General features: G+C 45.8%; 5 protein-coding genes across 6 annotated transcripts; 2 read left to right on the top strand and 3 right to left on the bottom strand.

The window, feature by feature from the left end:
- Positions 1-10,627: 10,627 nt before the first annotated feature.
- On the bottom strand, positions 10,628-28,852 carry LOC146188686 (uncharacterized). The gene is made up of 4 exons (XM_084603890.1): positions 28,713-28,852; positions 25,800-25,880; positions 20,951-20,981; positions 10,628-15,622 (listed from the first exon to the last, which is right to left on the bottom strand). Exons 1-4 carry the CDS (start codon positions 28,730-28,732, stop codon positions 15,425-15,427), a joined length of 330 nt encoding a protein of 109 aa, XP_084460016.1. The 5' UTR covers positions 28,733-28,852; the 3' UTR covers positions 10,628-15,424.
- Positions 28,853-29,248: 396 nt separating this feature from the next.
- Adsl (adenylosuccinate lyase) lies at positions 29,249-47,397 on the top strand. The gene is made up of 10 exons (XM_084603889.1): positions 29,249-29,819; positions 34,671-34,874; positions 36,348-36,392; positions 37,564-37,643; positions 38,184-38,402; positions 40,421-40,511; positions 42,138-42,355; positions 44,207-44,387; positions 45,023-45,199; positions 47,191-47,397. The coding sequence occupies exons 1-10, from the start codon at positions 29,685-29,687 to the stop codon at positions 47,275-47,277; spliced, it is 1,437 nt and encodes a 478-aa protein (XP_084460015.1). The 5' UTR covers positions 29,249-29,684; the 3' UTR covers positions 47,278-47,397.
- Positions 47,398-49,751: 2,354 nt separating this feature from the next.
- LOC146188684 (WD repeat-containing protein 13-like) lies at positions 49,752-84,825 on the bottom strand. 2 transcript variants are annotated; one of them, XM_084603885.1, is made up of 14 exons: positions 84,617-84,825; positions 83,728-83,783; positions 83,384-83,466; positions 81,090-81,144; positions 77,103-77,227; positions 75,792-75,874; positions 72,132-72,266; positions 70,418-70,584; positions 68,078-68,137; positions 64,270-64,353; positions 63,389-63,447; positions 61,052-61,174; positions 57,995-58,116; positions 49,752-53,428 (listed from the first exon to the last, which is right to left on the bottom strand). In XM_084603885.1, the coding sequence occupies exons 1-14, from the start codon at positions 84,693-84,695 to the stop codon at positions 53,247-53,249; spliced, it is 1,413 nt and encodes a 470-aa protein (XP_084460011.1). In that variant the 5' UTR covers positions 84,696-84,825; the 3' UTR covers positions 49,752-53,246. The 2 variants fall into 2 exon arrangements, with proteins under 2 accessions (XP_084460011.1, XP_084460012.1); XM_084603886.1 differs by lacking the exons at positions 83,384-83,466; positions 83,728-83,783; positions 84,617-84,825 and adding an exon at positions 81,500-81,651.
- Positions 84,826-85,073: 248 nt separating this feature from the next.
- Rac1 (ras-related protein Rac1) lies at positions 85,074-107,943 on the top strand. Its single transcript, XM_084603887.1, has 5 exons — positions 85,074-85,397; positions 95,324-95,395; positions 96,864-96,981; positions 101,211-101,273; positions 104,972-107,943. Exons 1-5 carry the CDS (start codon positions 85,363-85,365, stop codon positions 105,260-105,262), a joined length of 579 nt encoding a protein of 192 aa, XP_084460013.1. The 5' UTR covers positions 85,074-85,362; the 3' UTR covers positions 105,263-107,943.
- A 2,060-nt stretch (positions 107,944-110,003) lies between these two features.
- Positions 110,004-135,527, bottom strand: LOC146188682 (uncharacterized). Its single transcript, XM_084603888.1, has 4 exons — positions 135,401-135,527; positions 132,014-132,175; positions 123,705-123,842; positions 110,004-110,378 (listed from the first exon to the last, which is right to left on the bottom strand). Exons 2-4 carry the CDS (start codon positions 132,107-132,109, stop codon positions 110,217-110,219), a joined length of 396 nt encoding a protein of 131 aa, XP_084460014.1. The 5' UTR covers positions 132,110-132,175; positions 135,401-135,527; the 3' UTR covers positions 110,004-110,216.
- Between the last annotated feature and the right edge of the window lie 8,177 nt (positions 135,528-143,704).

Raw genomic sequence — 143,704 nt, 5'->3', positions numbered from 1 at the left:
CATGCTACTTTTGTCCAGCATCATCACAGCGTAGGTATTTAGGAAATGTTACTAAAAAAAAAAAAAAAAAAGCAGATGAACCCCCGTTTCGCCCTTCAGTTGCACGTTTGTCCTCAACCCTCTAAAGACCAGAAAAGCGGGCTATAAAATAAAAACGCGCGGGCAAAAGGTTAAACAAAAAAGAGTTGAAAACAAGCAGGAAACTATATAAACACGTCAAGTGGAGGGGGCAAGAACGCTGACCCATGAGACATCTGTTACACTTCATACACAAAGAACTTCACTAAGCGAGGATGAGCAAGCAGCATCAAGGCAGCTGCTCCCGTCGTATGTATTTCTTTCGTCGCGTGCCCGTAGCAGGCTAGCGTTTAGAAAAACAAACTCCGACCTGGAGCGTCTGGTCGTTGCCCTCCGTCGCTAACCCTCGTTCACGCCCTCGTCTTAGTTGGACTCGAGCGGCGTTTTCCTTCATATACTGCCAACAGAAATCGCTTTGGAACGTTAAACCTTACAAATCAAACCAAATCGTAAATGGACTAGTTTCTTTTTCTCTTCCTTGTAAAAAACTGCGTCGATAATGCATTGTATTCCTGTTACAATTACGATTTTGCGATGGATACTGGTTTTTGTGTTCTCGCAAGGTCATTGTAAAATACGAAACGACGTGCCTTTTGTCTGGGTGGCTTTTGTATGGTATTTTTAACACCTTGAGACATTCCTCCGAAATCGTCTCTGCGTGGAGTTGTCATAAATAAATATAAAAGGTAGTACTGTCTCACTCAGCTCCGTACGTGAGTGCAAATTCTACTTAACTCAAAATACAATTAATCTGGGCCTGCTGTATTATAATGCATCGACCATTGAGAGCAGTGAAGAAAAAAGGTTGGAGATTCTTAAGGCTCTATTAAAATATTCTGCGATAGGACTCGCGTTTAAAACTCGCAAAAAGAAACGAATGAGCTATGTACAGGTTCTTGACACGATCAAAAACAAATGAGGGTAAAAATGATTTGGTTTGGTTTGTGGGGTTTAACGTCCCACAGCGACTCAGGCTATGAGAGACGTCTTAGTGGAGGACTCCGGAAGTTTCAACCACCTGGGGTTCGTTAACGTGCACTGACATCGCACACCACACGGGCGCCTGGCCTTTCGCCCCTACCTAAAAGCGGCCGCCAAGGCCCAGATCCGATTCCGCAACCTTGGGAACAGTAGTCGAGCGCCCTAACTACTGCGCCACCCCGGCGGGGTTGAGGGTAAAATATAAACTGGAATGCTGTTTTTTTTTCTTTTTCCGAAGCCCCGATTCGCACCATTTTTTACGCAAATTAATGGTCTGAAGTTTTTGGTCCATAACGTCATCCCTGTGCTAAGGAACACAATGGTAGCGATAGTAAATGTGGATCATATGTCCTGGCAAAGGTTTTTAACGAGGTACAAGATAAAAAGGTATGTTCGGGATAAAAAAGGATTAATATTAATAAAACCACATATAAGGTATTCATCTAAAAATTAAGAATTATGCACTGCGTTTAGCCCATGCACTTCAGGGCCAATGTCATTTTCTAGTGCTGTCTAGTTCACGGCACTTCAGAAGCTCGTGAAGCATTGAAGGAAAGCCTCACGGCGGGAACGCTGCAGCCCTTGCATGCATGCTTTGAATGAAGTGTATCTGATGTTCAGTTCATCCTGCCTGTTTGTGCCTGTACTTCTTTCAATATTTTGTGTTCCTATGAGTGTGTAACGGACTCCCACTCTTCTTGAAATCGTTTTCTTAACGTTTCTTTTCCGTGGCTTCAGATCCTGAGAATCAATATGTTCTACATTCATGACATCTGGAATGACAGCTAATATAACAATGCGGTCTGCTGTCTATCGTTGCCAAGTATATTGCGGTGACCACGAATTCATATCCAAGAATTCTTTCGTCGCGTGCATACGTTTCTCACTAATGCGTTCTAGACTTCTCGTGATTCACTCAGGTTATCAGATGCATAGTTGCTCCCTGCCATTACTTCAGAAAAGGAGGGGATAGAGATACGGCAGCACAGAAGTTTCTTCGTGGAACAGGAGAGAACGTAGGTGAGATAGCGGACAAGCCGATGGGGTTGTAAGTCAAGAAGGTGCTTGAACAAGTTGTTCAGCCAAGTGGCGGAAGTGAGCCGGATATACCTCCAGTAGGCCCATAATACTCTTCTCTGAAGTGTTCGTAACGCGTACCAGAGACACCGCTTCACGGCCTTTATAAGTGAGGCAGTCTGGATACTGACTTCCTAGGGCAAGCCGACAAGTTTGATAGCGGCCTGCCTTTGTCTCGTGGCCGCGTACACGAAGCAAATCTTAAGGGTGCTTCCGCATCCTGCTCCCCTCTAAGCAGCATTGAGATTGGAAAGCCGGAAGAGACAGGGGTTTTCTCTTGCAACATACACCGCTGATAGCAACACCGTTCAGCCGGGAGAAGCATCACGTGTAACCTTTGACGTATGTGTATAGCACCTAGGCAGTATCCGTCAAGTGAAAAATGTTTAAGACAGTTGTATCTACCCGGCACTCACATATGGGACAGGATAAACGTGGTGGCTAGCAGTAAGCTTTGAACCTAAATTGAGACAACACAGCAAACTATCGACACGAAAATGACAGTCTTATAGCGTTGATATTAGGCATGAGAGCAGACATGGGCCGCATAACAAGCACGATTTAATAATATTTTAGGCTAAGTCAAGAATAAATAGGCGCGTGGGATGGAATATAATGCGAAGGAAAGATAGGCGGTGATTGCATAGTGTAACATCGTCATTTTAGTGCGTAGCACTACAAGCCGCAATCACGGATTTCGCCGATGTCTGTCCGAAGCCGCTCACTCTTTCTCTCTCTTCGTGAACTTGAAGTGGAGAAAGAGAAGGTGGCGACACGCGCGGCTCAACATTGCGGTCGCATAGCTGCAGCAGAAGCCGCTCTCTCTCTCTCTCTCTCTCTCTCTCTGACAATCCGCCTCTCCATTGAGGAGGAAGGAAAAGTGGTGACGCCCGCATCCCGTGACTTAACACTGAGGGGGCGTAGCGGCCGCATAGATGCACCCAGTGAGAGAGTAAGACAGTGAGAGATAGGCGTGTCAGTTGCAGACGTGGCGGCCGTCACTTGGCAGTTACTCCGGAGTGAGCAGTCACGTGTCGCTCGCTCGTCCACAACTTCGGCGTCTCTTTCCTCGCATCAGTCACTCCTCAGCCTTCACGGACAGCAGCCGTGAACGCGCGGTGCTTCCTGGACCTCGGCTCCGAGCCGCTCGCCGCGTCGTGAAGCTGCTTGTGCTTACCCCCGCGCCTTAAGCCCATATAATACAGCCTCAGACTTAAGGTTTAAATCAATGGAGCTTTAGGGGAATTATTGATTTTTACAAGTGGTATAATTCAAATACGCAGTAAATGTGCACTTGGCAACAAATCTTCTAAGGTACCACACAATGAATGTGTTGCTATCGTATAGCAGAGAATCATTGAAATAGTGTGTATCCACGGTAGCTCCAGGTAAAAATCCTGCAAACTCTGAAAGTATTCTGTAAATATATAGTCTAGACATATCTGAGTAATTCTACATACAATTTTTTTTTCTATTCCTGTAACGTCCCGTGGATGTCACTGCTGTATGTAGACTTTTCGATCATGCTGGTCAATATAATGGATATTGGCTACAGGACGGTACCGCGCGTTGCTGACCCTTCTAAGCATAGCGGGCGCAGCCTCGCCGTGGCGTCGATTTCGTGAAAACTATCGGTAAACGCTTCCATGCCCGACAGAGTATAATCCGGTACGAACGAACGGTGCAAAATGGCGAACTAATGCAGAGTGGATATTCGGATTATAGTTGGTTCATAATAGCACAACCTACAATATATATCGGTCGCGCAAGCGGGGTGGTGCAGGAATGTGCGGCCCGCATCATTATCGATTGTGATGGGTTGCCGCCATGAAATCTAGAGAGCGCCAGTTTTAAGCTCTACCCCAAAGGGACCCCGAGAAGATATTTGAGGTCAAGTTATATTCTAGAATGATGAAACAAAAAATCTGCAGTGGTGACCTTTGTGAGCATTCGACCAACCGTATAAGTTGCAATAATTTTTAAAACTAGTTCCTCCAACCACTCGCAACCATTCAAGGGGGAGTTCTTCCATGTGTATGAGCCATTTTGGCTGATATAAAAACCTTCAACATGCCATACCAACAGATCCGGCATTCAGCTTTGCTTCATTACCCACGTGACGCGGGTAGGATAGGGCGTGGTGCCCCGTTGCTACTTGTTTTCTTTAAGGCAACAGCCTTACAGGCTCACTAGTGGTGTGGACAGGAAGTGGCGAAAATACACGTGGCCCCGTGACACCACCGACACGGTCACGATTGCAGTTTTCATAGCAACTGTGACGCCAGCCGTTGTGGAGCCACCGAAGAAGCGAGTGGTACGGCAGCATGCACAACTGATACACCTGTGACATCCCAGGCTCACCTCCCTCTCACTTCTTGCCCGCCATTTTCTCGTACAGCACCAGTAACGGACCTCCATTTCCTCCTTTCGAGTTAAAATTGTGACGCAACCGTCCATCGCAGCCATCGCCTTGACCACCTCGCTACATCATGCGACTTCGCGCAGCAGGCGTTCTGAGAGGAGAGTGGAAAATGCGCCATTAGAGGAGTGGAGAGGGCACCGCCAGAGAAGCAGACATAGTACAGAGGGAATCGCGTACAGGATCAGGGCCTGAGTTCGGGAGGCGCCGTGAGGTGTGACACCAGAGGACCCCAGCGTAGCTGGACTTGAGGAGGCTCCCTGTTGTCGCCCATTCAGGTGACAGGCCCTAAGCCCAGCCAAGACTCTCTAGAAGTATGCCGGACCCGCTGCCTGACGGAGAGCATATAACAAATATAAAATTCCAGACTCTCCTAGTGCTATCAAGAAACTTGCCAATTTGGTCCATAAACTTAACTTTTTTGAATTCAACAACTCCTATGATCTTCAAAGAAGTGGTTCAGCTGTGGGTGCACAAAAATGGCACCAAATTACACCAAAATTTTCATGAACAAAATTGAATCAGATGTCCACTCCTAATGTCCAACCAAACCAAATTTTAAAAACGCTTTTCAGATGACATATTCATAATTTGATGGACAGAAAGTAAGGACGAACTCACTCAGTTTATCATTTCATTTAACAACACACACCCAAATATTTCTTTCACGCACACTTACTCTACTAATGAAATGACTTTCTAGATGTTTTGGTTCGAGTTAAAGAAGATGCATTAATATCACTAGCGTTTATAAAAAAACAAAAGACGTAGACAACACTATTTTCATTTCAACGGTTGCCACCCACGACACTGCAACACATCAATCCCATACTCACAATCCATAAGAGTGAAACGAATTTGTTGCCGATCGGCCGATTTTCAAAAAAGTACAAATCGCGTGCGAGAAGTCCTATAAGAAACAACGTACGCTACCCGTTATCTATCATTAATAACGTCATTAATGGGCGAAAGTAACTAATCAGTATCCCGTCTCTGAGGATTCCCAGCCAAAGTCACATTGCTGTCACCTCATACTAACCGTCACAAACACTCTCCCTAATGTCAACAAAATCCTAAAATAAACACTTCAATATCATGGAGCAAAGTGAGCGTCTCTCCAAAATTTTCTCAGTCCCCCAGGTAACATACAGAATTCCAAAGATTTACAAAAACTCGTTGTCCACTCGACAGCCAATAAACCGAAGCATGTGGGTTGCACACCCCCATGCGGAAAAAAAAATAAAACCGATGTCATATTTGCAAGCACATGCAAACCACAACAGAGCACCCACTCAAATTTCAAACATCTTATCTAAGAAGACGTAAATTGTGATCTCAGCAACGTTGTTTACATACTCGAGTGGGGAAACTTGAATGAAATATATAGGCCAAATAGGCACCACTCACATGTTCAATCTCTCCCCAACCTCCCTCTTTCAAGACACCTGCGCGAGAAAGGCCATGTGTTCGATAACCTTTAAGTAACAATATTACCAAGTGGCTTCAAAACCACTCGTGAGCGCGAGCAACGAGAGTAATTTATTTTTAAATTTGACACTGTACGAAGAAGCCTAAACGAAAGCCATGGAACCCTGTCCTCTCTTCCGAGTTAAGATGCTTAAGAAAATTGAAACTGATACACAAAGCGCCACTCTTTGCGTCGTCTGGTGTCATACTATTTGAACCTCCTGGTCATACTCCTTTTGCATGAAGAGTTCGGGCAATTATCTCTACCTGCCGTTCAACTCACCTTCCCTTCTCGCGGGGAGTACACCTCTTCACTCTTTTTTTTTTTGAGCTGAAATCTTTCACACATAGCACTTCTTCATTCCTTCCTTCCTGCTTCCTTTATGGTTGGGTGAAGTTACTCTGGATATGCTGGAAAAAATCCACAGGGAACCTTTTTCTGACTATTAAGATAGTGGTTTATTCCTTGATAAAAAGGCTGGGTGCTTGAGGGCGAAATGCTAGAGGAAAAAAATTGACGGCACAGATGACATTTGCTGCTGTATGCAAAGTAGGGAAACGAGTGAACACGATTGCACTCCGAGGGCTATGCAGGGATTCGAGAAGCCCTGGGGTCTAGGGACACACATGGCATGCTAAATTATCACAGTAGAAATGAGTAAGAGACGACTTGGTGAGTAATGGAAAAGGTCAAAAGAATAAATTTGGACTGTGAAGAGGAAATCATCAGCTAATTTGAATATATTGAGCACTCTTACGCTAATTAAAAGCTAGGTGACACTTCTCACCAGCCCTTTAAAAAGGGGTGCTATCTATTTATCCATTCTCGTCTTGTCTGCAGAGAGTGTCGGAGAACCCTTGCCGCTCTTACGATTTTCGGCTCGTCTCACCTTACGGTCATGGTCGCCCCGCTACACGTGGTCTCTTGCGCTGTCTTAAATTGCGGTGATGCAGCGGATACCAGCGGTCATCCCAGCTGCCACTCGATTCCTCATTGCACGGTGGCTCCTGCACTGCTTGTCCGGCAGCCTTCGCTTCAGCCTGCCTTCCTGGTCGGTGACAGATTCATCCTGCCTTCCGTACGCTACCACCGGCGCTTCCTGTATCACACGGAGTTCCCGATTCTTGCATACTGTCCTGCCCGTGCGCTCATTGGTGCATGGACCTGCTACGGGCCTTCGAAAATGGCGGTACCCATATTAATTGAACACGTTAGTCGGGTGGGGAGATGGATGCGAGGAACCAGAAGGCTGGGCCAAAGACCCGACCGCGGGCGAACTTCCGGACGGCGGATCTTGAGTCGCTATAAAGATGGAGGTGGCACGCGTGTAGTGGATATGGTACAGGCAACCGCCGCCTCCAGGGAAGTGGAGGCAATAGCACCATCATTTGTACCACGATGACAAATAAGATGAGTCGAATTGAAAGTAGTACTGAGCGCTAATGCTGGGCGGAAGGAGTATGAAGCAGCGTCTAATTAGATGGCATCTGGCTGGAAGCCGTAGTGTTTGTGAAGAGTTTCCGTGCGTGCCTTGCGGCGAGCGATATGGTGCTCTCGGTGCATATTCTTAAGCAGGGTATATGCACCGTAAGGATCGACGCGGTGTATCGCAGGAAGAAGTGCATGTTGTGCAGAGCAGCGACCGCGGGAGGCAAGAGATGGATTCAAGCAAGCTTGTTACGGCCGATGAGGGTGGAGTTACAGTCGCTCCTACTGAGCTGAGCGGAGGTCTTCCGTGAGCTCCTCCAAGCAGTTGTGGATGCGCCCATGCATTTGAAGGCGTTCATTGCAGGTGTAACGGTGTAGAATATGAGGGCGGCCTTGTATGCCTGTCAGATGAGGGCACTGACCGTCTTCATCCGCCCGCGTGAGGAAGAGGTTAAGGATGGAGTATATACAACAGAGCTCAGGATTGTACTTATTACGCGCCTGATGTCCTGTTCGCGCATGCCACGATGGCGGCTGACTATGTGGCAGATTGTTTGATGAACCATATCACCGTCTTACTGGCGGTGATATAGTTCTTGCTGTTCTTTTGCATCAGGATAACGAAAATGCGGACCTTGTCCAGGTATTCATGCAGATGCCGTCAAGTGTCACGAAAAGGGGACAGCAGGGCCATTGTCTGTGCGACGTAATCCGGCGTATGAGAAGATCCGACTTGGTATCTCTGTCATTTGCGGCAAACGATACTACAATGTCTGCCTGCAATGTTCCATCTACGGCGCCAATGTTGACTGTGGTGGTGCACAGTATATCATTGGCGTGGGAGTGTGAAGCGCCGGAATTTTGTTCAGGGCGTGTGCCGTCAGGATAAGGGCGATATTAAAGAGCAGTGGAGAGAGGACAGAGCCCTTGAGGGGTCTTTTGCTACCGAGCTAGAAAGTGGGGGATGCGAGCGCGGCTATGAAATGCCTTTGCGAGGTCTAGGACAATAATTGTTCGGGTGAGCTTTGCGTGGTGTGGATGAAGGACATCTCCAGACAGCTGCAGCATAAAATCCTACCAGGTAGTAGCACCTAACATTAGAATGAAATAAAATTGAATTATCTAATTTGCCTAACGTTCCGTCACGTAAAAATATTAGTGTAGAACATTCAAAAGAAACATTACACTATGTTGACATTTTAATGTTTTTATAATGTTATGCAATGTTTTATGTGGCACTATCAACATTATTTTAATGTTCCAAACAAATGCTGTTTTAATATTCTAAACGTAAAAGCAATATTTGAATCTAAACTTTATTATAAAGCAACATAGCATACATATTTGAAACACTCAGTCCTGCACTTGTGCCCTTTTTCTTCCAGTAACCTAGTTTCTTCAATAACACTTCCCTGCAACTAAAGCACTGAGCTGGTGCCCGGCGTATAGAACTAATAGAACGCAAGCACAGCCCTAATATTTTGTTAGAAAGATTTGCTTATTATCCATTCGCCATTATCACTCATGGAACACCCGTCGGCGATGGATATAGACCAACACCGATCTGTGACGTAAGCACGATGCGGTGGCGCTTCTAACGCCAGCGTGGTCCGACTGGGGGTGAAAAATAGGCTTAGCGCCCATAAGAATACATGGAAGCGAAATATTCTAAAGCAGTTTTACAATTTCACGGGTCATCTGTGATGCCGTTATTCGGTACAGAGAAACCATGAACGCCCTGGAATAGATCGTGGAAGTGTGAAATCTCATTACCGAGGCGAAGTATTTTTAAAACATCGCGAAACGTATCGGGGTGCGAGTTGAGAGGGCGACCCATAGAAATACATGTAAACACAACTGACTGCAACATTTTGCTTGGTTCAGCAGCGTTGAACCCTTCTCATTTTTTGTTGAACGTCTTGTACGACGCCCCGACGTCATGTTGCATGACACGCTACATTCTCTTGCAAGTAATGCAAGTCTGACGACTTGCGGGACCGCTCACAGCACGATAAACTGACTGCGCACAGTTGCAGACGACCATGCACCACCCGCTGTCGCTAGCAGACGCTCCGGAGCTGGAGGCGGCCGCGGTGGGTATCGCCAGCTACGCTGTCGTCTGCTGCAACGCGCGAATCTCATTCGGTTCATATTGTCGTATGGTGTTTGACAACTGCTTTTTAAATGTAATATTGTCTAGGACGTATCACTGGAGCGACAGTATTATCAAGCTTATCTACCCTATGTGGCAGCATATCAGACTGTAAGCAAAACTGCGCGATTCGCTGCACCCAGCTTGCCATTTGGCAGTGTCTGGATTCATAACACAGGTTATTGGGGGATTTTAAAAGTAGACTGCCTCCGTAATGACGCACCATACTTTATAACACACTTCTTCAAAGTGCTGGTCAACGTTTAACGACCAGCCACCACTTCTGATGCTCTGTGAAATGAGAAAAATGTTCCGGTAAGTTGTGTTTACACGTATTTCTACGGGTCGCCCTCCCAACTCGCACCCCAACATATGTTTCGCTGTATTTTAAAAATACTTCGCCTCGGTAATGAGATTTCATATTTCGACGGTCTGTTCTAGGGTGTTCATAGTTGCGTTGTATTGAATAACGACATCACAGGTGCCCTGTGAAATGAGAAAACTGCTTTAGAATATTTAGATTCCATGTATTTCTATGGACGCTAACCCTATTTTGCACCCCAGTCGGCTGCGGCGCCGCGAGCGCCCCCTTTGTTTGTAAACACGTTGTTGGTCTATAAAAGCTAGACTTTGTTCAGAGGTGAGTGCAGGAGTTGTGCTGTATTATGGAGTTGCAAAGCGTGCATGATGTGTACCATTACGAACGATGAGCCAACATGCATTTTATGAATGTTCCATCCATGTTAGACTTATATTGTTGAAATGTTTACTGAACATTAAATCAAGTTCATATGTAACATTGCTGAAACATTAGAAAAAAGTATATTAACATCAAAATATTTGACTGAAACAGAGATGTAACACTGCTCTAATATCTGTGCTACCTGGGCTGTGCAGCGAGATATGGCCGGGCGCCGACCACTGTATCGGAGAAGGGGGGGGGGGGGGGAGGAAGTGAGAGATGACCGGAGGTTTTTATGTCACATGTATTTTTGAAAAAGCCAAACAATGCAGAAAATGTGGTTGGGCACACAAGCTCCCTTTATTTTACAATGACGGAAAAATGTTTGTACAATAGTTCATACAGGATGCACCATGTATTGCCTGTTTAAAAAAACTGGCACACAGTGCAAAAATCATACTCAACCATGATTACTAACAGTAACTGCTAGAGCTAAAGAAAGCCTCATTTCCTACTGTGACAAATTACGACTAGTGAACTCTCAGCTTGCTGCTAATGTGTAAAGAAAGAAAAGCTGGAATGGTACCATGCAGTGCCAAAATAAGCGATAAATAGAAGAAATTTTTATACTGTTTTTATCGTTAACATTCCTTGTATACCTTGCAGGTACCACACGAAGCACAGCGAATCATTTGCAGTCACTAGATACTTAAAAAGCACATTCTTTTCTGAATACTACTGATGCCACGGGGCATCTGAACACTGAAAAATGTTTCATAGTAGACGGCAAAAAAACAGTTATGCCATTCGTTTTGGGAGCTTTTGCATAATATTAATTTCTAAGAATTTGGTGTGGTGAAAAGTTTAAAAGCCATGCCATTTAATTATTATGAAGAGTATGTGAGCTTGCTTTAAAATGAACAAATACCTTTTTTTTTCATTCTTTTGGATCATGTTCCATAGGGCACTCTGATACAAGTAAAATATTACAAAACAATAAATATAGAAGTGTTCAAAGAAAAAAGCCTATAGTTCAGTGTGAACACTTTGTACAAATGCCTCCTCAAAGGTTACTTGAGGCATAAATTCGTAACTATGTACAGTTCCTAGAGTAAAAACAGTAAGTCCACAGTAGTACTCACCACACACATCGGAATGCGGCAAAGAAGGGCAACATATGGAAGATGTGGACACATATCTTGACAGGATGGAGCAGTGAGCATCCTTTCAGCAAAGGCCATCTTGCCAAAGGTGAACATGCATTCTTCTCCTTTGAGTGGTGGATGTGCAGACTATCACTGAAATAGTCTCTCACTGCTGACAGTACCGCTCATTTATACTGTTCACATTCCGAGCAGAAAATTGGCTGCAAAGGACCAGGCACTAGTCTATAAAAATGTAAGTGGTGCATAAACAAATCAGTGTGGGTAGAAATATGCATGCATGAAATATGATAAAACTAGGGCAACTCCTACCTATACATAGCTATTTATTTTGTAGTATGGCTGTACTTGATTCCATTGCTTGGATTTATGGTTAAACACATGCATTTCTTGTGCAATGTTCATGTTTTCACTGTCGTGCTTATGTTGCATTGCTTGGGCAAATTTTGATGGTGCCACATCTGCGAAAAGTACTTTGCGACGTCCGACAGTTAGGTGACTCTCTCCAATACTGGCTTGATGACCTACGATATGCTTGCCTATGCACGTAACAAACTGCTGATTTCTGATTCGCATAAAACACGGGCACAAAAAAAGAGTTCTTGGAGGACAGCATCGCTTGTGAGTCACCACAGGTATAACGTGCAGTGAAGCGAGCTTGACCAAAACAATGCCTCCCGTTGTATGATTTTCGAAAAGTTTGCTCATGAGAGGAGCAAGTTTAGACCACCTCACAGAACTGGACACCAAGGTGCTAGATGGATGCAGTTATACATAAACAGAACAAATACACAATAGAGTAGAACACAACCATAAGTTGACTGATGTGCAAGTTTTTTCTGTGAACAAAAAGAAAAAGAAACTGTCCGGCCTGAAGGCTTACGACAGCATGCTTTATGAAGGTGTTTGCAGGCCATAAAGTCGGGTGAAGTTTGAGCCAAAGTTACTGTACAGAGCCCCGCACTCATATACACAAGCATCATCCCATGCACTAAAAGCTGCATTTCAGCCGGTAGATACACTACGAGATGCTAAGAGACAAAGGAAGCATGCAAAGTTTGTTGCTGGGCGAGTTGGTTAATTTCAGAGAAAGAACGCTAGCAGACGACGGACGTGTGTGTGTCCTCCTCATCCTTGCCCGTCGTCTGCTAGCGTTCTTTCTCTGACAAAGCTTGCAAAGTGCCTAAAGTTGCATCTTCACAACTGTACACACACGCTGAGAAGCAGCGCTTCTGCAATGACACCTCAGAAGTCCGAGTTGCAACTCAGCAGTTAGCAGGTACACTAGACACACCTGGCTACGGTTGAGGAGTTAAGCTGCAGGTCTGCAGCGCCAGAAAAGAAAAAGCATGCCCAGATAACCCCTCAATGTGTGCAGTAGCTGACTGCTGCACCCAAAGCAAGGAATAGGCCTGAAACTCACGTGTTAGGCGAATTATGAGCAATGTCCACCTCAACTTGCAAACAAACCAACCTGGCACAATGTGCGGAGGGAAGCTTTAAAGATCCTAGGCAAAACTTCCTTCCAAAACAGTGTAGTGTGCTAGACAAGACAGTATCATACACAACAGCACTACTCGCCTTAGTAATTTGCAGAGCCTTAGCAAAGTGCTTTTCCTTCTGAAAACTGAACAGTCTAGTTCAGACACTCGGGGGATATAGAGCATGCAAATGGTTAGTCGCAAGTTTAGAAAATGGTGCTGGAAACAATGCTGTTACGATAATATGAATCCTGCCACATGTGGTCACATATGTGGAAGTGCTGGCTACAAAACCTATCACTTCCAAGAATCAGATTTCTATCCGATTCATGGCATTAGGAAGGAATCTGAAGAAAAGTAGTTTCAGGTAATTCACCGACAGAAATATTTACTCGCGGAACGTATGCAAGTATAGTTCAAGGAATAATTGCGATAATATGTATATGAATTGTGGAAGAGTAAGGAATGAAAGATCGACAACCACCTCTACCAGGGGAAATCAAATGAGGGTTGAGGGGCTGCCTCAGTCTGCAATCTAACGTTTCGACAAGGAGACGTCTTCGTCAGGGTAGCGTGCTAATCAATGGCAGGGTTTATAGATGCGTTTGCTTCTGAAGGACAAAAGGAGGAGAGGGAAGGTGCGTAGAGCAAGGAATGAGAATGTTTCCTTGGAAAGGGCTTTGTCTGACCCGAGAACCATTGGTTGCATGACCCGTGGTAAGAGTTCAGAGTGTGTCGTAATGCATTGTCAGGGTGTCTAGCAACCCACTATATTCAAAATCCCAGAATTTTCCAGGTTTTATCTGATTATTTCAGTTCAAATTCCCTGACGATGGAAGAGGCTCAAAAATGTAGCTGCTGATAATAATGAGCATAGACTAGTAATTCATATGAAAAAGCTATTTCTTAATCACATTCTGCAATTTACAATAGTGAAAAGGCTCTCATTAGTGTTAATTGCCATTAAGAGCGTCAAATGTTTATTGAAAATTAAAAGAGCGCTGATGCCAGCCTTAGAGCACACGAGCCACCCGCCCCGCAAGCAGCCAAGCCAATCCAATCACAGCCCGCCGATCGCTTTCGCGCTGGTCACTGCTGGTGCGGTTATTCCCGCCTTTTGTTACGTACTACTCTCACTCAGCGCTTTCATATATTTTATTGAGTACCCACCTCATGTGCGTATTGTTTATTGTGGCAGCTCAGCCATGCGCTGGTATCCTAGTAGTCGCGGCGAGACAGCACATACACACAAAAAAAAAATGAAGTGCATGATTAACATACTTGCTGTGTGCCAGCTTAAAATGAAAAAGCACTGCTGAATATATTTTTCTCTTTTCCCTGACTTGGAGAAGCCCCTGACAATTCCCGGTTGCTAGACACCCTGATTGTGACATCCGATGCAACTCTGCCACAACATCTTTCATCACAGCAAATAATCACTTCTTCACAGACTTCAAACATTGTTTGCTGACATTTCTGTGCACTGATACAAGAGGCATCACCCAATACTGACAGCCACGGTTATAGTACCTGTTGAAGTTCTTGTAGAGTTCTTGGACTGCCATAGCGTTGCAGTGTTCCATGGCACATAGATACGTAGCTTAGCGGCACTTCATCTTGCGCGAGGTCCACTTTGCGTATTCCACCACAGTCTTGCAGCACAACATTTGGTGAACATCGCGTGCATGACAACACATATCAGAAGACAAGGCAGCATTTCTGCACCGGCTTATCACTAGCTTATCACGATAACCACACATAATCTAGCGGAGCACTCCTGGCTGAAGAAGCCACGGCATATTACACACTATACTTGCAAATTACTGGCCGTAATCACAAAATGCCTTACGGCTCAACTGCACTAATGTAAAGTCGATACATCCACACTTGGCCCAAGCATGGTAGCTTCAGCACCAAAATTCCACCTTGTCCTTACAAGCAGCGCATAAAAGTAGATAAAGCGCGACACAACAGTGAGAATCTATCGCTACTACAGCGCAACATGAGCTATGGCGAGCCTTACAACCACTTTTGCTCCCGTAAGTAATATCACGTGGTAGACTAGTTGCAAAGTACAACCGTCTCGATGGCCGTGAGAAGAAAACACCTGAGAGTAGCGGGAGATTGATGGCAGACACAGAGTCCACTAGTGGCCGGCCTTCGAAACGTGGCAAGCGTCACGGCACTTGGAAGGTGTTGTGCCTAACATGCATATACAATTTGACTTCTTGGTCTAGAGCAACCTGTTTCTCTCGTCACAGCTATGATAAAGGCTCTTTTGACATTTGCCGCCGCTGTGACAAGAACGACAAAGATGCAACAAGGTAGCGACTTATACATGCAACCAGGTCTCTTCCATGTTGCAACACAGCTAATTTCTGCTTATGTCCTTCGGTCAAGCACAGTTTGTTTGCCACAACACAACGGCTGTCGTTTCAGCCGTGAGGAAAGAGGCTTACGTCGAGCATTACATGTCCAGGAAGCTATGGTCATTGTCACAGTTGGCTTGGTCCTGGACAGTGCTCCGATATGTGCCTAGAGGTGCTCAGCATCCGCTGCTGCCTCTGTAGATGTGCCTCGTACAGAAGCCGGTTGATGACACCGTAGTGTGAGTTTTCGATGCCGTTGGCGACTACCACGGGCCCTAGTGAAGGAGGAGCACGGTCAGGGCAGGACCCAGCTGACGAGCTTGTCTGTTCAGAAGTAACGAAGAGCAAAAGAGGGGGGGGGGGGGGGGGGGGAATCGGCAATTTACGAGGCCTACAAATATGTACTATCGGCGTAAAATGAAAAGCGAACAGCGGAGCGCTAATTGTGGACCCATTATGACTGTCATGACCTTGTAACAAATATTTATTATACCTGCTGTAATAGTGTCACAAATATTGGGAGCACTTCTCCAAGCTTTAAAATTTTCGACTACTGGTGCACAATGAAATGCAAATGGTTTAGTTTGGTTCACGGGGTTTAATGTCCCAAACCGACAAATAATGCTAGGAGCGATGCTGTAATGAAGAGGCCCAGTAATTTCGACCGCCTAAGGCTCTTAATGTGCCCCGATAGTGTGCAGTACTCGGATGTCTTGCATTTCATTTTCATTGAAATGAGTGCTCCCAACAGAAAGGCCTATGTTGTTTAATCAATTATTTTCGTCATTAATTTTACATTATGACAATTCTGGAGTGCAGCCGAAAAATGTGCAGCCCAGCCCATTTCCACAGATCACCCTTAGCATAACGACACAAACTTGGAATATGTACCTTGATGACATCTCATTGTTCTGCTGCTGTAGTCCCATACCCCTGTATACAAAAAGCTACTCACGGAAGGTAGGCTATCTTACGATTTGAACACTGCAAATGTAGTAACTATTCTTAAACATGAATCAATATTGAGAAAGTTTCAGAGTACAGGCCAATTTCGCTCACACCTGTTTGTTGTAAGATCTTTGAAAATACATTTTCTTTTTTTGCATTAATGAAACAAGTCACTTTATAGATTTCTCAAAAAAACCCCCAACATGAGTTTAAAAAGGGGTTCTTTCGTATAATGCAGCTGATTGAATTCTATCATGATATGAGCAACTTCTGAACTTGATTGAAACGGTCAAGTTGATTGCATTTCACTGGATTTCAGGAAAGTTTGTATGTTTAACGTCCCAAGGCAACTCTGGTTATAAATAATATAGATACTAAAGAGGTCAGATGGATTGAGGACTATTTGCAACCAGGAAACAAAAGGTAGTTATCAATGACATCATTCTGCTCTGGTGTCTGCTATGTCGGGAGTGTCTCAAGGTTTTGTCTTGGGGCAAACTTTTGTTATTAATCCATATTCGGCTGTTTTCTGACAATGCGCAGTGTAATCTAAAGTGTCTGGGGAAACAGATTACACAAAAGTTTGTTAATGATGGTGTTTGAACTATGATGCTCTGATAACTAGATGTCCTTGAAAGTGAATAAATAAAATGTGTATATGCACCCCTCTCACGGAACTAGCAAAAGCACAGAGGGTTCTGAAAAGAAAATGTACAGGTAAATATTTGGAATGGAAAGCTGGGCGAGTTGGTATACGTTCATTTTGGGTGAATAAACCGCGCGAAGGGACATAAGACAAGAAGAAGAAACAACACGGACGAGCGCTGACTCGCAACTATCTTTTATTCAGAAAAAAAAAAAAACAAAAAAAACACATTTATAGTTTAAAAAAGTCACGTGACCTGACGTCGCCCGCAAGCATGCCCTGAGTACAACAGTCTACAACATGTGTCAATAATAACATCGTCACAACTCGATTTCAGAGCATCGTGACCAACCAAAAAAACACCCGACAGGCCAAAACAAAAAACATAAGCACTAAATTACATCACGTGTTGTCAAGAAACAATATCTCTTTATTTACTAACAATAAGGAAGGCTGGCTGACACATTCACCCTGTCTTTTCCGAATACTCTGGGCATCCGCGCGGGCGACATCAGGTCACGTGACTTTTTAAAACTATAAATGTCTGCTTTTTCTGAATAAAAGATAGTTGCGAGTCAGCGCTCATCCGTGTGGCTTCTTTTTCTTGTTTTACATCCCTTCGTGCTGCTTATTCATTCAAAATAAATATTTGGGCATGCTTTCTTTGGATGATGGATCCTGGAGGAGCACAGGTTGAAAAAGACAGTCTACTGTCCCAGATGAGTATAAAAATTTTGGCAATTTATGGTCGATCTCTCCAATTGAAGGCAGCAAAAAGGTCAGAACTGCTGGTTTAAGCAGGAATTCGTATTTTAAATTGGTCTAGAAAGGATGACAGCATCATACTGTGCCCTCTTATGCTATCTAGTGCATGGTAACCCCTGAAGCATCCGGAGTGAATATATTAGGTTTTTTGATTAAGCAGCAGTGTCATCAGAGAGTTATTTTTGTTCACATGAACTTAAGGCAGTCCTCCTTTCAGCCTTCAATAAATTAGAGCCAAGAAGACTAAAAGCAGCTGCAGATGCGGGGCCGAGGGGAAGTAAACACAGGGCGATGTATGCAAATTGTACCACCTTGGCCTACACCTATAGCCTCCTAAATCAGAGACAGTTTGTAGGGCTCGTGGCGCGCCGCACATTCGAAGGCCGCGCCACTTCCCAATGCTCCCTGCGCGCTGCCCGTTTCCCTCTCCCCGCTCGTTCGGGAAAAACCGGTCCCGCACGAGGGGGCTATAAAAGAAGGCACGCGCCGCTGTCTCGCTCTCTTCGCTCCTGCTCTTCGTTCCTGCTTCGCTCCTGCTTCGCGCCTGGCGCTTCTCCACGGAAGATGACCCGCAGGCTGCAGCCCCCCGGACGACGACCTAGCACCGCCTTCGACGACCGCTGTGAGATTAAAGATGTTTGTTACACGGCCCGCTGTGTATTTGTCGTGCGCATCCCTCGGGTAGAGGAATTGCCCACAAGTTTTACAAGTGGTTAAGATTCCAGACTACTGCCGGGTTTGATTCCAATTTCTGGCGGCTGCGTTTTGATGGAGGCGGAATGGAGAGACGTCCGTGTGCGGTGTAATGTCAGCGCACATTAAAGATCCCCAGGTGGTCGAAATTACTCCGAAGCCTTTCACTATGGTTCCTCTTTCTCTCTTTCCACTTTTACTCCAACCTTTTTCCCTTAACGGCGTGGTTCAGGCGTCTACAGAAACAAGTGTGACAAATACTCTGCCTTTCCCTTCTTGTGAACAAGTTATTATCATCTTAAAATGCTTTCAAAAAAGATATTGCACAACTGAAGACACCGTCATAGTGTAGTAGCGCAAACAGTTGTTTGTAACCTGTGAAAGATGTCACTTTTATTTGGTTCATTGATTTGCTTCATGTTACTAAAAACGATACTTTGAGCAAAACCTGTGACTGCATGCCACTTTGATGGTGCTGGTGTCGTGGCAGTAGTCATGTTCATACTAATACTACATAATCATGTTCGCAACGTCAGGGCTTGCAGAACCACATACGATTGAGAAAGTCGGACTACCATATGAAAAAAATAAATCATATGAAAAATAAATAAAAATAAAAATAAAACAGCGCATTATTAATCCATTTGAAGACAAACTTTTTATGGACGCAAGAAAATAATTGCAGAAAAAAATCAATACGCTGTCCTTTCAATAGTATAATTAGAAGCCATGGCCAATGTTGTAGTTTTTTTTTACAAGGCAATCAAAGGAATGCTAGAAAGAAAGCCAGCCGATTGTCCCTATAATAGTACAATAGAAACCATGTCGTAGGTTTTTACAACGTAATCTGAAATATGCAAGCCCATTATAGAGGCCGTATATTTTGCTCACGTCAGGACAATCCTTGAGTATGTCTGCCCTGTGTGAATTTTGGTTCACCGTACTCACAGCGGTGCACTCGAGAGCTCCTCCGTGTTAAAGGAAGAACTTGGCTGGGTGCCGCTTTCTGAACATTACCAAAATATATACCGCTGAAAATTTTAAAATTCTACCATAATCAAATGGAAATCTCTGTGTCTTCGTATTTTCGCCCACCTCCTAACCTATCTTTCCGAAAAGACTACTGCTGCAGAAGTTTGATCTTACACCTATGGACTAATATCTTTAAAAAATTCTTCTCTTTTGTTCGGTCCATTGAAGACTGATGTGGTTTGCCTGCAGGTGTGGTGTGATGAAACTCTGTGAACGCATTTTACAAAGCTGTTCACCCCCTGCTATAAAAACGCCCAAGTGCTACAGGTTCATTCTGAATAAATAATGAATAAAGGATAAAATAGCACGTCATCACAGCCTAACACTGCCTAGTGATTGGGCTTTGCCCAATTAATAGAACTCAAAGTGGACAGTTTCTGATCAAGGTTGGTATCAAATTTTGCTTCTACGAGTGTTGAAAAGAAAAACACCTTTCTAGCTACAGGGTTTTCTAGTGTTTCGGGAGGCTAGAAAAGAGAACTGTAATTTCTCTTTTTAATGTGACATGGCTTGGTTTCAGTGGAGCTTTATATGTCAGGTGCTCGACTAGGTGATCGCGTAATACCCTTAAAGGCGAAGCTTAAGTGTTCCCCTTATTTATTTTTTTTTTGGTGTGTGTACGTTGTGTCTCCACTAAACACCAGAGAGACAGGGAAGTGTCTTCTGGGGCCGAATCCACGAAAGAGTTCGCTTTGGAACGCATTCGCTTTGCCATGACGTCAATTTGACGTAGGCATCGGGGGGAAGGGGGGGGGGGATGAACGCTGAAGGAAGTAAACAGCCAATCAGCTTTGCTGGGCGGTCCCATCTCTGTTGCTTTGCCTTGGTGCGGGCCTTCTCCTCAGGAGTCGAAGGCAACGACACCCTGTTTTTCTCCGTGCCAGCAAGCACGACTGCCTGAGCGACGGCCAAAATCGTCCGGCTCACCGACGACTGCGAAAGCCGTATAGTTGCCTCACTGCCGCCTGCCGCCTGGAAGCCTTCGGTAGCGAAGAACCGCAGTGCGCAGAGTACTTTCCGCTCTGTTGTGAGTGCGCCTTTCCTCGTTGAGCCAAGGTGGGGTTTTAGCTCCTTGCATAGCCGGCATACAAGCCCCTTCGACAGTCTGAAGTGCCTTCGGAAGGCATTGTCAGGCATGTCGAAAGGATCGTCATGTGTGCGCGACCGCCGAAGCTGCCGATCACATTCGCTGAGCACTGCGAACAACTGCGAGGCGACGGGGGGGGGGGGGGGGGCACGTACGGCATGATTCTCGCGCTGAAGCGAACGCCACTTACAGAGTCCACACACAGCGACCGAACACGTTCGCTTTCATTTGATTGACAAGTCTCGTGACGTCAACGAAGTTCGTGGTCCCGCCTTCGTGAAATGATGTCACCGTCAGCGGTGGCGACACGCGGCCAATGGAGCGAGGCGGCGAGAGAGAAAGCGAACACATTCCAAAGCGAACTCTTTCGTGGATTCGGCCCCTGCTTTCAGACCAATATGCTGCATATTCCCATTCATACGGAAACTCACGGTATCCACTGAAACACCAGCACTAGGAATGAAAACCACCAACAACTTACATCCTCGTCCACAGTGTCACTGGAGCTGGCTCTGTTTGGGAAGCAAATGAAAGAAAAAGGCAGCGTTAACACCACTCAATACACACTACTGAAAGATAAAAATGTAGAGCATGAAGGGATGCTACAACAAAGAGCCCATGGTCTGTGCCCCAGCCACATGCACCGTGTGCTCTGACCTGTGCATTCATGATCATCTCGATTCCATGAGGGATCAAGCTGCCCAAATATTTCAGATATTTAATTTCCTTGATTAGTTCACAGATTGTTTAGCAGGCCAGCAGTTAAATTAGCTTTGTGAGAATAATCATAGCATGGCTAAAAAAAAAAGAAATGAATGATGTCATGACAGAGACAACCTTTTCACTTACTGTGCTATCGTTTTTTATGCATTTTTGACCCACTAGTCGGGATATACAGGCAAAATATTTTGACTACTACAGTAAAGGTAATAAAGAATATGTCGGGCATATTTTAAAAGCTATGAGGAAGTCGCTGCTTCCTAGAAAAAAGTCTAAAAAATGCCACAAGTCTCAAAGGCTATTTTGAATAATATGTTTTGTAGCAAGAGCTACATTGGCCACAGTCTGGTTATTTTACCTTGCCTGTCTGAAGAATGAAGAAAGAAGAAGAAAAATAAAGTAAAAAGAAAGACGGCAGATAACTCGCTAGTTGGTAGAAGCGAACGAACACGAGTTGCTAGGACAGAAGGTTCGTTCGAACGCTGAGACGGCGGTGTGCCCCGGAGTTGACATAGAGATGATTTCATACCACTAGAACTCTTCTAAACTCGAATGAGAATGGTCAACGACAAGCGGCAAGGGGTGCTCATACATGAAGTGAGTCCCCTATGGCATAAATAAAGCTGAAACCATAGAGTAAACTATTACGTACAAAAGCCATGTCTTTACTTTCAAGCCGAACTTAAGCATAGCCATGCAAATAGCTCTCGCGTAACTCCAGGTTTAACCACACAACCTAAACCACAGCTAATTTTTTTTTCTCTGTGACTTTTAAATATATGTGCCCTGTGACAACAGGGCATATCTACTTCAAAATCACAGAAAAGGAAAGCAATCAGATGCTAAACAAGTTTACGACTATTTCTTGACAAATATAAAAGGGAAGCACTTGAAACACTGGCCCAAATATGGCACGTTTGAACGCAAAATTCTTTTTTCAAAAATCGAAGCAGAAAGGAAAACCATTCCTAATTTTTCCTAACATTTCAGAAACAAGTCTCTAGGAAGAGGTAAAAAATGAAGCTGAAAGGATCTCTTGCACTTATTGTTTCCGACAATGTTATGAACACTGAAACCTGTAAAGCTATCCTAATGTTTGTGCCCAGATGACTTCGTCAAGGCATTATCCTTGCCACTATCATGTGGCAAGACCTACATCGGCCAAACTGGCCAATCTATCAATAAAACACCAATGAAGCACTGCAATGATCTTCAAGGATCATAGTTCCGAAACCTGCCACTGCACTGTCACAAATGCGACAGCAATGGAAAATGTTCCCCTGTTTTTGAACAAACGACCATTCTGAAAAGATGCCACAGTAGGCTAGACACGCGAAATAGTGAAATCTGTAGCTTCTCAAGCATCTACAAGTGCCTGAATGAAGGCGCAAAAGCAGCAAACACACTATCCACTACTCAAGATGTTGCCCATATTCTAAGACTTAGCCCTTTACCACAAAGAGGTAGCATACCGTATACACGTGTGTAATGGCCGCACCCCAAACTTTAGGAAGAAAATTGGGAAAAAAAACTTTTAAAAAATTTCCAGAGTAAAAGCCGCACCATGAGTTTCAGGAAGTTGGGCAGTGCCGTCTACTGTGCGGTGCAAGAAATACGGAACGTTTTGTGGTTACTGCTGCCAGGTGGGGCCCAAAAATCAAGTGAAAGCCAAAATGAAGCATAAGGTTAGAAGTAGAATTGCCAATAAGAATTAAGAACAAAATATTTGAGGAAAAAAAAAGTCGAGCACGGGGGCAGCGGCCACCACCTCCGTTACAAAGGGTGAGACCAGCAAATCCAATCCAATCCAAGTCTGTTCGCTCCTCCGTTTTACAGCCATTTTCTCGATCGCCCGAAGCATATCACGTGCGATCTCTAAATTGGAATGCATTGCTGCCCTGATTTGTTCTGCGCTCGTGAGCTGAAGATTTTCTTTTTCCTTGATGGGAAAATGTTAGTTATATTGCTCACTTTAGGCTGAAAGTGATTCACTACGCGAAAGAAGATTTACTATGCGATGCCCAACTGAAACGGGCATCGCTTGTGGCCGTTTGCCACTGGATACTCGAAGCGCGGGCCACGGTTTCGTCCGAGACTGTGGAAACAAGGTGACAGGGATATCAAACAGGCTGGACGGTACGGAGGACGACCTCATCTAGGACAAGGACGAGCCTGAAGTCCCGATGAGTTTGGAGGAGGAGGAGGAGGAGGACAAGGAGTGATATTTTGGACACGGGACGAGCCTGAAATCCCGACGAGTTTAGCGGAGGAGGACGAGGAGTTTTTTGACAATAATAAAGGCAGGCACCACTGCAAATAATTTTTTTCGCTGTCTTTTTTCTCATGTAATCGCCGCACCCTCTGATTTTCACCCCAATCTCGGAAAAAAAAAGTGCAGCCATTACACGCGTGTATATGGTATTTGACTATACAGTAAACCCTCGTTAACTTGAAGTTGTAAAATCCGGGAAAAATTTTGAGATAAGCGGAGTTTCGAGTTACACGAAATGCCAAAAATTTCTAGCGACAATCCCAGGCGATGAGCCGCACAATGTCGCCGCCAATGCCTGTCGTTGTCGCTGGTGCACACCGCACAGAGTGATGGAACTCTGCGACAGAGGCACGTTTACAGCATTGCTTTGTTACCGCCGCCTCGTCGTTTGGTCAGGGGGAGTGCACTTACGCTATATCCCGTTTCTAACACTAAACAGCATGACACGGTAAAATAGTGAATTTTTTTTGTAACGCATTGCAGGTAAAAAAAAAATGTCACAGCTCAGCAGTGCGCTACTACACTGCGATGCAAGCAGCGACTTCCTCTAGCTCCTTTCGAAAATTAACAATATCTAGCCACACTAGCCTTTTTTTTATTTTCCTTTAGTACCCTACCAAGCTTTTACTGAATTGTCTCGATGCGCTCATATATGCATGGATTAGACGAAATGAGCGTCTGCAAGTTCTTCACTCAAATTGAACATGAAAAACCAACTTCGCTCGCGCAAAAATCAACAACAACAAAAGTATGGAAATTGAGTGGCTTCAAACCTTCTGCGATTGGCTGCCTAGCGAGCTGCTTCTGGGTGATACGCAGAATTTAGAACCTGAGCGTGACAGCGACGAGCAAAAATGCTTTGGCGGCCTTCGGCCCGTCACGTTCGTCGACACACTACTGCACAAAGGGAGCTTTTGTAATAAACGGAAAAGAATTCTCAGGAAAAATTTAACTTTAGAAGTTTTGAAGGAGGAACTTGGTAATGCTTGCCCGCTTCACATTGGCATTCGGCCCAACAAAAGCGTCCTCGAGCTGGTAAACGCGTCGCATAAGCCGTTGGTCGCCGCCGCTGCATTCAACTTTGTTGCGGACACCACATACACAACATAAATCAGTCAACGCTTCGTGCACATGGAGCGACGAAACAGAACCACACAATCACTAAATCGCTCTTGCCAGTATGCACGTGCGGAGGGCAGCTGGCCGAATCATGCCCAGTAATACTCATCAGACCCCGCGTGCGATCGGCGTTCACGTGACTGCTCCCAAGGTGAAAAACGGCTACGTCCGCGGGAATTTCGTATTCGCTCTTCGAACGTGACTGCGTTCGGCACTTAGTATAAGAACAAAGCGCTCGCTCGGAGCCCCTATCACCTTTCGGTAATGACCTTTGCCTTCGGTCTTTCCGGTCAAAATTTCGAAATATCCGCATTACGCCCAAAAGATGCTTCGAGATAAACGGGAGCTAATACATAGCACCTTTGGAAGGTGAAAGCGCGGCGTGGAAAATTTTCAACTTAACCGATTTTTCGAGATATGCAAGTTCGTGTTAATGAAGGTTTACTGTACTATTAAGAACCAATGGCAACTTGCAACGTAAGCAGGATGCGGCCGCACTGCCATTTGTTGGTGCGGATAACAACTTGAGGTGCCACCCTTATGGATGCATATAAATGACAGTTTTCAGTTTAATTTTCTGAAAGTACTGTGCATGAAAAAGCTGCCTCTGCTACAACACTGTTTATCATTTTTTTGTTAAACATTAGCTCTCCCACCAAACTAATTTTACTATTGGCCTAGAGAGTAATGTGTGCGCAATATATAAAAGAATCAGGAAAATTATGAATCTTAAATACTTAGGCGGTTTGGTATCTTGTGGAAACACCCCACTACCTTTAGTGCTATAAAGCTTCAGCATGACAGCTGCTAGTCACCCAACTATACGAGTGGTACTAGTTAGTAGTGGCATGCAGAATTCTAAAATCACACATGCGCCTTGATACACAGAAGCGGAATGCTTTTGACACCTAGGAGTCTCTAACATGTGCTTACTTCATGCTTTGCCCTTGATGGCTGTTTGGTTTACTTTAGCTTATGGGGTCCCAGAGAGACGCCATAGTGCAGGGCTCCGGAAATTTCAACCGCCTGGGGTTCTGTATTATGCACTGACATCGCACAGCACACAGGTGCCATGCTTTTCACCTCCATTGAAAAGCGGCCGCTGCGGCCAGGGTTCAATCTCGTATCCTTGGGCACAGTAGTCGAGTGCCCTAACCACTGCACCACTGCGGTGGGGACACTTGAGAATGTGAATGAGGGCGTGGTGAAAGATGCATACTGTATCCTGAGGTTGTTGATCTTCTTGGAGATCGGCATAAACTCGCAGCCCTCGTCATCGCAGGAGCGTTGACGCTTCCGACTGGAAGACAGGAAGTTACAAGAGGAAGGTCAGTGACTGAAGACTACACAAAACACTTCAAAGACATCGACACCATGCCTGCTCAGTAATCCTGCTCGCTTTGGAAGTGACACACCTCACATCAACCCACACTCTTTAGAATGAAAAAGGACAACCACTCTTAACTAATTAGCATTGAAAGTCGCATTGACCATCTACGTGCGTAGCCATGAAGAAGAGTCTATGGAACCGTGGTTCAAGGAAAATAAGGTTAGTTCTGTGGCACTGCACAAAACATGTTAATGAAAAGTAACGCATCACGAAGGGACATACAAGCTCCATCCACTCAAACAGGCCTTGCTGAATGAGAAGCAAGGTGATGCAGAAAGAAATTTTTCTGTTTTTACTAGAATCAGCATGTCGCAATCCTTTGTCCATTATTGTAGAATGAGCTTGACTAAAGGGAAGTAAGTGCTTGTCATGTTAAATTAGCTGCATTAAGGCAGGCAGTGAAGATGTGCAACCTTCCACTCATCACGCGCAGAGTTGTTTTGTCAAGCGAGCAAGAAAAGAAGCCAGCACAATATATTTCTGCAAATTGTAACACACGAGCACATGATGGTACTACAAGAGCACTGAAAATCCGCTATCACATCCTCTATGCTCTGTTCTCAAAGAGCTTGATTGGCAACTATCACTCGTCTCCAGAAGTGAAGCAGAGAAATCAGCATTTATTAACTTGTTGAACTAAATATTCACAAGTGCCGCAGGAATGATGACAACTTTCAAGGGCTAGTCGTCTTTTACCACTTTCATGTTACACACAGTGCAAAATGCTTTGCGAGCACTTTAAATCCTCAGTTGTGGTAAAATTCAGCCAAATGTTGGTTCCTTCTTTTTTGGTTCTTTTCAGAGTTAAGGAGACAATGATGTCTAAACAATGGCAGCTCCCCAACTCAAGTTTCTACAAGTACTATGCCTCAACATGTCAAGGCAAGATGTGTTGCAGAGCAAAACGTTTGCAAATGCAAAACATATTCTAGTTGGATATTATTTTTGTGTTGAAGGAAGAATACACAAAACTCTGAATGTATCATGTGAATCAGGCTAGCTGCACTGTCTACCCCATTGCTCTCTCACTTCAGCTCTGTGGGCTCTTTCTTGAATTACAGCTTGAAATATTCATAACTGGAGCAATAAATGAAGTACAGAAAGTCCCTTCCTTGCCTGTTTGTCAATGTGTTTTCTTACTCCATTAGCACAGCGGCAGGTCAATGCAACCTTTCTTGAATAAGTGACACAAAACACTAATGAAAGAAAGTTAAAAATTAAAATTAAATGAAGTTAGTTTAAGGTTAATTAACTAAAGAAAAATGGTTATTTGACAGTGAAACATTTAGTATAAGGATTCATCAAACTGAGTGTATTCCTCTTATGAAACTGCAACTAAGTCAACTAAGCTTACACTTTCGAAGGCTCTTTCATCAAATTAATTCATTAACCTATTGCTGAAAGGTGAATTCATTTCAAACCCAGCTTACTTATCAGGTTGCATCATCACACATAAAAGTTCATACCCCACTCTGACATACTAATCTTCAACTCTTTCTTGCCCAAAACACCATGGAACTACTTGTCCCCTTAAATAGCCTGCATAGAAGCTCCCATGAGATTCAAAGACACAATAAATAATTTCGTGTGTGCGTATCCCAACCACTTCCTTTTCTATGTGCCATACCTTGGACCACACTGCCATACTTGGACCACATTGGACTGTACTCCCACTGAATGTGTGTGCTCCTTCACTTCTCCTCCTTAATCCCCTTAACTTATTTTGCACCTTCAGAGTGTGTTTGCTTTCAACCCCTGTACCCACCCTTTCTGTAATGCCTCAATGCCCTGAAGGTGAATAAACTATAAATAAAATAGATTTACTCTAGAATGCACAGTTTAATTGCTTCCAGAAAATTGTGATGTCATAGAAAGAGGCCGGTAAAAGTGACGCGCAACTGTGAGCGCATAGCAACCGTAAGGTGAAAACGTATTTCACTTTTCACAGTGCTGTCTACGAATAGACGCGGCCAGTTCTCTTAATAACGTGTGCGAAAGCAGCGTCCGCGGTCTGGAAGTACTACATACACCCTATAAAGTGTTTCCCGACCGCCTGCGTAGCATGTTTTTCTAGTTTTCACGAATGCAGGCAGTCACTGCAAGGGATGCGTCACACAGGCATCTCTCGCCGATCTTTGCTCACGACACGCTGAAGCCCTCCAATACGTCCAAGTAAAGGAAACAATAAGAAGCAAATATGAACGCCGTGCTGCTCTCAAAGTTGTAGCCAGCGCAGAAACTAGGCTAGCCAAATCGGCCAAATTCCGATGTTCGGCGTTTGTTACGGGCCAGATATGTGGAAATATCGCGCCAGGACGAGGCGCCCGTTTTTAACGCGTGTCAGTTTACGCTACCGCCATCAGAGTCCTTTACCAGCTAGGGTCACGACATTGCCAGACAACTGTCAGCTGCTACGAACACCGCTCAGCGTTTTCGAAGCTCAGGTGATAGTTTTTTTTGTTTGTTTGTTACGTGGCGACGTAGTATATTTAGCAAGGGGGGAAAAATCATGAAAAACGAAGCGCCAGCTTCACAGGAGGACTTAATCGCTGACTGCTGTCTGTGTCGCCCCGACCGAGCGACATTTTCGATACAAGCGTCGTCGGAAAGACTGCACGCTGGCACAAGTTCTGCAGCGTGATGCACTACCGACAAATCTACGGGCATTCGCACACCAACTCCTGTACGGCGTTATTTGTACAGATACCGGCACGATTGCAGCGCAGTGCCTGAGTCACTTACGAGCCGTCCGTTAGCGTCATGTCGACCCGCGGTGCGACGGCGACTAGACGCCAAGACAAGGACGGCACGGTGGAATTTGATCGGCGAGGACAACTCCCACCACTTCGAAACTAATCGAGATCCGCCATATTGAAGTACGGGCGGGAACGCTCGCGAAGCCTGGCGGATTTTATCGCCGTCATAAAACCTCGTTAAATGTGAATTCGTTAAGAATATATTTCGGATACAAGATTTAATTCTATTTAAAATTACCTCTGCATACAATATTTTGGTTTTATGACTACAAAAAATTTTTGAGAAATTGATTAATTTGTAAACATTAAGTAAACAACCAGTGTAACGTTGCCAAGACCCTGTAAAAAAGAAATATGAGAGCTCGCATGGCTCGCAGCTCGCACTTGACTCTCAGTTCAGTCATAAGTCCATTGGTAAATTGCAGGCTGTAGGTAGGTTTCAAAGCTTCAGACAGGTTCAGATACGTCTAGCAGTTTTATCGTTTTGTTATTTTTTTTTTTTTTGTTTTTTTCAAGTTTCACGTGGATGGCAGCGGTTGTTCATTATTTTTGTCACACACGCATAGCTTTGGCTTGTAGCGCGTCACTTGCGTTCCCGGCTTGGGTAGTTGAATGGCATTGCAATTATTAACTACCTGTCGCCGCTGTCGCTATACAGGGAAAGCTGCCGGCGAACCGACGACGATTGCTGCACCGGCTGCACTCTCGTCTGACGCGTACACAGCCCGTCGGATGACTAGCGATGTCGCAGAGATAAGATACACACGCATTGATATACGCGTTACCCTGGTGTGGTGAGGAGGAAGACGAAGGCACGCCGTAACCTCGGAAGGTCATTTCGAGTAGCTGTAGGGAAGAAGCAGTCTCCTTTCGTCGCCCATCGCGCTTTCGTTTGAACCTCGGCGGGTCTGCTTGCTTTAGTTCATCATTCGCCGCCGTCTCTGTCGATCGTGCCATTATGAGCGTACACACGAAGTACCAAACTCCTCTGTCGTCGCGCTATGCGAGCCCGGAGATGTCATTCGTATGGAGCGACCAGAAGAAATTCTCCACCTGGAGGAAGCTGTGGATCTACCTGGCCACCGCCGAGAAGGTATATACCTCATATAGTTGCAGCCACCGCCGACAGCTTTAACGCGCGTGCACGTGCAGCGTAGTTGTCATGGTGTACGCGTTGCAGACGAAGCTTTTTACGAGCACACCGCCGTCTGCTGACTGTCCAGACTGGAAGATAAGAGCGTGCATCAGATGTATTACTCGGCATAATGGGGCTGTTGAGCTCTCCGGCGGGCACCACTTCGAGCGGCAAAATCCATATCAAGCGGCTTGAATTTCGACAAATAAACTTTTTTCGGCGGCATGATTGGTTTCGCCCGGTGCGCTGAACCTTAATTGCGACTGCATGACGAATCGGGAAGGTCGACAAGTGATGGGCATTTCGGTGGAAATGCTAAGTAGAGCACACTGTCGCTTTCTCTAGTTGAAGCCAGCAGGTTTCGAAGAAGTTTTATTTGCTGGCAATTGTGTCTTGCCTATGTTAACAGAGCCACGCTTGCAGCTTCATTTTGCTGTCTTTGGCTCCAAGAGCTGGAACGTTTCTTTGGATGAAAATATTCGCATGCCAAATTTGTACAGCATTTAGATGGAGGTACAATGCTATGTATTCAAGTGAAGTTTGATTGCTTCAACTGTGTCATCTGCTGGCATGTTTGTTTGAACGCCTGAGGTTGAAAATTCAGCATACAAAATGTAGGGGAAGGAGACTCATTGTGGTCCATACAGGGGTGGAAGTGCTGCTCCAATTGCTCCATTCTGCTCCAAACTGCTTTATCTGCTCCATCCTGCTTCAAAATGCAATATTTCTCCAAACGCTGCCTCGAGGTTTTGCCATAAAATTTAGAAGAAAACTGGAACACACAGCACTGTGGGCAAGGGTATAACGCATATTGCACTGGCTTAATACAAGTCAAATTTTTGTGAAGGAGGGAAACATGGAGCATAATAAATATTTGCTCGCAAACAAATTTAATATGAGCCACTGGCAATTGGAGGGAATTAATTGCGAAAAAAAAACGCACTGTGCATGTGACATAGCACCTCTACCCAGCCTTTTGAATTGCTGGTGGAGAGAGATGCGAGAGTTGCAAGCGAAGAGATAGCTCAAACTACTGTGAGCTGCTAGGAAAGTTGTACAACTGCAAAAACTGCATGAGTTTTTCTAATGGTTCTGCTGTAAAAAGACTTCACCATCGAGCCTCTTTGTCAATGACAAGCTTGTCAGGCTTACGGCAGATAAAGTCATACTGAAAGCATTATGCATTGGCATGCCAAAAGTGTGAATCATTAGGAAACTTCTCAAGAGTGTTGGAAAGCCATACAGGGCCTATGTCAAGGTGTTAAAAATGAGCCCCAGGTATGCTCAAGAAAAGAATGATGAAGTATTGGCAGAGGGCAGTGAAGTAAAAAAAGCTGAAGGATGAAAAGCTGCCCTTCAGTGCCATCTATCGATCCTGAAGGCACGGCACTACTGACAAGGGCTCAGGAAATTATCAGTACAGACATAAGATCGAAAAGGATATGCACAAGATAGAGAGCGCAAATGTTGTGCCCATTAATCTGAACTCATTAATGGCACTCCTTGAGCACATTTAAGTGGTAGACTCGACATTTCAAGTCAAAATAGGCAAACGCTTTAGGGTCAGAGTAAGTACTCAGTTATGAAGCGCGCCATCCGTTTGCTGCTAGTCTGTTCCAAGTTCTCGCTAAGGTCAGCCTGTGTTATATATCTTTACATGCTTTGGCTGTTTGTCTTGTCAGAGATGAATGCAAAGTTAGAAAGGCATTGAACTTGAATAAAAAGGAATCAGATAACAGATTTTGTATTTCAGGAAGAGAAAACTGCAATTATCAAAGGTGTTTGACCTTAGAAACTTGCCCCAAGTCATAACTCAAATGCTCCAAAACGCTCATTTTGCTGCTCTAAAAATGCTCCACAGCAGCTCCAAAATGGCTTTATTACTGCTCCCAAAGCTTCTCCAAAATGCTTGAGCCTGCTTCCACCCCTGTCCATACAAAGGGGATCCAACAGACACTGAAGCCAAGGAAAGCATGTAGTTTTTTTTGTGCCGGTCATCAATGCGAAGTTAATGTAATCATTTTATGCCTGAAAGATTACATAGTAGGAACCAAAAATTTTAGCAAATGAACAACTATATTCCAGTGGTGGCGTTTCAACACAGAGACTCCAAATAGTATTCAAAAGATGCAGCATCTCAAATGGGCTATGTGGTCTTATTTTGTATAGAAAATGCATGCTGATGCGAGTTATGTGAAATCACATCAATATATACTCTTAAAATAAACTTCGTTGGTTCCGTCAAGTCATGGGAATGCGTTAATAGCTATACTTAATGCACCTGTTAGATTTTTAAAAAGAGCAAACTCTGCTGACCTCATGCATACTGCCGTTTCATATGGTGTAATAGAAGAGACATCTGGGCTAGTTGGTATGGTGGCATGATGAATACATAGCGCTAAAGATGAGGACAAAGAGCAAGAAGCAAACAGGAGCTGTCCTGTTTGCTTCTTGCTCTTCGTTCTTGTCTTTAGTGCTATGTATTCACCACTTCATAAGTCGGACCGTGTTACGAACTACAGTGAGCGTATTGTGTCAGTTTTTTTTTTTTTTTTTTTTTTAGAACCTACATGAGATTTAAATCCCTTTAACTTTCAGGTTGACTAAGTCACCAGGCGGAATCTGTTAAAACCTGATATAATGAAATCAAGAATCTAAAAATTTATTTCGACACATGTGTTGCATAGTCACCTCATTTGCTTGAGCTACTCACATTTGTGACAGTAGACATTGGAAAAGGGTCTACAGCTCTTTTTCCAAGAATTTCACCCCAGAAGCACCAGTCTAGGGGAAGTCTTATACTCATTGGCAGCATTGGGGTAAAGTTCAGAAACCAAGTCACCTTTTGGCACAACCGTAAGAAATTCCATAGTCATGTAGTCACACATTTTGTCATTATTAACACTTAGTGCGTTCATATCTATATCTTCAACTTTTATTTTCCCCTTTTCATTGTTTGCGTGGTAGCCCGACTGTTTGCTTTTTCCAGTTCTTTACAGTCTTTGTCAAAAGTATATGACCCAAGAGGTTCGTTTTTAACCATTGTAACGCGACTGCTGGCAGCAGTACTAGAATATGAATGTAAAGTATGGGGGCGACATTTATCGTCTACGAGATTTCGAACGCTAGATTTGCTTTACGAGCCTCGTTGCTGGGCTTAGAACAAAAATTCTTGGGTTGTATACTTTTGACAATGACTGTACATATGCTTATGGTTGTATTTCATTGTTTTGTGTAATTTATCTATTTTATTTTAAATATGGTATTCCGTGACGCATTGTTCATTGTACATGGCTTTTGTTTTGGTCATGATAACTTTAATATTTTACTGAATAGGGTTTACACTCATGGATTTTGCTGTTATTTTCCTAGGCACTGATATATCTGTATTACAGCCCTTAGCACAATGACTAAACCTAAAGAACAGCACTAGGAACAAGACGAAAACATGAAACAAAGACAGACGCAGGCACTGACTAACAACACAAATTTTATTCTGAAGTGATAAACATATAAAACGGGGTGGAATCGAGGTGATTCTGTGCGATTACCGAACCACAGTATAGTTACGTCAAAAAAGCTGAAAATAAAAAAATGTTAAAAAAAATCTAAAAGCGGTGAAAGACCACAGTGCAAATAGCTGGCACAAAAGAGAAAACACCACTCATTTTTATCTCAATTTTAAGTTTCATTTTCTTTTCCCAAAACTAAAAGTGGTGAAATCCCACGGGGTAAATGTTTGGAAAAAAAAATATATATATAAAAATGACAAAAATGAATGACACTTTTTTTTTTTTGTCCCAGCCATTTATACTGTGGGCTTTTATTATTGCATGTAGTTCTTTTCTTGTTTATCATTTTCATCTTTTTTGATGTGACTACACTGTGTCTCAGAGACCGGATGGCATTGTGTCGGCTTCACACCATTTATGCTAATTTTACATGTCTTTAACTCCAAAATAAAATTTGAGTTGTTAGTTAGGGGCTGTATGCATGCTTCCTTTCATGTTTTCGTCTTTTGTTTTCTTTAGATATCTAGTATGAACTAGCTCGACACTTTGCTCGTTACACAATGCCTCACTAGAAGCTTGTGAGCTGTTGCAAACAAGTAAATAAATAAATAAAATAAAAACAAACTTTTCTAATGAATATGCTAGCCATCTTTCTTGGTTTGAAGTTTCCCTGGAACAGAACTGTGAATTTTTCTTCCGGTCAGCATGGCATTAATTTTTTGAAGATGCTTGTAGTGCCCATGATACCAGTATAAAATTGTGGTTGGGAATTGGACCGCCCCCTTATCGTGGTGGCTCAGTAGTTAATATACTTGCTTGTAGAGCCTACGATGCCTATATGAAATTGTGATTGGGGTATCGGACTGCCCTCTCGTAGTGGTGGCTCAGTAGTTAAGACATGTGGCTACTGAACTGAAGTTCCTGGGTTTTAACCCGAACGTGGTGGGCGCGTTTCGATAAATGCGTCCGCATACTATGCGATATTTGCGCATATTGAACATCCTCAGGTGGTTGAAATTATTCCCCCTTTTCTCTATTCTTTCACTGCCACCGTCATTCCTTCCGGTACTGTGCAGTTCAGGTGTCCACAGACAAATGTGACAAATACTGCACTTTCCTTTCTTATAAACCAATTTACAATTTATTTATTAATGTCAGTTGAATGCAGTATCATATTGGGTTTTCACCAGGGTGCTACTGTGCATCATAAGGAAAGGATATGAATAGGCTGGCTCCTTGAGTTGGTGCACGTATTCTTGAAACAGAGTGATTGAAGGAATGCCAATTGTGCATGCAGTCCTTAGGTCTTCCCATCACAGACGAGCAGATCAAGGAGATGGAGGAGCACGTGAATGACGTGGACTTCGCAGCGGCGGCTGAGGAGGAGCGTCTGACACGGCACGACGTGATGGCACATGTCCACGTCTTTGCCAAGCAGTGCCCTAAGGCAGCCCCCATCATCCACTTGGGCGCCACCTCCTGCTACGTGGGCGACAACACGGTGCGTCCCCCCCTGCATTCTCTCAGTAGTCGCATCTCGGTTGCTGACCTGTCTCTGCAGCCTTAAAGTGCGCAATGCCAAAGTGCAGCCCTGGACAAATCTTCCCTAGGACTTATCTAGGGTATATCTAGGACACCCTTTAGCACCCTAGAAAGATCCTGATTAGAGCTTGTTGAGAGTGCTGGATAAGCTCCATTATGCATATGGTGCTTATCTAGACATACGTAGGGTAGCATTTTGCTGAGGTGTGCCAATGATATGCAATGTGAACTATAAAAACTCTGTAATAATCCTTAAAATGAATAAATCGGGTGTGCCAGACAGCAAAGTGGAATAAAAAATAAAAAAAAAAGAATACATGTACATATGTGCAAGCATGTGCATGTAAGCCAGTAAGTGATTAGTGAAACCGATTTTGATCTGTTAATGACGTGAGGTTAGGCAGACTTGGTATGCAAAACTGGCCTCAAGTGGTCGCGAAGCACTCTATACAGGCCCTATACTCTGCTTGGCTTGGACAGACCTCGAGCAGCTCTCGACTTGCGCATTCTGCGTGGTTGTATTTGTGTGGCCAAGTTTTTAAAGAACAGGGGCTGAAGTATTATGGGTGTTTCCTCACATGTGTCCTACACTAGAGAGCTGTCAGTGTGTCCTCCACCCTCCGTGCCTGAAGCAGTTAGTTGTGGAAATGGAGTTGCAATTTGACCTTTTCCTATGCCATTAGGAATCAAGAGAACTTCAGACTTAATGTCTGATGTTAAGTGTCAGATGGAATGGTGAAGCTGGACGTAGTTCAGAACATTCCCCCCCCCCCCTGAAGCACGAAGCACGACAAAAAAGAAAGTCGCAGGGATTCTATTTTCATTTCCAGTGGATGTTTTATTCCAGAAATTTTTATAAGCCAGCACAGTGTGGCTTGTCAATGTTTGCAGTCTTTGTGCCATTCTGGTACAAGGCAAAATCCACACATAATGAAAAGTTACTTTGTTGTCATTTTTGACCCATTTAACTTATGTCCTTGCCTCTTGGCAGTCTGATAGCAGCTTAATGGGATGGCATCAAGAATTTGAATGGAGTGATAGAGGGAATAGAGCGGAGAAGATTTTTAGAGATAACATTCTCAGTGATGAGTGCGTCTTTGCTACTGGATGAACGTTACCTTAACCAGAAAAGGCCATAAAAGTGATTTCTTCCGATAATACTTGACACCTGGATGCCTCTTTAGAGGTTCTGAGTTTAGATTAAAATGCTAATCTGTAGAAACCAGGCAGTGGCATGGTTTGTGTCTGGCGATTTGCATCCATGTCCTCTAAGGTATTCTCTGCTTGAAACACTGCCAGTGTTTGGACAAACTTTTTGTTTGTGCTTGAACATAGAGGTGAATGTTGTTCATGCTAGCAGCACGTTTCCAGCTGTGTTGTTCCCAGCAGTCTGCAGATTTGTGACAGTTGTATGTACTTTTACTTACTGCAGGACTTGATTCAGCTCAAAGAAGCCCTCGGAATCCTTCTGCCCAAGGTACCGTACTTGCAAGTGCTGCTTTTAAGTTGTTTAAGTCACTGTTTTCTGTGCCTGTGTGCACCTTTAATAATCTCCAAACGCAAGACCCTCTGCAGAGTATTTGAGGGAGTGGTTAGCACAAATAGTACACAGTAAATACTAATTCAGCTGCTCAAAGTGAAAGCGATATGCTATTGCAATCACAACACAAAGGCCATGTCATTGTTTTGATTTTATATACAACTGCTAGTATGTACAGTCGTGAGCAATATGAGATGAAACGAAGTTTGAGCATTGATCTGTTCATTACTTTGAAATCGACAAGTTTTCTAACTGTAGTTTTTCCCTGGATGCATAATATCTAAATGTTGTCCTCCTATTTAATAGAGAAATACGAAGAGTACCTATTCGCAGTTTTCTGTGACAAATTTGTTCTCTTTCATATTGCTCATGACTATGCATTTAGAAACAAATATATTCTTTACTAAGGTAAATAAAAAGGCTGTAGTAGCAGCACCACACTGACTACATAGAAAAAAAACACTTGAACAGGAAACGCTGGTTATTTTTTTTATTTGTAAGCAATAATGTTAATCGAAGAGTCCTGGGAGAGGCCCCTGTTCTGAAGTGAGCATAACCTGGCTGCTATTGCTTTTGATGACCACCACCAAACAATTCTGAGAAACATTGTTGGAGAGTCTTGTACGAAATCTGCAACTTATATAGACCGTGCTGTCGCATCTGACCACGCTTTTCATTTGCTAATTGCCTGCAGAGAAAAGCTCTCCTTGAAACTGCCTAATGCGCAGTAGCTAGCCAACTGAAATTGTGACTTAAAAGCAATGCTAGCTGGGGTGGGGGTGCCATCTTTGTGTGGCTTACAGCAGGGAGTGATGGGGTGAGCTGAAGAAATACTCAAAACCAGCACTCTCTCGTTGCTCACTGGTTTCAACTTTGCAGTCAATTTGTGGGAGTATGTGTGATTTTTTGTTGCTGAACTAGCAATACTTGGGGACTTCCTGTAGGAAGAAGTCCATTTAGTGTTAAAAAAGGTGTATTGCTGAGCCGATGCTTTTATTTTATTTTCCGGCCTGTCAGACCACTTCGGGTATGCATGAACGGGGTGTTAAAGGGAGGAATTAAAAAAAGTTAAAAAGTCACGGCTGGTTGACGCTCTCTCCTCTTACAGCTGGCTCGTTGCATCCACCGGCTGTGCAAGTTCGCGACGGAGTTCGCCACTTTGCCGACACTCGGGTTCACCCACTTCCAGTAAGCCACGACCAAAGACATGCCCTGGCACATTTAATTCATTTACCTGACACACCTTATTATACCTGATTAACACTGGCCTCTTGCAGTAGAAGAATATTAAAGCATTGTTAGACACCCAAGCTCAAGGAAGTGAATAGCAGGTTGCATATATTGCTGTGTGGCAGGCTTCGATTAGTATGGATTTGCGTGCCAGACATGAGGTCATGCTTCCAAGTATATACTGGTAACAATAATTTTGCGCTTCAAGGATGAAGTGGCTTGTTGTATTTCTGTACATAAAAATAAGGCTAGTAAAGCTTGCACTGCTACCTAAATTAAAAGTGCTGGCAGTACTATTAAATTGGACCGTTTTGTACATGTGTTGTTTCTTACCACTGTGTAAACATTTTTTTTATTGCCCTGCAACACTGTTTTCTTGTTGAACGCTGAGTGCTTCTGCAGATGCATGATACCTCAGAAAGTGGCAAAATAATAGTAATATTGACTGATAATATTGGCTGCACTGTTGGTGCAACTGTATGTGTTGCTGCTGTGCAGGCCTGCGCAGCTGACGACGGTGGGCAAGCGTGCCTGCCTGTGGATGCAGGACCTGCTGATGGACCTGCGCAACTTGCAGCGGGTGCAGGAGGACTTGCGCTTCCGCGGTGTCAAGGGCACCACGGGCACCCAGGCCAGCTTCCTTCAGCTCTTCGAGGGCGACCACGCCAAGGTGCAGGAGCTTGACCGGCTTGTCACCAAGATGGCCGGCTTCGAGCGGTGAGCATCTTGGCTTTTCATTGTCTGTAGTGTTCAAGCACTTGAGCGTCATGGCATCAATATTTTAAATTTGTTTTTTAATAAATAAGATACGGTGACTTAAAATGAGAATTAATGGCACTGACTTATTGCATCGTTTTACTACATGATGGTATCATAACCTTCGCATGGGGAGCTTACTTGAATTGGCACTCGTCACTGGTACAAACCTGCAGTTACATTTTTGATTCCTGCACATTTTCAGTTGCTACACATATTTCTGTTTACTGCCTGTTGTTTCCACTATATCTTTTTTTTTACAAGAGTGAAATTTTGCTATGATAAGCGAAGTAGTACTAGTGAGTAGGTTCAGCTGGGCTCTGTCTTGATACAGGCCCACGAAGACCTATATCACTAAGTATAAAGTTATGTTTTGTAGCTTTCCTTAAACTTGAAGTCTGTTACGCCTGTTGAACATTCCAGTTCAGAGGCTGACCTATTTCTACAGCATTTAACCAGAATCGCTTTCTTGGTGTAGTCCACGGTCTCCATGTCGCTTCATTTTTGGCTCATAAGAGGCATGGGCCCGAGACCTTTGAAAGGCCGTCCGAAATTTTTTAGTCAGACAAGCGGCTTTAAAAAAACTGAAAGTGACGTTTCTGTGGAAGAGAAGAGGCTTTCTCACTCCTGTAGCTTCCCTGTTTACCACGTGTGGTGCTCGTATGATTTGGAGCCAATGAAGTAGTCCCAGGATGAATGTCAGAGGGAGATGCTCATATGCTGTGTCTCTCTCACCCTAAGCGAAGGGGCAGGTCAGGACCCCCTACAATTTTGTGCCCCTGTTGTTGGAATGCTGTATTGAATGAAAGACTTGGACTTGGACGCTACAAGACTTGGATATAACAAAAGCCTTGAGTATAATTAGGGATTCGGATGTGATGCTGTTTAGTCGACAAAATTATGCTAAAAATCACTCAGTACATTAGATGAAAATGTATCTGTAGATGGTGCCATTGTGTAGATGATGCAGTTGGCAGCATATTTTGTGGGCAACAAAAAAGAAAAAAAAAAAATAACGCGACTTTAACATGCTCCTTAGTACTGCGTACATAAGCAGAGTTGAAAAGTTGTATGCTCTAGCACTAGCTTTAGCAAAAATCCAGTCAATTGCCCCCAAAATTTTTCATCTCCCTTCCACTTACCAAGATTAGGTACAGGTGTCTGTGTGTTGCGCACTTATCGAAGTCTGCAACTGTACACCTTTTGTTTTCACCAAGGCCTGGTGCGTATCCACGCTCTGATGTTACTGCAGCGAAAGAATGCACTGCAAACCATTCTGGTCTTGTTTGCTACTCTCTGTTGCCAGCTGTGTGCCTTTATTTACTTATTGAAGAAAAACAACATTTAAAATGGCAAGGTACAAAACAAACTTAACATGTTTACAAACACAGCGGATGTAATATGGTACAGATGCTGAGAAAATGAAGCAATACACATAAACAAAACACAAGTAATATAAAAATGAACAAAAAAATCATGTGGTATCGATGGCTGTTAAAAATATGTGCAATGGAAGGGACCGCGTTGTGGCAGAAATTGAGTCCCAGTGTTCACTTGTTAGGGGGAAAATGCTGTGTTTGAAATTATCAGTACGGGTCAACTATAGCTTTAGTTAAGGCTACGATGACTTTTAGTTGATTGGGGAATATCGGGGTTAAGGTATGCATTATAGGTGTTACATGCTATACTGAATTAATGATGCAATACAATAAGTTCAATGAATTCATGTGATGGCGCTCAGACAGGTGGGTTAGACTCAATGTGGGCGTGGCACAAGAAGGTGTGAAATGGTGACCATACTGACGATATTTAAACCTGATTGATTTTCTTGAATTTCCCAATGTTCATGAGTATGTTTGTGCTGTTATGTGACTGGTGCTGACGAAAGTTGATTTTTGCGCTCTACGTAATTGGATTAGTACATTTGCACTTGTGGAGAAATGAAGCGGCGTGTAGCTGATATCTTGGGCCTTTCGCAGCGCGTACATTGTCTGTGGCCAGACCTACACTCGCAAGGTTGACGTCGACTGCCTGGCTGCACTGGCCAGCCTCGGCGCCTCGGTTCACAAGGTAGGTGGCACTTTGTAATCTGACCGTCTGTGGCAGCTGCCTTTGAGACCACCCGTCTCTGTGTTTGTGTGTTTGTATGCTTCATGAAGAAGCAAAGGCCATCAAAAGTATGCATGGGTTAATGATGTCGGTATTAGTCACTGCAGCTGAGGAAGGAATTGCGGAATTTTAATGCTCAGAGAAGAGGTGCAATGAGAGACATTCAGGATGAAAAATGCTGTCGGTGAAAGCTGGGAGGAAGTGTAACTTATGTGTCTCAAAATTTCTTCACTGTGGACTGAAGGCTACAAGCAAGAGTTGTGAGATATTTGTTGCACCAATTGGACTTGACTGGTTGCTCTGGCTGTCTGCCTGACTCTGTTTATCTTAATAGCCTGTATGAAGACAGGTGTCCATCCATAAATTTCTTCAGATAGCAATCGGGATGCCAATGGAACTGAACACGCTAGATGCGCCAGACTTGTTGGCCGGTACCTGCCAAAGCAAGATTGTTTTCCGGGTGTAGGCATGACAAAAAAAGAATTGGTGTTGCTTAATGTGCAGAGCAGTTTGTTGAACTAGCAGACTGCCCTGAGTTGATGGAGGCTCAAGCAGCCTTGCATTGCCTATAGTGAGAGATGCATATTTGGAGACTTCTGCGCTACTCGCTACACAAGGGGACAGATGAGACGCAATGCACGATGCAAGCATGTAGCTTGTGTAGCTAGTAGCGCATAAGTGTCCAAACGTTGTCAACCAAATGTCCATGTGTCAGCATTAGAGATACACTAAGAATGACATAGTGGTCACTCCTTGTCTCCACAGTTTCAATGTGGTGGTGCCTGCCTTGTTGTGCTGGGAGCCAATCTGTTTGCAATGTAGTCCACCATGATCGAGACTGGTTATGCCTTTCATTGCTTTTCTGTGTCCGCGTAAGAAGTGCCGTATTTATTCAGAGCGTCTTATAAGAGGGAGAAGGCCTGCAGCACATACTTGTTTGAAACCCCTTTACTATCTTGAGGCCCACATATAACAGGATTTACCTCAAGAATTGGCAGATGGTGGTACCTCGGACTAAAGAAAGAGCAGGACAAAAAAAAAAAAGAAAGTTCTTGTGGTTATTAGCGGGTTATGTGGCATTTCTTGCAACTGCTGACCTCGGCCTCTCTCTCATTGCAGAGGACGTGCCTCAGTTGCACGAAAGTGGCTGCTTCAAACCCTGCTATCCCTTCCCGGTCATTGATCATAAAGAGGGCTGTGTCTTTCTGGGAGTTCCTTTTCTAAGGGTGCCAGGGCTGTTTCTTCTTTTCTTTTTTTTGCATGCTGTTTCTTGATATATAATTTTTTGTTTACAACATCTGTATGATGGCGGAGAAAAAGCGCAATCCACCGCTCGTTTAGTGCTCATCGCGTGCTTCCTGACTGCAAAGAACAACTAAGTACTTGCTATTTAGAGACCATGAGCTAGAGCCCTAAAACAACTCATAGTGTGTATCAAGACCCGAGAGTTGGGTGCTCATTGGCTGTAGCTTTCCTTTCTTCTTGAAGATCTGTAATCGTCAACAAAAATGCAGTGGGCCAGCTTACGTGACACAGCTGCCAAGAGAGTTAGACTGCCGCAGAATCGCGCCACTTCTTCTCTGGCAGATCTGCACCGACCTTCGTCTGCTGGCGCACATGAAGGAGGTGGAGGAGCCCTTTGAGAAGACGCAGATTGGTTCCTCGGCCATGCCGTACAAGCGCAACCCTATGCGCAGTGAGCGTTGCTGCGCCCTCTCCCGGCACCTGATGGCACTCATTGCAGACCCCCTGGCCACTCAGGCCACCCAGTGGATGGAGCGAACACTCGATGACAGCGCCAACCGGTGAGCACCACTTCTTTCTGCACTGGAGTGGACTGAACGCACATGCGAAAATCCTTGTGAAGAGGCGAGGGCAACAGGAGTCGCAGTACAGTGACACCATGAAGATAGACTAACGATAAGAACTAATAACTCTTCCTGTTACCTGTAGGTCTGTGCAAGACACCCACTTACTGCATGATATCATAGCACAATAAAAAAAACTATCCGAATTATCAGAAAATTATCCGAAGATCTCCACTGCAGCATTCGTAACGGCTGGAATCGCTTTGTAGCTTTAAACCCTATATACCAAATTAAACCATGTGATATGTGTACACCAGAATCATCTTGGAAGAGTTGCACGAGTTAGTCTTACTAGCTCCCCGCCCTTTCCCTCTGCTGTTTGTGTCATTAGTTTAAGGATAATCGACTAGCTGCTCTTTGTGAATAGGGTTACCCGATTAGGGACACTGCAGTTCTTGCATTGCATTTCAAAAGTTGCACGGGGCTGCAGCTTACTTTGTCACCCAGCCAAAAAATGTTTGCAAACGCTAGTGGTTTTATTGCAAAAGCAATACTATACCAGGTCTAACAGCTCGTCACGTGGTTCGTTGCCCGTGGACCCTCCTGCTCCTCGAGGGTGAGAAGACATCAAAGAAGAAGACGAAGAAGGCGATGAAGAAGAAGAACGCTTTCGCTCTATTTTCGGTTCAGCAGCATTGAACCCTTATTTTTGAAAGACCCCAGAAAAGCCTGTGCACCCCTGTTTGAGAATCTCGTATAGTTTGCAGAGTACTGATGAGCTAAATCCAGACTGTGAAAAAAGCAAACCAGCAGATGATGCCTTGTCACATCTCTCTCTCTCGTAGTCTGAGTCACTTTGGGATGTTAAACCTCACAAACCAAACCAAGCATCTCTTAAGTGTTTTTGCAGTATATTCACCTAGGGCACCAGATCTTGAAAGGGAACAAAAAGTCTAGGAATGAAGGTAAGTGCTATGCAGTCTCCAACAGTTACTGCATCCCATGTGGTGTGACATTCTGTGACAGTTGTCTGTGGTGTTTTTTTCACGCTAAGCAGTGCCACAAAGGGGGCGCCACTGCTAGGTATCTTCACTATCCTTCTCGGCTGTGCCATGTTCGGTGATATTCGTCTCTTCTGTTACAGGTGCAACATCGAGAGACCGATCAGCTTGGATTAGGGAATGATTGCGAGTTGGAGGTGTTTCAGTTGAATTTGCAGGCGGGACACATTATTTGCAGAAGCAATAAGCAGTCTGTAAGAGTGTTAATTCAGATACCACATGACAAGAAAACGCACACGAGGCCAAAATGAAAGCCATGCAGAAAGGAGGGAATTTGCTGGAACAACATCGGCGATGGGGATTATTGGGATAGAGGCATCTTTTCAGGAGCGGAGTCAGCGTGACTGATGCTGATGATGCACTATAGAGACTTCATATGTGATGATCGACAGCACATACAACTGTGGTATTAGCAAGTTGCGGAAGTTTCGTAACTTACGGAAGAAAAGAGAACAGGTTGACTCGCAAAAAAAGAACTGGAGTGCTTGAGCCTAATAATTGTTGCATGCCTAATGGCCCTTCCCCAGTGTAAACCAAAGTTTAGGGGGCCTTGGTGGTGGAAAAAATTATCCACTTTTGAACCTGTTTTGCTTGTGACGAACACTTTCCTTTCACTTTTATTTTTTGGTTAGAGCTTCCTCGGCACAGTAAACATTTTGCTCATCGTTTAGAGACACATGGATAGATGACAAAAGTCACAAGGGGGTCTATTGACAACGTCTAGGCCTGCCAGAAATCGGCCCCCTGCAGCAAAGTCTGCAAGACTGGTGCCATTCCCCTTGTGCAGACGCATCAGCCTGGGTGAAGGTTTCCTGACGGCGGACGTGGTGCTCAACACCTTGCAGAACATCTGCGAGGGTCTGGTGGTGTACCCGGAGGTGATCCGGGCCCACATCCGCCAGGAGCTGCCTTTCATGGCCACCGAGAACATCATCATGGCCATGGTCAAGGCAGGTGGCAATAGACAGGTACACTGGCCTCTCTACTCTGTTCTGGCCATTGAACTCTGTGCCAGCACCCTTAGATGAACTCTTTTACCTAATGCCAGAAAATTTGGAGGATTTTAATTGGCCAATCGCTCTGCATCTTGTGATAATCGAGAAGGTTCACAGGAGGTTCATGTGTTTCAGTCCGATATGTGATCACCCGTCTTCACACCTGGGCCTGCTTTGGCTTGAGGATTTAAAATGTTGCCAATGCACGTGGGCTTTGTTGAGTTGTCCAAAGATGCGAGGTGAGGTCAGAGTCCTGCTTTAGGGGGCAGCAGCAGCCAAAAGACCATAAGAGGATATGGTTGAGATAGCCCTAGCCCATTGTCCGCCTCATTTAGGTAATGGCATTGTCAAGCCACAAGTAAAGCCATTGAATCATTAAATGCAAATCCTTTTGCGCAGAGAGGTTTGCATACCAAAAAAAAGCGTAGGCTGCGAGTTCTATCAGTGCATCGAAAATTTTGTTTTGCTTATCGCGAAGCTATGTCCAGCCCTTTTTTTTTCTCTTGCAACCCAGTTATTGGCGATTCAGTGTACATGCTTTAGTATGGCGGTACTTGTTGAAGAGAATCAAAAACAAAGCGTCTGTATTCCCCTTGCCTGGTGTACAGGACTGCCACGAGCGCATCCGAGTGCTGTCTCACGAGGCGGCCGCACAGGTCAAGGAGCGGGGTCTAGCCAACGACCTGGTGGAGCGCATCCGCGCGGACAGCTACTTCGCCCCCATTCACCAGCAGCTGGACTCCCTCCTCAACCCCTCTTCCTTCATCGGGCGCGCCCCCGAACAGGTGGGTTGCATTCCTACATCGTTGGTGATGGAGAACACGAGAAAAACAAAACTAGGTTTTCATAAATATGTATAAACTGTATTGCAGTGTGTTTGACTCTGAATAAGCCAACCTCCGTCCCCAACGTCCAGCCCTTGCTGACAAAGGAAAAGAATTCGAGGGTACACTTAATCGCCGATAACATGCAACAGTGTGGCAGCTTAATAACCAGAGGAACTTCCCTTTTCCTGGATATATCTTGAAGAGCCATGAAAGATCAGCCATGACAATATAAAGCCAATGCCCATTACCACAGCTTCTGATGAATGCGGTTGTCATGACCCAAGGAGTGAGTGCAACGCTATGTTGTATTCTCTACGTGCCTGTGCTGGCATTGCAGTGTCATGTACTGTCTATGGTTGTCTTCTTCGCAAGCTTGTGAGGAATCGCTGCTTACGACATGCGGGCTGGTCTGTTCCCATAGACAGTCACATATTTGTTGACTAACAGTTTGACTCTCGCTTCGTGACTGACTCAAGTTGCGAGTAGCAGCTCTGTGGTGCATGCCACACAGATTCGAATGCAACTAGCCCCATATTTGTGCAACAATTTGGGGAGTCGCAACCTTTGACCGGAAACCACTTCACTGGTGCAAGATTGATTGTTGCTGTCGGGACGCATTCGGGGATTTAAAGATAACTGTCCAGAAATATGTATCACTGTGAAAAACAAGGATACGTTAAGCCAAGAGTTTTCACAAATTCTGGTAAAAAGCTTCTTAATACTGAAAAAGGAAGAGCGATGATAAAAAGCATGAGAAAATGGCGCTTAGCAATAGCGAGAAAACTGTGCACGGCATTGCATTAATGAGCTAACGGATGATATGTTAAAAAAAATACTGGCGACTGAATTGTACTATTGTTCTTAACAACATTCACCAAGAACATCCTAACAGCACTAGTCCCTGTGTATACATGGGATGTTGCGACATGTAATGCTTGAAGGACATGGTCCTTCATTGTGGCTGTCTATCGAAACTTTGGTTTAATCCTATTTAGACTCTTATAAGGTTATCTTAATCCACTCTTACCTTTCACACACCTAGTGTTGATGTTTGACATTACATCCTGAAGTTTGGCATAGTTTATCTTTGTGTCTTCTCTCATGCTATTGTTCATGCCGCTTGGCCAACTTATCTGAGCTTCGTTGTTGCAATGGGCCAGGCTCACTGCCCTTTGCATAGGAGACTGAATTCGCCTAACTCATCACAATTTAAGACAGGTAATATCACAGAAACCGCTGACCCGTCGATGTCCGGCCATGTCACCTGTCAACTACCACCTCTCAGAGACATCCTCAAAGGTCAAAGCTTTAGACACGAGTACCTCCAGTTTTTCTCATTTGCTCTGTGAAGTACTATAGTGCTTTCATACTAAGAAAACTATTTATATGTGGTGATAAATGGTATTTCCTGGATAGTTACATTTTAGCCAGCAAATCATTGGTTAATATTAATGAGGACTGGTGTCGATATCTATGGCTTGCCATATTCAACCTGCACTGGAGTTTGCAGTAACAATTATAGGCAACCTAGTGAGAGAATAATAATAATGATAATAATGATTGGTTCACAGGAAGGGAAAGGCGCAGTATCTTTCACGCTTCTTCCTGTAGACACCTGGACCATGCCTTAACAGTGGAATAGGAGAGAGAAAGAGGAGCCATAGTAAATGGCTGGGGAGTAATTTGGACCACCTGGGGATCTTTAACATGCACTGACATTGCACAGCACACGGACGCCACTTTGTTTCGCTACCTGTGTTTTGATCAGCAAAACAGTTTTTAGTACAGCTGTAGCGCTTTTCCATGCAACCTGCTTCAGCTTATAGGCATAAGCTTATGCTCTCATGTTAAGGCCACACGTGGCATGCATTAGCTAACTGAGCCATAGTGCGAGAAGCTCGGATGCTCTGTTCATGAAGGTAATCTTGTGTTGTCCCAACTCAATGCAGGTGAAGGAGTTTGTGGAGAAGGAGGTGACGCCCGCCCTCGAGCCGTATAAGGCACAGCTGAACGTCGAGGCCAATGTCCACCTCTGAACGAACGCCTGCCACTCGCACACTCGGCTCTGGCCGTGTTGTTACAGACAACGATAAAATAGTTTTCTATATCTGGGAATAAATGTACTGTTATATTTGTTAACGAACGAAAAAGAAAAACTTGTGCTCGTGTCACTTTCTTTTTTAAAAGAATTTAATATGCGTGTGCTTCATCTCACGGTGCTTAGTTGACAACATTGTTGACGTCTTAACTCTGCCGTAAAGGTCCGCCCACACTGAAAACTGCCGCAAAGAATAGCCCATTGCTAAAACTCATGACTTCAAGAGAAGTAAGCTTACATATTTACGACTCTGGCTTATTTGATGTATTCAAATGCTACTAAGCTGACCTTGTTTGCTGTGGTTGGTCAGGACATATCAGGATTTGACAGCATGTTAAAGGTCATGACCAGTTGTTGCCAGCTGCAGTTTTCTACATATTGTATTTCACTGTGGTATTAGTGTTTGGTGTGCTAAGCTTACCATTGCACAAGCAACAGAGGCTGCACTGCACCAAATAAAGGGTTAAAAAAGTGCCTACATTTATCTTAAGCTTCATAAGTTACAGTTGAAGCTATTGCAGCCTTTCAGTTATTGAGACCAGCAAAAGGTAACCTTCTCTAAGTGGTGATGTTGGGTCAAACTGTCCACATTAAGGAAAGGAGTAAAACAGCATTTTACTCCCCAATACTTTTCTGGAAGGCATTGGATGGAAGAATTATTGTTGGGTAAGCCGAGGTGTGTAAAAAAATTTCAATAGATTAGGTAGCGCGGCGGCATTGCAATGGTACATTATAAATGCAAAATGCAAAGTGGGCTTGGAATCAATTTTTTTGTTTTGCTGTTAAAAATAGCAGCTACTCTGAAAGGCACACCCAGCTAACCTAAAACTCCTCAATAAACTAAAGGTAACACCATCTCCTCTCTCCTCCTCTCGCGGTTCGACCGTGGCTCCACCTACGCGGTGCATGGCTAGTGTGCGCTCTCCGGAGCAGGCACCGGGTCTCACCAGAGCATTTCAGCTTGCATTTTGTCGCAATGTGTTCACGTTAAAGTATTACTTGCTGCTGGAACATTAATACAGAATGTTTACAGGGATTTTCCGCCAAAACAGTTTCAGCTGTCAGTGTCTTACACCACACGTAAGCGATTTCGGCACCGGTTCAACTCTCCTTCACTTCCGTGCGTCCGTCGTTAGTCACCCGTTGGCCAAACTGAGTGGTATTCTTTAACTAGGCGGCAGACGGGAACAATTTAGCAAGTCTGTGTATGGTTTCTTTGCAGCTTTGACTGGCTTGTGAACTGCCAGTGAACTTCAGAAGCTTGGCAGGAGTTGTCTTCCATGTCTTTTCAACTTCAGCTGCAGGTCTACCAGCACTTGCATGCGTGTCGTGCGAAATCAAGAACTAGCACACCAAATGAAAGAAAAGCACGAAATATGTGGCTTTATCCGATCACCTAAGAGGCTTCACTGTTTCGTTGAATGCGACAACACACTCAAAACATGCAGTTATCTTACATTCACGACGAAGACAAGGCCACAGAAAGCTCGGCTGAGTAGCTAAAACCAAGGACTTCATTCTATACTTAGATGTCTAACGTGAAAAGTGTAAAGGAAAATATGATGCGAGAGCATGTGGCACATGGCAAAACAACAAACTGAACGAATCCGTACAGATTGTTTGGCGGCATATTAGATTAGAAATGAGTAATTGCGCTCTTAACTCTGAGAGCCACGGCCAATGCGTTGAGAGTCCGCCTGGCAGATTGGGTGCCGCGAAACCTTCTTACTCGCCGCATCATGATTCGCTGACGGCATTATAAAGAGCCGTTTATCATCATGCCCACGTGTGCTGCACCAGAAAGCGCAGCAACATGGCATTTCGAATGAAGCAACTAAAAAAAAAAAATACAGTGCGAAAGAGACGTGAGCCATAGCAAAACTTATGACATTTTGCACCAGAAGAAAGGAGGCAGCCAATACAAGAAGCAAGAAAAAAAATGCGCGAAAACATCTGACCCACTCAGGATCGAACGTCGAAGGAGAGCGCCGGAGAGGAGGCGGGTGGCAATCTTCACATGTTGGCGCTACTTTTAGTTTATTGAGGGGTTATAAGCTACCCTACATTATAATGCAAATACATACTACTAGTTCTGGTCAATAGGCACACAAAATAAAAAAGCAAAAGAAACGCAGGAAAAAAAAACAACAAAATACCTGGCGCAGTATTGCTATCGCAATAAAAATCTATTTAAGCCACTTCTAGATTGCATTCCAGTAAAGTCGGATTGGCAGACAACGATCAATTCCGTGGTGAAAAAATGGTTAGCAAGTCATGTGTATTCACTCTGGAGACCCTGTTGAAAGGGGTAGATGCACAAGTGACACATCGTGTGAGGCGAATCATTCAGCGAATATAGTAGTTTATTCAGAGCTCTGACAGAGTGGACGGAATGTCTTAAACAGCTGCATGAAAAAAAAAAAGAATATGGCAATGCTGTCTTTTAGCACCCATATGTACACGCTGCAAAAAGTAATGGGTGGCCACAAGTGATGAGTGACCTTTAAGTGATACACAAGTGATGAGTGACCTTTCTGATTGAAAGAAATTTCTACAAAACCGGGACCACCGATGGCAATCTCTCTGCTGCCAGTAGTTATAAACCCAAAAGTCTATTTACAAGCGGCTTTGAAACAAACTGTACAGCAAAAACTGCAGTTTGTAAGCTGTAACAATGCCGGTTATTTACTCCACCTGCTTTAATCAGATCATAGATCTCAAATTTTGTGCACTGGCATTGTCCACAGAAATTTCTGTGCGCGTTTCCGCATCTCAAATTCAATAAATGACACTGCGCATCATGAGCATTCACAGAAAGGAGGCATTGTGACAATTAAAGTAACCATATGCACTTTTTTTTCTTTTTCATTTCACCTCCAATAAAGTGGATCCAATGTAGTCAGGATTATGCCCACAAACTTGCGATCGGCAGCTAACTACTACAACCATCCGGTCACCACATCAGATAATTGCAGGTCAATGGCCTTGATTGCCTTGTCCCCAGAATGACATCCATTTAAGTCTTCCCAATGGTGCACTGCGCAGTTTGTGAACCCCGTAGTATAAAGTTGCATGCGAGCTGGCAAAATGGATTGCCCACATATCACGCACACATATGTAGCGCCCCTCTCTACTCAGATTTAGCGAGAGAACTTTTACTGGTCGACAAAACAGAGAAAATCACCGCTTGCGCTACAACTGAATCAATATCACTGAATAACAACACAGTTTCACTCGTGGTCCGTAATGGCAAAAGGAAACCCTCGCGTTACAATCGCATCTGCATTACAGTGGAGTAAATATCGCAAGTCTACACCAGCCTGATCAAGAGCTCAGCTAAAGGAGACCCAGTGCCATGGAAAAACATGCAATATGTTGCCGAAGCTTTCTTCAACCCGTGGATGATCACGATGCTGAGAGAACAGACTCGACAATGGCACGGAGCTTGCCTGCCCAGACAACACCCCCAACCCCTTAACTGTTCCAAGGCAGAAATGGAAGGTGAGTTGGTTGCTACAGGATTTAAAAATTAACGAGGGCCTAATTAATGAGTTTTTATATCACTTTATCAATGCTTTCCCCACGCCTTTGCAACGAATGTCATTAGATGTTTACTAGAAGCATGCATACTGTGGGACATAATTTTTTCCGAAAGGAAAAATGTTTTTACACACTAAATAACAGAAGGCCACACGTGACCAGAAGATAGGAGTACATATTTCAAAATAAGCCTTTGGAAACAGACCAAATGCAAATCTCAAAATGTCTCTATATTCCCCCCTGTACACCTTGCTCAAGTAATAGAGCCCTACTTGTATTAAATGTTATTTACACCAGAGTACAGCATTCAATCATATAACCAAAGCAACCCCAGGGTGGTTGAAATTTCTGGAGTCCTCCACTACGGCGCCTCTCATAGCCTGAGTCGCTTTGAAGCATTAAACCCCACAACCAAACCAAACCAACACCAGTCAGTCAGTAAAGACTGTTTTTGACTATTGCTCAAACTATTATTTGAGTATCGTTCATTCTCAATCAGAGACACTGCTGTAAAACTCAATTATGCCTCACAAGCTCATTATGTATACTTGCAGCAGACGTTCCTTTGTATTGTAAAAACTTCACATAATGACAGCAACAAAGAAACTAAACTGTGATCTTAATTTTGCAGTAAACCAAATTGAAAACCGCCCACAGTGTCACACAGCAGCTTCCCATGAACAAGAAGCCATTTACAAAGAAACCATGGCTCTCTGCGATCATTGTTAAAACCTCCACTCCCATTAAAGCACTGATGACAAAATAAAATGGAAAGGACTCCCCATACATAGCTGAAAATGTGCGCATTAGAAGTAATCAACAGCACACCTTTGATGCTTTCCTAAGGCTAAAACACCCAAAATCCAAAATAAAATGAAGTGAATATGAAACAAAAAGAACTGGCGACATGCTCGCTAGGTAACACCCTAAGCTTTCAATCAATGACCTCAACAGACCACACAGCATAGACTGGGACCTCAAATGTTGACATGAGACCACTAAGGTGCGTGCTCTATCTATGCAAACTGTAACTGTCAAAACCATCTTTCCACACAGGTTGACATGAGTTGAAGCGAATGCACGAAGCTTTCCAAGAAACGATGATGCAGCTTGTCCACGTTTCAAGGAAACACTGTCGTTTGTGCAGCCAAAGAGAAGAACAGAATGAGTGAGTGGTAGAATTATTTACAGCCATACATACAGCACTGTACAACAAAGCGCACACAGCTATGAGAGAAGCAGTAAAATAATTCATTTAAAACAAGCTGGTGGGCTAGCTCAACATGTGAGCCTACAGCATGGGAAAAGAAACAACTTAAAACCAATACAATGATGAATGACACTTCGCAGGATATACAACTTGCTTGTTGCCCTTTTTTTTTTTTTTTTCTCGTTATCTGATGATTTGGATGACATAATATATATATATACGATTCTCGGTGGTGGCACACCACAATGCGGGCGGCAAGTTCAGTGCGTACGGTGTAAGTTATTAGTGCTTTAAATCCAACGCATTTTCTCACAACAAAGGTGACAAAGTCTGATTAAAATACTGAACTAATGGATTTTGCACATGAAAAGACTTGCCATTAAATCCTCTCGCATACTACTTCTGTTGAACCGTATACCACAATTGTGTGTCACCCAAATTTTGAGTCCTTTCGTTTGAAATACAAATTCTTTTTTTTTGGTTCAGTAATACTACATTTGGGGTGCAGTGGGAGATTACCAAACAAAAACCCCAAGTTGCTGATCGAGCCAGCATTGAGGGCACTGCCAGGCAGCCCTACAATTCCTTTATAATATATAGTAAAAAAAGGGAAGGTGTGAAAGATGAATGAACAACTAATAACGACTTGTACAGCTTATTCTGCAACACATTACGGCAATTCAAGCTGACTGTTACGTGCCTTATATTTAACCAACAACAACAAAAACACACATCTCACTGCTCCTTGGAATGCAACACACCACAATAATCAGCTACACACTAATATTGCTTGGCTGTCTCAGACTGTCTGCAATCATCACAGGTTAAAGAAAAATGTGTATTTCGTACGCACTGATACCAGAGAAGCTAACTTCATGAATGTAACGCTGTTACGAGCCTGCAGTTCACGATAAAACTCTTCAAAACCTGTCAGCAGCCGAGAATAAGGCTGCATCTTTAATTACTACAGCAGTCCCTGCCTCTGCCTTGAGGTTTGAATTCTTTGTGCTTCACTGCTGTGCGGGAAATCCTTCGTAGTCCTTTCATCACTGCCATTCAAAGCGGCTACGCATGACTGTCACGCACACAGCTAAGAAAAACACTCGAGCCGTTGCTGCAGGCACATTTCATGGGCATAGACTGTTGGCAGGGGGGGGTCAGGCAGGCGACCTCTTCCAGAGGATGACCATGCCCTGGGCGTCACTCGAGGCAAGCAGAGATTCATCGTAGTTGAAGCAGACATCCAGGACGGCTGCGGAGTGGCCCTGCAGCTTGTTGAGCAGGGGCTTGGCACGCTCCACGTCAAAGAAGTTGACGCACTGGTCCTCACTGCCGGTCACTGCATTGAATACTGTTTTATTAGTATGTGCTCTGTGCTTCGGGGAGTAGGCATCCCTCTGGCGTTCACATAGGCACTAGTGCGTGATGATTAGCCCATATTCCAATGGGCCATTCGTGCTGCATGCACAAACTACAGTCGAACCCCGACATATTGAACCCGGATAATTCGAATTTTGGTTATATCGAACTCACAAAATATCTCCTTGAAAATCCCATGTAAAAGTATAGGAAACCTGCGCCGTATACCAAACTCCAATTTCCCGGTCGTTCAATATACCGAACTCCGCACCAGGCATTGGACGGTGCGGTGCACCTTCCTTAAATACGATAGCATCACCCTCGGCCGTTTGCCGCGTGACATTTTCAAGCCACGCGCAGAAGGAATGAGAGGGCACAGTTCGGCGACGGCTGCTCTAGAGCAACGGCGCACCCTTTTCCCAAAGGCGCTTGCTTCTGCAGTGATCGTTTGCCGCGCCAGCACGTCACGTTTGAAGCCATGTGCGTGAAGAAATGAGAGGGAACCAATGCAGCCGTGGTGTTTGAAAGAGGAGAAAAACGCAATAGAGCGAAGCGCAAGGGTGTGCCCACTCTTCTGCTGAGCTTTATCTCTCCCATCCCTCTCTCTTTCCCGGTCTTCGTTCGCAGCAGCACCCAACACGCATGCGCGGACAAGCCAGCTCAGCTCGTGGCAGGCAGATGCTTCTCCAGTGTGTGTTGTGAACACTCAGCACGCGGCGGCTGACGTGCGATGCACGTCTCGCGTCATTGTGCTGAACGTGCGTAAGCTACAGCAGCTGCGGACGCTAAGAAGCGGCAGATATACATATATTTTTTTGCAAGAGTCGTTTATTCTTGCCATCGTGCTGAATGTGCAGCAGCAATTTTTTTTTCTTTTGCGAGAATTGCTCTTACTTGTCATGCTGAACGTGCGGCGCAGCGTAAGTTATGGCGGCTGTGGACGTTAAGAAGCGGCAGATTTATTATTATTTTTTTCTTGTGCGAGAGTCATTGATTCTTGCATCTATGAATCAGCAAAAGCACATGGTCAGCTGCGATCATGACACCAGTTTTTAGCATTGTTCACTTCAAATGGTATTTGCAGCTATCACGTTTTCCAATAATTTTGTGGCAGTGGACTACGCCCGCCCCAAGCGCGGTGCGATAAATCGAACCAGGCTTGTGCAATCAAGCCATCACGGGCACTCTGCCAAGTTAGCTTCCTGCCACTGCAGGATCTATGAAAAGTATAGTAAAAAAATTAAACACGCCGTGACGTTATCGCTGTGCAGCATCTTAGCGCGCTGCCAATAAATGAGCTGTGGATGCGACGGTCAGAAAGAGGGATGCGCCACTGAATGCTGTTTTTTTCAAATTCTCGGGGGCAAAAGTGGGGAGTGGGTTCATTATGCGAGTAAGTTGATTACACAACAAATACGGTATCATTTTTTATGATCGCAAGTTGCGTCTCAAGCTGATTTCTGTATATCGAATTATCGATATAGATATGTCGAACTATTTCGTGATCCCCTTCGAGTTTGATATATCCGAGTTCGACTGTATACTCGAAACATTTTCAATAGCTTCAGAGCTGCGTGGTTCATTTTAATTCTCGTTCACGTGCTGTAACCACATTAAGAAGAACTTATACAGTTAAACCCACTTATAACAATATTGAAGTGCATAGAAATATCATTGTAACTGGGCTAGGCCAAAAAAAACAAAGAAAACATTATAAACTACACATTTAATGAGGACGAGGTAGCTTACACTTTTTATTTCGTAGCTGGAAGAAACCCAAAGTCCGTAAGTGTCGTCTGTTTCACGGCAATCTGACCGACATCTTTCTACAGGGCGTCCAACTGCTGAACATTGTGCATTGGAAGGTTCTTAGCAAAAACAAAGTCCAGCAGGGAGTCAACCATTCTCAAACCCTCCTAATGAGACGCAACCTGCACAGGTTCAGGTTTGTCGTCGTCGCTACTGTCACAGTCCTCCGCGCCAGTGACTGGTGCGATGATAGCCTTATCTGTCGCGACTGTATCGTCGGCATGTGAAAAGTTCTCAAGTCCCGACGCGTCACAGTCACTACTACTCACTGTGGACCAAAGTTGGGTCATCGCTGCGTCGGCAGGAGCTTTGCGACTTTCCGTGTCACAGGCATTCCCAAAGAAGCCCGCCTTCTCGAAAGAGTCCATGATGGTGGAGGAGCTTACTTCCGCCCATGCTCCAAAAATGAACTGCACTGCCATCAGGAGTGAGATTTTCAAGACTGGCGCCAGTTGTCATTCTCAGACAGAAATGTCGAGGTTCAGTGCGAACCTGGTCAAAACACATTGGCGATGCAAGCAATCACGCCTGCATCCATAGGCTGCAAACCTGTAGTTGTGTTAGGTGGGAGGAAAAACCACATGTGAGAGCATCTGAGCTGTTTGGTGCATAGTGCAATTGTCGAGCACCAATACCACTTTGCTGCTTTCGCATTGAATCTGCTGATCAAACTCGACCAGCCACTCGTGAAAAAGTTTGCGCGTCATCTGTACGTTCCCATTATGATGGTATGAAGAAGGTGGGGCACTTGTTGCTGCTCTCCCTGTTGGCACACAAGAAAATGGTCACGCATAATTTGCTTTGCTTGCTGCCCTTACAGGGATCGCCTTTGACAATGCGAGTCTGACGGCAGCATCTGGAAAAGCAGCCCAGTCTCGTCCCCATTGTACAAGTCCCTGTCTGCATATTCTTGTTGGATGCAGGGCAGTGTTTCCTCAAGCCACTTCTGCCTAGCGTCGACATCGAGCGATTCTGCTTCGTCCATGACTGCCTTGTAGATGATTGCATGTCTCTCCTTGAACCGTTGAATCCAACCACCACCAGGATGGAAATCGGTGTTGCGCAGGAGGTATGCAAAGTGCTTCGCCTTTTCCACTAAAATGGGGCCACTGATCGGCAGGTTTGCTGCACGGGTGTAGAACCCCTGGTAGAGTACCTGTTCTACGCCTTTGTAGGCCTTGTGTCTAGCCCTTTCCCGGCCGTCATCCATTGCATGGGCAGACTGGCATTGCTTTCGCTCTCGACCTTGAGCATGTAGTGGATGATTGTCAACACTGTCGGTTCCGTCAGGCTGTACTTGCGCACCAAGTTGCGCACTTTACGCCGTCCTTGTGCTCACGTACAATGTTCCACTTAACTTCTAGCGGTATTGCCATTTCCTTCCTTTTCTCCGCAGGTTGTGACGTGTTGCCTGAAGGCGGATCCTCCATTGCCGTTCATAAAAAATCCCGGGCCACCAAGATCGTGGCAACAATGATGGCATACTAGGAAAACCATGTATGAAAGACGCGTGCACAAACGCTGCTGCATGCCTGCCACAAAACATGTGCAACCGTGAAGTAGCGGCCAGGACAAAGCCAACAGAAGAGGACAGTGCAGTGCACCACGGTCAGCGCACTTTCAGGATGGACTGCTCCACCGTGCAGAGGCAGGGGGGACACGGGTTCCCTGCCTAGTCCACGGGCGGTCTTGAGGGGGAGCGCTTAAAGCTCTCCTTCAGAATGGCCGTGCCTAGCAGTGCCTCACACCTTTCCTCCTCCTCCTCGTGAGGAAGCACTTCATCCTCCCCAGCGTCTCCGCGGCATGCAAGCTTCCCCGTCGCACTCAACCAAAGCATTGGCTAGACGTGCTCTGTCCCGATTTCTTTTTTTTTACTATTATTGTCACTGCATCGATGTTGTCGGCGTCTCCATGCACGCGCATGCTTTTATGGTCGCTGCGTTTCCGCATTTTTGTTGACTTTCAGTGACCATATTTGATTGTTATAACCAATAATATAATACGACACCATTGTAATAAGTGGCTTATTTTACTATAGAACACATGCCAAGCCTGATGGTGCAGTGGCTGCCTATTGTTATATCCAATAGATTATTAAAACCGGTATTGTTATAAGTGGGTTTGACTGTAGAACATGACAGCGTGCAGCCAAGAACTAAGTAGGGTAGCCTCCCTGGATCCTGTACAGACTGTGACACCCTGCCTGGAACATTGCTCGACTATGACATGAAAGAGCAACCCTATTATCAACAGGGGAAAAAAAAAGAAGCCTCTTCCATTTTAACTTCACTTGTAAAATTTCCAACAGATGATGGACACAGATGATGGTCAGGCTGCATGCATTGTGCTCTCGATATTAGGAGACAGATAGCGGGCAATGCAGATAAGGCAGTCAGATGCAAGATCATAACATTCCAAAGGTGGTCAACACCAGAAGAGGTGCAGGCGTGTTTTTTGAAAGTCTACACTATAGGATATCCAGACGTCGGCCCTGGTGGGCATAATCGGGTATCAGTGGCAGAGGCCCCCGAGAGCCAGATCATAAACAAGAGACGGGAGCATTTTGACAAACAGAGTCACTCTGTTTTCTAGCCTAGCTAAGCACGCACACTAGCCTCAGCTACTGATGGTCAAGAGACGGGAGCATTTTGACAAACAGAGTCACTCTGTCTTCTAGCCTAGCTAAGCTGGCACACTAGCCTCAGCTGGTGATGGTGGTGCAAGGTAAAAAACTCACCGATGCACGCCCCCTGTCGGAAGGACATGATGGGGCAGAAGGAACTGCGCACGGGTGTTCGCAGGCGGTGCTTGACGTAGAACTTTCGCTTCAGGGACAGGCTGCCGTCTGAACCCTGCACACTGCAGAGACATAGAATCCCTAAGCGGCAATGCATAAAAACACGTCTCCCATGGTTCAACACTCAACTTGTGAGTATGCACATTCATAGATACAAGCAGGCTGAGAGTAGAACAATTCTTGTTAGTTTGATTAGGATAAGGTAAAGAAAACAGTCGCACACCATGACATGTCCCTTCATAACAATGGCAAGTGGAAGCCAGAAACTATACTACTGCTCCCCATTGAGAGAACTCACAATGCCTGATGTCGGGCAGTACCGACCACGGTATATTCCCAAGAACTCTAAGCAAACAAGTTTGCCACAAAACTGCTGAGGCTTCTTCAAGTAGTGAAATGAGCAACTTTGAAGCACAGCCTCACCACATCCAGAGTGGCACATCATCGGTGCTTCCATGCAGTGAAGTTGTGGCACATCCCTTTCGTGGCTTTACGATTGGGAGAGTGGGGGGGATGTGCTAATGCACTTACGTGGACGATAACACTTTACAAAACCTAGAACTGCCCATGCAAAAGAGATGGAAAGCCACAGGTGCCTCAAAGCATGTTGGCTAAACGTGCACATGCTTTGGCATCATTAACTGCAGCGAAATATTAAGAACATTGCGCTAGAAATACAGCTGTAGTTTCCATTAGAACACACTTGGTTAAGATAAATTCTAGCACGAGGCAAACAACATTTGGTTGGTTTCTCAGACTCAATGTAAAGATATCGGCCTAACACAAACTGTCTCGTGTATCCTTCGGTTAAAATGAACGTTTAGAGAAACTGCTCTCACGATGACTCTGTGCAAAGGTGTGTGCAGAGTGTCTTACATGAGGCACTCTTGAGTAAAGGTAGGAAAAATAAAAAAAAAAAAGAAAAAAAAAGTTTTTGGGCTAGAAAACACACCCAGCAAGCTGGCTTCCTTTGCACAAAGGTGCTGGGGAAGTTACAGTAATGAAGGCCCACCTTTATTGCACTGCACTGGACGTATTGCAGTGGCCTTGCATTGCCTTGACTAGCACAGCACACTTTTCGCAGGAAGCATGTTGTTTCTTGTTTCCAGAGGTCGATAAGGTACACAGCACGCCTGCCACTTTACTTAGCACGTCCCTCGAGCAATACAGTTTAACCCCACTACAACGAACACTGCTTCAATGAAATATCTTTAATCCCCCGTCAGCACAACACAGAAGTCAATGCAACAAAGTTAAGTTCTCCCCCACAGCGAACCAGATTTCAGGCTTGTTCTCGCTTCACCAAAAAAGTGTTCATGCTTGTAAGCAAACTCATAAAAGGAACGTCATTGTTAGGCAGTGATGACAATTTTGTTGATCACCTTGCGACAAGGTGCAGGTGTCCTCTGCCGAGCCTGAGTCACAGCCAATTCGTATTCACTGTAGATCACGTGATTGAAGGCGCAACGAAGCACGCGGTCACGCAACGCTGCCCCATTCATCTGATCCTTTATTTCTGCTTGTGTACGTTTTGCGCGCTCAATAGGAGCACGGCAACAAAGCGGACGTCCGTTTATTTGGAGATGAAGGCTCGAATAATTAGCGAGGCTAAAAGTGGCAGAAAAAAAAGAAAAAAAAAGGTGACGTTGCAGCGGAATTTGGCATCTCCAACTGCACCAATTTTGAAGCTTGAGGTTCGCCACAACCATGCGTCGTGAGATGCAGAGAGTGACGCACAAGATGCATTGGCTCCGCCTCCCGCGCTGGAAGCGACGGGCGCATTTGACGTCATTCGCAATTTCATTGGCGCCCACGACGACATCGCGATGCAGCATCGCACCACGGCACTGATATCCAACGGACAGAGGAAAACGAAGATAACCGGCTTTTTTTCAGAAAATAAATGGCGTTTGTGAAGTGTGCAGTCAAATTTGAAACCGTTTTGGCCAGGTTTTGCCACAACGAAATTTTCGCTTCAACGGAATTTGTCGCCTGTCCCGTCCGTTTCATTGTAGCAGGGTTCGACTGTAGTTCAGTCACAAAATCGCCACCTTGCATACTGCTTACTGCGTGGTTTCTCACTCCATTGCTGGAATAGCTGCGATCATCTATGGAAGCTTCTTGGAACCTGGACACACCTCAAGAATTTCTCACAATAAGAACCCAGCGCCTCCATCAAATCAAGGGTGGCCTACTGGGAATAAAGAAAAGCGCCGGAGTCAAGGACATTTGAAGGTCACTGATGAAGCTGTGGAGCAGAAGGTCGGGCTAAAAGCACCAGCTGCCAGCAGGGCCAGCCTGAAGAGCTTCATCGTTGTTGGCATTGGTACAGTGTCAGCTTCACTGCTTTCCTTCCCCCCCCCCCAAGAATCTCTAACTTAGAAAATGTACTCTTATGTTAGAAATATGCATCAAATAATAAGCGCCAACTATATACATTATTATTATTATTAGTAGTAGTAGTAGTTGTTATTGTTTTGCGGGTGACAGAAGGGTTCTCCCATTTTTGTGCTCTATTCCACCCTCACACATGATTTGCACATTGCCGTGGTGGCGCAGCGGTTGGGGTGCGCGAATGCTGTGCCAAGAATACGGGATCGAATCCCGGCTGCAGCGGCCGCTTTTCAATGAAGGCGAGAATTTAGGCAGCCATGTGCTACACAATGCCAGTGCACGTTAAAGAAACCAAGGTGGTGGATATTTCCGGAGCCCTCCAGTATGGTGTCTCTCATAGCATTTGTTGCTTTGGGACATGAAACTCTATAAACTAAACCAAACCAAACATTTCTTTTTTGTTTCCTGTTACACAGGTTTATTGTAACAGGCCTTACAATGATAGCTACATCCTTTTCAAAAACCAGAGGAATGTAAGGTCTGTAACTTAAGGAATATGCTAACGATGCGGGGCTACTTGCGATGCCTGGCGTACAAACCACCACCAACCACACCCGTCTTGCACGGTGCTTGCAAGTAATAGAGAGTTGGCTCTTCTCCCACCTGTAGAGAATGAGGGCATTGATGAGTCCACAGTTGGCCAGCACTGAGGGATCCCTGGCCTCTCGGCTGGCCCACTGACGGGCAGAGAGGCACGTGATGGGACAGTTCTCCGCCACCACCATCCTGCACACCAATGCCAGGCATATGGCTTCACTTCCATCTCATTTTGTGAAACACGCTCTGCTGCCACCATGGTGGCACAGGTTAGGTGGCAGTGTACTCGTTTATGGTCGACAACAGTGCACTGGAACATGGATAAAAGAAACGACATAGGGGACACAGACGTTTACTGAGGTTTAACACAGGAAAAGCAAGACCTATATGCAAATGACCACTACAGGAAACGAAAGCAAGTCAAAACTAGACAAACAAAGCACCTTGGCAACAATACAGCAAATGCGTCCAAAAATAAAGAAAACAAAAAATACTAATCAACACTGGACTGCAGCAGAATGCACCCCCATTTAAACTCGTTTCTATCACTATCAGCTAAGATGGTTCCCTTTTCAAACATAAGGACCACCTGGCCAGGGAAACAGTGAAAGCTTTTCACATTCACATCACTATGGATACCTGTGTCAGTTGCCCATCAACTGTTGTTTACCAAAGCCCGAGTCACTTTGATATGCTGAACTCCATAAACCAAACCAAAAGTAATTAGATCTTGTAACGACTGCTTAGCTTGGCATACAGCAACATAAATATACTCAGGGGTGCATTCTTTTGCATATTGGTGATGAACAATAGTTTTGTTGCCTTTCTTTTTTGAACTGCACACTGCGTTTTTGGCTGAGCACCATGTTTGCTGAGTTTTGCTTTTGTTATTGTGTTTTAAAGTGGTCCATCAAGTACAAATCTATCTGTAATCATATTAGTGCTCAGTTGAAGTCAGCCCTTCTCCCACCCCATTTCCACCCTTCCGTTACTGTTCCACTGTGCTGTTGTTCATTGTGCATTTGTGCAAACTTGCCCTACCTTCTTTGCTATGGACACATTTAGGTGAATAGCATGAAAAAGGCACGCATGAATGGAGACATGCATTATAGACAACGCACCGCAATAGCTTACAAGCAGCTCAGTGCATTTTATATGTCAACATAAACTGCACGCTAAGAAAACAACAAACGAAACATCGCAACGTCTTCATGGTACTAAAAATTTGGGCGAACATTCGTGCCAGGGATATCATGTCTTAAATGTGTAAATTTTCTCTGTAAATTAGTAAATTAGTGAAGATGCACCAAGGTCAGAAGTCCCATAAATGATTGTGGTGCCTGTGTGTCTAGCAGACCATTGCCCACAACACTAGACCCTCTTCACTAATGCAAACAGACAGTGATGCTTGGAATGGCCGTGGCCACACCTATAACAAGCCAGGTACTCTGTACTCTGACAAATGTCCAAGACGACCCTACACTTCACTTTAAGGCAATAATCACAAACGATATCTACCTGAGCATGATTACACCTCTAAAATGGGAAGATTCACTCTGTAACTACCTCTACACTGGAAATACTTCTAAATATAGTAAGCTGCTGTTACGATAAAAGAAAAGTTAGGATAAAAGACTGAAATACAAAACAGCAGCTCCCCTTTCCATTGAAAGTGCAGTACAGAAAAATCGAAGGCTTAAATTGTCCCCTGTGGTTGCAAAACTGTGAGCATGCTTAGGACCACTGTACATTATTTTTTCTGTTGCCATTGTCGACTGCTGCATTTGCTCAAAAAGTTATCAGATTCCTTTGCAGCCAAAAAGAGAATGAACACGATATCCACTACTACCCTGCAGAAGCACATCTGTCTACAAAAAAAAGGGGACAAGACCTGAATCAAGCTGGACATATGAAGGACAGCCAACAAGGACACGTCTGAGGTCCGTCACTATGCTCTACAAGCAGTTCTTGGCTAAGCTCATTCTAGATAAAATAACAACAATTTAAATGCAGATCTCTTGGAAGCGAATTTCTTCCTTCAAGAAGCGAGCCTTTATTTACACTGGCACTCGTTTCATCCCAGTATCTGACCCCACCGCCGGCGCTTCATTTCGATGGAGGCAAAACGAAGAGGCATCCGTGTACTGTGCGATGCCAGTGCATGTTAAAGATCCCAAATGGTCGAAACTTATCCCTAGCCCTCCACTAAGGCTCGTCTTTCCTTCTTTCCACTTTCACTCCCACCTTCCTCCCTCCCTCTACAGCTCGGTTCAGGTGTCCACAGAACAAGGGTGGCAGATACTGCGCCTTTCCTTTCCTGTGAGCCAATTATTATTATTATTCGATATGGCTGGAGCTTTTCCCAAGGCCAATGCCTCCAGCTTAAAGTAAATTGTAGCTCACCGTTTTCCCTTGGTCAGCTTCCCAGTGGGCAGGTCAAACAGGTAGGACACAATGTAACCCTGCGCCAAACAGAATGTCCGGTTGGTCAGAGAAAATCACTGGACAGAGTGTCACACAGGCAAAACAGTGCCCAAACAGAGTGCACAAATCCATCAGCTACAGTGTACAGACGTCACAAACTAAAACACATAGCAAAAAAACATACTTCAGGCTGTCTTCACCTGCCAGTTCCACTGGCAAGAAATGTAGCTTATGATCACCTAAGGGTGAACAGAAATAATCCAGGTAAGCGATGCTGCATTCCACCTACACTCCACCAGGAGAGCATGTCACCTCTTCAGATTTTCCAAGAAAAGTTCTCGCTAGTGCTTACTTATGCCCAACAAGGTTGCTGGCTCTGATTTTCTTAAGAAAGAGAAACTGCTGCTGATCGGTATAAATGGTGATAAACATAAGAAGCCAGCAAACTTCACAGCAGAGATCATAAGCGGACAACCATAGCACTCAGCAATACCATATTTGAACTTGCCCAGTAAGTCAACACGTCACTTAGGTAAAACCGCTTACATCCACAACTCCGAGAATATAAGATAAAATAAAAAAAATATATATATATTAGAACACTTTTGCCAGCCAAAACTGACGCAAGCTGTCAACTCATGCTTACAGTTATGTGTCGCGTTCAAGAGCAGCACACAGTAACACAGTGTGTAACGTGACAGATTGTTTAACCGCTGTCACGTTACACACTGTCAAGCAATTTTAGACAGCAAGGCTAACCTAAACGCAAGCAAATATAACACAAGATGTAACACACTCAAACAGCTTTCTCATGCATTCTCGTCGTGCAACAGCTGTGCCACCACAAACAGTGATCTCACCCGATCATCTCCAGCCCAGAGAAGCTTGCCCGTGGGGTCGAAGGTCAAGCAAAGCACGCAGCCGGTCGTCTGGCTGCTACCACCCTGCACAAAGACCACAGTGGACGCATTTTGTGGAACTCTAGGAGTGCTGCACAGGTTTTCTTTATGGGCTGGCTATTTTCCCCTTACGCATGGGTTTGTTTTCTTAGCAATGTTTTGGAATAAGTAGAAACAGCTGTTAGGTTCGAGCTTTGACATGCAGTTTGTTTTAATTAACAGGCAAACAGGAAATAAATGAATGGATGGTAGATGCAGGTGAAGCTAGCGCAAGCGAAGCTGACCATAAACCCCTCTGAAATTAACGAGGCAATGCAGCAGTAACAAGGACGACAGGCACAAAAATGACAGAAGCTGCATTGATGTTACAAAAGCGAGACGATACTGACCAGTGCCAGTCACATACTATTTATGCATGCCTTGTGCCATTACACTGCAGGGTTTAAGTAACTGCACCGTGTATTATAACCAATTAATCAATGTCTATAATCTGATTTATACCTCTACAATCTGATTTACACCACCACAAATACCTTCACGCCAACCTGCAAGACCAATCCATTCAGCTGTCACAATGATTTTTTTACCAGCATTATTCCAAGTGACCGTGCTGATATAACCACAGAAGTGGCTGTGCTTTAACAGCACAAAATAGCCAGCAATGTATAAAAGACAAGTGATGTAATTCACGCTAGCTTATAACCCTGTCACGTGGCTTACGATTGTGCCGCTGCTACATGGCATGCTCGATCGCCGTCGAGGAGATTACATCATCTCACACTGATGTGTTATGGTGCCGCCCTCGCCTGTAAGCAATGCATGTAAGCAATGGGTCTACTATTTTCACCTCCAAAAGATTAAGTACAAAATTACTATTCGTTACAATATTATTGACTCTTGGAAACGAGAAGCTGAAAGGCATTCATGCACTGGTATTGGTATTGTTAAAACCGCTCCATGTACAAGAGTGCACACAACCACCACTCGAAGGCCTTCAAGATCTCGACAGAGTTCTGAGCTGCTCCGCTGACTCGATACACTATCGACTCAATGGTCGTTGAACTACACGTGTAGCAGCGCTCAAATGCCTTCGAGTTGATAGACTATCGGTCTGAAGGCCTTCGAAATGACCATGTGACAGAAGCATTACATTACCACCACAATGGAGGAATGCATGCACATTGACCCATGTTCTTAACAGACAGCAAGACAGCATGCGAGCGCAACCTCCAAAGAGATGAAATGTTCATCTCAAGAGCAAAGAAAATATCTGTGGCAGTTGCAACTAGAGTAGCTGCTACTAATCTATATTAGTAACTCTAGTTGCAACCAGCGGGACTGCAGCCAATGAGCACGTTTGCTGTCAAGCATGAATAACCTGTTGAACAAGTGCAGAGTACCTAGATGGCACTAAGGTGTCACCAAATGTGCACCCCTTAAGAGTTTGGGTTGGCCATTGGATGATAAAGTAGTGAAAGAAATCTGGACAACAGTACAGGCACAACAATATTAACGGTTTTCGTCGTTGTGCTATCATACAGCGTGACAGCAGATGGAATGGCAGGCACGTGCCAAGCTAGCAGTATGTGGCACCATCTGGTGCCACTTCTCAGAAGGTACACACCACGTGAAACGCTCACAAAGAGCATAAAATGAACATTTCTGTACGTCAATTAATCAGCCCTTAGCGCAATTATGCAGGTTCAAGGGGACAGCAAGCATGGACAGATATACCCTATTTAAGAATAAATGGAAGTGAGAACATAACCTTTAAATGCATTCCTGCATTAGGAGAACAAATTCTTTGTTCAATGCAATAAAAAGGTGCGCCAACAAGACACGGACGAAGGAAAGGCAGGACGCACACAAACGCTGCATTTGCGTGCGTCCTGCCTTTCCTTCGTCCGTGCCTTGTTAGCACAGCTTTTTATTGCATCTAACTATGAACCAACTAGCCCGACAAGTTATACTAAAGCTTCTTTGTTCAAATTACAGGCATGGTGTACAGGTTAATGCTCAACTTTTTGTCAGACGAAAGGACATACACAAAAAATAATTAGGAGGGCGTTTAAGCTTTGCCTTAAGAGTAGACGAGATAAAGCCCTTGACACTATCTTTTCACTCTGTGAATTTTTGGCCCTGAGAGAATGGTATAGAGTTTGGCGAAGCGTTAAACTTCTTTGGTTGGTTGCATTTAGGGGGAAGGGCAAAGCACACAGTGTCTGTCTCATTTCTCGGTGCACACCTATATTTACAATTAACAGCACACCATTGGAGGTACAGTGAAAGCTCGTTAATTCGAACCTCGATAATTCGAATTTTCGGATAATTCGAACTACACTACTTGGTCCGGCCAAGCTCCATAGAGATCTGTGTATAAAAAAGCCCGTTAATTCAAACGCGAGTAGGTTCTGCTACGGATAATTCGAACTACGCGCCGCCGCGTCTGGGCGGCTTGGCGCACATCACGCGGAAAAAAAAAAAAAAAAGTAAAGAAACACCTCCGCGATCGGTAAGCATAATTAGAGGCTGCGCACGTCCAAAACGTGGACAGAATAAGGAACCAGGTAAAACCATGGAAGAGTGGGTAAAACTTAAATGGCGCCATGACCGCCATGACCGGCGTGGCGGCCGGCGGCTTTGAAGGGAGGGGACGCGGCCACGGCAAGGTCAGTGCATGGCGGCGGCTGCCTGCTCTCTCTTCTGCGCAACCTCCGTAGTTCGCAACTAAATACTCGTCAATTCCAACCCTGTTAATTTGGAAATAGGGATAAGTACTGTCGGCGCGGTCCCCGCCAATGCCCATAAAAGGCTATGATCTCGGACGGGCACTATGGGTTAAACTTTTTTTTTTTTTGCGATAGCCATCCATCCTTCCACCCATCAGTCGTCAACGGAAGCACGCGAGTCAGCCGCGATTATGACGCCGGCTTTTAGCACCGTTCGCTCCGATGATTTGAGTGGCAGTAGACGGCGCCGCCCGCCCAAGTCGCTCATAGCATGATAAAGCGAACATACTGAAAAGGAGGCTTGCACAACCTGATAAGCGCTGGCACTTTGCCAAGTTCGCTTTCCTCCCCCCTGCCCGAGCTGAAGTCAAAAGATAAACACGCCGTTATCGCCGCGCAGCATCTTGGCGCACTGCCAAGAAATGTTTTGTGGACCGTGAAGGCGCGAAACAGAGGGACGCGCTAACGACTGATGCCTTTATTATTATTATTATTTTTTTTTTTTTCAGATTCGTAGGCACAAATCGGGGCTGGGTGGGTTCATTATGCGAGCGAGTTCGTTACGCGACTAAATACGGTACATTTACCGTAGTACAAACGGTTTTGGTCAATTTTTTCGAGGCCCTTCGATAATTCGAACATCGGATAATTCGAACTTTTTTCCCGGTCCCGTGAAGTTCGAATTAACGGGCTTTTACTGTATACATATGTCACCATTTTGAATCTCTATCACAAACTAGCCCTTAGCACAACTAGCAGATGGATGCCAAAATGGGAAGCGAAAAGGTGCGGCCCCACTCTGAATGTTGCACAAAGTGCTGTTACGTCACAACTTTGATACCAAATCAAGCTCGTATTTTCTACGACACTGTTTTTCTCATTTCGGGTTACGGCAACAGCTTTTCAGTAGAACGAGCTGTATGCACACTTCACGTAAAAGATTACCATTGGTGGGGGGGGGGGGGGGGGAGGAGATAGTGGAGAACTGTGGTCTGTAAGCAAGTTGTTTAGGAAGTACAATGTCAAGGGAGGCTACTGACCTTGAGGTAGATGCCAGTTGAAATGTTGAGCACCTGGACGAGACCCCTGTCGTTCCCCGTCTGGCAGGAGCCATGGTGTCAAGGAACATGTAAGCTGTTGCGTCATGGGAAAGGGATCCAAAACGTGCCCAACAGAGCACTCGCATCCCATGCACTTTGTGTCACATGCTACACCTTGCACAGAATATCTCGGGAGGCAGTTTTCCTCAACATATTCTTCCGTGTCATCGTCATCAGCAGCCTACCTATATGTATATCCACTGCGTGCCACAGGCCTCCCACTTATTCCTACTGCAGCTGTGGCCATATAATGCCTGGAAAAGTCTTAAAACCTTATCTAACAAACTCCCTGACAATACGTGTTGCATTTCCATTCTCTTAAAAGCTAGTCCACTACCACTCAGTCCACAGCATCAGAAAAGGAGCATTAACAATACATCCCTGCCCATACCCACTTCTTCTCGATTCGGACCAGGATACCTCCGACTTGCATTTGTTGTCTTACCTACTGTGCTCTATTGTCTCTCAATGCTGCATCTATCATTTTCCTTTCTACAGCTGACTGCATGCTCCTCAAATTATGTTCAACGTTTTTCATTAGCCACTACCTATATCCACCATGAAAATAGTTGAATCCAGATATATCGAACCCGGATATTTCGAGTTTTGGTTATATCGAACTCACGGAATATCCCCTTGAAAATCCCATGCAAAAGCATAGGAAAGCTGCGTCATATATCGAACTCAATTTCACCGGTCGTTCAATATATCGAACTCCGCACCATGCATTGGACGCGGTGCGCCTTCCCCAAAGACGATCGCATCATCAGCAGTTTGCCGCGTGACGTTTTCAAGCCATGTGCGTGAAGCAATGAGAGAGCCAATGCAGCAGTGGTGTTCAGGAGAGGGAAAAAACACAATAGAGCGAAGCGCAAGGATGTGCCCACTCTTCTGTCGAGTTTTATCTCTCCCCTTCCTCTCTGTTTCCCAGTCTTCTTCGCAGCAGCACGCACCACGCACGAGCAGACAAGCCAGCTCAGCCCGCGACAGGCGCTTTCTCCAGCGTGTGTTGTGAACTTGTGAACGCTCTGCGAGCGGCGGCTGACGTGTGATGCGCGCCCTTGGCGCGTCTCGCGTCGTTGTGCTGCACGTGTGCGGCTGCGAATGCAGAAACGGCTTTTTTTTTTTTTTTTTTTTTTGCTGCGGGAGTCGTTCATCTTTGCCGTCGTGATGAACATGCGGCGTAACATATGCTATGACGGCTGGAGACGTTAAAAAGCCATAATCTTTTTTTTTTTTTTTTCTTTTGTGAGAGTCGTCCTTAATTGTCATCAGCAGAACTGAAAACTGGGCGAGTTGCTGTACGTTCAACATTATGCAGAGCGCAAAAAACGAAGACTGGGGAAGAAACATGCAAACAATCAAGTGCTTGTTTGTTTGTGTGTTTCTTCCCCTGTCTTCGTTTTTCACGCTGTACATAATGTTACTTGTCGTGCTGAACGTGCGGCGCAGCGAAAGCCATGACGGCTGCGAACATTTTTTTTTTTCTTACGAGAGTCATCCATTCTTACATCTATGAATCAACGAAAGCGTGCGATCAGCTGCGGTCATGACATCAACTTTTAGCATTGTTCGCTTCGAACGGCATTTGCAGCTATCACGCTTCCAATGATTTTGTGGCAGTGAACTACGCCCACCCCAAGCACGGCGTGGTAAATCGAACCTGGCTTGTGCAATCAAGCCATCACGGACACTCTGCCAAGTTCGCTCCGTGTCACCGCTGGATCTATCAAACGTATAGTCAAAAGATAAACATGCCGTGACGTCATCGCTGCCTAGCGTCTTGGCGGGCTGTCAATAAATCAGCTATGGATGCGACGGTCGAAACGGAGGGACGTGCCTCCAAACGCTTTGCTTTTTTTTTCAAATTCTCGGGGGCAAAAGTGGGGGGTAGGTTCATTATGCGACTGTGTTGATTACGTAACAAATAATATATCATTTTTCACGATTTCAAGCGGCGTCTCAAGCTGATTTCTGTATATCGAATTATCGATATATCGAATTATTTCGCGATCCCCTTCGAGTTCGATACATCCGGGTTCGACTGTAGGTGAATATAGAGCTAGGCGGCTATATCTACAGGTAGATATAGGTAGGTCGCTGCCCCCCCCCTCCCCCTCCCCTCCGCCCACAGATGATTGCTGAGGTGTAGTTGTTTTATACTTCCTGCAAGAGGGATATTGAAGAAGCGCCCGCAGTTGCCTTCAAGTGTTCACCACGAGATGGAACTTCATAACAACTCAGAGAGAAACCGTGCACCCCTTTCTTGGCAGAGGATACGACCACCATGTTGTTGTTGGCCGGCTGGAACACGCACGACAGGATGGCACCACCCGCTGGGTCAGGCACCGTCCGCACGCAACTGCCGGTATGGGCGTCCCAGAGCCGCACTGTGCCGTCTAGGGAGCTGGACACCAGCAAGTCGTTGGACAGGGACCACTCGAAGCCTAGCAACAAATGAGTGAGTGGAAGGAGGAGCAGCTTCATTCACTTTTTCACCTCCGCTAGTAATTTCCAGCCATGTTAGAAAGTGCTCGAAGAAGCAGGTGCGGACAAGCACTATGTCGCCATCACAGTGCATCGTGTTGAACGACATGCTCTTCCTCATTTCCTGCCCAATGGCAGCGCAGTCAATTTGCCCACCTTAACGACGCATCACAAAATGTCGCAGAAGGAGCTTCGGTTTGTGCCCCCCATGTGTTCTTTTCTTGACTGAAATGCCCTCCTGCCGTGAAAGACACTTCTCATGGATGGATGATGAAGATTACTGCATATGTATTTATATTGCAATAAAAACATTTTAATCCAAACTTCAAGGGACAGGAAAAAATCTCCAGACCATCTGAAGCTTGACTTATTGCATGACCCTGAGAAGGCTGACAAGGACCACTTGTATCTTGACGTAATTATGCAGTGAGGGACTGGGTGATGAGCACCTGCTTTTGGAATCAGAACAGTGCGACTACTATTACTGTTTTTAGATTTCTATTACTGTATAACAGTTAATGCATAATATTATTATTATTATTATTGGTTTGGTTTGGTTTGTGGGGTTTAACGTCCCAAAGCAACTCAGGCTATGAGAGACGCTATTATTATTATTATTACTCGTTACGCTCGCTGCTGTGTGCACTCCAGAGGTGCTCGGTCGACTCTGCAGCGGGCAGGTCAGATTTGAGAAAAGCTATTTTCATGACGCTTACTGCGTCATTCAATCCTGGATGCCGCCTTCCTTTGGCAGCACGTTTGAATTAACCTGTGCAAGGTCCATAGCGTGCCAATTAGCAAGCAAATTTTCAAATTAATAGGGACCAAATTAACTAGCTTACAATATAGATAGTTTTATGCCTTTGAGTCCATATAGAACAGGGATAATAGGGAGGAGGTACGCACTGCCCACGACCACTACGCTGGCCACAGCCCTGGTTTTGTTTTAGATGGTTTTGCATTCATCCCCATTCTGGATGCGACAAAGCCCCAGGACATGGTCGAGTTTCTCTGGCCATGTGTCGGGAGTCAGACTACCCCGCCGCTGCGGCAAGTAGTTCGAATTATTCGTGGCGGAAATGATTCATGATCGAATTAATGGGCTCTTTCATATGCAGACTTCTATAGAGCTTGACCGCAACAAGATGTTAGTTTGAATAATCTGAAAAATAAGGCATTCCTGCAATACACTGAGATATGCACGTCAAACCTCGAACATAAACAACACAGCAAATTGCTATGGATAACCAACTCTTAAAACATTTTCCCGACAAATTCCCAGCAATGTTTAGTCTGCGTACTGAACAAAGCTGAGCACAAAACGGACATGCCGAACTTTGCACATGCTTTGCACATGCACATGCTTTGACGTCACACAGTAGTCTTTGCCACGCTACATGAAACAGGCACTTCCCATCATTCAAATCAATAGAGCCAAAAACAAATCATGCTGAGCTTCCTCGTGATTCACACACAGGCACAGTGGTATAACAGGGGCCTCGCTCACCGGTGACCTTGCCGTGGTGCCCCTCAAGCATGTAGAGCACGCAAGGTGGATCCAGGTGACAGATGGACAGCTTCCCATCCGCAGACGAGCAGCCCAGCAGGTACTTTTCATTATTCGCAAACCGCACAGAGGTCACTGCACCCAGTATTCAGATGACATGTGTGCCTCGGGAGACTGAGTGAACACCACAAAACTCTACTGACAAGACAAAAGATCGAAAGGATGCACATGCATTATCCTGAGGCCTGTGCAAACTTGAGAGACATATTTACTAGCACTAACAGCAGACACGAAAGCTTGACTGGCTTTATTATTATTACTATTATTATTGTTATCATCATCATCATCATTATCATCATTATTTTTATTCCTAACAGCAGACACGAAAGCTTGACTGGCTTTATTATTATTACTATTATTATTGTCATCATCATCATCATCATTATCATCATTATTTTTATTCTATATTATGGCTCCTCTTTCTCTCTTTCTGCTTTCACTCTCACCTTCATCTCTTCCTAGCTGTTCAGGTGTCCATAGAGCAAGTGTGACAGATACTGTGCCTTCCCTTTCCTGTGAACCAATTATTATTATTATTATTATTATTATTATTATTATTATTATTATTATTATTATTATTATTATTATTATTATTTTATTTACTATTTCTGCCACTGCATAAGCTACCTCACCATCGGACAAATCTTGACATAACCTGAAAGAGTGTTTTCAAAAATAACTGCTCTCGGTTTATGTTCACTGTAAGCAACAAAAACAATGACAAGGAAGCAAAGTCTTAAAGCAGCATTTGGGACAAGTTCAAGCATTATGCAGTTGCTTCAAATAAATCAAAGTTCAGTGTAGTACAAGGGCCATTTTAAAGAACTTCCTTCAAGTCCTGATTAATTTTGTCTCAGCCTGGTTTCAAGCAGACGATTTGTATTTTCCGCAACCCTGACTCAAGTTTGTGGCGCAATCAGTGATATCACAATGTCACCTTGCGCAGAGAAGCACAACCAACACTACCAGAGAAAAGTGGTGACACAATTTGCCTTCAATAGCAAAAACACGCTTCAAAGTGACACATACATGGATATTGCAGAACAATAAAAAATAAATAAATAAAATGCTGCAAGAAAGAAGGTCGCACTCATCAATAGCAGTAAAAACGATCACAGTGTTGACCAATAGAATAGGAGATATTATATGCATGTGCTATAGCTGGGTTTTGTTTTGGGGTTTAACGTCCTAAAGTGACTCGGGCTATGAGAGACGCCATAATGGAGGGCTCCGGAAATTTCGACCACCTGGGGTTCTTTAACGTGTGCTGACATCACACAGCACATGGGCACCTAGCTTTTCGCCTCCACTAAAAGCGGCCACCGTCGCCGGGATTCGATCCCGCATCCTTGGGCACAGTAGTCGAGCACCCTAACCACTGAGCCACCCCGGCGGGGCACACATGCTTTAAACCAACACCGTGTTTACAAACAAAGTGGGCGCTCGCGGCGCCGCAGCCAACTGGGGGTGAAAAGTAGGGCTAGCCCACATAGGAATACATGGCACCGAAATATTTCAAACCAGTTTTGTCATTTTGCGGGGCACCTATGATGTCGTTCAGTACAAAGCAACTATGAACATCCTAGAACAGATTGTGAAAATATGAAATCTCATTAATGAGGCAAAGTATTTTTAAAACGCCGTGAAATGTATGGGGGTGCGAGTCGAGAGGGCGACCCTTAGAAACATATGTAAACACAACTTACCGCAACAGTTTTCTCATTTTGCAGAGCACCAGAAGTGGTGGCCGATCGTTAAACTTTGGCCAGTGTTTTGAAGAAATCTATGACAAAGTATAATGTGTCTCTGTGGAGGCAATCTATTTTAACATCTCCTTGAATAATCTTTGTTGTGAATCCGGCGGACACCCTCAAAAGGCAAGCTGGGATGTGACGTCAAGGATGTGACGTTACGAAACTGGAAGTAGAGCCGAAAAAGGGCATAGGAAGGGATTTGCACGCAATTTGAAAGTATCAAAGACTAAAATGGGCAAACAAGAAGTGAATTAAGCTACTAGAAGCAACCAGCAACAGCATCCGTGCTTTCGCATTACTCCAATGTAGATTCTGCAGTGCTCTTATTTTGAATAAAGTGGGTGCGTGCAAGGTCATCAATGGCCATATATGCTAGTTACCTATTTTTCTTCTTTTATTTTCTTCTTTCCCCGTGGTATTGGTATGGTTCTCATATATCATTCTGCGCTTTCTGTGCTGTTTCCTCGTCTTTTTTTTTTTCTTCTTTCTGTATGACGCAGACAATGCAGCGTGTGCACCGACATCGGAATACTATAAAGCCTCTCAAAATGTTTGCTTACGACTTGCCCATCACATGCATGTATTGCAACGCAACTACACACGTATTCGTTTTAAACGAATACGTGTGTACTTAGAGCCATAAGAGATGTTTTCAGGAAGGAATGACATCGTGCCCGTTAGTTTGCATTTAATTCTACTCAATTTACAAAATGAACCATGTCCCGACGGCATCATTACACTGCCCTATGCGGCTCAGCCCGTCATCAGCACTTGGCATGTTTTTTTTTACTTCTGCCATGCAAAATGATGTTGGGGCATGGCATAAGATGTTCACCAAAAAAAGAAAGGAAAAAAAAAAAAGAAAACGCTTGGGCGACTCGCCTCCTAGACGTGTGGGTTCGTCTAGAAACGCGCCACACATATTTATTGATAAATATGTTTTACATAGATGTCAAGCACGAAATGCTGTGGCATAGATATACTATTCATGGTCTTAAAGTAATGCACAAGCTCATAATAAACGACTGCTTTCGTAGGCACAAAGTCAGCTTCTTTGAGACCCATTCTTTACATCTATTGTTGTTTGGGCCGCGCTACCGCAATGCATTTTTAACTCAGATTTTATACGAGGAGTTTTAAAAGTAGATTGCCTTCGCAATGACGCAGCATACTTTGTCACACACTTCTTCAAAGCGTTGGCCATTGTTTAACGATTGGCCATCACTTTCATGGTGCTCTGCGAAACTAGAAAAATGTTGCAGTAAGTTGTGTTTACATGTGTTTCTATGGGTCGCCCTCCTAACTTGCACACCCCCTACGTTTTGCCGTGTTTTAAAAATACTTCGCCTCGGTAATGAGATTTCATACTTTCACTATCTGTTCTGGGATGTTCATGGTTGCTCTATGTCGTATTACGATATCACAGGTGCTTTGTGAAATGAGAAAATTGCTTTGAAACCTTTTGGTTCCATGTATTCCTATGGGCGCTAACCCTACTTTTCACCCCCAGTCGGCCCAGCCTGGCGACAGAAGTGCCAACACATTGTGGTTACGTTACAGATTGGTGTTGGTCTATAGCATCAGTTCATAGGAGGCACATGTTTGGCAGCCATCGTCTACACTGTTTGTTTTATGAACAAATAAAGACTACGAATCTTGGACTGAAAGTAAGATAGCAACCTACGGAGTGCACCAAGCAACATGCAGCAAAGAACGTGCAGGAAAGAGGAAGAAGAGAAAAGAAAGAGCAGCGGAATAAAAATAAAGAAAAAAGAGAGCTTTGTGACTTTATCCCAGTAACCAGAGTGGAGGCACTAATTAGAGCAGACTAGATGGTAACACTCACCTGCGTCACGATGCTGGTCGAAGATATGGTGGACTCCCGCAAAGGCATAGTTCTCCGAAATGCTCGTGCCTCCCACTATGGCACTGCGTAAGGCACCACTCAATGATCAGTGACAAGAGATACTGCCGAAGCAGAAGTATGAAAACCACCTGTGTGGCTACGAAATGTCTTCATGCCTGCTAACCGCCTTAACTAAAACGTCCTCACTATGTGTCCACATACAAGCGGCAGCTAACCAAGCTAGGAACAGCTCTGCATATTCCTGTACTTGGCCCAAGTGAAGTCGCAACTGGAACACTTGACAACTCTGGTGTTATATACACACTTCCACACGCACGTAGTAGTTCAAAAGCAACAAAAAAACATTTCATTACTGCCCGAGTACGGTTATCATCTGAACAGTGGCAACAGCAAACAGAATGCCTTGATGACGTTACAAGCATACTGGCTGCTTCAGGATGATTGCAAAAACACTTATTTCCTGCTTAACTCTCAAATGTTTCACAGGTCTACAAAGAGACTGAACAGCTAACAAGCAGATTTGTCACGAAAGAAGAAAAAAATTGCAGGGTGTTTAAAAAAAAAGAAACTTGAATGAAATCTGCTTTGGCTCTTGAATACTGGACTCAAGCTTTGAGTTTGGCTTCACCACCGACCACGCAATGGTCTCAGCATGCGCGTTTGTAAACAGGAGCTCATCAAAAGGTGCTCACTGTCGCAAGGCTTTCCAATGTAGTTGTTGTAGTCTTAGTAATGAGCGAAAATGCCTGTGCTGGCATTCAAGGAAAGATAGTAGTTACTATTGCTACACAGAACTTCAATAGACTTGCTCGTAAGGAACCATTCCCTGTCCCTTCATTAACCCTTTAACTGCCAACCCTGAGGTGTACTCGTCATGACAAATTGTACCAAAATCGCCAATGACGAGTTACACTCGTCCGGCCCGATATTGCGGAGCTGCCATACTGAAAGACGAGTTACGGTCGGCAATTGCATTGATTGCGATTTTGAACACTAGAGAGAGTTAGTCGACCATAAAAAACACATTTTGCACGTTTGGTGCCTAATTGAAGGCTCAAAAGAGCCATTTCACAATGCGCATGCACTGTGGGAAAGCCACCCTCGTCAACAGCTTTTTTTTTTTTTTTTTTACCTTTTAGTGTTCATTTTAACCACAAACCATCGAAGTAATAATTTTTAGAACCACAATTACATAGAGAAAATTATGGTCACTTAAAAAAAATTAGCAATTTTGGTACGTTTTTCGGAAAAAAAATTGGTGGTTAAAGGGTTAAGGTGAGGTGGGCATACCGGCTCGCTTCAGCAGCATAGGTCGGGACCAGCCCCTCATTCGTCAGGGAGTGCTGATTGCCAAAGGAGCCGCGGCGGGAGGGTTCTCCACTGGCTTGTAGCCGGCTCTCTGATGAGTCCGATGTCTGCGAGAGGAACAAACTTTCTTAGCTCCTCCAGTCAAGGCCATCATCATCATCATCAGTAGCAGCAGGATTATACCTATACTCCGTTTCATACATCAGGTGCAATGCAGCGAAAGCTACACAAGTAGTCCGCAAGAAAAAAAAAAAGGAGGCGTATCACTATGCGCTCGCTTTGTGGCCAAGTGGTTCCTGCGGAAACGGGCTCTATTCCGAGCATACACGTTTGCAATAACTTGCTTCGCATGCCTAGGCATCTTCGCAGTGCGGATCTTATAGAAAAAATGCGCACCGAAGAACCATTTTCTCAAAAAAAAGATGTGCAGCGCAGAGGGCACAGCTAGCGCTATCTAGTGGCATAGCTGGCAAGGTTGTGGGGCAGCGAAAATGCGACACGAACGAAAACGACATAAAAACATACAAATTCACTGAATCCGATCCTTTCTCCCTAAAAAAGGTGCTCTTTATGAAGTTGACGGCAAATGTAAGATGTATTAATCTTGCAGACAAAATAACTATTATTTCCTCTCGTCAAGAGCAGGCACTATTTTTCATCGCGGATGTGGAGAGCGCAAACAAGAGCTGTAACTTTGGAAGTGTTGCACTTGATGTATGAAACGTAGTATACTGCAGGGCGAACGCATATTCTACCAACTAACCCAGTCCTGTGCTATCTGCTAACGTCTAGCTACTAACTTCTTAACCTCATTTTCCCATCTAACTTTCTGCTGCCCCCTGCTAAGCTTTCCTTCCTTTAGAATCCAGTTTTTTTAGCCTAAGCGACCATCGGTTATCCTCTCTTCGCACTACATGTCCTGCCCAGGCCCCCTGCTAAGCTTTCCTTCCCTTAGAATCCAGTTTTTTTAGCCTAAGCGACCATCGGTTATCCTCTCTTCGCACTACATGTCCTGCCCAGACCCATTTCTTCTTCTTGATTTCCACAAGAATGTAAGTAACTCAAGTAATTTCTCTGACCCACTCTGCCTGCTCCCTATTTCTTAATGCTACCCTTAGCATTTTCCGTTCCACAGCTATCTGCGTTGTCCTCAACTTAAGTAGAACCCTTTTCATTAGCCTCCCCATTTCAGCCCTATCTGTTATATACTTTCTTCTTGAGTAATACCAGAAAGCCGCTAGTTATAATCTGAAGGAAGATATTCAAATTCAAACATAGTCAACGTAGTCAAACATGCACAGCTGGTTGTGTTGTGCGCATTTAAGACGACAAAAAAAAAAAGCCTAATAATGGTACACTGATGCAGAAAGGGAACAGGAAAGTTAGAGCTCATTCAGTTTCCTTCCTATGTTCGTGTCTCATTTTTTGCACTCCTGTGTCTTCCTGAAAGTTTCCAGAATGCCCCCAATCAACAAAAATGCAATTTATGTCAGTTGGTCCTATGTCCACGTTGTGACTATACAATGCTTAGTGAAGGTCAGTTATGTACTTCTTTTGGCTTATTTTTTCAGTGAAGAGTCAATATGTAAACAATTAAATTTCGTGTCTTTTTAAGTGTCAATGTAAACTAAACAACAAAATGTAAATACAAAATCACTAAAGCCACAACAGAACTTTATATAAGATGCAAGAGCATTGATATTAAATATATTAAATGCCAATTTCTCTATTAATGCCCGACTTGAGATTGTTCTTCTTGCAAAGGGTTGAAAAAATAATGAAAGCTGTGGCTATTTGTGGAACATTACATCCCTGCAGTAATCTAAACTGACAAAAAAAAAAGTTTCGTGCACACCATATCGGACATGTTCAAGACAAAATAATACAAATATGATTAAAAGCAAGAAAAGCATGTTGATCAGCCTACAGGGGCTTCTGGGCACACTCTTTCAACTGGGACCAAGCATACTAACCAGCCTGCTAAATACAAAATTTAGCCCAGCCGACACAACCTCGACATTTGCGTGCTCACAGTAATTGTGCATTGCAAAAAGAAGTGTGAAAGTGTGAGAGGAGGCCACCGTCAGTGCCTATAGTGAAGCTAACTCCTGTACATACGTGTTTTCTGTATAGGACAACTTTTGTAGACATATCATTTTTGGGTTCTTGTTTTATTTTTTGTAATGATGCCTAAGACATTACTGTACAAGGATCACCACGTCATATTCGCCTACGATGGCTAAATAATTTATAATTGAATTTCTTTTCTCACCTGTTTCAGTTTCAACAGCCCAGCGATGGCTATGACCTCACAGTCAAGTCTAGGTCATGCAAGGGATAAAAACAGAGCAATGTAATCATTGCTGTGCAATGATAAGGCCAGCCTGCCTCAAGAACAGGGATCATTAAAAGTGAAGAATCGGCGATTATGTCGCAGTTTTTTCATGTCGCACATAAAGACATGATTGTGACGTCACAGCCATCTCTTGGTTGTTGAAACCTAAACTGGTGAGAAAAGAAAATTCAATTATAAATAATTTAGCGGCCGTAGGCAAAAACTGCAAGCAGATTGATATACACGAATGACTTACGCATCATTTCCACAAAGAAAAATGACGGCAAAATTTGGTGTCTATAGTCCTTTAATGGTAGGCTGCATTTCATAAAAGCCAGAGCATGCGCACCCTCCTGACAGTTTCCCCACATTTCATTTCCTTTCTAAGAAAGCTTCAGGTGAGAGCTCTGCTTCATAAAGAGTCAGCACTTCAAACTTAACATGCACATGCACTGTACACAGTACTGAGTCTATATAAAAAAACTTGCTTTTTTTTTTTTTTCAATCAGGACTCTTGAGCTTGCTTTTCTGTTACGCACCAAACACTGTAGGCACTAAAACGGTGCTCATCTCCTTGCAGGGAATTTGCTGCAAACACAACTTTTCAGTGCTTTTGCAAATGCATAGTTTCTCCTACTTTCAAGACGTTCTGCAGTTCTTTCAATCTAACTACAGCACACTAAACACTGTCGCTACTTGCACAGTGAGAATTACCGGTTTAACTGTTTTCCTCCAAGATCAATTTTTTTTTCCGCGACTTAACTACATTTGCAGAAATGCAGTTATTGCAGTAATGCTATTTCGGTGTTCCATAAATCTGAGTGACAGCACCCTCGCTGAGAGGAGTAAATGATCCTTGCAAAAAAGAAAGCCCAAGAAAGGAGACAGCCAGCTTAAAGGCTAAGAGATGTTAGCAAAGTGGTGCTCCTAGATTAAAAAAAAAACAAAAACGAAAACCTAGAACACATGAAAACCGCCCACAACATAGCGTAGCAGGTCAATCCCCAAGGAAGACGCAGAGACTAGAAACAACATGTTACAGTGATTCCAAACTTCTTTGAGAGATGACGCAGCGATCAATGAATGAAACTGCAGCCAGAACTCATGAAAAGCATTCGATGTGTCATAACTAGCGAACACAGGCCATGAGCTAACTGAAGGATGAACAGCTTTGACACAGACGTGAATGGTCAGGATGGCGGCAATATGCCTCCAAATGTACGCTGCTCGCAATTTCTTAAGACAAGAGCATCGACTCAGCATTGGGTCAATAAGCTCAGCTTTCTATCGAAGCCGCGTCTTGTGGTGTTTCTGTTAGGCCACTGGACAAAGATAGTGAGCGCTAAGGAAAGCATCATGTGGGGTGCGAAATGCTGTGGTGTTGTGATATGGCAACTCCGAGGCTTCTGTCAGAATAATTCATCTTGGTCAAGCATTTGTATTAGGCTTTCCTCAGTTTCCTGTTCTTCTGTGACGAACTTTGAGTGTCCACACTCTTTAAGCCTCCACATTGTATCGGAGTGTGGAGGCTTGTAGGTGTGAGGTGCCTTTTTATCGGAGAGAGTGTTCCAAGGGTGAAGGCTCTACAACAAACACACAGCAGCTCTGTATCCAAAATAAGAAGAGAGACTCACTTCGAGAGTAGCCCGACTGTTGCTTCGGCCACCCATGCTTCGACTGCGGTTGCTCCTGCATCACAGAGTACGACAGTTACCGAGGGTCCTCTCAAGCATACACTCGGCTATGGCATGCATCGACAGTAGCTACGTCACAAGCCACGCTAGTTGCCAGCCATCTAGAGTTCAAGAGCTGTCATGCTTGGTGCGGACATAGTACACCACTTTTGCACACTGACAATCTTTATTCCTCTGTCTCTGTGCCTTGTCCACCCTCCCAGTGTTCTGCATGTAGTCCCCACCTTTGTTTACTCTTGCAACTACAAGGTACACGAGCACACACCCATGGAGAAGGTGCCCTTTTGCTGTCTCAATGAGCCCAGCTGCGCAAGTCGCATAATACAGTTCCTGTGGGTCCTGCTACTTACGATTCCATCCACAATGAACTTGCTACCCCGTCAAGGCAGTGCAGCGGTTAGGGCGCTTGAATGCTGTGCCCAAGGATGTGGGATCGAATCCCGGCCACGGCGGCCCCTTTTCGATGGAGGCGGAAAGCATGGCGCCCGTGTGCTGTGCGATATCAGTGCACATTAAAGAGCCCCAGGTGGTCAAAATTTCCAGAGCACTCCACTATGGTGTCCCGCATAGCCTGAGTTGCTTTGGGATGTTAAACCATACAAGCCAACCAACCAACAGTGAACTTGCTGCTGTTGTCTTGGGGCAGCACTCTCAAACAACTGCAACTACTACTTAAGGAGGGACTCGTTATCACTAATTAGCACGTGGCACGAAGCTCATTTCCTGGGAAGCGTGTCAGTCTACTGAGTTCTTCTGGGGCATCTCACTTCAAGAAAGCAAGAAAAGGCTGAACAGATAAACACAGAAGCAGACGACTAGGCCACAAATGCGTGCCTAAGTGGTTAAGCATGAACATACCAGCCAAGCTCCCAAGTTATTCCCAGCCCACACTTTCCATCTTCTACAGAAGGTGTTCCAGGAATGCTAACAAGGTACCAAGGTAAATAAATACACAAAAAGAAACTACATTAAAAGGCTATCATAAGTGTGCCCAGCCAGGAGCTAATCAACACAACCAAAAAGATGCGGGCCTACATGGTATCCTAGCTGTGAAAAGCCAAATATTTAAATAGCCCAGGTCAAAAAATGAAGACTGAAAAAAAAAATTCTGAATTGCTATAAGTCCCAACAGCTTCAATATCTTGTTTATGCCATGCCAATGGTCAGTTGAAGAATGCTACCAGTTGCTACAAGCCTTTATTCGGGGTGTGGTCACACTTTTTAAACAAAACTATCAACCGCTTTACATTTAAAACTTCTTTTTCATGTTTCTAGCACTCCACGTTTCCAACTTTCACCAATCAATCAGTTTATTATTAAGTGAACAATGCTATTGCTTCATTCAGGCAACTGCAGAAAATACTCTTCCAGTTTGATTACTGCTACCTGTACATACTTTTTCCAAGCCTTTGGCTCACAATAAGTAGGACACTTTGTGTATTAGTCTTAGTCTGTATCGTCAGCATACTTGCTTTTTTTTTTCTTGGAAAAGAATCTGGTATGCAACGCAGGTGACCTAACCTTTGGGTGTGGCCTCTAACCAAAAGCGCTAATTCCACTGCTTTAGGCCCTGTAAAGCCTTCGTTTGTAGCTTTTATATTTTATAAAAGCCACATGTGGCAGCTGAATTCAGGTCAGAAGTGGCTACCACCACCAAACTAAACTCACTGCATAAATACAGTTCAATGTAGCATTAAAATTTGCACAAGCAGCCATCTTTGCACAACCGTCTGTCAGAATAAAAACACTAAGCATACCATTCACATTCACACTGTGTCATCAACCTATAATGGAGGTACAGGTGTATGTAGAAGATACACGCTGTGGTGGGCACATTGCGAATAACCCAGTGGTGCAAAGATCGAAAAAGTGAAAACTCCTACACATACTCTGGCGCTAAAGTATTGCTACAAGTTGCTAACTTTAGAAAGAAATTACGTTACTTTCATAGCCCAGGAGGTTACTAAGAATCAGAGAGAGAGAGAGAGAGGTGAATGTGCTGCAGCTAAAGTTCAGCCACGTATATGAGCTGGCACACCCTTGCACTGCCATTCTTCTACGCCTTCCGTTGGCTTGGAGCGACAAATGTCACGTGAGAAGACTGCGGGCTGTCGCTGTGTCACTAAGTGTCAAGACTACAAGACAAGTTCCTCTTTCACTGCGCTCGTTATGGAAAGTTTTCATAAAACAAAGGCACCCATGCAACTAACGTGCAACCAAGGAGAAGCACTTACGACTGCTCAACAGAGACGCCATACCGCTGGGCGAGCAGCTGGCTTCGGAGGCGCAGGTACTGTTTGCGGAATGCGATGCATTGCTGGAGGCAACGATGGAGGCAGCCGAATGGAAAGCAAACAGAGGAAAAACAAACAAAAGAACTTGTGCAACTCATCCATCACTCAAAGTGTCACGAGCACACCTGCATGCTATAGGATAAAGAACACCAGGTGGCAGTTAGAACACGGAGATGCAGCGACTTTGACACTTTAACGTTGCTCGGAATGGGGGAAACTAGTTACATCATGTTGCCACTGCCACTGCTTAAAGCAACGATCAACTAGGAACAAATATTCCTCACCTCGTTCTTCTGTGACTCCCTAAGCAGTTGGCTCCGCCTTCGTATGTACAGCGTCCCTGCATGAAAGACGAGTGTTATGTGGAGCTAATTTTCAGGATGTGCTCATGATCAGTCTGGAGTTTGTTGTCTGCTTATAATACACACACCGAAATGGGAACTAGACACAAAACCAGCTCAAGACGAAAATGCCAAACAGGAAGTTATAAACGTAGAATTAATCGTTCCTAAAAGGAAAGGTTTCAAAAAAGATTGTGCATCAACATTCATAGCATGCATAAAGAGAAGCGCTTTTGTTTGCTGGTTTTAATTGAAGAGAAAATTCACTGCACTGGTTCACCGCGCGGACTTTAAGGTAGCGAGAACATTACGCTAAATCTCGACGAGACTTTCCTCGTGTATGCTTCCCAGTCAAAGCTCCAAAGCTGATTTTAATTCTGACACACCTTAATAAGTCCTTTAGGCGGAAAACTGCTCCAACGTTTATGTGCTACGCTCTGAACTGCGCGGTCCGCCGATCTGAAGAATAAAGCTGTGGTTCAAACCGCTCTGCTTTTCAAAAGATCATGCAGTATCCTGGGATCGCAAGCATCTCCGCGGTGATGTTGTTAGCTCTACAACAGCCGAATGACTCGAACACAGCTCAGAACAATGAAACAACTTTCGCGAGCGACACCGAAGCGCGCGCCAACATACGCGCCCGCGAATGCTCAAACGCACGATATCATCCACTGTCCTACCGTAAGCATGTTAACAGCAAACACAGTAAAACCGGAGGCCCTCCAATTTCGCGACATCCTTAGCGGATACACTTTCGCATCAACGGCGCGCTGTGCCAGAAACAGGTGGCCGATGTGGCAACGCCGTCGGCAAAACATGAACCGAAACTTACGAAAGTTTGGGTCGTTGGGCGACCTGTAGGCGTTGAAGCGAGCGTCGACGGCGAGCACTTGCTGCCAGACGGTTGCCATCGCTTGCGCTCCTGAACGCAGTGGCCTGCTGCCGCGAGAACCACGCAGAATGTTTATTTACATTTCACGCTCGATGGCTGACGGACCGCGCCATGCAGTTATGCAGCTGAGTACACCATAGATGGCTGAGTGACTGCTGGGGGCGCCAGGGTCGCATTCCTTGCCCCTAGATTGCTTTCAAATCACAAAAAATGACGCCTTAAGCATCTAAACGTGCTTTATACACAAAATTTTACTTTACCTGTACAATGCAATTTTTTTTCTTGCGAATAGTGTTCATATAATGCACAGTAAAATGATTTATATAAATTCTAGGTACTAAATGGCGTCAAGAACTGGGGAGAAAAATTTTAAAGGCCGCCATTTTGTTCTCTATATATGGCCGCCATCTTGTCCACCGCCCAGCTCCGAGAGAGCAGTCTTGTGGGAGTGTGCGTCGCGTGCCTCGTGCGGTGGTGGTCGTGCTGAATTCAAGTTTGCTTCTTTTAGTTGTTCGCGGGCTCGTAAAGAGGCATCCTTCGAGTCGCCGTAGTGTCGCTGGTGGTTGTGTCGTTTGTGCCGCGCAACGAAACAGCTATTTCTCCTGTGCATTCCTGTCGTCCAGGCGTCGGCAGGGGACTGAATCAAAAGTGGCCCGGAACAGTTAACCCATCGAGTTCTGTACAAAATGCAGGCGATAAAGTGCGTGGTCGTCGGTGACGGGTGAGTACTGACATTTAGTCGAGTTCGGGGTTCCCTTTTTCGGAATCTCGTTTAGTGCCACGCCTTCCTTTCACACTTTAAAACTCCATAGCGGTTTGGTCCGGACTTGGTTAACTGCTAGTTACGGCTCTTTGACCTCGTGTTGGAAAGGTGTCGGTGGTTGGCGGGGTTTGGCTGGGGCGAGTCTCTGTAGCCTGCTGCTTGCCACAACTCGCATGTTCGCGCTGTCTTGCGATCATTTGTTCTCTTTATTTTTCTCATTAGATGTTGATCTAGTGACTCCGCGCTGCAGTGTCACTGGTTCACTTATTTCTCCGTTTGATTACAGAAAAAAACTTAGGTACTCGCTTTGTCGACGAACCCGTTTTCATATCGACTCTTCGCGAGTAGCTAGCCGGTTGTTTCCGCAGCCCGGAAAAAATGAGCGCCGGCGGAAAGCGGCTTCCATCAGACCCGGCGGTCTTGTGTTGGGAAGTCCCTTCGCTTTTTTATTTTTTTTTTCTTTAATCAGCCGTGACGGCAAAGGGATTCGTTTTGTCGTGGAGAGCGCACTGTCGGAATATAATTCCGCCTGTAACACGGAACGGAGCCGGCGGAGGCGCCTTGATTGGCTTGATTGAATCGTCGCCGGCCTGTGCTGCGGCGGTTCCGAAAAAGTCCACGGGGTGCTCTCCTCTTCCGAGATTGAATACACATTGGAGGCCGGCACCTTTTTCCCTTCTGAAGATCTCTTCAAGTGGCAACCTCGGGGAAACACCGCTCTACACGACCCTTCATCGCCAAGCGCCAGGAAGTCCCGTGATTAGTCGCCTGCCGCTGGCTCATCGCCGACGTGGGATGATTGTATTTTGCTGTTTTTCCTCCGCCTTCGCCAGTGCCAATATTCTCTTGATTTCTCCCTCTCCTCATGAGTAGCGATCGGACGGGATTGTGTACCGAGTGCGTGAGTGAGTGGATACGGCAAGCACTCCAAGACGGCCGCGAGCGCCTACACGATTTTGCCGTTCCGATTGTTTCTTCATCTTCGCGCTACCTCGCATGAATGGAAGGCGACCTCGGTTTGGGTGTCGAACGGCTGTGCGTGGCGAGCGGAGGTCGCTCCGTACTTACGTAGGTAGGCGACACGCGCGTGTGCTGGCGAGGCACGCGTCATATGCCCCTCCTTTCCTCCCCGCGTTGCGGACGACGTTTTCTTTTTGTGAATAATTTTTCTTTATTTTGGTCTTCGCGGTGCCGGCAAGTAGTGCCGGCGCCTACGCGGCCTAGTCATCTACAAAAACGATAAAGCAAAAACGAAACAAGACGTGCGCAGTCTGCAGCGCGGGCGAGAGTCCGGTAGCAGCAAAAATACGCCCTGACGACCCTGTTGTCCTACTTTTTTGAGGTCGTGTAGTACGTGAGACCACGACAACGGGCGCATTGTGAGAGAGGAAAAAAAATCAGAACTACCAGAAAATAGAACTCCGAGATTCTTGTCCGCGCACGCGTCACTCGAGTCTGGCGTGCGCCAAATGTAGTACTTCAAAGTTTAGTGTGATTCCTACAATATCGTGCACTTATTTGTTTCCATGAGGAACGCAGTGTCGGTGACCATGATATCCGTTGGTAGTATTAATATTGCATGACCATTGTCCGGCCCAGTTTGTGAGCAAATATTTGCGCGCGACTTAATTACTGCCGGCTAGGAAACGGTACTTTTTGGCGGCGTAATAAGGATATCGGTCAAGCGTTCATTTCGCATACGCGCTGATTTGGCCGCGCGGGCTTATCTCGTTTGCGCCGACCGCAACACCTGATGAAGATGAGTAGCGCAGAAAAAAGACAGCGAGAATTATAATTACATTCCAAACGCCGGGCCGGTAATGTTCTCGGGATCAAATTCCAGCCGTGCGTGTGTGCGTGCGTTGCTTTATGTTTAGCTTCCTTTTCCCTCAAACCTGCTTGCTTCGTCACCATAGCACGGTATCGGGTGTCGACAGCTCACCGGTTGGCGACCTGACGATCTCGGGCGGTGCGTTTGTCACCACCGCCTTCTCTGAACGATCGACGCCTTGGCGGTGATGCGTGCGAGAGCGCGACGTTGCAGTAATCCAAAGCTCGATCAGCCGATGCAGTCGACGTGGGCCGCGAAATCGGAAAGTCTGCGCGTTTATTGCGAGCACGAAATTCGGGCCGGATGTGTGAGTCGACTGCGCATCTGCGGTTTCTTCCACCGTCTGCGTACTTACCTTCCCGCGGTTGTGCAACTCTCCCGCTCGTGTTTCTCTTCGAGGAAAATAGTGGAGGAGCGTTGCGAATCGGCCTTGATTGGGCTGCGTCCTCACTTTAGGATGCCAGGTAATACTGTCCAAGCGCGGCATGGAGCTGGTCGCGATAAAAGTCGGCAGAAAGGTTGAAAAAGTCGCTCTTTTTTTTTTTTTTTTACATTTCACTTTAGAGAATTTTTTTCTTCATAGCAGTTGCGGCTCAAAGGGTGAGCTTGATTGCGAGAGACATGGCACAAGGCCACCTTTTATTGGGTATCGCTATTGGCTAGTTTTTGATATCAGTGGTGGAGTCCGTGTTAGGGGAATGCAGTCAATATCATATCAGGCCACTGCAGTGTTGAATCATTTCTATCACTCTTGCGTGGGTTTGTTATGCATTCGTTTATTACTGCATTTGAGCCAGGGAGTTTAATGGTTTCTGTAAACAGTTTGATCTTCAAACTCAGTGGTTCAATAATAATAATAATTGGTTCACAAGAAGGGAAAGGTGCAGTATCTGTCACACTTGTTTCTGTAGAAACTTGAACCATGCCATAAAGGAAGGGAGGAGGTGGGAGTGAAAGTGGAGTGAGGAAGAGGAGCCGTAGTAAAGGGCTAGGGAGTAATTTCGACCACCTGAGGATCTTTAACGTGGGCTGGCATCCCGCAATCATTTGAATTTGTTTTTGTACCTGCCTGACAATCTAAATAGATTTAATTTGCAAATCAGATCTGCGCTTCACCACCCATGTTAAAAATTCTCCTCATAATGAAAATACGTAAAATATTGCATGGTATTGACTATGTGACATCGTTATCAGTACTTGGAAAGCATGGCAGCAAAGTACAGGCCAGTGCCGTTTTTGTATGGTTTTCCTCAATACACTGTCATTGCTACCAGGAACTGAAGCCAGACTGCAGACCTATTACCTGTTGGCAGTGACATCACAATCTATTCACACACACATAGTTACTTTGTTCTCAGTTGACCTTGACATTTAAAGTGCTGGCTGAAAGGTGCTTTGTTTCGTCACCCTCATTCATGCCATTGAGGTCCACACTCTGAGGATGTACCATCTCTTCTTGTGATCAGAGTGCCATAACTCCGGGACCAGTGCTCCTGGGACCTTTCCTTTCAGTACTCCTGTTCTGGTATCACTTTGAAGAGAGAATTACTCTATCCAATGCGAATTCAAGTGCTGTGCAAATTTTCAGCCCACCATATACTAGTAGAAGCACTTGGCCTGCCAGCCGAGTTTGGAGTCAGTCTTTCTGGGACATCAGTTTTAACTGTGGGTAAGGTGTGGGATATTAAGAGGTGCTGCTATGCACATGTTGTACGGGAGCAGCCTAAGCTTGCAGTGCATACCAGAAATTTGCTTTTTGAAGTTTTCCTGCTCTAGTAGATAAGAATGGCTAATGAGGCCAGTGAGCTGCGTTTCTGGCAACCGTTGCAAGGAAATTGAAGAAAATTGCTAGGTGTTTTTATGAACACTGCTGATAAAAATAGTCTAAGCTTCTCCAGAATACCAGAATTTTAATTTTAATGCTTGCCCTGGGCTCACAAGCTTATTAAGACTGCTATGAAAACCACTGGGGTGCATTTATGAACATACATTTGTACTGGGAAGAGGAAATAAAAATTGTTATTATAAATGGCAAAATGAAAAAGTTTCATGAGGGAGGATCTACAGATATATTGATTGTTATGATGCAGTTTTAATATATGGAAGACTTGTTCAAAAACCCTTTTCCAGCACTTTTGAGGCGACTACTTGGCTGGGCATGCCAACTAGTCTCAAAGGCGTCGGGAGGGCAACGGGCAATCCAGCTTCACCCTGATCAACCTGGTCCAGGCTGAATTTTTCATTCATGCTTTGAGCTTTCCTGTTTCGTGTCAGCTGAGAATATTGCTACTTGCAGTTGTATTTTTTTAGTTTACATTTGCAAATAAGAAGTTGACGCATTGGGTCGTGCTAGCTGGGTATGCCCACAGCTTGTCTATGGTGCGCGGATTCCCTTGAATATATATGCCTGGTCTGTCATCAGTTAATTTTGACAGTCCTAGAAGGGTTCATTCAGCCAGCAGGCTGTCTGCTCTCCATGCTCACTTGTTGACAAGTGTAAAGTACCAGAGGAAGAACGATGGGATGGGGTTGTTGCCTCCCGCTGGTAACAGGTGGTAATTGCAGAGCTCGTTATGTGTCTTGCTGGAATCTGTCTGTCCATGCCCATGGGGAAGCAAGAGGAACTTCAGTAGCAGCACTGTCAAGAAGAGAGTGGTGTCAGTGGGGAGGGAGGGTAGGTGAGGTCGAAGTTTCTAAATCCATTGCCACCCACTCCAATCTGTCTTGCTGTCCTCCTTCCTGTGCGCTTCCACTCTTCGCTCTCCGTCCCCCTCGCCTCGGAAGTGGGCCTCCCAAATTTAGCCCAAGGACGGTGGTGGCGCGTAAGCTTCCACCACTGCTGCCAGGGGCAGCGTCTTCCTCTGTGCTGGGGTCGATGAAGAGGGGATGAAAAACTGCAGGAAACTTTAGGTTGGGCGCTGTTTTCTTGACTTTTTCTTTTTCTTGACGCGCAGTTGGGGCAGGGTCGAAAATAGTGTGCTGGTGTGACGAAATGAAGCTTCCACATAATGTGGGGGCTTTTCATTGTGCGTGCATCAAGGCCAGTGTTACTGAACTGTACCAATTGGGAAGCGATGTGGTTTGGAGACTGCTCAGTCTTTGTTACCAGTTTCTTTTAACAGGCAACAGTTAGGAGCTGTTTTGATTCTAAACAAATTTGACATGGGTATGATATCTTGTTGTAATCTGTTGCTTATATTTGTTGCATCAGCCTTTGGCACAGCCATCAGCTGCACCAGTATCAGGTTTCCCTTTATTTTTGGTATGTGCTGGCTGTTGTTGGATTGGCAGCGATAACAAAGGTCGCTCTGCTGCGTTTGACAGCTGATCTTGAGGACATGAAGCCGAATCCCATCTGCAAGAGCTGCATTTCCACAGATGTTTTTTTAATACAGCAGACACCCCTGTGCCATGTACTCTCGATGTCCATTTAGGCAATTCCATGTGGCTGGAATTCTTCCATTCCCTGTTTAATCACTGAGTCGTCGATGTATCCATTGAGGACTGGGGCAGTTTTTGAATCCTTCTTTTCCTTTTCACAAATTGACCAATTACTGTAGCAATGCCTGAAGCACCCCTTAGCACTGATTTTGATAAAGTTAACCTTTTTGCAACATCAAGAAATCCTAGGCATTCGGGTTTCCGGTCCTGTGATGCGTTATAGGCTATCTTTGACCCACATGTTCGCTTTCTGGCACTCCAGTTCCGCTGCCAAGCAGAAGTGGGCGAGCGATGCTATTCCCGCCCGTGGAATTGACTGGACAGAGGCCGTTGTGCCTGTGCAGGCAGGATGTGGTGTTTAGAGTGGGTTGGTCTGCTGTGTCAACACAGGCGTGCTCTCGTCTGTTATTCTCTCGCCTCCGCTCTGTGTGATGCCCTGAGGTTTTCTGGAAGCGTGCCGCTCTATGTTGTACTCGTGTGCATTAGTGAAATGTTTGTGTGGTCAGGGCTGCGGTGGAGTGTTTGCACTCAGCTCGGCAAAAGCAGCGTTGAGGCGTCGCTTCACCCCCACAGTGCGTGCAATGCACGATGGGTGCTCTGGTCTAGCCGCAACTTTTTGTGTTTGTCTTTGAAAACAGTGAAATGTTCTTAGGCGCGAGAGGCGAGTGTCATTTTTGCCTGTACACCCCGGTGAAGCATTCTGCCGACTGTGTAGCTGGTGTTCAGAGCCGTCTTTGTTCCGGTGTTCAGAGCATTTTTTGGAACGTCTTGTCTATGCATGGCAGCCATGATTAGACTGCATGCATCGCCTCTTCGTCACAGATGAAGTGGTGGCCACTAAGGAACCTTTTCAGTGGTCTAGACAAATGGAAATCACTCGTCGAAGCTAGGCCTGGAGTGTACGGGATGGGTGGCAGATACCTCCCAGCCCTGTTCCTGTCTCGTGGATGTCTTGTGTATATGCAGGCATGCATTTTTGGCAGGACAACTCTGCTTGAAGGTGCGCATTTGTATGGGATGGGTGGCAGATACCTCCCAGCCCTGTCCCTGTCGTGTGGATGTCTTGTGTATATGCAGGCATGCATTTTTGGCAGGACAACTCTGCTTGAAGGTGTGCATTCACCATGTATTCCTGTATCTTGTCTAGCATGTGGCACAGACTTTAGGCCACTCCGAGGCTTGGCAGGCCTGTAAATGACAAGTCAGAAGTGGCAGGTTTGCTTTCAGCACTGATCAGACAGAAAAAGTCTTAGCTTGTACTTGAATGCCCCGCTTTGAATGCAGCACTCTAGCAGGGAAGGTAGAGAGGAAAGAAGAATATTGGTAGCTGTTTGTCTTAACTAGAGCAGCGCACATATGTGCACCAACATTTTCCAATGGGCTGCAGTCATCTGACACTGATGATGGAGAGTTGTGGCATAGTGTCATTCCGCGTGCCACCAGTGTGCACATGTTGATTGGTTCCGACATAGCAGGCATGCGCGGCGCTGTTCAGCATGTGGCGCCATCTGTGGTACTTCAAGGCAATCTTGTGCATGCACAGTGGAATGCGCAGTTGCAGGTTCTGGTAGAGGATCGTGCTGTGCCATGACTTTCTAATGACACAGCTGTGCCTGTTTGTTAAGGGACCCTGATAAGTTCTGCTACAATAAATGATCAATATTGCCAAGTTTTGATGTGTTCACAGATAAAATGGGCAACTTATCTGCTGCACCTCATTGTTGGTGCTTCCTGTGTGGGAATTTTCATTTTTGCTTAATCTGTGGATGTTCGGTACACTCGTAGCTCCTTGCAAGTTAACAATGATTAATTCGCCTGAGAACAGTTTAATTTTGCACCTAATAGGTGTGCCGGAGTAGATGCAACTATGCTGATGGTTGTTTGGGCCAGGGAGCCTTATCTGATATCGCTAAAACAGCATAGAGACCATAGTTTGTCACTACTGCAGTAACTGTAAATTTCAAGTGTAAACTTGCTGTGCATTTCATAAATGCCTTGTGATGTATACGTTAATGCTAAATTCAACTATGTTGCACATTTTTTTCTTCTTCTGTTAATGCTGGACTTCGCGGGTAGCATGGTTTTGTTCGCCTTTGCGCATCAAAGTGCAGCAAACTGCAGCCATGTATAGAATGTGCTTGAAGATTGGATCTTCGTAACCCGTTCTGCTGGCCTGTTCTACATTGCCTCTCTAGTTGGCACCTAGTGAATATTAATGAGTGCTGTCTGAGCAGTACTGAGAAGCAGAGCATCTCGGCAGTTGCCATTAACTGCTAAGCTCCAAGAAACTGACGCAGATGTACATCCTTTGTCAAAAGTTTAGAGCCCAGGGGGTCTACTTCCGAGCCATACTATGTGGCTAATAATTCATTCCCAGGTTTTAAACTTGCTGAAGGCAAGAAGATATTTCGTCCTACCCTCTCCAATGGCTAGGACTTGGAGTAAAGCTGTGCAGTTAAAATGGCAATATAAGAGGCCAGTAGAGAAGTCTCCATGCAGAGTAGGATGTAGTGATTCTGGTGGTAGAAAATTACTTCTTCCACTGGATGAAATTATATTGCAGACATGCACCACGTGTTAATTGTCTCAGTGCTGCGCTATTAGGTATTTTACTGTCCACAGTGAAGAACTTTTCTTCCTTCAGTGGCAAACGAGTGTATGCAATAATATCAACTTATTAGTCCCTTGCCACCTGCATTGCAAACATTTCTGTTTTGGTTTTGTTTTAGAAAAGTGACCTCATATATTCCATGCGTCAAGAATGGCCTGCATGGTAACAGCTGAATTTAGACTGCGTAACTGTTATTTCATTTTCTGGGTTCTTGAGGCACGTTGATGACAAATTGAAGTTGACATTTTTCGCTTGGCTACTCGTGTAATCGTAGAGAGACCACTTTATTTGAAAACAGAGCTTTTGGGAGCTGTACAAGTTCAAGAAATGGAATAGAGCAGCTTACATCACCCTTTCCTCAAGCAGGCTCCGATGATAGCGAGAATTTTTTCTTTGTGTGTGCAATCTCCGAGAGCACTCGGCTCTCCTTCGGTGTTGGCGTCATGGCTGCAAACCAGACGCCGGAACATTTTTAAAATCCAATCTTCTCAGTGACAAACTTAACTTGCAGTGCTAAACAAACAGCGACATATTCGAAGAGAGTTGCCGAGTCAATTTCCACCAAGAACAAGAATCTGAGAGGTCCTCTGCGTTTTTATCCTGGACTGATAAACAAGTGATAAGAGCAAGATGCTGCGCCTACTGTACTTTTGAGTGATCACTTGAGAACCGTGCCACACATTTTCAAGTGTGTCTGCATTTCAGAGACTCAGTGCATGCCCTGTTCTTCCCCGTACGGGACTGCGTGGCGCAGAAGCAGGAACAGCCTAATCAGTTTGCATGTATGTGCAAGCAGCTCTTGCGTGCAAGAAGAGCAACGTCGGGAATATGCCTGCCCTGCCCCTGCCTTTCGCATGCTGTTGAACCTGGTTCCTCTCGTGCGTAGCGGCTCATGCATTACTTAAACCTTTTCCAAGAGCATCGACGCCTGCGGATGAGCTACGCAAGGATGGGCGAGCGCGTGCGCACATGGACGCCCATCCGCAACTCTGCATGCTTCAGCTGGCTTGTGGGAGTGGACAGTTTGCAGTCAGGACGTCACCCTTGGCCTTGCGTAAGGGTTTGGCTTGCCTGGCACTCATGTACAGGGCGGTTGGATAATTCAGCCAAAGATTACTCCACAAGTCCGGGTGACAACCAGACTGCTTCCTGTTTTCTGTGTAGTGTTCCGTTAGGTATGGAATAACAAAAAGGCGTTTTCAAACTTTGGCGGACACACATTCTTGCCATCTACTGGTTCAGAGGCCTTGGCATTCCACTACTGACCATAAAGTTGTGGCTTTGTTTTGGCTTTGTTTCGCTGGGGTGGGAGAATAGAAATGCTTGTTGCTGTGTGATGCTGACTCTCATAGAACAACAGGCGATTTAAGTTTATCCATTGCCCCTCCAGGATGTCTGGCAACCTGGAAAGCTTGGCATTGTCAGGGAACTCTTGTGTAACTGGAAAAATAGGGGGAATAAGGCAGGTTTACCGTCAAAAAATGTAGCCAAATCGGGGAGAATGACAGTGTCCGCCATGAATTTTGACGATACTGCGAGTGCGCAGCACGTTTATACTGCTGTGATATCTCTTCATTTGTGATGTGTATAACGTATGGTAATCTGTTCGTTGCAAGTTTACTTGTTATTTTGTTTTAATTCGCTACTACTCTTGTATCAGCCTGCCCCAATGAGACAGAATGACACCGAATGAAGAAGCAATTGTAACACCGCCATTTTTGCATGCGTCATTGGAGCTATCCTCAGCTTTGACGTCACTGCCACCATTTACCATTTGAGACTGAAACTGAAACAGAGAAGAAATTTAATATATAAATGATTTACTGGGTGTTGATTTGTTCCACATCGCAATTTATTCTTATTGATTTTAAACTCAATCATTGCAGACGAAGAATATGGAGCCATTATTTGGTGTCTGTTCTTTAAATCTGAAATGCCGGTACCAGATTGTCACCAGACTCACGGTTTTTTTCTCCTCCTCTTTTTTTCCCATCTGTGCAGTGCCGTTGGTAAAACCTGTCTCCTCATCAGCTACACCACCAATGCCTTCCCTGGAGAGTACATCCCCACAGTGTGAGTGCTCCCAGTCAACCATCCATTTCTTTTCTCTGTGAGGTGTGGGCAGTCTTAAAGGGAAAATTAGGTTGTTTTCTGGACATTTTGAGCTCATAATCTCTCATTATGCTTAGAGTCCCTTCTCTCCTGTGCAAAGCCATATTTAAATGCACAGCCGCCCAAATATTTAACTGCTGTGCATGACGGCCACATTTTCTGTGATTCTGAGTGTTTCAGTGGAGCTAATAAACATGACCTTCTGGCAAGTTTAATCTGCACTAAGTTGCCAGAGAGCAGAAAAGGCTGTCGTTGCACGCGCCAGTTAAAGATTTAGGCGGCTGTACCTACCAAGTAGGATTTTAAGAGAGCAAGAGCCCAGAAACCAAACTTGAAAATAGGTTTCAACCAGCCTCGGAAGCGATGGATATGACAAAAACCTGTCATGCTCGTTGGTTAGCCCAACTGGCTTTAAAAGTGGCAGCTGGGGTCAGTGTTTATGTGAACTGACAAGAGCCATACTCTATATTTGGTCCTGCAGCAAACACAAAGCTATTATAGATGGCTGTCTCTACTAGCCATCTATAATAGCCTTGTTTGCTGCAGGACCAAATCTAGAGCATGTCTTTTTTCGTTTCACACAAATAGCCTCACTGCGCCATGTGTGGTTGAATTAAAAGGTCCCACAAAACTGCTCAATAAAATTGCAGTATTCATGGGATGTTAAAGGCGTCACTTCGTAAATATCCTCCAACAATGATTTTTTTTTTTCCAGTGAATTTCAGCACCTTTCTGCCTTTCTCCCTGTCATTACATTGTGCGTGCTCGAAGGTCAGTGCTCCTATGCTGGCCTCACATACTTGGTCCCATTGCTGGGATACTGATGCACGTGGGAATTCTCCAGGAGTCGGGGTTGCTTACGCACCGACATGACACAGCTGACAGGTCACTGCTATGGCAGTAGCATGAACTCCAAAATGATCTAACCTCCTAATAATTATTTCATAACCAACATAAGCACACATGTGACACAGAGGAAGATACAAGTTTGGAAAAGTGGCTGGAAAGAACTTGTAAACTTTCGAGCATGACTGTGGGTTCTTGTTGCATGCATGAGTATTATTTTACTTTTACGGTCATAGTTACACAGTCTAGCTATTGAGCGAGTGGGTGTACTACGCTCGAAAGTCGTTACAAAGCTCCTTCAAGTTCCAAGGTTGGGTTTTTCTAGGTGGCCTCCTGGTGGTCAGTTCCCTGCAATTCTTTGGGTGGAAAGTAGTTCTTCCTGCCCGATTTAATAGTAGCACTTTGTTTCAGCTGTGCGAGTTTGCATCTGAATGTGTTCCACCTTCTTCACAGATGCCTGGATCAACTGCTAGTCTTGCCATGAGTAGTTCAATCATTGACTGACACCCCGGTTCAGATTATGGGGGGACGTGATTGGTTACAGGAATTAATGTTGGTTCTCCTCCCGTTTTCCCCTCTGCAGGTTCGACAACTATTCGGCCAATGTGATGGTCGATGGCAAGCCCATCAACCTCGGCCTGTGGGATACAGCCGGTCAGGAGGACTACGACCGACTGCGACCACTCTCCTACCCACAGACGGTGAGTTGAGAGAAGGGGTGTTTCCGAAGTCAGTGCCAGGAGGATTGGTGACATTCATGTCGGTGCATTTGACTGTGACCATGCTGTGTTAGAGCCCCCACAGTTTAGCGGTAGCCAGTTCTTTTTGGGGCTTTTCGTTTCAGAATTCGCCTGGTATGTTTGTTGTTCTTAAGCATCTACGAGTTGCCGAGGGCCGAGGATAGTATCTGTTTACATAACCTATTGACCCCTTAAGGTCACCAGAAGCGTGACCCAGGTTCAGACTCGTGGCACATATGGGCAAAAGCTCTGGTGAGCTTTCCTTCATGAAGGCTGAGACAAACGCATCTCGGATGCTGTTGTGTTGGCAGTACTTCCGTTGGGGGCAGTCATAAGTGGTCCAGTATATAGCAACGTGGTGCCAGGTATGTGAGCCCACTGTTGGGTCCCCATACCTGGGGTGCACGCGTGGAGAACAGCAGCATAGAAGGCAGCTCGAAACCCGGCCCCAGCAAACAAGGCTGGGGTGCAAGATGAAGTGATTGGAGGAGGCAGGCGCAGGGTACGTGTCCCCACTTCTATCTTCACGAGAGAGGGAGAGAGAGCAGATGCATGCGCTGCACAAGCTGGAACCATGGAAATAAGAGTGAACATGCCACACAGGGAATGCCTGAAGTTAGTGCTCAGTAAACTGAGAGTCCAACGACAGCCTGTTTGGGAAGGGGAACAAAAACTACATTCTGTAAAGCCGATCTTTGGAGAATGGACATCATGTTGATGTGGGGGACATTTTATCGGAGTAATTTTATGTGTCTATGCGTTGGATGGGTACGCGAAAGACTTTTCCCGAAATGCGTAGCTATGAGTTCGCAATAAAACATAGCTTAATCTCGTGCACAAAACTCTAAAAACTGCAGAAAGAAAAAAAAGTATTTTTGCTTTAATTTGCAATGAACACATCCTATTTCACCCATTGTTGCTTTTAGATGGAGAAGGACTTGATTCTTCAGATGTTTATTATGTGTGTTTCAAAAGTGCCAATGCTTCAGGCTATATATAGGTATTAAAAGTTGTAGTCTCTTTACACAGCAGAACACCTAAACCTGTGTTTTGTACATAATAATAATAAAATAAATTTTTATTTCCTCTGTCCAGTTCAAATGCGGGCCTGCCAAAGCCACAGAAAGCTTGAGTGGCAGTGCCCAGCAGTAGACAGCATAAAAGCCATGCAGCAAACAGACAAGCTGCAAAAAAAAGAAAAAGAGAAAAAAAAAAGAGATGAAAAGAAAAATGACAGAAAAAAATAGAATGACAACAAAAATGGATTCAAAAAGAGCGAACACAAACATTCACACACACAAAAAAAAAAAAACAAAAACATGTAAAAACAGCAACAAAAGAGAATACTACAACTAATAACATAATTTCACAAGACCAACTTTCACTATCTTTTTGGAATTAGCAGCAAATATTTATTTGGGTAACTGGTTAAGGACAGAAAGAAAATAATGTTTTCAAAGACTGTCGCCATAATGGGCACGAGAAAACGATCGTGACTTCGTAGGTCTTGCACAGGAACATATGGTGTACAAAAATCGTTTGACCAGATGTGCTTAAAAACGACTGTTTCAGAAAATAGATGAGAAAAGTCAGGCATATGTAAACGTTCAAAAACGCTACTATCCTCATCTCGTGACCTACGATGTAATACTGATTTAAGGGCAGATTTCAGTACGCCATTGACCTTCTTTGGCCAAAAGGCAGAGCATAAGTAAAAGCAGCAAATACCATAGCACAACATAATAATAGCCACGAATGCTGATATGCCATGAAACTGTATAATTCATAACTCTTCTCCAGGCTGCCTTAGCTGTTGAGCATTGTATCTTGCGTCCAGTGGTTTTGTAAGCATGTGGTTTTGTGGTGTGCATCACAAATCCACTTGCCACAGAAAAATCTCTCCCAAAGCACCATGGCTTGTAAGACGTGCAACTGATGGAATGATGCCAGTGCAGAAGATAGCAGTCTGATTTGGCAGGTGGTATATATCATTTGACCACTTGTGCCAGCAAAGCATAGCATATGGCTAGCATTCAGGGCGTCTCTAATCTCTGCCCGGTCATCAGTAATGTGCGCTAGTTTGCTTACTCGTGCCTCCCGCATTTTTCGTCGCATTTTTAAACGCTTTGCTGAGCTGGTATGCACACTTTCACCAGTTGACCTCACGTGCCGTCAGTATGCAGTTTCAATGTCTCCTTCTTTTAATGCATTGGATCCCTACCTTCTTATGTTGACAAAAAAAAAGTACACTTGCCTTTCATCAATGACAACAGGAAGGTAGGTAGCTGAAGACATCGACAATGCAAACACGTCATCGGTAAAACTTGTGGTGGAATGCGGGCAACACGCACTCACTGATCTTGGTCTCCGGGACTCATGGCCACATTTTGTTCAAGCAAAGCGCTTGAAGCAAAGGAGGCTGAAAATTTTGGAGCTGTCCACTGCGGCGCCTCTCGTAGCCTGAGCCGCTTTGGGACGCTAAAACCCATAAACTAAACCAAACTAATCACTCAGTTGTTTACTGCGCATTGTCAAAGTTTCCAGCTTAAAACATGCAGCAGTCGGGTGAAGAATCTCAATGGCTTGCAGTTTGTGGTTGACTTTCCTTTTTCCACATCCAGATAGTTAGCACTTGTGTGAAGAATGGAGCAGCAGGATAGATCCGTGAGCTGTGAATACACCTACAGGCTCATCATGTTCGACAAATGCTGTGTTGAAGAACTAGTGTATGAGAGTTTCAGAGCAGTGGTACTACACAGTCGGTGCTTTTTTTGACCTTCTGCTATTCTGCCGTCCCAGTGTATTCAGCGGTCTCTTGTTATCTCGAGCGCCTTTGAATATTTTGAGGTTTTCTGCCACAAGTGCTAATGGAGAATGAGTATCTTCATAATTGCATGCTGCTGGCACAAAGAAGCACGCTATCGTGGTTGTGGAGAGGCTTGAGTATGTACTTATTGATTACAGTGTGTTACAGATTAGCATTCACATCACTGTAGTCAATAAAACATTATGGGCGACACATAAGCTTCGCGACACATAAGCTTCGCGACACATAAGCTTCGCTTTTAAGGGTACGACACGCTAGCCTATGCAACCACAAGACATGTAAAGCCCCATTTAAACCAAGCCGTACTAACATGCCTTTGTGGCCTAGGAGTAGCCTGCCCGGCATTCAAGAGCAACGGAAGGTTTGTTCTTATTTCACCTTCCCACTTCAAATGAGTAACACAATAGCTTGGCAGCCCCTCCCAATTTTTTGGTATTACGTGGTCTCATTAAGAAGTAAATGCCAGAAAATGTCTGCCGGTTTTCCGGAAAAGTGAATTCTGGGAAGATCTCTGAATAGAAATACCACATGGCAAGCTGCCATTTGACTTCCTTCCAAGGAACACTTTCAAATTGAAAGGCGATGAAAAGCTATATGTACTAAATGTAGAAAATTTGCACGAGCAATAAATATTCCATCTGTCCAGTTTTCAACACAAGAACGTTCAAGCTAGCTTCAATAGCACCGAAGGTATTGGCAATAAAAAATGACACGCCCCTCTCAGCTCGGAGCATGCCAGAGAACAAGTATAAAATAAAGAAAACAAGTCATGACGGCACCCGACCTAACCACGCTCCTCCGTCCATCCCACGCCACTTAGGAACGCCCAATTAGTAGGCACAACCAGGAAGCCCCAGTGACGTCATGGGAAGGTGTTTAAAAAATTACATGCAAGTTGTAGGCTCCACGCAGAACTCTTAAATTTCACTTGAATGCTGACAAAGACCACCTCCATAGATTTCTTGCATTAGGGTATTGCCAAAATTGTTGTCTCGGGGCCCGTTTAATCGCTTTCGTCCACTTGTATGTCGTCTTGCATAGTACACTTTTTCTAGGCAACCACTCCATTGTGGTAACGCCACATGCAAAGTTTCTTGGCGAGTAGTGGAGGGGCTGTTACTTTTCCTGAAGAATGCAAAAACTCGTTGCTTCCCTTCCTCGGCTGGTGTGCAGTTTAACAGGTGCGAGCATTGTTGGCAGATGACTTCAGAGTAGGAGGTAGTGTAGGCAGTCTAGAATGAAAGTTGAATTCATTTGTGTAGTGTCGTATTTGAGCTACATGTGCCTTCTCTGCTCATTGTTTACACTGGTGCTGTGGTGAGCCTCGTTGGATAAGCAGCTGTTGTCACTTTATTTCTTGCAGGATGTCTTTCTCATCTGCTTCTCCCTCGTAAACCCAGCATCCTTTGAAAACGTCAGGGCAAAGGTGAGTGGATGGTGCGCTCGAGCCAAACGATCATAAAGGCGCGCTCTGTTACATTGATTGACTGTGTCTGTGTCGAGCCTGAAAGTCGTTCTGTGTAAAGTGCAGCGATTTAACCAAATTAAGATAATTGTGCCACTCATCACTCAATCGTGACCTAGCCAACAGCACACCAAGAAAGTGAAAACGAAACCTTGTTGACATATTCAGACGTTGCCTTCTGAGTGATAGCAACGTAAAAGGATAGAAAAGTTCAGACGTGCAATTGTTTTTTTTTTTTCGATACACTGGTACGCTTGCTGTATAAAGTGGTTGATTGAGCAACGGTTTAGTTCGAGGCACTGTAGAAAATTCTGCCGAGAAATTTTTTCACGAGTGCATGCGCTCATATTTCTATTTATCTAGGCCAATGCTGGAAACCATGAGTGGCGACTGCAATGACAATTCGGTTTTGACGAACGTGATGAACCAAAAACTAACGCAAGTCCACCTTCCAGACAGTAATTAGACATTTTTAGCGTGGAGTAGCATTAATTTCAGCTTTCCCACTAGAGGCATTTAAAGGACGCAAATACGCGCCTCATCGACGAAAGTTTTATATTGGGCTGGGGTCGCCACTTCGTCTAAGGTATTCAAATCATTGCGGAGCCATCTGGTGGCAGATGCCAAAAGCACATCATAGGGGATGCAAAGGCAGTGTTACTTTTTGTTGATGGCCATGCTGAAGGGAGTGGAAATTAGAATAGAAATGGTAGCATTTTAACACTCTTAAGCTGAGTAGAACGTTTGAAAAATCTTTTGCGTACCGGTGGATATTGACAGAGACTAAGATTTTGCAATGTACAGCACAAGAATATGTTGGTCTGCACGTGAGGTGATTGGCTGCAATGATAACTGTGGCATTCTGTACTCTGCTGACCCCGACCCCATTGATGACCAGATGTGTATGCTGCGACAGCATGTGGCCAGGCTGCCTTTGTGCTGTTCAAATCATTTCTTTTCATTCTACATATTTTTTTTTATGATGCATTCATGATGCACGCATATCTGGGCGGCGTGGTAAATACATTTTAGTCCATGTGGAGAGCAGTCTGAACTCTTGCTTGCCCTAAGATCTATCCTTATCATTTTCTCATTCGATGGCCACAAATATTAAGCGAAGGAGCTATGTTTGTCAAAATTGTCTGTACTTTTCCACAATATCTGGAGCGGTACTAGAGGGGAAGTTGAAATGGCAGACACCCTGTGCACCAACTCATGGTTTAACAAATTGCTACTCTTCATAGCTGGCCACATTGTGAGAGGACAAAGCCCACCAAATGTGACATCAAATAAGAGAACACAGCCGGGGCATCAGCTCTTTCATGAAGGAACATGCGCTAGCACTAGTGTCTGCCATCATGTTCAGGTTGTGTTACCTGTGGTTATAACTGTTTTCTCAAAAGGAAGTAACCAATTACTAGTAATGAATCATAACTGAAAAAGATAGTTGGATTGCCAAGAACATTGCCTCTTGTAATAAAAGGTCAGTGTAACGTTACAAAATTTGGAGAAAAAGTAATCCGTAATCCGACAAGCAAAACACAACCTGCTGAGGAGGGATTTTCTGAGGGCTGGTATTGATGGTGTTGATCTGGATGCTTCTGGTAGAATGAGAGGAAGAATACGGGTTCTTAGTATGATAGAGCACTGAACAAGGGTAGAAGGGGATGCTCAGGCCCGTATTTATTCACAAACACTCCTCGACTCGACGCTCCACCTCCACTCTTTGGAGCGCAGAATGCAGCCGCTCCTCCACTCCAGGGCCGATTCAGATTCATGAACACCCCTCGGCGTTTCCACTGACAAGTTCTCCTTAATACCTCTTCCACTCAAAGCCGCGCTAGTGGCGTATGGGGACGAGATTAAGGTGAACTTTTGGCCCGAACATTGCGTGCTGAAGTGTGTAACATGCACAGTTTTTCATGTCAAGTCTTCCAAACAGGTTTCGCAAGCGAACTCTACGTTAACAACATAGTGGAACTTTTGTGGGCTGGATGAAAAAGGCGGCTGATACATATGGCCGAAAATGCTTTTGCATCTGGCAACAGCTAGTGCTGGTGACATAGAGTTTATGCAGAGCATGATGTAGGCTTCTAGAAATAGTGTGAATACTTCGATTCATTTTTTTGGTGTGAGATCTACGCTTGGCCTTCGCTGCTTTGCCTTTTTGTTATTGCCAGGCTTTGACAGATTTTTTTTTATTGCCGTGCTTTGACGGAATGTTTTATTTTATTGCCGGGTTTTGGCAGGCATCAAAATATATTGCAGGAAAAAAGTAAAAGCCGCCGACTCCTACGAGCATGGCTCTCGTAGTGCTTGGATGGCTCGAGGGCGAGCGATGAAAACACACGTGCTGCTTCGCAGCGTGTTGCAGCTCATGCACACTAAATTTGGCTCTCCAGAAGCAAATGCTGCGTGTGGTTTTCAAACAACTTGGGAGTCCTAATTGAAAACGTGCTTGAAAAGCCATGCCCTCCGTCGGCTGCGAATATCCCTCCGTAGGACGAGCACACTAACGCGCTCCCTCGACAGTGCCGCGCGTCCGACGACATACTGCATACCCTCGGGCGACGGGAAAGCCATTGATGCGCGCGCTGCAGCGCAGCTGTCCACCGTCCCACCGCGCCTCCGGTGCCCCCTAGCTTACTGCATGCGACACTCTGTTCCCCCACAAGTTCGCCGCCATCTGCGGAAGCGCGCAGGGCGAGCCATGGAAAATGCACCGCTGCCGCTCGACTCTCGAGTCTGGCCGCGGCGAGCTCACCATTAACAATCAAATCGCGCCTCAACTCTGCACTCGGTAGGCTCTGAAAAGTTGTCCTTTTATCCAGTAATGACTTGATATATCCCCGCGCCGCACAAGTGAATTGCTATGATGCGACGATCAACACAGCACGGACGTGTGTGGCTGATCACGGTTATGCTTGTTCAGCGTGAGCGGCAGGGATGGTCGGAGGCTAGCCATGGCTGCATTCGTAAAGCGATAGCGTGGCACAAGTCCTGGGTCGCTGTCACTCTCAGCCGATGCTTTAGAGAAAAGTTCGGTGCATCCACATCATATCCATTTTCGTGAAAAGTTTGGTATACCGGCATAACGAAGTCCACATAGCGAGCGAGTGATGCGATGTCCACCATGTTTACAAGCGGAGTGGCGATCGAGGAGCGGCCAAAGGTAGCGCCGTTGTCGACGCGAGATTCTCGAGTAAACTCAAGTTTTCTCCGCCGCTTGAGGAGCGATTCGAGTGGAGTTTGCTTTCTGAAACGAAAAACAGGCCTCGAGGGCCGGTTGGAGTAGAAGTTCGAGTGAAGGCGTGTTTGTGAATGCGGCGGTCAGTTCACAAGCCAAGTCAGCGTTTCGCCAAGGGGACTTGTCTTCGTCTGGGCGAGACGAAAGCAAGTCTCATAGTCAAAACATTGGCTCGACCTGCGAACTGAGGCTCCCCTTGTATCCTTGTTCGCTCTTTTATATTGTAGAGAAAACAAACTTGTGGCTAACGAAAGTGTCTCTAGTGACTGCAGCATACAGCAGCTGCCTCCTAAGTTGCCTAGCTATTTCTGCTGTCAAAGATAGTGGGACAACTGGAAGAGTAATAGAATGCAATAAGGGAAGCCTCGATGCTGAACCCACTTGGTGCTCCTTGTTTTGCTGAACTGTGCAGTGGTATCCAGAGGTGAGCCACCACTGCCCCAACACGCCCATCATCCTGGTGGGCACCAAGCTGGATCTTCGCGAAGACAAGGACACTGTGGAGAAGCTCCGTGACCGCAAGCTGGCGCCCATCACCTACCCGCAAGGTCTGGCCATGGCCAAGGAGATCGGTGCCGTCAAGTACCTCGAGTGCTCGGCTCTCACCCAGAAGGGGCTCAAGAACGTCTTCGACGAGGCTATCCGGGCCGTGCTCTGCCCACAGCCCAAGCCCAAGAAGCGGCGCCCCTGCTCCCTGCTCTGAGCAGCACCCCTTTCATGTTTTCGCCCCTTCTGTCTCTCTCCTTTACTCCTCCACGGGTGCAGACTAATCTATCGGCGAGTGTTCCTTGCTTGAGCCTGGCACCTGTCTGTCATCTGCAGGTGGCGTCTCTTTCTTCTTCTCTCAGACTTGGAAATGTCGGCTCCTCCGATCTGCTGCAGAGCCATAACTTGGTGCTGGAGGTGCTCACGTTGGCTGTTGTTGTCAGTAGCTGGCATCAATTGTGGGCGGTGTATTACTGGCCGTATGCCTGGCTTAGCTGCTGTCCAGCAGTGGCTGGGATGTCCAGTTTTTGTTGTTTCCTGCCATGCTGGTGATGGACATGGTCCTCAAGTGTCGCCGCTAGCATTTGAAGCACTCCAAACTCCAGCTCGCGTCATTATGTTACTGGGCGTAAGCTCTCTCCAGCCAATTGGGCAAGTTCGAAACATTCACTTTTGTGCACGAATAACCTTGAACATATTTTGCGGGTTAGGATGGGCATCGTGTTCTCATACCCGGGAGTCGTCTGCAGCCGCACTCGTTTCAGGATTTGCCACCATATCATTGAGCAGACTCGCTTTCTTGTTTTTATTCTTGATAGCGGAGGCGCTTGTTTGTCATCACATGACTGACCTAAGCTGTAGCAAGCCTCTTAACGTGGTTCATTGTTGACCTCAGGTTACGCCACTTGCAGATGACAGAGGTTTCTCGTAATGCGATTTGCCATCTTGGATTAATATCTTCTGCCTTTGCTCCCAATTAATTGCAGGCGCTCTCTGCCAATACCAGTGTGATCAGGAGGTTCCTTTGTTTTCATGACTCGTGCATTCATTTCGGCCAGCCGACATTTCTGCCCTTGGCTATCACTTCTCAAGGTCGCTTCCGTGATAGAGCCTTGTCTGCTGCTGCCACCACTCTAGTTAGTGACTGGAAGCTCTGCAGTGTTTTTCAGGAAACCTTTTCTGCTGGCTGATGCAATGAAGGCAGGTTGGCGCACTTAATCAGCACCGTTGTTGTGACGTTAATTTAGCGGCGACTGATCTCTTTCCCCGATTGGATGGTGCCACCCACTGCTGCTGCCTTCATCCAATGCGTAACGTTCCGTGCAGACGATGGCCTGATGACAGCCAACAGGGAACGCGGCTGAATCTTTTAGTGCTCATTCGCGGCACCTTAGGGCTGAGGTTGCTGTTGCACCTGTGCGTGTTGTTCTGCAGGGATTAGCGGCTTGGAACATATCGTCGCCTGAGCGTAAACAGCAGCGCGCAGAAACGTACGTGCTCTGGTGCAATTTCTGTCGGCCGCAGTTTAGGGTTAGCGCAAGCTGTAGGCTTAAGTGGAAAGCATGTATCATGGTTTTTAAACAGACAGTTGCCAAATGTGACAGGTACGTGGCACGGGTGCGTAGTGATTTTTACCGTTTCCACGAGCGAACGGCTGCGTCGTCGTCGGTTAGCGGGCAGCAGCGCCTTTTGTTGAGTGGATTAGTTGTGCACTACCCCTGTTCCTGCAGTTTGGACTGCCCGTTGGACAGTGCCCGGTTGTTTTTTTGCACTGCGGCACTACGGCTGTTGCGACTATCAGTGTTTTTTTTTTTTTACCACGTTTGTTGGGCCACGGTAGGAGCGTTGCATGGTTTTTTGCACTTCATCCTGTTGCAGGTAAGCCTGCACCCCTCCCATCTGAATCCTTTGAAGAGCGGGCCTTCTCGGGGGCTTTTTTTTTCTACAAAAAAAAAAAAAAAAAAAAACTTCGCGGCTGGTCGCTCTTCTCTCATCTTACATGTATAGAGTGGTTTCTTTGTACAGAAGCAAGAAATTTTCACGAATATATACACTAGGCTTATTTAGGACAGTGAAAAGTGCTTTATACTTGGGAATCTTTGCCTAATGCAATGGTCGACTCATCAAGCAGCGCCTGATTTGAAAAATGTTTCAAGTGTACGACATGTTTGGCTTCATTGCTTCTATTTAACTGGCAGTGTTGCGGTCATCTTGTTTCAGGCTTTTGAGTACTACGTGGACGGCATGTCATCATTCTTAAGTTCTCTCTCTTCAAGCACGGCCATTGGCCTTGTGGCAACGTGCCAAGGAGGTTGTCTGTGGTTTTTAAATTTTCTATGCACCGGAATATTCTGAATTCGGATTTTCTTACTGCAGTTCTAGTAATTTAAACGTGCTTATCTCTGCTGCTTCAAGTGTAAATAGAACTCAAGAGTGCAGCATTGGAAAGCGCAGTCTTTGTTTAGTTTTGTATCTCCAATGTTTTGCTTGCGCAGGAGGGTCACAGAATGTGGCATCATGTCATACTTCTACGGGACATTTTGAGGGTGCAAGATCTCCCAGGGAGAAGTTTTTGGACTTTTTTTTGGTCTCGAGCTTTTATTTAAGTGTTTATGCAAGTTCTTGGCTATGGCTCCGTGCTTGGAAGGCATTTTTGTAGCTGATCGTTGCCTTCACAGCTCTAGAAGGCCTTCTTCATTTTATGCGCAAACTGTGCCCAAAATTTGATGTGGACAAAGACTTGTCGTGTAGCTGCACCAGGCAGTGCCTCGTGCACACCTGGCATGCTGGCAGCAGTGTCAAGAGATGAAATGCTGTACAAACTGTGTGAAGATAGGCCTGTCAAAATGTTGCGCTATTGTTCAGTTACTGTAACGAATTATACGGTTGTTTATCAAACATTGGTCTGTGTGGTGTCCTTTTCTTCGGGGTCAATGCCTGGTAACAAGGCAACCTGTTCCCTTGTTCTGGTGGGCTCATCAGCTAAGTGTAGATCCTGTGCTGTTCTAGTCTTTTTGGGGGGAAATTGGAGAGGAGTCCAGGGTTTGTAGCAGTCCTTGAAAGCCCTTGATCTTTAAAACCCCATATTCAAGTCTTGAAAGGGTTTTGAAAATATGAAGGTACTTGAAAATCGTTAAATTTTACTCTGCTATGCTTAGCAGCTTCGTCTGAGATTGTGGCCACATTGCAAAGATGGAAGTCAGTCCAGTTCAATTGGTAACATTATTTGTGGTTGCTCGCTCAGTCCGGTAAGCCTCTCATTATTTTTTGGATTATTTAAAGTGGTACTGCAACAGTGCAGACATTATTTTTGTGTAGACCCCCTGCTTCCTGCACAAACTTCTGGTGAGAAGTCTAAAGTCTTTACTTGAAGCCATGTGCAGACTACTGTTGCAAGGGTTCTTTACAATTCATGGCCAAACTTCGATCGAAAACATGAAAAATTCTCTCATATCTCGTGCTGTAAATATTGAAGGCTGCCGGATTACAAGTTTCAGTTAAGAAAGAGCTGAGGAAATATGTTTCAGCAGCGTGGCATTGTTACGAAGCATACATACCTGAAAGAACTAAATATGAAGCTCAGAAGTTGATGCAGTTGCTGACTTGATGGCTTCTGCTGTCAGCCATGCAGAAAAAGTTAGGGCCACAATTGACGTCACATACAGTGAAATAAAACAGCCTAACGAAGACTGCAAAAGAGGTGAGGTGGTACCTTCAGATCATTCACTTTGAAATAGCAGAAAACAATCAAGAGAACTAAATGCAGTTTATTACTGGCAGGTGTGACCACCTGTATTGTGATATTGATCAAATGCTGGCAGAGTGCAAAGGAATTTAAAAATGTTGTGATTTAGTTATACTATCTTTCAGGGTGATGCATACATTTCTTTCCTTCGTTTTGAATGAGAAACGGATGATTGTGAAGGTATTTTCTGTCCAAGATACTAAACACTTCATTTGAAGTGCTTGAAATTATTATTTTAGTGCCTTCAAGTCTTTGAAAACCCTTGATTTTTTTTTCTCCTAAAACTGCTACGAACCATAGAATTCTCGACAGTATGATGCCTGGCAACACAGCCAAAATTTTCATGATTGAAATGTGACCACTGCAACTGGATCTTGACAATATGAAAGTTCACACGCTGCACGTTCTCGGGGACTGCCAAGCCCTAAGGAATTGAAATAATTTAGGAGCTGATCACTTCAGCATCCCTTGTAGCCTGTGCACAGCTTTAGAATCTGTCTTGCGGTTTTGAAACGATACAACAAGCAACGAAAAGCGCATGCAGAACGTTTACTGTGGCAGGTGCTTATTTTAGCTGATAACAATAGTGGCATCATCCAAAGCATGAGTCGAAAGTACTGAAGTGCAGATATTTACTCAGGCTGAATAGCGCCTGCTATTTCATTATCCAGTGCTGATGGGGGGACTCACCGATGCTATTGCAGCGTGGCTTTGCAGAGAGCATATTTGTATTTTCCCCATGCATTTTTAAGAGCAAACACGAGCTAGGGCTATGCGAATATTCGGAAATTGTAGTTTGAGAGTGCTAGAGGCCCCCTGCTCCAACAAATCCTATGGCGGCTTTGATCTTGGCTTGAAGTTGTTAGCAAAAGTTTACGTTCATGAGAGCAAGATGATAGTTAGCACATGACACAGCTGCAGGGTGTTGCGTGACTTTCCCCCTTCGGGATCCTTAGGTGGCGAGCTGCCACGGCCTGGTTAAAACGCGGCATTATAGTTATAGGTTTTCACATAAATTAATAGCTTACAGTTGCATGTCGTAATTAGTATATGTGGGATAATAGCGGCACAACAGCGATTTTTATCAGTCAAGCAGATGGGAGTCAACGCTGTCTTATCGCGACCTTAAAGGTGGATGTTAAGTGTCGCAAAGAATTTTAATTAGAAATGCGCACTCGTGACGTATGCGAAGGATGCCTCGACAATATTAAACACTGAAATCTGCTAATTAAGCCTGCTGTGCAGATTGCGCTCGTTATGATTGCAGAAACCCTATAGCTTCGGCAGCATCAGCGCCTGCTGTCACTGTTTCAAGCATGAACACAACCATGGGTGCTGTGATTGAGAGCCTAGCAGCGTCTGTAGACAAATACACGAGAGTGACCCAAAAATGCGCAGCCTTTGTAACGATCCATCTGGCAGAGGTTCACGGCGTTCGGTATTGGTCGATGGCTTCGCGTGCTGCTTTCAGCCGAGAGAAGTCACCGCCGCAGAGGGACGGTGCCAGGCTCCTGGAAACATTGAACAAGAGCCAGCCAAGGGTCACGTTGGACTTGGTGCTCTTGATGTGCTCGTAAGCCCTCGTGATCTGCGAGGGACGAAAAGGGCCGACTTAGCAGGTGCGTGCAAGTGTTGCTCACGACGACACTGTAGCTGCATGCATAATTCATATATTATTTATGTACAGATGGATCCAAAATATTGTGAGTGACACAAAAGGAAAGCACAGGAGGTGTTCAAGAAATACATTCAGTGAGAGCCAGGTGAGCAGTAAGTTGCGACATTTGTTGGCGCTTTTGGCCTCTGCTGCATGCGGTCGGCTGGTGGATAGCGTGCCACGGCTACATATCACACTGAATTGGCTGGGAGCCTACAAAATAAGGTTGCATGAGATAATGTACAGCACTGGGGAACAATATATCATTTTTAGCCTATCGTAACCATGCACATTCGGCGGAAATATGCAAGCATGCCGTCTGTTATATTTAGTATATTTACTTTTCTAATTAGTACTGTTTGCTGCAACGGAGAAAATAATTTAACTCTGCAGGTCAAAGGTATATACCCTATTCCAGATTTCGGCATAGCCAATGCTATTTTAGAAACGGTTGCAGATGCACTAAACTCGAACCCGTATCCTATTCTGTCTGGTTTGCTCTTCTCTGTTTAAAATGGGGAAACAACATAGATAGGGTCCATGGAATGTCATTGATATGTTTTAAGCTAAAAATTAAAACTTGTGCCTTTTTGCCAGAAAGAACAGGGAATCGATTGAATACATAATTTTTTCGGTGTAAATTAAGCTACATGAGTGATTTATCCAGCTTGTACGTTTTGCGCTCCGGATTGTAGCCGCGTTTCTTTTGAAAGGAAGCGTTCTTGCCTCACGCAAGTTTCTGAGGTAGACTCCATTGACATTCATATCGCTAGCCGTATTGTTAATTGCTTATTTGTGTGAATTTAATGCCAAAGCCTTCATAGGCTCATGAGTGTTCGCAGGATCTGTGCGCTCGCGAGATTGTCGGCGAGATTCCACGGGATATCGGCGAGGCTCTCTTTAACCTCCACCGGAAATCGATCTACCCTTGCGATCACCAGCCGAGCGTGTTAAGCGATTAAGCCACGCCGATAACGTGAGAAAAAAAAACCTTGTTTAGCGTTCCCGCCGCCATGCAGCGTAGGTAGGGGAGAGCGGGCGCGCATCGAGGCACCCTAAGCGTAGGTAAAGCCCAGCGTAGGGGCGCAACAGCGCCACCTTTAGCCTGGCCTCCGGGAGGGCGCGTAACGCGTACCATCGCCGCCGAGTGGAGCTGCTCACCTCGAATCCGGCTCTGAAGCACTGTGGGATCGGCGGGGTTCTGGCTAATAAACACTGGAATCAGCTTTCGCATTATGCTCTTAAGGGTCTTAAGCATGGAGGAAGGAAAAAAACTGAGAGGCCGTGATGTCACTTTTCGCGACGCCGGCCCGCGACCGGAAAATACTGCGCGCCACCTACACATGGGACAGCTTTTCCCCTCGCACTCCTCTATGTGCCCTTCCCCATCTGCTCTTCTTCGCGTTCCGCGTCATCCGACGCCGACAGCCATGCTGCCCCATAGCAACGCTGAAGCTGTTGCTATTTGCCCCATATCTAGGCTAAAAAAAACACGTGACTTTCGGCACGGGTATCATATTGCATCTGGGATACATGGGGTCTCCTCAGTTTTTAACGCGGCAGTGTTAAGAGCCCCGTGTCGCAGAAAAGTCGGTGTCGTCGTCGGCGGCCGCCGTCCCGCGTCGTCCGGCGTTGGCCGTGAGCGAAAAATCCCAGAAGCATTAATAAATAAAAACGAGTAGGAAAAATCGCCGACCTGAGGAATCGAACGTGGGCCTCCGGTGTGTAACCACTCCACCACGCCAGCTAGATGGTTTGAAGTGGACAAACGCGCGTCTATTGATTGCGGTGTTCTCAGAAATGTCCCTTAGAGAAGTGTATTGTGGCGTATAATAATAATTATGAGCATGTAAATTACAGAATTACAGAACACGCAGTTAAGCGAGTGGTTTATTACTTTTCCGTTGTACTTCCTCTTCGCTTGGTGTGCATGTAGCGCCATCATGCGTGTGGCTCATGGAATAAGATAGACAGGGCATGGCCTTCGAGATTTTCATCGCGCCGTCTCGGATCGGCAACGATGTTGCCGACGAACTACGACTGTAACTTGAGGCCCGCACGTTTCGGCAAGGTGGCTGGCAGCGCTTCTACGTCCCGGAAGGATTAATAAGTATAGCAAGTTGCTCTATGTAGGAATTCGAAACAAGCCTCTCTTCTCAGTGCACACCTCAGCCGCGTTGTAAGCGAAGGAACGCCTGTACGCGCGAACTGGAGCAGAAATGTTCTCTCGCAGAGGCCGCTAGGGGAAGCGATGACGTCACCGCTAGGGCATGAAGCGTCGGGACATGAGCTCGCTCTTGAGAGACGTGTAATGCGGTTGCGTTTACCAGTGCCGGGCGCACTGCGGTGTCTTGTGCTATCGCGTTTTTTACTTCCTCCATAGTCTTCAGTAATTTTTTTAATTGGTTCACAGGAAAGGAAAGGCAGAGTATCTCTCACAGTTGTTCTGTGGGAACCTGAACTGATTGATTGATTTGGTTTGGTTTGGTTTGTGGGGTTTAACGTCCCAAAGCAACTAAGGCTATGAGAGACGCCGTAGTGGAGGACTCCGGAAATTTCGACCACCTGGGGTTCTTTAACGTGCACTGACATCGCACAGCACACGGGCGCCTTTCTTTTCGCCTCCATCGAAAAGCAGCCGCCGAGGCCGGGATTCGATCCCGCATCCTTGGGAACAGTAGTCAAGAGCCGTAACCACTGCGCCACCCCGGCGGGGCTGATTGATTGATTTATAGGAAGGGAAAGGCGTGGTAACTGTCACTTGTTTTCTGTGGACACCTCAACCGCACCGTAAGGGAAGGGATGAAGGTGGGAGTGAAGGTGGAAGGAGAGAAAGGGGAGCCGTAGTTGAGGGTTACGGAGTAATTTCGACCACCTGGGAATCTTTAACGCGCGCTGATTGCTCTATAGGAAGGGAAAGGCGTCGCAACTGTCACTTGTTTTCTGTGGGCACCTGCCCGTTTTATTTATAGGAAGGGAAAGGCGCGGTAACTGTCTCACTTGTTTTCTGTGGACACCGCAACCGCGCCGTAAGGGAAGGAAGGTGGGAGGGAAAGTGGAAAGATAGAAAGAGGAGCCGTAGTGGAGGGCTCCGGAGTAATTTCGACCACCTGGGGATCTTTAACGTGCGCTGATATCGCACAGCACACGGACGCCTCTTCGTTTCGCCTCCATCGAAGCGCAGCCGCCGAGGTCGGGTTTCTGTGGGCACCTCAACCGCGCCGTAAGGGAAGGGATGAAGGTGGGAGTGAAAGTGGAAGGAGAGAAAGGGGAGCCGTGGTGGAGGGTTACGGAGTAATTTCGACCACCTGGTAATCTTTAACGCGCGCTGATTGCTCTATAGGAAGGGAAAGGCGCGGTAACTGCCTCACTTGTTTTCAGTGAACACCTTAACCGCGCCGTAAGGAAAGGAATGAAGGTGGGAGTGAAAGTGGAAAGGAGGAGCCGTAGTGGAGGGCTACGGAGTAATTTCGACCACTTGGGGATCTTTAACGTGCGCTTACATATCGCACCGCACACGGACACCTCTTCGTTTCGCCTCCATCGAAACGCAGCCGCCGAGGTCGGGTTCGAACCCGGGTACTCCGGCACTGTAGTCGGGCGTCTTACCCCTGCACCACCTCGGCGGGGCTAACGCGCGCTGACATTGTTGTTGTGGCTGTAGGGAGAAAGAAAAGAAAATGCACGGGCCTGCTACTGGCTCTGTATCTGAGCCACCTACGCTGCCTCGTGCGGACAGAAGAGAAAATAGACAAGAAAAGAAGAGGGAGAAAAAGACGCGCGCCGCAACGGCCATCGTCCACCACCGAAGTGGTGACGGGTGCAATGACGGCCTACAACAGATAAAAATCAGTGGCAGGCTAGCCCCCGCCGCAAGCGGCATTGACCTACCTGCCCAAGGCCCATCGCACAGCACACGGATGCCTCTTCGTTTCAGCTGGACTGGATGCAGCCTACTTTTGCCCCCAATCAAGGAGCCATTGTACAGCCTGCGACGACACGTTCTGGCCCCCGCCGCCGAAGAAGCGAGGGTGGAATGCCGCCATCCCACCGGCCAGAGGATACTGTCCTGACAGGAACCAAGAGGATGCACCCTCAAGGTACCGACAACTCCTGCCAGAAGCCGCACCCACCGCCTGTGGGTGCGCTTTCTTCAGCTGTGGCTACTGAGTTAACAGCTCTGAGAGAAGCAATTACATATATTCTACAACAACGCCCTGCAGCATGGGTTATCTTCAGCGATTGTCGCGCTGCACTACAATTGCTTAAATCATCAAGAATTCAGGAAGAGCTCGTCATTGACATAAATAAGCTACACACAAAGGCCTATGACCTGAGTTACAGCATTGTGCTACAGTGGTTACCTGCTCACTGCGGCATCGCGGGCAACGACCTCGCAGACGCCGCTGCAAAAGAACTAAAAGATTCCACAAGGACAATTTCATTTCAATACCATTCTCACGAAGAGATGCAGCAAGACTTGTAGCAACTGAATCGTGGCGATTGCAACGCTCTCTGTGGTGTGACTCGAACCATCAATATCGACCTCTACACCGAATAGATCCCACTTGCGTCTTTCGAATTCCTCACAATTTGAACAGGTGGCATCGAAACTGTCTACACAGAATCCGCTTAAATGTGTCATACACAAACTACTTCCTACATAAAATAGGCATAGCGAGCAGGCCTCTGTGCTCTACATGTGATGTGTGTGAAAATTTTGAACATTTGGTAACCTCCTGTCAACGGTTTACTGCACATTGCAGGACACAGCGCAATAATTTAAGCTTACCTAAAGAAACAGCCTTGCGCCTTGAACATGTCCTGGGTCGTTGGTGCGACGGATCGTCTGCTGCGCGAGCTACCAAGGCCTTACTAACTTTTCTGAAGGACACAGGGTTGATTAATACCCTTTAAAACTCATCTGTGTGTGATTATGTGCGTATGAAAGTTAACTTTTCTTAAGGACACAGGGTTGATCAATACCCTTTAAAACTCATCTGTGTGTGCTTATGTGCGTGTGAAAGTGTGCGACACCGATTTTCTTTTTTTTTTCTCATTTATTTCCCCTTCTCCTCCCACAATCTGTCACCCTCATCCCTCAACCCTCATCAGGAGTAGCATGCTAGGCTTACCACCAGGCAGACATCTCCTGTTGCCATTAAAATTATATCTCTCTCTCCTCTTCGTTTCGCCTCCATCGAAACGCAGCCGCCAAGGTCGGGTTCGAACCCGGGTACTTCGGCACAGTAGGTGGGCACCTGAACCGCGCCGTAATGGAAGGGAGTAAGGAGGGAGTGAAAGCGGAAAGAGAGAAAGGGGTGCCGGAGAGCTCTGGAGTAATTTCTACCACATGGGGGTATTTAAAGTGCACTGACATCGCACAGCACACGAACGCCACTTCGTTTCGCCTCCATCGAAACTCAGTCGCCGGAGGTCGGGATTGAACCCATCACACAGTGCTTCAGAGCGGATTCAAGGTGAGCAGCTCCACTCGGCGGCGATGGTGCGCGCTACGCGCCCTCTTGGAGGCCAGGCTAAAGGCGGCGTTGTTGTGCCCCCACGCTGCATGGCAGTGGCAGGAACTGGACAAGATGTTTTTTATTGCGAAAACAATACTACTTGCACTTTGAAGCCTTTGCCGTACCGTGGCGGTGCCACCATTGACCTTTCGCGTGATGATGATGATGAAACTTTGATTTCCACCGATTTAGGAGGCCCCCTACTCCAGCTCAGCATTTACGCGGACGACGTTAATCTCTGGATGAACAATGGCAGCGACGGCAGCATAGAGGAACGCCTACAGGCGGCGGCCGACCTTTCGCGTTGGTTGGTTGGTTGTACAACTTTTAATTCCATCGGAAACGGGGAGTCGTGCGCCCGCGGATTAGAGGCTGGCAGGTAGCCTTTGGCTTCTTGCGGCCTCTTCCGCCAGATGGACGGTGCGGTGCTGGATCGCAGGGTCCGCGCTTCGCAGCAGGGTATCCCAGGCTTCTCTACTTGTAATATTTTGCCCTGTGGGCACTCCCAAATTATGTGGTCGAAGGTCCCTCTCGCCCCACAGTGTTTGCAGAGATCATTGTCCCTAAAGTCTGGTAGCGCGTGAAACGCCCAGACCGGGTTCATGAACGTATTAGTTTGTAGCCGCCTCCACGCGACAGCTTCTCTATTATTTAGTCTAACATCTGGCGGGGGTACCAGTCTACGTCCCAATTTATAATGGTCGATGATTTCCCCGTAATTTTGCAGACGCTCGTCGTATGCCCAGTGTTCGGGGGGCTTCACGGCTACCCGGAAGTAGAGAGCTCGGGCTAGCTCGTGAGCCGCCTCGTTACCAGGGACGGCAGCGTGAGCGGGTGTCCAAATTAACTGAATTTTCCTATTTATTGTTCTTTGGGTGAGGATTTTGGCCGCCTCCGGCGATATCCTCCCCTTCCCAAAATTTTGAATGGCAGTTTTGCTGTCGCTAATTATGAACTTGGCTTCTGTTCCTACGCAAGCTAGCGCTATCGCAACTTCCTCCGCAGTCTCTATGTTGCGGCCTCTGATGGCTGCCGCAGATACCGGTGCCCCTCGGCCATCGACTACCGAAGCTAACGCCGCACCTGTTCTGCCACTTGCCGCATCAACATAGACTACTTCCTTTGCTCCCATGTTCTTGAACCGTCGCTCGTTTGGCCCTTCAGCTCGTTTGGCCCTTCTTTCGACATTAAATTCCGGATGCATATTCCTAGGGAAGGGGGGGGACTACTAAGGCATTCCTGATTTCACTATTAATTGTGACTTTTTTTTCACTCCCCTGTCTGGGTTGAGGCCTACTTTTGCAAGGATTACCCTGCCCGTCTCGGTCGTGCTTAGTCTCTCTAATTGGGAGACTCGCACTGCCTCCGACAATTCTGCCCACGTGTTATGCACCCCGAGTTCGAGCAGTCGTTCGCTCGAGGTACCCATGGGCAGTCCTAGCGCCTTCTTAACGCATCTTCGAATCAGGCAGTCTAACTTCTCTTTTTCGCCGGCCTTGATGTCCAGGTAGGGCGTGGCGTAACTGATTCTGCTTATTACGTATGCCTGGATTAGTTTTAGTAAATTTCTCTCCTTGAGGCCTCTCCTTTAGTGGCGACCCTCCTCAAGAGCCCGAGGGTTTGCATCGCGTAACTTTCAAATTTTTTCAGGACCTCTCTGTTGTGACCGTGGGATTGAATGACCATCCCCAAAATCCTGATCTGATCTACTTTTGGCACCGGTTTGCCCTCCACCTGAATATGAAACTCTCCGCTATTCTTGCAGCGGAGGTACTTTGGGTTATAAACGAACAACTCAGATTTATGCGGGGAGCACGAAAGTCCCCTTTTAGCCGCGTAATCGACAATGATGTCGGTCGCTGCTTGCAGGTGTTCCTCCGTACTCGCATCGCTCCCATGGTTAATCCAGAGGTTAATATCGTCCGCATACATGCTAAAATTTAGCCCCTTGATTTAGTTAAGTTTACCCGGGAGGCCTCTCATTGCCACGTTGAATAGAAAAGGCGATAGCACTGAGCCCTGCGGTGTGCCTTTGCTTCCTAACTCTATCGTAGGAGATTCTAAATTTTGAAATATCATGCAGGCTTTTCTGCCCGATAAGAAGTCTTTTATGTAGTTGTACGTTCTCTCCCCTACTCCGAGCACTTCGAGCCCTTCGAGAATAGCTTCGTGCCTGACATTGTCGAAGGCCTTGGTGAGGTCTAGGCCCAGGATCACTTTGGCGTCTCTCGATAGCGAGTCTATGAGACCTTTCGCGTGACTTCTGTGTGATGTCACGCCGAAGAGCTGGGCGACCATCTCGCGCCGTCTGCGAGCAGTGGCGGTGCTACCAATATTCTAGAGCACTATAGCGGTGCCACCACCGGCCTAACTCCCGCGCTGTCGGCCAGGAGCGCGACAGGTGTTGTGACGTCACGCCGAAGAGCTGGGCGACCATCTCGCGCCGTCTGCGAGTAGTGGCGGTGCCACCACCGGCGGCATAACTCCCGCGCTGTCCGCCAGGAGTGCAACAGGTGTTGTGACGTCACGCCGAAGAGCTGGGCGACCATCTCGCGCCGCCGTCTGCGAGTAGTGGCGGTGCCTCCGCCGGCGGTTTAACATCTGATTCGACGATGCCACCTACCGCTAGGGAAGCTCGTCGCAATGAGCGTAAGAGACAGCAGCGAGCTACAGAGACGGAGGAACAGCGTATCCATGTCGTATCCAGAGTGATTCATTGTATAACCACCACAGTCTAACTAACCATAGCAAGCATATCCATAAGCACCACCACCAGCCGAACATTAGCTGAACCTGGGCGTAGCCATGGGTATTGCTTTCGCAATCTACCGGGCTTAACCAAGCTAAGCCTCTGCTAATTTTTTTTCTCATGTTATTTTGGCGTGGTTAGTCCCTTAACACGATCGGCTGGTGATCGCAAGGGTAGGAAATCGATTTCCGATGGAAGTTATAGAGAGCCTCTCCGATATCCCGTGGAATACCTTGGAATCTGACACAGTAGCCGGGCATCTTGGCCCCTTCAACATCGCGGCGGGGCGGGTCCTAAGTGCCTCAATAATTTTTTATTATGCTGCACAATGTGATGCCATTATACTACGTTACTTAAGCCAATGCTTAAATAATTGCTTAGTGCTGCACCGTGGGATGTCATCGTACTACATTACATAAGCCAGTACGTAATGACTTTCTCGCATGCCTTGGGCGTCATCGTTGCATGGTTATATTTGGGCATATTAAAAAATAAATTAGGGACACTAACAATGAGCGCTCTCACAAAATATTCCCGAATGCGAACAACTATAACCTTAAACAGCGCTTCACTCTCAGGGGAAGTTTTTATCAATTCGGCTGCGGAAGCCATATGTATAAGAATGTGTAACGCTTCATAAAAGCTGTATGTATAACGCCTTTAACAAAGCAGTTATTTTGTAATGGATGTGGTTGCTTACTTTAGCGTCGTCGCTACTGCACGACAATATACCGGGGGATTGTTTTTACTGCTTTAACAACTCTGAGGGATAATTTGGTATGGTTTGTGTGAGTGGGTGGCACATCAAGGTAAGCTTCAGAGCTTAATGATTAGGTGAATGATGAATTATAATATAACTAAGCACCTGTCTACAGGCAATATTGTGATGCGAAATCGAAATGCGATCAATGCCAAAGGCGAGTCCCTTTTACTAATTTTCTTCCTTGAAAGTGTGGTTCGAAATATCAAATGCCAAAAATACGCATATAAAAGCCCGCTGGAGTGGCTTTCATGCATTGCACAGTTATGGATAAGAAATGTTGTTAACGCCATTTGATAAATTTAAAACGCTTGAAAGCAAACTAAACGAAGTTTTAACGCGTATTTTTGATGTTAGATATTTCGAGCCACATTTGAGACCGAAACATTTAAAAACAAGGCTCACCTCCGATGTTGACAGCCTTTAATTTCGCAATATAATATTGTCCCTTTAGATGAAAAATTATTAGTTATATTATTGAATTAATCGTCAATAATTAAGGCTTTTAATGTGCATAATGTTCACCTTGCTCCACAGACCACCCGCATTGAACGCACCGAGGTCTTTCTCATAGTTGGATGCATGAATTGGTAATCCGAGTGCTAGTTTATAAGCTTTCCGAAACTGCGATATAGGTCCAGCGGGGAACTATCATCGCCGTTACTATTCTGATCGCGTCCTTCTCCTTTAACCCTCCGTTCCTGTTTGCTATTCTTCGGATCATGTCGCAGACCTGACTGGTTACCCCAGTCAGTAGCTTGATTGTGTACGTTCTTTCCCCGTGGCTCTGTAGCCACATATCTAGTATCCTCAAGGTTTTTACTTCTCTGATTTCTTGGTTTTGAAGTCGGATTTGAATCGGTTCTACCTTGAAGTTTTTTCTTGTGGATTCTAATGAACTGGGTGTTTTCAGAGGCGCATTGCATGCCGTTTCTTCTTGCAATTTCTTCAATGCCTTCCAGGGCTCTTTGCAACTTGTCTTCCTCTTCTCCCGAGGCAATGGGCATCTCGGCCACCTACAAAGAACACACAGAAGCAATCCTGGTCTGCCAAGAACGCAGACTAGAACAAATTCGGACTGGTGTAGACACCTGCTGAACATCATGGGACGACCCATCGAAGAGAAAACCAACTCTCCAAGAGAAACACTCACTACCGAAAGCAGAGCTGAATACCAGGTCCTTCCAATCCCCAAAAACATGGACCCCCTACACAACAGCGAAAGACGACAAGCGAGAAGTCGCCACATATAAAACAATGTACGTCGTTAGAAACAATAGCGACCTATGTAGACGCCAGTCCATATCAGGGAAGAGAAGCGGTGTTGCCATAGTTGACCACACCGGAAGAGAGGTGACCAGCTCATCGGTCAAGACCAATAACTACATAGAAGATGCAGAATAAGTTGCAATCGCCCTTGCAGTGAAACACGCCAGCAGCCAAGGTAGAAAACACATAATACTCAGCGATTCTCAAAAGGCCTGTCGTGCCTTCCTCCTGGGACGCGTATGCAAACAGGCACACCGAATAATGGAGCAGGGAAAAAAGACGGGCAACTTGAAGCACACAATACTGTGGATACCGGTAAACGAGGGAATCGATGGCAACGAGGCAGCCGACAGCATAGATCGAGGGCATACTTTCCGCGCACCTAGCTGTGCCGGCTGCCCAGACCTTTCAACCCCTCTCACATACGGGTAACTAATACAATACTTCAATTTAGGAAGAGAACGATACGCAGAACCACACAAAGACCTCAGCAGACAGGAGGCAGTAGCCTGGAGGAACATACAGGCTAGGACATTCCCAAACCTAGCAAATTATCACAAAATCTGGCCTGAAAAATTCAAAAATAACACATGCACTGCATGCGCTGAAGTCTCGGACATCCTTCACATGATATGGAACTGCAAAGAGCAACTAGAGAATTATAAAACGCGAGCACTCAGCCAAGCGGAGTGGGAGGAAGAGCTGGCCCACAGGGGTCTCTGAGCAGCGCAGCCTGCTCACCAGGGCCCGGGAGGCAGCCCAAGCCAATGGCATTCTGGACTAAGGAAATGGTCCACGCAATTCCCTTAACCAATTAAATTTTACTCCCTCTCTCTCTCTCTCTTTCTCATAGTTTTTAAAATACAGATATGTAAATCATAACGAAAAAAAAACCAGCCGATATTGTGTAGTCGCTCAAATGATATCATAACAATACGCAAAGGGCACAGCCAGATGAACCAACAATAGACTCCTTCAAGAAATGTTGAGTCGTGTTGGCCGCAATGTTGCATATAACGAATTAATGGCGGAAGAGCAACTTTTTTTTGAAAACGAAATGCCATAGCTGTTATTTGTTTGTCTAATGAAACGGAATACGTTCGTCGGCTTTCCCATCTCTGACAACACTACGTGTAACTGTGACGTCCACAATGAGGAAGCGAACCTAATTAACTAGGAAGAGACCTGCTGACGACTTGTGGGAGAGCTGCACGGTGTGCCCACTCTTATTTAGAACGTGGTCGATGTCTTAAAGGCGCCATTGCGCCCAGCGCGGTCGCATATATCGAAGCAAGGGGACGCAAGCAGAGAGGGACTTGGAGGCGGTGCTTCTCACGGTCTACCACTTCGCTTCATTGCGTGCCCGTGTCGGAAACAAGGATGCTTTTAAGACTACAGTGTTGAAAATAAGAAATGTGACTTTTTACATTTCATTTTTTCTATTTAGTAGCATCGAAAATAAATTAATGAAAAGGCTTTGCGAATATTCGTGCTTAGGGTTCGCAGTGACAAATATAAGCGCCATTTAACATGTGGCGACATATTTATTTATTTACACTCAATCCCAGAGTGGGATTTGCGCAGAGTAGCGACAATACAGTAGCCGGGCGTCTTACCACTGCACCACCCCGGCGGGACGATATTTGTACTGAACTTTTTTGAAGAATTTAGTACAAATATCGCCCCGCCGGGGTGGTGCAGTGGTAAGACGCTCGTCTACTGTGCCGGAGTATCCGGGTTCGAACGCGACCTCGGCGGCTGCGTTTCGATGGAGGCGAAACGAAGAGGCGTCCGTGCGCTGTGCGATGTCAGCGCATGTTAAAGATCCCCAAGTGGTCGAAATTACTAGGTAGCCCTCCACTACGGCTCCCCTTTCTCTCTTTCCACTTTCACTCCCACCTTTCTCCCTTCCCTTACGGCGCGGTTCAGGTGTCCACAGAGCAAGTGTGACAGATACTGCGCCTTTCCCTTCCTGTGAACCAACCAACATGTGTCCGGTGAGAATTGTGACGGATACCGCGCCTTTTCTACCGTATAAATTTCAAACGCCGCTGATGCCTGCTGTACTAACGCCTCCTAAACGTCTGGGTATGCTTCTGTTTGCCGTCTGGTGCGGAGGTCGGAGAAGCGGCTAATGAAAGGCGCCGCACGGTCGTCTGGATCGGACGCCCGGCGGGGTCAACTTCGAATATGCATGAATCGCCTGGTGATGTCATGACCTGTCGTGATGGTACATCGCGCGTCCCTTGTCGAACACAACCAGCATTTGACTGAACGCATCAAAGTTAATGATCATAATTGGTTCACAGGAAGGGAAAGGCGCAGTATCTGTCACACTTTGCTATGTGGACACCTGAACCGCGCCGTAAGGGAAGGGAGAAAGGTGGGAGTTAAAGGGGAAAGAGCGAAAGAGGAGCCGCAGTGGAGAGTTTCGGAATAATTTCGACCACCTGGGAATCTTTATCGTGCGCTGACATCGCACAGCACACGGACGCCTCTTCGTTTCGCCTCCATCGAAACGCAGCCGCCGAAGTCGGGTTCGAAACCGGGAATTCCGGACAGTAGTCGGGCGTCTTACCACTGTACCACCCCGGCGGGGCACGCATCAAAGTTCACCGGCGTTTTTTAATTCGTTTAGAGGAAAGGGAAGGCGCAGTATACGGCACTCTCGGAATCCTGCTATCATCCTCACCGTAGACAAGGGGAAAATGGGCGTTTCACGATCAGGGGCGTGGTGCAGTTAGTGAAGCTCTGGGCTGGGGATCCGAATGATGGGTTCGATTACCGATAAGGTTACTCTCGCTCTCGGAAGCGTGACACCTCTGCCGACAACGATGAGGCATTAAAGGCTTCCGCCTTAATAAAGAATCCAACCGGGCGCGGTTTTGAAGAACCTTGTTTTGCGGCAGTTAGCCAGACCTGAGGGTTCATTAAGAAGCCATGCAGAAGATACGCACCTTTTCCCTCACCGTATCCTTTGTCTCAAACGCATATGCAGTCTTTATCGTAGCGTGGGAGTACAGATTGCACGCGCATGGTTTATAAAAGGTAATTCGTCCTGTGTTGCCGGGGCGGTATATGACACGACGGCAAGCCTGAAAAAAAGTGAACAGACGATCAAACATATTCATACGGTACACACGCGTTAGCGCTAGTATCGATATCATGCGACGTGTTAACTTATCGTCAACGTAAACAAACACTAAAACAGTACGTGGGCTGGATCAAGACCGTCAAGCAGGCACAGTACCGGAAAATCAAAGCGGCCGCCACGTGCCGTTCGCCGCCCTAAATACTTTCTTTTCTCCTTTTCCCTCTTCCCTACTTAGACCGAGGTGCCATTCATGTCTTCCTTCCTTCATTTCTTCCCTCCTTCCTCCCTTCCTCCCTTTCTTCCTTCCTTTCTTCCTCCCTCCCTCCCTCTCTTTCCTTCTTTCCTTTCCTTCCTTCCTTTCTCTCTTTCTTCCTTTCTTCCTCCCCCCCTTTCCTTCTTTCCTTTCCCTTCCCTTTCCTTTCCCTTCCTTCCTTCCTTCCTTCCTTCCTTCCTTCCTTCCTTCCTTCCTTCCTTCCTTCCTTCCTTCCTTCCTTCCTTCCTTCCTTCCTTCCTTCCTTCCTTCCTTCCTTCCTTCCTTCCTTCCTTCCTTCCTTCCTTCCCTTTTTCCTTCATTCCTTAATTCCTTCCTTGTGCCGGCACACTCCGCTCTACCTTCCGGTCACCGCGATCCCGCTGCAGACAGCATCTGCAGTGGCCCAGCAGCTGTGATGCTTGAATCGGATAACCAACGCCGACGTCCGACAATTTTAACACGACAGGTCGAGGCTGCCGTTTAGTGCAGAATTCGGTGGCGTTTAGGGAAAATCAGAACTGGGGAAAAAAGTATGACGTGTCACGCGATGTGGTGGAATTACAAACTAATTGAAATAAACACTGCGTAAGTTGAGATTGTCGTGTTAGCCCAGGCAGGGGGGGGGGGGGGGCGCCGTTGCACCCGCGCCGGAACGCTGCCAGAGAAAGCAGTCCAGACACCGAGCTCCCAAGCGACGAAATGAACCCCGTTTATTCTCGCACTCCGCTTTTGTACACTTGCGCCACACTTGCGCCACAGATACACTTGCGCCACTATCGCAGTCGCAGCTGCCAGCCAAGCCAAGCCAAGCCAAAACAGATGATAACAGCACATCCCCCTTTTCAAGCACTATTAACTTTACATGCATACACTTCAAAATAACATTGGAACACACCCAAGAAAACACGACCGAACACAGTCACTCCAAGCATCAGTCGTCCACGCCCAGCCTTATGGGTTTGCGAACAACTCTTTCAAATCTGGTCGCAGTTACAATTCTAGCTTGAGAATTGCCACCGTCAGTCTCCGTCTGAGTTAGAGGCACCAAAGCTTCCGGAGCTTCGTCAAATTGGTTGTCTACTCCAGTTACCAATCCGGCCCTGCTGGGCTGTTCCTGACTATCCGGAAATTCGTAGCTACCGCTATCTACCCGGTCTTTTGGGAGACGGTTAAGCATTCTCCTGTTTCGACGGACTTCAATCCCGTTTTCCGTTTGCACACGGTATGAACGCGGCTGTGGTGCTGCTCCGAGCACTGTACCTTTGGTACGGAGATCAGTCACCCACACCACATCACCTGCTTCCAGCTTTGGGAGATTTTTAGACCGGTGACGTCGGTCGAAGTGGCGGCTTTGCTCCTTTCTGACTTTACGGTCCTTGGCTGCCACTTCTTGCAGACAGCATTGTCCCGGATTGCGGTGCGAAGGCAGCATTGGGACTCTCGTCCTAAGCCTTCTACCCATCAGTATCTCCGCTGGGCTTACGTTCAAAACACCAGGCGTGGCCCTATAAGCCAGCAAGGCTAAGTAAGGGTCGTCCGATTTTAGAATGAGATTCTTAACCGTCTTTACCATACGTTCGACTTCCCCGTTTCCCTGGGGGTGCCTTGGACTCGAGGTGACATGACGGAAGCCATACAGTTTTGCAAATTTCTCGAACTCGACACTGACAAATTGGGGACCATTGTCGGTCACCACACACTCGGGAATGCCATGTCTCCCAAAAATGCTTTTCATTCGGCTTATCACGGTAGCAGACTTTGTTGACGGAAGAATGGCAATCTCTGGGTATCGCGAAAGATAGTCTACTACGACAAGATATTGCCGTCCCTGAATTTGAAACAGATCGACCCCTACTCTCTCCCAAGGAAAAGAGAGCGTTGGCGATGCAATCATCGGTTCGATCTGTTCTGGCGCATGCCTCGCGCAAACGCTGCACTGTTTCACGAATGACGCTATCACAGTGCTAAGTCCCGGCCACCAGACAGAACCTTTAGCCACACTGCGGCATCGCGAGATGCCTTGGTGACCGTCATGCAGTTTGCTTAGCGCTTCCTTGCGAAGGGTCTGAGGAATGATAAGCCTCATACCTTTGAGCAGAAACCCGTTCACCAAAGTAATGCATGCACGTTCCTGCCAGTATGGCAGAAGATAACAGGGAACATTTTGTTTCCTGGGCCACCCTTTTTTGCACACTGTGCGCAAGCTTCGACACACTTCGTCTTTTGCTTGACCTTCTTTTACTCTTTTCAAGAAATCGTCGCCTGTTTCTAAACCCAGTAAACAAGCGCTCGAGTAAGCGGTTACTTCTGAGACAGTTAAACAGCTTTCCACTTTCGTACGAGCTAACGGCGAACGTGAAAGAGTATCAGCAGTGGTTAGCGATTTGCCTGGTACATATAATACAGAAAAACTGTATCGCATCAGGCGCAGACGAAAACGTTGAATTCTTGGCGGCATAGCATCGATTGCCATGTGACCCAACAGCGACACCAAGGGCTTGTGGTCAGTTTCAAAAACAACTTCCAGACCACGTATATACTCATCAAACCTTTCCGCTGCCCACGTCAACGCCAGCGCCTCCTTTTCGATCTGGGAGTACCGTTGCTCGGTTTTGGTGAGCGAACGAGAAGCGAATGCAACTGGTCTACGTTGCCCGTCTTTTTGCCTTTGAAACAAAACTGCTCCCAGACCAAAAGACGATGCGTCAGCTGAAAGAGTGGTTTGTAGCGAAGCGTCGTACAAAGCCATGCATTGCGCTGAACAAATGAGCTCTTTGAGTTCTTGGAACGCTTTTTCCTGATTGCTGTCCCAGACCCAGTCCCTATCCTTGTGCAAAAGAACACGCATGGGAGCAGTCACTTGGGCTAAATGTGGCAGGAAGCGGCCCAAATGATTCGCCATGCCCAAAATGCTTCTAAGCTCAGTAACGTTTCTGGGTGCTCTCAAATCTTTTATAGCACTGACCTTCGCTGGATCAGGATGAATACCTTCCTCATTCAAAATGTGACCCAAAAAACGCACTTGCCTAACCCTGAATAAGCATTTCTCTTTGTTTAATGTCACATTTGCCCTTGCTAGGCGTGTGATCACGTTACTTAAACGCTCATCGTGTTGAGCTTTGCTTTCGCCAAACACTAGGACATCGTCCATGAAATTAACGACCCCCGGCAGGCCACCTAGTATCTCAGACATTCTCTTTTGGAAGTACTCCGGAGCGGAGGTAATTCCAAAGGGTAGTCGCGTGAAACAGTATCTACCGAAGGGTGTTAAGAACGTGGTTAGCTCTTCCGAGTCTTTACTGAGTCGCACCTGGTGGAAGCCTGAGTTGGCATCGAGCTTTGAAAACCATTTCGCTCCCGACAGTGACCCTAGAGCTTGATCCACAGTTGGTAACGTAAATCGCTCTCGAACTACGCATTTGTTCAATTTAGTGAGGTCTACGCAAACTCTCAGGTCGCCTGAGGGTTTCACTACCGGAACTATTCCGGCGCACCATTGGGTGGGCCCATCCACTTACCTGATTATGCCTAACCGCTCCATTTTATCTATTTCGCGCTTCAGGGACTCCCTCAGGGGAATTGGTACCCTGCGTGGAGCGCTTATGGCATGCGGGATAGCGCCAGCTTGTAGCCTGATGGTGTACTGTCCTGGCATCGTACCTAGACCGCGGAACATTTCTGGAAAACGCGTCTCGTACTGCAGGTTTCCCGAGTCGACCGCGTCTGCAAATTTCACGATACCTAAGACCTCAAGTGCAGGTAATCCTAGAAGGACGTCGCGTAACGGACTGACAACGTAGCATGTTTGATACACAGTTTTCTCTTTCCATGCGATCTCTGCTACGAATTTGCCTAGTACGTTAAGCTTACTGCCTCCTGCACCTTGCAAGATTTCATCGGTTTTTACCAGTCGGGACGGCAATCCCGGAAACGTTGATGGTAATACTGACACTTCAGCACCTGAGTCAACCTTTGCGAAAATGGGCACAGAATTAATGCGCACCTGAACAAATCGCGCTTTTCTGCATGCATCTATTGATCCCACGAAAGTCTCTCCAGTTTCCTGGTTGACCGCTGAGACGCGTAGCTCTCCAGTTTCCTGGTTGACCGCTGGGACGCGTACCTTTCGTTGAGCGGAAGCCGTTGCTTTCTTCAAGCAGGCCTTTGCGAAATGTCCCTTCTTGCCACAGTGAAGACACTTGGCAGCTCTGGCTGGGCACATTGTCCTGGGGTGGGCGTCGCCACTGCAGAAAGGACACCGCAACTCCGGCGTTCGTTGCCCATGCTGCCGCACCTCCGGCGTTCGTTGCCCATGCAGACGTCCCTTGTGCCTCTGTTGAACCACCGCGTCCACATTGGGGTCCTGGTCACGAATTTCCGATGACTGATGGCTGTGCTGTCCTCGTAGAGTACTTTGCTGCTGTTGGACGCTTTCCTTTAAGCGAGCCTTCGACAGCGCCGAAGCCAGCGTTAGCTGAGAATCCATTTGCAAAGCTTCCGAGAGCTTTGCGTCGCGGAGCCCGACAACCAGTCTGTCTCGGATCATTCGTTCTTTTAGTTCACCGTAGTCGCAACGTTCCGCCAAGCCGTGTAGCGCAGTGACGAACTGGTCTACCGACTCTCCTGGCATTTGTACGCGTCTGTGAAAACAGGCGCTTTCGTACACGATCGTTCTCTTTTACAAAGTGCCCGTCGAACTTTTTCTTTACGGTTTCATAGTTCTTGGCGTCTTCTTCAGATAGTGAAAACGTCTTGAATATGTCACGAGCTTGCCTCCCCATTGTGTACAACAGCGTTCGTACCTGAGCCTCCCCGGAGCATTCGTTGAGTCCCGTTGCATATCGGAAGTCGTCGAAATGTTCGATCCACGCCGGCCACTCTGACGTGCGGTCAAAGTCCAGCGGTGGCGGTTGCTGCAGTCCATGCAGCCGTATTGAAGGCGTCTTCGACATCGTGGATGGAAGGTGCCTGGCTCAGTGCGAAGATTCTTGACCATCTGACATCATGTCGTAGACGGCCACTTCTGACACCATGTCGTGTTAGCCCAGGCAGGGGGGGCGCCGTTGCACCCGCGCCGGAACGCTGCCAGAGAAAGCAGTCCAGACACCGAGCTCCCAAGCGACGAAATGAACCCCGTTTATTCTCGCACTCCGCTTTTATACACTTGCGCCACACTTGCGCCACAGATACACTTGCGCCACTATCGCAGTCGCAGCTGCCAGCCAAGCCAAGCCAAGCCAAAACAGATGATAACAGCACAGAGATTACGATGCCACTACAGGGCTTAAATGCCAATAGGACATGCAAGTATATAAGTGTATAGATTGATTGCTCTGAGAAAGAAAATTCGGACAACAAAGCCCGAACACGCTACCACTGGATTCCGAGTCGGACACATTGCCCTTAGACGTGCAAGTTTATGTGCCCCGGTTAAAGGGGGACGCTACATTTACGTCGGGTTGTCTTTAACAATGCCGTAGCTTATAACTCTGTGTGCTACATAGCGCGAGTGAGACTAGACCCGATAGTCACTATTTAGGAGTAGTGAAGAAGCATGTAGTAAAGTTGGTGAGGAGCGTGTGTACGTCAACGAGGATAGATACTGTGCCCCTCCTTTCCTGTAAACCAATTAGTATTATTCAACAAGGATGAGCAATATAGCTACCGCTGATGGGAGCCATTGAAGCTCTCGCGTCAGATGGAGCTACTTGCTTGCCAGCTGCGGGCACACTTGCGGCGTAAAGATGAATGAATGTGCTTACACAGATGGCGCTCGGTAGAGGTGGGAGCACGGACTACGATAAAGGTTGTATACTGTCTCACATATTACTCCACCACGGTGTTACCGTATTTCCGGATTAATTCCTCGGACACCACAGCATCACATGTAACTAAAGGGCGTACACTCTCGTTCGTAAAATTCTGCACCTAGGCCCGTATTCCGAGTTGTGCCATTTTCGTCCTAATCTGATTGGTGAAAACGCCGGAACCGGAAGTGGTGGCATCCGAACTGACACCCGAATCCATTGTCTCCACCAATAAGGTGATCCGAAGTGAGGGCGAAAATGACACTTCTAAATACGACGTAACTCGGAAAACGGGCCCTATGATGCTGAAACCCTGCGCCAAGTGCAGACAGTTGAGAAAAACATCCGCCTTCCGAAAGAACACGGAGCTCATCGGAAGCTTTGGCTTAGACGGCTGCATCCTTGCTTTTACCAGCGCTGACCTCAAGAGAGAGAGAGAAAAAAAATGTCTGTACTCTTTGCCAAAGTAACCATGCTGCAGGGCAAACTTCTGAGTTGCATAGTGGGGCATTCATGTCACCCAGTAAGCTGTAAATATCTGCACGAGTAAGGCGAGCACTGATTCTAATATTTTAAGAGGCTGTAATTTTGTGTTAAGCTTTACAGGTGCCATAATACGAGTGACAGGCAAAACACGCAGCCTTGTTACACTTAACAAAGACGGTACATATATATACGTTACAGTCACTCACATGAGACCTAATATTACACCAAGTTATTACCCGACCCGGTATACTCCGTTGCCAGCTTTTAGTGGTGATCTATTAATAAAACGAAAATAGAGGATGCTTCAGCTTAGCGCTTAAGGGTTCCGACACCCCCTGCAAACCCTCAGCTCTCCTAGTAGGGGCGACGGCTCGGGTCATATGCTGTGGTAGCGCCGTACGATTGAAGGAAACTTCCAGTGAGCGCCGCATCGCAGGTAAGCAAAGCGGAAATGTTTTTTGCTGCTCGCTTAGCTATTAATTCTGTAATTAGTTTCTTTCTAATGACGCACCTAAATATTTGCTGACAGTCATAAAGCAATGTATACATTAGGTCCACCTTTATTCGAAGCTAAGCAACGCATTCTGTGGTTGCGTGCTCGCCTCGTACTGCGAAGGATCCGCGGGTTTCCGCAAAAAAAAAAAAAAAAAATTGTTTATTTACTTCTGATTTTTGCGTTACAACCTTAATGCCGACACTGGATTTTCTGCGAAACGGGGCCCTTAACGTATATCGCGTTAAATGTTATCGAATTGTCACCGCCCCCCAATTTCCTTCATAGAAAGCTCATACCTTCGCACCTATATATTCTCAAAGCTATGCAGATTGTGCTAACAACCTAGCAAGCGTATACCCTCGCCAATGTCTCCACTCTTTATTGGATGATGCCACGTTCCTTATTAAGCAGAAAGAAGCACCTCCGGCACTGCACATGTCCTCTCGTCTCTCCGTGTGCAGTAAGTGTTAAGTTCTTCCCGTACATAACAGGTTGTTCTCCGTGTTATCTGAGTCAGCGTTGTCCTTACTCTTGCCATGACTTGAGTGAGACTTCAATTTCGATACTTCTATTCCCGCATCCGATTTCCTGTCTGCAATCCCCGAAATGCTGAGGCCGATTAATTACCTTTTGTGGGTTTGCCCGGCATTGAAGCCAAAAATAGTCCGGCATCTGGCAGCAGCGGGTATGCAGCCGAAAAGTCCACCCTGATACACTGCTTGGACGTATGCAAGAGCCAGATTACCGCTCATTGACCGACGTGATTACATCAGAAAAACCTTTGTTTAATTCACATCAAGTTCCTTTTTTTTTATATTCCATCATACATTTATTTCTCGAGGCAAGGAACAATGTTAAAAAATAACAGACGTGCTCGGCACGTCTTCGCGCCCATCAGTTGCCTTCATCCACAACTCCTACATTTTGATGTTTATGTCAGACGAAAGAGTTGGAAGACTACACCAAAGTAATGACACTTCCGTCGCCTTGCTAAGCTTGGCACATTAAACAATTCTGACACCCCGCAGGTACCACTGCACGCTCCTTTTGCGGAGCCCACCTGAACACCTATTTTTCAGAGCCCAGACAGGTCATGTGTATTAAAAAAATTCCTTTCGTTTTCTTCTTACCTCTTCGAATAGTTCTTCTACTGCAGCGTCGGAGTTGACGCCTATCGCCGACTGGCCATACGTTAGCTGGGCTTCGGGAAACTTGTAGGCCGTCATTGTTAGCGTTAGCGCGAACACCGCCCGCGGTTTTGCGAGATTCGTGATGAGATCCAGCAGCTCAGTCTGCGAAGAAAGTTGAGAACCTCGCATGTCCTTTGCTACGAAAGTAAATTAAAAGGCAGGACTCGAAGCTGAAAAGCACACAAGCGGGCGTTTCGAAAATAACAATCGCAGAAGTACGTGGCTAAATGTAATATAGCATGCGAAAGCACTAGTTTGGCACAGTGTATTTTCCTTCAGTGGTAGATGTAGATTATGTTGCATTATTCTCGCCCGCCATTGTTCACGTCGCTTGGTGCGGTGTGCGGCGTTCGCTGACTGACGAAGGGACCAAGCTCTTGTTATCCATTTCAAACCAGTCTGAATTGATTCGGCTCGATGAAACGTGACTTCTGACGTCACAAATACATTTAATATGAGCGAACACAAAGACAAGTAATTATGACAGGTGACATCACAAAACTGCCGACCTATCAGCGCCCGGTCATGCCAACCAGCCGGTTATTACCTCCCAGAGCATCCTGTACATACTTCCTGTATTTGCTGATTTACCTCCCGAAGACCACGCCTGCATTCACAGAAGACATTTAATGTGTTGGCAACAATGTCCATGAAGCGAGGGCCAGAGATTTTGCCGGCCTCCGAGTTTCGAACACTGTCAACTGCCCTGGGTTTTGAGGAGTCTGAGAGAGTGGATAGAGTAGAGACCATAAAGTGACGTCTCGAGTTCCGGTGGCAACTGGGGGTTCTGCGACCTCAGTGGCTGCTGGCGGCGGCTTTGTTGCCATTGTGTTTGTGACCATACAGTCTGGACAGCGAAATGACGGGCATTGTTTGTTATTTGTTTTAGTTTTTACTTTCGTATTTTTAATTTCTGGCTCCACCACGTCAGAAGGGAGTTGCGACCAGTTACAAAGGGCATAGTCACCATTACTATCCGTGTGTTTGTGGATATGCTCCCATGTGTTTAGGTACGTGGACGGCTTGTGAATGGCCCTCGCTTCACCTACCAAAGTTGCCAACATTTCAAAGGTCTACTGTGAATGTGGGGGGTTGTGGTGAAAAGTTCTTAATATAAAATAGAGGTGTTGACTCCCTAGTGCGGAACGATATACCAGGTGGTGTCCCTTGTCTGGTGCCACTTTGGGCGAATCTGTCGGCCTGGCTGTCTGGACCAATGCCGTTTGGGCTTTATGGCATGAGCAGTGAAGCAGGGTCGCCAGTACTCTTGAGTAAGTTGGGGTCAAGGGTTAAGAATGATTTCTGGCAGGCCCCATACCATGTGGTAGATATCTGCTAACTCGCCACATTGCTGGCACCGGCCGGTACCAAGGGTCAAAGTGTTTCACAATCATCATCATCATCATCATCATCATCAACCTGATTATACCCACTGCAGGGCGAAGGCCTCTCCCATATTTCTCTACTTAACCCGGTTCTGTGCTAGCTGCATCCGATTGACCCCCGCGAACTTCTTAATCTCATCCGCCCACCTAACTTTCTGCCGCCCCCTGCTACGCTTTCCTTCCCTTGGAATCCAGTTTGTTACCCTCTGCGACCATCGGTTATCCTCTCTTCGCACTACATGTCCTGCCCATGTCCATTTCTTCTTCTTAATTTCCACTAGAATGTCGGTAACTTGAGTTATTTCTCTGACCCACTCTGCACGCTTTCTATCTCTTAATGTTACCCCTACCATTTTTCGTTCCATAGCCCTCTGGGTTGTTCTCAACTTAAGTAGAACTCTTTTGGTTAGCCTCCACGTTTCAGCCCCATAGGTGAGTACTGGCAAGATGCAACTGTTGTATACTTTCCTCTTGAGCGATACCGGTAAGCTGCCAGTCATAATCTGCGAGTGCTTGCCAAATGCGCTCCATCCCAATTTTATTCTTGTTATTTCCTTTTCATGGTTCGGATCTGCGGTTACTACCTGTCCTAAGTAGACATATTCGCCTACTACTTCCAGTATTTCGCTACCTAATGTAAACTGCTGTTTCTTCCCGAGGCTGTTGAACATTACCTTAGTCTTCTGCATATTGATTTTCAAGCCTACCTTTCTACTTTTTCTGTCTAGGTCATCAATCATTATTTGCAGTTCATCCCCCGAGTTGCTTAGCAAGGCAATGTCATCAGCAAATCGCAGATTACTGAGGTATTCTCCATCTACCCTTATCCCTAACTGCTCCCATTCCAAGTCTCTGAATACTTCCTCTAAACAAGCTGTGAATAGTACTGGGGAGATTGTGTCTCCTTGCCTAACACCTTTCTTTATTAGAATTTTGTTACTTTCTTTATGCAGAACTATGGTTGCTGTGCAGCCACTATATATATCTTCCAGCACTTTCACGTACGGCTCGTCTACCCCCTGATTTCGCAATGCCGGCATCACCGCCGAGGTTTCAACTGAGTCAAATGCTTTTTCGTAATCAATGAATGCTATGTATAAGGGCTGGTTATATTCCGAGCATTTTTCTATCACCTGATTGATAGTATGGATATGATCGATAGTAGAGTACCGTTTCCGAAACCCTGCTTGATCCTTTGCTTGATTGCAGTCACTATAGCCCGGTATAACATTGGGTTTGTGAAAATCTCACGAGCAAACGTTCGCCTCCCTGAGCCCCTCAGCGGGCGTAAGACATCAGCAATGGCGATCTTGATAATAATCTAGAATTTTTCTAAATCTGTTGAGGAGTTGGCCCTCATCTTGATCTATGGAGTCGCTTGGAGTTACACGAGAGATGAGTGTTCAGGCAGACGCATTCACGGTGTCATTTCCCCTTTGACATAAAACGACGAGACAGAAATAATCATACGAAAATTGATAAAGGAAGAACTTGAACTAAAACTGCTATGTTTCGATCAGTCATTTTAGTGGACGCTATAATCCGATCAGTCATATTAGTGGATGCTATAACCCGCCATCAGTTAAATGCTTGCTTCATTCTGCTTTAGGCAAATTTCTTTAATACCTTCGTTCAGTCTTTGTAAAATCCTGCGTGCATGACATGGTTAAAAGCGGCCATCAACAGGTCAGCAGATTGAAGATATCAGGCTGTCCGGACCGCGCAATTAGTTTTGCCTGTGAAAATGTTATCTGATAGGTAGAAGGGGGTAGAAGAGGCTGATAGCTAGTCGACTCCAACTTGGACGAACATTCCTACTTGGGTACGGGGGGGGGGGGGGGGGGTAAATAAAAGGCTCGTGGCGACATAGAAGGAAGGCAATTGCAATCGCTTTTTAGCAGAAAGATAATCGTTGTGAGGTAGGAGATGTAAGCGCGCTCACCGTCGACGGCTGCAACTTGTCGTCGGCGTAGCAGCTGGAGTTCCACGACGATACGCACTCCACCAACGTCGGAGAACGTGGCAGATAAGGCGTCAGCAAAGCAATCACATGCACGACCCTGCAGTAAATTCATTGGCTACGGTCCACATCACCGGTCGCTCGAGGGGAAGTCGGGGAGCACTAAGGGGCGATTACAGCAGATTTTCTCTACTCGCGCGCCCGTAAGCTAGTCTTGTTCACGTTGAAACTGTTGCGACTAGTGGCTGTTATCACACACGGGTCCAAGCATAGCGCCTGGAAGCGCCTAAACACGCGCACACCGCTGCATTTCCTCTTTAGGGTAAGTCGCCGCATGCACACGCTTGATGCATGTGTGGCCCAGTCAGCTAAGGCTGCGCGCTGAAATCTATCACACGCTGGCAGCAGTGTGTCTAGATATATGGATTAACAGATAAGTGGACATGTGTGTAGATAGATTTTTAGAGAGATAGACTTGCATTTAAATAGGTAGATATAAAATTATGGAGGACGCATAAGCTTTGCCTTTCAGGATAAAAAAATTACAAGATTGCACTTGCTTCGCGCTTAAGAGCTGAGTAGCGAAAGCCTTTTCCTTATTTTCTTTTGTTGTACCTGTCTACTCTTTCTACCTGGATAGCTGCGCTTAAATATTCGCATCAACGAGTGTCGTGGTCATATCGGTCAACGTTCTGTTTACCTTAATACGTATTGTTGTGATTGAAATGCAATGTAAAAAGCGCCCCGTCTAGGCGCTCCGCTGTTCGAATTTCGAGTCGTCACTCGTATACCGTTTCAATTAAAAGAAAACCAGCCGCGCTGACAGGTGTCGGAGACAGCTTGAGGTCGAGCAGCGGCTCTGCGCACTTTGAGGGGGGGGGGGGGGGGGGGGGGGGGGTAGCTTTATGTCGACCAACACAACCATTGTAAACTGGCTAGCGCTTTAGTGGTAACAAAAATATTCCACAGTTGTTCGTGATACAAACGTGGGCGACTCTAGCAATTATCTTCCTTACCACGCAACGTAGAAGCGTGACGGCGAGGTATTCGAAGAGCGGAGCGCGCAGCGGCCATTTTGTTCGCATTTATTTTAGTCGCCCCCTGTGCATACCGAAGTCTGTATTATTCACTAGCAGCGATATACGCAAAAACACTGCCATATTTCTTGGCGTGCTTTATGTGCCTGTGGCGAGTGGTTAGGTGCCTAGCCCTTAACTTACATAAGTTTGATGCGTATAAAATAGCATGAGAAAATAATAAGTGGAGAATACTGGCGTGATGATCTGATAGGTCGTAAAGGAGCAGTCTAACGGCGCTCTTACGTGTCAAGTTGAGCGAGGGCGCCCTTGATTGCGTCGACATTGCCGGGAAGAGGGCCGACGTGAAACACGAAGAACAGACGCATCTCGTTCTCCGGATACTGGGCGGCAGTGAGGGCCACTTTGAGCTCCTGAAGAGTAGAAAGGAGAGGACTTGATGCTGATGGTTTAGTTCGAGCAACGTCGCTTGAGATTACAGGCGCCGATCAAAGCCCACGGTTTGACGAGGCACCGTGTGCTCAGGCCGTATCGTAAGATTATAAGTTTAGATAAATGATCAATTTAGAGAGTAGCCTGGTGTCCTGGAACCCGTGCGTGTGTACACAATTTTCAATTAATGCGAGGCTGCGCAGGATACAGCTTTTATAGTTTTCAGCAATAACACTTCGATTAAACTATAGCACTAAAGAGATAACGTGAGAAGAAAATGAGTGTTCAGCCGTGTGTGAATGCATCAAGAGTGTGCAACAGGCAGCAAGGAATTGGAAGCGGTAATTCTGTTGTATATCACACTCAAACAGGAACAACCGGTACGGCGTATGAGAGTGAAAACAGCTTATAGGCTCGAAACGAAGGTAGATACGCTTGGAGGGCGCTCTCAGCTCACAACAGTGGCGTATTAATACCACTAAAAAGAGCCAAATGCGACAATGGGCCAAATGCGACAAGGCTGAACTATTTACGAGTCAGTGATACTGTGGAGCGTTATGCCGTCCTTCGAGCTGTAAATGTTTTTAAAGTCAGCGGAACCCTTGTCCTCAAGTTTCTAGGTCTTTTCAATTTTTACTAAAGTTGCAAGGGTTCCACCAGATGTATGAGAAGCAACTCGTACAGCTGTGCCGCTCTCAGCACTGATGTTATATAATACATGTAAAGGGTTTCAAATTCGACTAGTTGGTGATTCACATGTTCAAATATCGTTGTGCTTTTGAAAAACTTGGATAAAGAAAATGACAGGAAACTCAGCAGCGCAAAGTATCAACTTAAATTTTGTTGCAGTGTGCACACATACATAAGCTTCGGACGTAAAATCTTCGCACCGCAAAAAATAAACCATCAAGTCAGCAATGTTGCTGTCGTATCTAGGACGCACGTGTTACATCTTTTGGGTCAAATGTAACACATGCGCCCACAGATACGATAGCAACATTGCTGACGATGGTTTTTTGCGAAGTTTTTACGTCCGAAGATTTTATGTGTGCACACTGCAACAAAATTTCAGTTGATAGTTTGCACTCGAGTGTTTTTTGTCGTTTTTTGTGTCCAAGTTTTTCAAAAGCGCAACGATGTTTGAACATAATACGTGTAACCTGGCAATATACCGCTTTGAGTAACAAACGAGGAAACAAGGAATATTCTTGAAAATTTGCTCTGGAATGTGAAAGGTTGATTGGAGGGGAATAATTGAGGCCATTTTCTCACAGTATATGTGTTTGGATATGTGTTTGGGTTGAATATTATGGCTGCCTGTTCGGCGCACCTATGCCCTAGCGTCAACGGATGCACATTTTCTGAGGTCGCCATCTGCTCGGATATCATTTTCTTGCCATCTTTGCCTTCTTAGTACCTAAAGGTTGTTACTGCCGCTCATTTCTTCGTCGCTAATTGCACCGTCTTAGATCCCATTTCGAATGCTAACTTGGTTGTCTCGCAGGAGAGTACTAGACAGCTGTATTGATTTCTAGATAGCTAAAATCATTGTCGTTTCATGATTTACGGCTCTATCTTTGATGAGTCCTTTCAACAGTATGCTGAAGACGCTGCTGCCTGCGCCCTTTAAAATGTACTCAAAGTTACCTAATGTTTCGCTGTAGCTTTCCTGGCCGTCCGTCGAAAGAACCGGATCCAGGAGACTGAGCCGATGAACGAGGGAAGGTGAGATCGTGTTTGGGACTAACGGCGTGTATAACAGGGCTCTCAGACATGTCGCACAATGTTTATCACTAGGACCCTACTTGGCAATTTTTCCTTAAACAACCTTAAATTTAAAAAGTCCTCCACTGCCCTCCAACAATGACTACCTTAAGAAGCATGAACACTGGTCTCAGCGGTAGGGTTGCCGACGCACCATCGTATGCGAACCATCGATTACAATTTTAAGGTGTTCTTTCTTGAGTAAGTCTGCGCACCTCAGGGGTGTTTATACGATGTTTGATGGTGGTGACGGCACGAAGATGTTTTGTATTACATGACATTATCTTAAATTTACCACCAATTATCTTAACCCACATCGGGATAAGAGTAAGATAAGAAAAAGAAATAGGGGACCTTCAGCTCCGCTGACGCAATAGCGTATGTTACCACCCGATATATAAAGGCACAATTTAACCAAGCCGTATGAATATTCCCGCGTGTCCTAGGAGAAGCGTGTCTGACTCGACATCCAACTGCGCTGGAAGACTGATCCTCATCCCACCCACCTTTGCGCCTGAAACGAGAAACCAGAGTTGGCATATAACAAATTTCTGATTTCACGCGGTCTCGTTAAATAGCACAGAGCGCCGAAGAAATCACTGCCAGGCCTTGCCAGCTGCCAGTCACTACTTGTACGCGCTATGACCGTGATTTTTCGCTCACTACGCCAACCCCGGATTTTCTGGGTTAAAGAACCTTTAATGTTATCGTGCTAAAAAAAACCTGAATAACTACAGTCCCCCCCCCCCCCCCCCGCCCCTTGGCCTAAAAAAAAATTAACAATATGCTTAAAAGAAATGGCTAAGAAGCATAAAATGAGCAAGAGTTGAAGGTTGACTGTGTGGTGTTACGTTTCGTCACCGTCGCGTGGGATAGCCGACGTGGCTGCAACAAACTTAAGAAGTTAAGAGTATCAATCCTAGCAACGGATGTTTCGGGCCCATTCAGCGCGACGCCAACCACCGCCCAACGCTTCTCCGGCAAGCTTGTCCAGCCGCATATCCACGTGTTGTCATGTGTGTGTGTGTGTGTGTGTGTGTGTGTGTGTGTGTGTGTGTGTGTGTGTGTGTGTGTGTGTGTGTGTGTGTGTGTGTGTGTGTGTGTGTGTGTGTGTGTGCGTGTGCGTGCGTGCGTGCGTGCGTGCGTGCAAACGCTTGTGATAACGCGGCGCTCAGGGGAGAGAATTTGTCGCCCACGGCTACTGCGAGGAGGTCTATAGTATCGGCGATGCTTGACCTGACAGGATCCATGGTAGACCGTTGCGATGTTTTGAAACTCTTGTCCCTCTCCCTCCGGACTGCCGAGTGTATAAAGCGGTGGTCCCTCCAGCGTAGGACTCACCGTCGATACACTAGCTGTGAACCTGTCTTAATTCTCTCTTGGCCTTCCTTTCTAGCCGTTATTACGAGGTGCATCATTAAACAACGCTCTTGTTAGATGAGTCCTCGTCTTTTGCAGGTACCTGCTAATGCTTTCCTCTGAAACCCGAGCCGTCAGGCGACGCTACTATTGGAGCATGCGAGTTGTTTTGCAACAGAGGCAAGTACCACAGAAGAAAGACGGCTAGACGTAAACGCACCTTGAAGAAAGCAGAGTACAGATCCAAGGAGGTCCATGAGTTCTCCTGCTTCTCGATGAGCCCGAAGCCGCGGCAATACATGGCCTTGTATAGATTTTCGGCTGCCATGCGAAAGCCCGCAGACTTCACACTCGCGGTGGCGTTAGGCAATGTATTCTTATTGTCGACGGTGAACAGCAGGGGCGTCGATAAGCTTAGTGGTACGAGGAAAGAATAGTCTTCGTCTGGGGACAAAAAGGGTAACAAGCGATTAAGATGGAGCTGGCAGTTGCACATAAAGCCACCGTGATGAATAAACAGACACACACTTGATACACTATACGGGTGAGTATACGCGAAATAATTATAATGATTATGAGTTATGACTATGCGCAATGCAGGCACATACTGGACGCCTTACTGTACGTTACTAGTAAAGTAGTGAGTAAAGCTACACTGCAGAGTGGATATGTCATGAGTCGTGACTATATAGAACATTGGGTTTCATCTTTCATTACGGCCTGTTAATCTTTTGCATGCGATGTGATTTACATACGTTTGTAGCAACGCGCTCTAAGGAGTCTTCCTTCTAAAAAGGAAATGAAGCAACTCGTGTGTTCTCCACACATGGGCTCCCTTATTACGGCGAAGTTGGACGCACATCATCGACATCGTTGTCATAATTAATTGAGATACTTTGCGTTTTTGTACTCAGTCGGTGCGTATGTCTCAATGGGGACAGTAGCTTATCGCAACTGCTTTATAATCGGCTGGCTGACACCAAGCATGTGTTTTTAACTCACCTTGGCCAGCCGGATCATTGCGTATCTTTCCTGCTCACAGCCAGGAATCGGAAAGGTACACTTATTCCAGTTATAGTGTTGTCTTCTTCCTGGCAAACTAATACACTTGTTTAATGAGAGTTAGTTTTTTTCCCCGTATAAATCCATGCGTCGTTGGTCAACTATCGTAAAACAACGCCCATTCCAGCATCCTTAACGCAGGTTGTCTTGCTCTACAGTGTGATGACGCGCCGAGATACTGCCCATTCGATGCCCTCGCAGCCCTGCCAAAAGGGTACCCTGCGGTACTCTCACCGTAAGCTTAGCAATAGAGAGCAGAAATAACAGCAGCAGATTTACTTCACTGCTCCGCGCTCTACAATCGTACAGTGCTAAGAAAACGTAGGCTAGAAGGCAATTTGAAGGCCGACATGGGAGAGAGTGTCGTCTCTTACGGTAATTCAATTCTAGAAATAAATCCGTGTGTTGATAACGACACTTTGAAAGATGGGCTTAAAAAAAACGAACGCTTCCTGGACCCAAAGTTATACGCGGCAGAGGCGGGAAAACTGCCAAAGTACGCAATTATTACGAAGCTGCCTAATACAAATGTAGTAGCTACGTTGTTTTAAAATACAAGATCTTGGTGTCTGCTCGTAACTTAAGGTTTCCGGTAAGCGGCTTCTAATTGCAGCTTTAGGATTGAAAATTAAATTTTCTCTTCGTCTTGCATTGTGCAAAGCATCCTGGCTCCCCATTTGGCTACAGCTCCGCCGTGGTGCTGCAGGGGTTGAGGCACTCGACTACTTTGCCCAAGAATGCGGGATCGAATCCCGGCCGTGGCAGCCACTTTTCGACGGGGGCGAAAAAATCAAGGCACCCGTGTGCTGTGCGATGTCAGTGCATGAAAAAGGACCCCATGTGGTCGAAACTTCAGGAGCCATGCACTATACAACGTGCCTCAAAGCCCGAGTAGCTTTGGGACGCTAAACCCTGTGAACTAAACCAAATTAACCTTGGGAATAATATATCCTACTGCGTAAAACAAACGAATTACAGCTATAACACAAATTAAAAATATTGATATTCCCCCATAAGTGCACAGCGCTCAGGTGAAGCCTACATTTAAGATCATCATCACCATCATCATCACCAGCCTGATTATACCCACTGCAGGGCGAAGGCCTCTCCCATATTTCTCCATTTAACCCGGTTCTGTGCTAGCTGCATCCACTTGACCCCTGCGAACTTCTTAATCTCATCCGCCCACCTAACTTTCTGCCGCCCCCTGCTACGCTTTCCTTCCCTTGGAATCCAGTTTGTTACCCTAAGCGACCATCGGTTATCCTCTCTTCGCACTACATGTCCTGCCCAAGTCCATTTCTTCTTCTTAATTTCTACTAGAATGTCGGTAACTTGAGTTATTTCTCTGACCCACTCTGCACGCTTCCTATCTCTTAATGTTACCCCTACCATTTTTCGTTCCATAGCCCTCTGGGTTGTCCTCAACTTAAGTAGAACTCTCTTGGTTAGCCTCCACGTTTCAGCCCCATGCATAGGTCAGTACAGGCAAGATGCAACTGTTGTATACTTTCCTCTTGAGCGATACTGGTAAGCTGCTAGTCATAATCTGCGAGTGCTTGCCAAATGCGGTCCATCCCAATCGTATTCTTCTTGTTATTTCCTTTTCGTGGTCCGGATCTGCGGTTACTACCTGTCCTAAGTAGACATATTCGCCTACTGCTTCCAGTATTTCGCTACCTAATGTAAACTCAGGTTTATTGTAACATTTAAGATCAGGTTTATTGTAATCAAGTTGCTTTGTGTGTGATTGGGTTTGGTTCCGCAAAGACTTCATGGGCTTAACACCAGTTTTACAATTTCGACTCTGAGGAGGAAAGTTAGCTTTAACACATAGCGTTCACTGACGCTTCGGATACGGACTCTCAGGCGGACCTCACACCCATCTCCTGCGCACATTCATAATTAACAGTCATGCTTCAGAGATCTTAGCGTGTAACTGATGATCGCATATACCGCTTACATTTGTACGAGTTCTTGTCATCCTGATGTATTTCCAGTATAACATAGTCGCATGCATCTGCGTACGGCAAGCGTTGCATCAAGAAAGGCTGTCTGTCTTTGTCGCTGGCTCCTTGGGGTGGTCCTTCTAGGTGGCACAGCAGTGGCTTGCCTGCAGCGGTTGAACACGTTATTGTGTAAGACCGACCAAGTCAGGGCTTGCAGTTCTACCAGGCTGAAATCGAGGAGTAACCCCAATTCCTGGGGTTGTGCTGTAATGTAATGCGAAGATTCCGAGAAACGCCACTGCGGAGCCAAAGCAATTGCAAGGCACTCGCTGGCGACGAAAAGGCATCGTATTTTTTCGAACACATACAGTCATTACAGCATTGATTCAACCAACGTAGAATGAAATGCAGTTTATGCGACTGTTAACATCGAGAAAAGGCGAAACTGCTGGCTCAGCGCTTGCAGAGCAAACGTGATGTTAAATTATTATAAATGGTAGAGTACAGACACTTCGTAAAGAGGACAGGGTTGGCCCCGGGTTCTGAACGATGATGCCAGAAAACATAGAAGTGGCATTGCTTCTCTTCTGCTGTAGCATTTCCTGCCAGCCTGTCTTGAGTAGCCTTTATATACGACGTGCGGAGGCGAGATGCTTCTCTTGTATTCCTGAGTGCCCGTCCTT

This window comes from Amblyomma maculatum, chromosome 5 (genome assembly GCF_055883805.1).
Source record: "Amblyomma maculatum isolate TAMU_Amacu chromosome 5, ASM5588380v1, whole genome shotgun sequence".
Lineage (NCBI taxonomy): Eukaryota > Metazoa > Arthropoda > Arachnida > Ixodida > Ixodidae > Amblyomma > Amblyomma maculatum.
This window is presented reverse-complemented; position numbering and strand designations above follow the sequence as displayed.

Bases quoted from the DNA above. Each gene is read 5' to 3' on its own strand.
- Rac1 (XM_084603887.1), top strand. From the start codon at position 85,363: ATGCAGGCGATAAAGTGCGTGGTCGTCGGTGACGG. The intron at 95,396-96,863 runs GTGAGTGCTCCC...TCCCCTCTGCAG, and splicing joins GGAGAGTACATCCCCACAGT to GTTCGACAACTATTCGGCCA. The intron at 96,982-101,210 runs GTGAGTTGAGAG...TATTTCTTGCAG, and splicing joins CACTCTCCTACCCACAGACG to GATGTCTTTCTCATCTGCTT.
- LOC146188684 (XM_084603885.1), bottom strand. From the start codon at position 84,695: ATGGCAACCGTCTGGCAGCAAGTGCTCGCCGTCGACGCTCGCTTCAAC. The intron at 77,228-81,089 runs GTGAGTCTCTCT...TTCCTCTCGCAG, and splicing joins ACAGTCGGGCTACTCTCGAA to ACATCGGACTCATCAGAGAG. The intron at 53,429-57,994 runs GTGAGTTTTTTA...TATTCAATGCAG, and splicing joins CCGACAGGGGGCGTGCATCG to TGACCGGCAGTGAGGACCAG.
- LOC146188686 (XM_084603890.1), bottom strand. From the start codon at position 28,732: ATGACGCTAACGGACGGCTC. The intron at 25,881-28,712 runs GTAAGTGACTCA...CCTGTCTTCCAG, and splicing joins ATGACGCTAACGGACGGCTC to TCGGAAGCGTCAACGCTCCT. The intron at 15,623-20,950 runs GTAAGTTGTTGG...ACTTCTGAACAG, and splicing joins GTGACACTGTGGACGAGGAT to ACAAGCTCGTCAGCTGGGTC.
- Adsl (XM_084603889.1), top strand. From the start codon at position 29,685: ATGAGCGTACACACGAAGTACCAAACTCCTCTGTCGTCGCGCTATGCG. The intron at 38,403-40,420 runs GTGAGCATCTTG...GGCCTTTCGCAG, and splicing joins AAGATGGCCGGCTTCGAGCG to CGCGTACATTGTCTGTGGCC. The intron at 42,356-44,206 runs GTGAGCACCACT...CCCCTTGTGCAG, and splicing joins CTCGATGACAGCGCCAACCG to ACGCATCAGCCTGGGTGAAG.
- LOC146188682 (XM_084603888.1), bottom strand. From the start codon at position 132,109: ATGACGGCCTACAAGTTTCCCGAAGCCCAGCTAACGTATGGCCAGTCG. The intron at 123,843-132,013 runs GTAAGAAGAAAA...ACTTTTTTTCAG, and splicing joins TAGAAGAACTATTCGAAGAG to GCTTGCCGTCGTGTCATATA. The intron at 110,379-123,704 runs GTGCGTATCTTC...CGTCCCTCGCAG, and splicing joins AGGATACGGTGAGGGAAAAG to ATCACGAGGGCTTACGAGCA.